At 52.4% G+C, this 140,889-nt stretch overlaps 2 protein-coding genes, 1 long non-coding RNA gene and 1 pseudogene across 5 annotated transcripts; 3 read left to right on the forward strand and 1 right to left on the reverse strand.

Annotated features, from left to right (window-relative positions):
* The first annotated feature begins 381 nt into the window (after window positions 1–381).
* TRPM8 (transient receptor potential cation channel subfamily M member 8) lies at window positions 382–73,360 on the forward strand. Its single transcript, XM_066346252.1, has 24 exons — window positions 382–498; window positions 4,846–4,919; window positions 10,245–10,401; window positions 11,343–11,520; window positions 13,093–13,262; window positions 17,034–17,208; window positions 18,391–18,458; window positions 21,901–22,098; window positions 26,956–27,058; window positions 30,100–30,218; window positions 32,649–32,939; window positions 34,546–34,641; window positions 35,782–35,911; window positions 37,920–38,065; window positions 41,159–41,271; window positions 41,635–41,851; window positions 47,985–48,076; window positions 50,381–50,522; window positions 51,769–51,940; window positions 54,390–54,567; window positions 60,062–60,252; window positions 68,084–68,183; window positions 70,051–70,084; window positions 73,310–73,360. The coding sequence occupies exons 1-24, from the start codon at window positions 382–384 to the stop codon at window positions 73,358–73,360; spliced, it is 3,312 nt and encodes a 1,103-aa protein (XP_066202349.1).
* An 8,730-nt stretch (window positions 73,361–82,090) lies between these two features.
* Window positions 82,091–86,922, reverse strand: LOC136378791 (uncharacterized). Of its 2 annotated transcripts, XR_010746639.1 has the most exons (5): window positions 86,114–86,922; window positions 84,669–84,921; window positions 84,298–84,425; window positions 82,976–83,204; window positions 82,091–82,640 (listed from the first exon to the last, which is right to left on the reverse strand). It is a non-coding gene; the product is annotated as an uncharacterized lncRNA (long non-coding RNA). The 2 variants fall into 2 exon arrangements; XR_010746640.1 differs by lacking the exon at window positions 84,298–84,425.
* Window positions 86,923–87,401: 479 nt separating this feature from the next.
* Window positions 87,402–107,839, forward strand: SPP2 (secreted phosphoprotein 2). Of its 2 annotated transcripts, none has more exons than XM_066345993.1 (8): window positions 87,402–87,752; window positions 87,837–87,961; window positions 90,240–90,362; window positions 91,485–91,592; window positions 93,691–93,745; window positions 94,950–95,000; window positions 101,209–101,304; window positions 107,380–107,839. In XM_066345993.1, exons 1-7 carry the CDS (start codon window positions 87,686–87,688, stop codon window positions 101,292–101,294), a joined length of 615 nt encoding a protein of 204 aa, XP_066202090.1. In that variant the 5' UTR covers window positions 87,402–87,685; the 3' UTR covers window positions 101,295–101,304; window positions 107,380–107,839. The 2 variants fall into 2 exon arrangements, with proteins under 2 accessions (XP_066202090.1, XP_066202089.1); XM_066345992.1 differs by having other exon boundaries at window positions 87,403–87,752; window positions 107,322–107,839.
* Window positions 107,840–134,710: 26,871 nt separating this feature from the next.
* On the forward strand, window positions 134,711–135,595 carry LOC136378877 (superkiller complex protein 8 pseudogene; annotated as a pseudogene).
* Window positions 135,596–140,889: the final 5,294 nt, after the last annotated feature.

The raw sequence follows: 140,889 nt of genomic DNA on the forward strand, positions 1-140,889 counted from the left end.
GTGCAAGGCTGACACTCTACCACTGAGCCAACCAGCGAGGGCCTAGAAGTAGCTGCTATTTTAAAGCTGCAGTGTATGGAGGTCTGTGACGTACATCTCGCCATGGAGAGGGGCCACTCAGGAGGACCCCAGCCCACGCAGGAGGGACTAGAGATACAGCAAATGATGGGTTTCCGGAGATAAAGGGTGGGGAGGTGAGAGGTGCAGGGGCAGGGGTATCGTTGCCTGGTGGGGCCGGGGTGGACAGAGCCTGGGTGCTCGGCAGACGGCGGGGCGGAGAGGGTGGTGGGACAAGGCTCTGCGATGAAGCTTTCTGTGAAGCCCCTTTCTTGTCTGCAACCTAAACTTAGCTCCCCCTCCCCATTCTCCACAGGAGAACAGATGTCCTTCCAGGGCGCCAGGCTCAGCATGAGGAACAGAAGGAACGGCACCCTGGACAGTACACGGACCCTGTACTCTACCATGTCCCGGAGCACAGACGTGTCCTCCAGCGAGAGCGTGAGTCCAGGGGCGTCCAGCACAAGTCGCACCATGTCAGAAAACACTGCCCGGGCAAGGAGGTTCTCTGGGATCCAATATTCCCTCCTTAAGAAGTGCTGTCTCAACGTGCAGTATTTTCTCCTGCGGGCTATTTTTTGTTGAAAGTAGAAGCATTTTCTCCTCTGTGTTGTTTTTCAAGCGACCCTTTTCTTTAAAAAGATTGTTACTGTACCGTGCATAGCCTTAGTAAGTTGTTAAGTCATGTTAATTGACCTTTATGAAACTGGACACCCTGCATTCTTCCTAATCATTTCAGTATCCATTACTCAGCGCTCCCGTCGGTTAAGGTCAGAAACGATTCTTGATTCTAAGTTTTTTTTGGTCACTCTAAGGTTGGGGTCTCAGTGTGGTATGGCCACAGCCTCTCACCTGGCCCAGACCCTTGGCCGCATCGCCTTCAGGACACACAGACACAGCGTCCCTGCTGCTGGAGGGGCTATGCGGGGCCAGCAGGAGGCGCTCTCCTGTGTGCCAGGCAAGGCGGTGCTGTGACCTGGCAGGCGGTCATGTGCGCTGACTCTGTGATGCGTCAGCGAGCCGCAGGAGAACAGACCAGCGAGCAGAACCCCCGCCCCGCCCTGTGTTTTTAAGGAGACGCTGCGCTCGGGCACTGACCCTGCACTGTCCACTCCCTGCAACAAGCACCCGCTTCAGTGTTGCCCCTGGTCTCCCCTCGGCCCTGGCCCTGTGGGGAGCACACAGGGGACCAGGAATGGTGGTGGCCTCTGGCCTCTGCAACGCTCTCCTCCTTCAGCCTTCCTGGGCGCCAGGCCGGGGACTCGGGCGTTGGCGCCTCGGGACGGGCAGGGCTGGGTCTTCCTCTGGTCCTCCTGTGGGCTCCCAAGGCATCCCTGTGTGCCCACCCCACTCCCCTGCACCCTGCACCCTGCACCCTGCACCCTGCACCCCCGCCGGCTGTCCCTGCAGAGATGCTGCAGCCCATGGGTAGAACTTCTGAGACCACCTAAGGTTGTCTCAGTTCTGGGGGGGGGGGGGTTGTTTGTCCCCTGAGAACACACAGCCCTGCAAAGCTCATTCTAGAGCAGGGGTCTCAAACTCAACTCAGCATGTGGGCCGCAGAGCAAGATCACAGCCGTTGGGCGGGCCGCACTTGGTCTACAAAAGGCAACTGTTACGCAACACTTTTCTCACTGCAGTTGAAAACAAAAAAAAAATCAGTACAACAAGCACAATCGTGCATGCAGTTTACTCAGTGTCACAAAACGACCAGAAACTGTAGTTCGCATCACAACTGCTGTTAACTAAGCTAATATCTAGCTAGGATGCTAGAGAAATGAAAAATACAAGTAGGCCCCTAGGCTTACTTAATTTTATCCAAAATATTTTGAACTTCGTGGATTAGTCTGCGGGCCACACAAAATTGTTCGGCGGGCCGCATGCGGCCCGCGGGCCACGAGTTTGAGACCCCTGTTCTAGAGGGAATGCTCAGCAACAAAGCAGTTGTCACCACCCTCCCCCACACTAAGAGGGAGTAGGGATTATTGATTCGCTTCCCTGTCGTGTGGCCTCCACGGTGTGTCTGTGTGTGCATGCATGCATGTGTGTGTGCATGTGTGTGTGTACGTGAACAGTTGGGTTTCCAGGTTTTGCTCCTGGGGGCAATGGTACTCTAGACGTGCTCGGATGTGTGAGTCGGGCTGCTGGAAACCCCTCTTTGGGTTGAGCCTGGGTGGTGGAGATGAACACTTTTCTCTGCGGGGGTTGGGTTTAACACACAGGGTTTATGGGGAAACTTTGTTCAAAACGCAGGGAACAGGCCCTGGCCGGTTGGCTCAGCGGTAGAGCGTCGGCCTGGCGTGCGGGGGACTCGGGTTCGATTCCCGGCCAGGGCACATAGGAGAAGCGCCCATTTGCTTCTCCACCCCCCTTCCTCTCTGTCTCTCTCTTCCCCTCCCGCAGCCGAGGCTCCATTGGAGCAAAGATGGCCCGGGCGCTGGGGATGGCTCCTTGGCCTCTGCCCCAGGCGCTAGAGTGGCTCTGGTCGCAACAGAGCAACGCCCCGGAGGGGCAGAGCATCGCCCCCTGGTGGGCAGAGCGTCACCTCCTGGTGGGCGTGCCGGGTGGATCCTGCACATGCGGAGTCTGTCTGACTGTCTCTCCCTGTTTCCAGCTTCAGAAAAATACAAAAAAAACCCCCCAAAAAACAAAAGAAAAAACGCAGGGAACAGGAGGCTTGAGGAGACACGTCCTCTGGTCTTAGGGTGTCCAGGGTGCGGCGGCAAAGTGGGGAGACTGGTGAGTGCACTGTGAGCTTTGTTCCTGGGGATGCACTGTCCCTGCCCACGTTTCTGTGGTGACAGCTGGTGACGGCCTCCCTGTGGCAGATGAGGAGTCAGGGCTGGCTTTGGTGGCAGCGGCCTGACTTGGGAGGACAAACTTGGGTGAAGCTATCTGAGCACTCCAGCTGCCAGCGCCCGGTGACCCGAGGGGAGTGGATTTGGGCCACCAGCCCCTCCTCCCCAGGGCACGACAGGCCCTGAAGCCGACAGCCCACCGCCAGCCAGTCTGAGCTGGCAGGTGGCTCGCGGGACAGCCCACCCTCTCATCTGCAAGGGACTCTTTCTAGGGATGAACATCACTGTCAGGGGTGGACAGTGTTCCGGGGTGGTCTTACCCGTTCGCTCCCCCACGCACAGCGGGCGTGAGGCCCTGCTGCCTCCCCTGCACCCACATCCTGTGCCACCTGCCGATGCTTCCGACCTGGTGGGTGTGCAACGGGATGTCACTGTGGCCTCACTGCAGCCTTGCCTCGTGACTGATGGGGTTGAGCTGTTTTGCACACACTTAGGGGCAGTTTGTGTGTCTCCTTTCCTTCAGTCCCTGCTCAAGGCTTTGCCTCCTTCCCGTTAAGTCGTCTGTCTTATTCTTAGTAATTTACATTCTGCTTGCCAATTCTATGCTTAATATATGTTGCAAATATCTTCTTCCACTTTAAAGAGTGTAGGTATTCTTTTTTTTTTTTTTTTTTTTCTTTTGAAGCTGGAAACGGGGAGAGACAGTCAGACAGACTCCCGCATGCGCCCGACCGGGATCCACCCAGCACGCCCACCAGGGGTGATGCTCTGCCCACCAGGGGGCGATGCTCTGCCCATCCTGGGCTTCGCTCTGCCGCGATCAGAGCCACTCTAGCGCCTGGGGCAGAGGCCAAGGAGCCATCCCCAGCGCCCGGGCCATCTTTGCTCCAATGGAGCCTTGGCTGCGGGAGGGGAAGAGAGAGACAGAGAGGAAGGAGTGGGGGGGGGGGGTGGAGAAGCAAATGGGCGCTTCTCCTGTGTGCCCTGGCCGGGAATCGAACCTGGGTCCCCCGCACGCCAGGCCGACGCTCTACTGCTGAGCCAACCGGCCAGGGCCGAGTGTAGGTATTCTTGAAGTTATTTTTTTATCTGTTTCCAAAATTTGCTTCTGACAATTAAAGGGAAGTCTTTTGGTTCCTTGTCAGAATTAGGTCCCAGACATGCTGTAGCACCTTGACCCTGAGTGGACAGACACAACTACCAACAGATATGTTTTGCAATATATCTCCTTTTGAAAAGCAGGCACAAGAGGCCTAGCATCTTCAATAACGCTTTATTTATTCCAAATGATCAATAAATGCTTAAATTCTCTGCGGTAGCCTTAGAGATAGAAAAAACATAATTTGTATGCGTACAATGACGTGTACGACAAGATAAAGTCAAGTAATTTTTAGAAAAATTTGCACTTAGTTCTAAATAGTTAAACAATGACTTCTTTAAAAAAAATGTGTGTACTCTAAACACATGAACGGATGCTGGATGCTACAATTATGTAGTAAATTCTTAATGAAAGGCAGAAACCATGGGCCGAACCAAAAACACAAGGCTAGTGTGTCCCAAAGGGAAGTTTATTTTAAAAACGCCTGGGTGCAGGCGGACTGAGACCAGCAGAGGGCGTCAGCCCCGAGGGAGGGATGGAGCGGGGTTATATGGGTCCGTCAAAGGGCTTTGGGCAGAGGCCGCTGCAAGATAACTTCTTCTGTTGGTGGTTAGGACTGGCACCACGGTTCCTCAAAACTGCCTGCACCTTAATCCAATCGTCCTTTCTCAGCATCCAGCGATAAGGGAGGTCTGAGCTGGATTACTGAGTAAGGAAGTCCTTCTTCCTCCTTCAGGCCTGCATTGTGCTGAAGAAAGACGGTGGCTGAGTAGCCATTTTATCAAAGGCTTTACGGAGGGCTCAGGTCACATTCAGTATTCATTAGTCACAGCAAGGGAGGGGTGGGGAGAACAAATTAATAACATGTTGTCCAATGTTCTTTCTCCAAAGGACTTGGCGAACTTTATTCAAGCCAACTTTAAGAAACGGGAATGTGTCTTCTTCACCAAAGACTCTAAGGCCACGTAAGCAACGCTTTTCCCTCCGATTCTGCTTCCATGTTTGAGCATAAATTATTAACCGCCGTTTCAACAAACAAACAGACGCTCGCTGGTTCATAATTAAAGCTGTCTCCATCTTGCAGTTCTCAGAAATGGCGCCTGAGCAGGAGGAGTTTGGCAAGTTAGTTTGAAGCCGGTCCCCAGAGCGAAGGAGCGAAGGCATCTCGCGTTGTGTTTTTAGCGTTGGCGGCCCGTGGTCAGGGCTCCAGGAGAGGTTGTCTGTCGCCCCCTTCAGCATCCCCCAAGCCGGGGCGGGGGGTGGGCGAGCCCACCCAAGTGGCCGTGGCGATGCAGGGCGCTCTCCTGTGGTGGCTGGCGGGTGACGCCGCGCCCGTGCACACGTACAGTCTGACTGGCTCTTTGTCAGGCTGTTGACCGTGGGCCTTCCTGTCCACTCTGCTGTGAGTCTCCTGGGTGCTGAGACGTCGAGGCTGGGTTACAGAAGCCGCAGGGAGTGGCCCCCACCAGCTCTGCCGGAGGGAGCTCCTCCCTGGCTGTCACCTAATGAGCAAGGCAGAGAGTGGACTGCCCGCTGACCTGCCCCCAGAAGATGCTCCTGGGTCCCAGTGAACAATTTATCCCCAGCTCCCTCTCCCCTCTGCCCTCTCTGCCTTTTCTCCTTCGCCTGCTGGTGAGAGGAGAGTCTAGCTGTTCACGGGTGGGGAGCTGCTGCTGTGGCTGATGATGGAGGCACCGGCCCTCGGCCGAGCGGAGGTGGTGGCCCTCAGCTGAGTGGAGGCACCGGCCCTCGGCCGAGTGGAGGCACCGGCCCTCGGCCGAGTGGAGGCACCGGCCCTCGGCCGAGTGGAGGCACCGGCCCTCGGCCGAGTGGAGGCGGTGGCCCTCGGCCGAGTGGAGGCACCTGCCCTCGGCCGAGCAGAGGCAGTGGCCCTCAGCCGAGCGGAGGCACCGGCCCTCGGCCGAGCGGAGGCGGTGGCCCTCAGCCGAGTGGAGGCACCGGCCCTCGGCCGAGCGGAGGCAGTGAACCCAGGAAGGTGTAAGGACAAGCAGGAATGGGAGAACTGGAATCAGCCCACGCCTGCCCCTGGCCGGGCTGCCTGCTCACGGCATGACCCTGAGCCAGTGGTTCTCTTTTCTGAACCAACTCCCTTATCCTAAAACCCCAGCACAGTGTCCCTCACAGGTGTGGTGAGGGCTCAGTGGCTAACACATAAACACCCACCCTAGTGCCTCAGGGCAGGAGAGGCTCTTAATAAATGGGTTTTCTTACCTCGTGTGAATCAGAAAGTGAGCATCAGAAAAATGAAGGCTCTCTCTTTTGTCATCGGTATGAACTTACCCATCTTGGGTCACCTGATGGAGTATCAACTGCATGAGTCCGCTGTTTACCACCCCACGCCTCCGACTGTTTCAGTGACGGATTTTACGTTAATCTACTGTTCCGACTGTTAGAAAACACAGTTTGGGTGCATCCGTCCATTCCACAAACTTTTATTGGGCATCTACTGTGTCACGGGAACTTTCTGTACTTGGTTGCTAATTCTACACCCCCCCCCAAGGCAGCTGCAACGGTTATTTGACAGACAAAGTACGTGCGGCCCAGAGGGTTCAGTGTGGGAGACGGATGAGGATGAACCCAGGTTTTGTGATTACTGGGTTGTATGTTCTTTTATCCCAGCTCCAGCCACAGACTCTGCCGCAGGCAGACTGTGCCCATCAGTACCTTCTTAGCTGCAGATATCTGACCAATTGGCTTAGGGGAAAAGGGGTGGTCACAGGAACTCCTGGCTAACAAGCACAGCTAGATCCAGGGCCCAATGTCACCAAGACCTTGTTTCTTTCCACCCGTCACTTCTGCTATTCCTTCGGGTAAGCAGGCTCCTCACAGTGATGGCCAAATGGTCACCATATCTTGGCTTCTGTGTTATCAACTTAACCATTTTACCAGAGGGGAAAAGAGGGCCTTGTTCTTAGCGATTCCACCGACAGTCCTGAGCTGATGATGTTCATGGCTCTTATTGGCCTGGCTGGGGCCACGTGTCCATCTCGATGTTGTTTGCTGGGGCTGGGGGATGGAACGTGTTGATTGGCCAGACTTGGCTATTGTGTCCACACGGACCCAGTGTGGGAATCATCTGCTTGCAGAAGAGGAGATGGGTGTGAGATATGGACACCTACAGCTGTCCACCTGGTAGCGCTTGACGATAGCTTGAGTCTCAAGTGAAGGGGGTGTGGGGCGCAGTCCCCACTGTAACAACAGGAGCAGAGGACAGGAACGTCCCAGAGTCTTCCAGCTCCCCTCTAGGAAGGGGCACAAGGTGGTAGACCTAGGCCAAGACTCCATACTCTTTGAACTCTCCGTGTTTATTATTTTTATCTCTCCATCGCTAGTGGGAACACTGTTAATCTATAATTACCCATCAGATGAGGGGATCCAGTCTATCAACTCTGACACTCCAATTCTGTGGCTACTTGCCGCACAAGCCGACAAGAGTCCCTGAGCGTGGCCCCGGGCACTAAGCCCAGACCACTCATGTCTCTCCTCCCTAACTTTTCTTGAGTGGTCACTGGGCAGCGATGCCTGGCCGTTGCCCCTGCTGCTGGCTCCCCCTAGGACATTGCTGCCCAGCGTCAGGGCTGCCCCCTGGACTCCTGAAGCTCTAGACCCTGATCTGGGCTTCTCCTCCTCGGTCCCAGTGCCTCTGCCATGCAAGGCTCCAGGTAGAAACAGGAAGAAGCCTACTTCTTCTGGAGGTGCTCTGTGTAATGAGACTTCCTGCCGTGACAGAAATATTCTGTGTCTTCCTGGTCCTATACGGTAGTCGCTGGCCGCATGTGGCTAGGGAGCATTTGAAATGGGCTAGTACAACCAAGGAACTAAGTTTTAATTCTAATTAATTTGAATGTAAAATTAAATAGTCACGTGTGGCTCTTGGTTGCCTTTTTGACCGGGTAGCTTTAGAGGATTCAGACTTAGTTCGAGAGTTAGAACTGGGGTCACAATGGTCTCTTGTCTGCTCCATTTCTCCCCTCTGTCACCCCATCTGGGCTCCCAGTGACTTCCTGGCCTCGCCTCCATTTAGAAGCAAATATTAGCCTTCAGCAGGGACCCGCACTGATGCACCGTTCACAACAGAATGAGCCGCTCGCGAAGGCTCCTGCCAGGACACATTTGTTCCTCACTATAAAGTCTCTCTGCTCCGTGGCTTTGGGAGTTACCTCAGGCTTCAGAAGCGATTTAGCAGAGGAACTCATTTCATGGGACACAACTGAAGCCGATTCCTCCAGGCCAGAGGACCTTGGCCACAGTGGGAAGCCATCTGCTTCCGGAACGTTCATAAAAACTCACCTACAAAGCAGCGAGGGTCTGCTCCCATTGTGTTTTTAGACGTGTTCACAGAAAAGCTTATCACTGTCACTTCGCAGAGTGAAAATGTGATCTACGACCACAGAGTGTTTTTAGAAGTAAACCTCGGGAAGAATCCAAGCGGGCGGAAGGCGCCCTCCCCCCTGCCTGGGCCGGGGCACCGGGTGCTGGGCCCGGGATCCCTCCCGCCTCCCGCGGTTGCCAGTTGCTGGTCGCTTTGTTTCCCCCGCCTCTGCGCTCCGGGCTACTCGAGGGGGGCTCCCGCCCGGCTGCTCAGGGAACACGGCGGCAGGAAGGGCGGCCGACAGTGCAGGGACTCGCAGAAGTAAATCTCCATTTTGCCATCTTTTAAATAAGCTTACTGTTGAAGAAGACCTTGAGAAGACAGCCCTTCCTATGGTCCCAGCAGCTGTGGATACGGAAGCCCATCTTCCTGAAGGCAAACATACCCACCCATCTCACAGAAATCACGGAGGGTGGATGAGGATACAAACTATTTATAAGAAGATCAATCAGTGTACGCACTCATTCATTTATTCCTTCCTCATTCAGAGGATGTTTGCTGAATGCCCTACGTGCTGGGAACACAGAGTATAAGATAAACAGACATTTCCAGTTTGTGTACCCTTATTTGACCCACTCTGTGTAGGGAATCCTGGTTCCAGGGTCACTAGGTGTGGTTGTCCAGGTTGTGACTGCTCAAAGGTGCTAGGGGCCAGTGGGATTGAGTCCTGTGCTGTCCCTACACCCTGACCAGGCCCACATCTGCCAGAGGGGGTGCCTTTCCTAGTAGCTTTGTGATTAGAGGGACCATGTACTTTATTGGGGGACCTAGGACACTGATACGAGTGAGGTGGGCACTGTTACGAGGGCTTGAGCCACAAGGGACTGTTCCGGGCAAATAGGACATTTGCTCACTTGCTGGGGGTGGCTCTGTCCTGCTCCGTCATTCCTGTGCTGTTTCCGGACAGGGGGGGGTCTGCCCCTCCGGCTGGTTGCCGTGGCCACACATGGCTCTCACCTTGCTACTGTCCAGCCTCTTGGGACAGAACTCTGTTCTCCGTGTCTACTGGCTGAAGCCCCGTGAATTCTTAACACCCTTCTGAATCTCGTCTGAAGCTTGTGGGGGAGGGAGCAGGAGCAGGGAGGGCTGAGTGGAGGGATGGGCAGGCAGACAGCGGGAGGGGAGTGAGCAGTGGCCCCCAGCGGGAGTGGCTGTGGCCACATGAAGTTTCTGTGGTGGTTGTTCATCTCTTGGGAGACCACAGCCCTCAGGATGCAACACGGCCCTGGACAGAGGAGCCAAAGTAGTCATGGATGTGTTTCCAGGTTGTTGTTTTTTTACTGCATTTTTTGCTTCTTTTCTGTTGCCACTGCCTCTGCTGTTCCTTGATTTGCATGCATGGCACCACCATAACCGGAAGTCACTGGCTAGAGCATGTACCGTTGCGGTGGCTCGACTCCGTGAGGACAGGCTCTGCTCTGCTTAGGTCCCAGCTCTCAACCCAGAGCCAGCTTTTTGGTGGATGGACCATTAGACGGCAGAGATAAAACACTACGAAAGTTTCTAGACCAGTGGTTCTCAACCTTTCTAATGCCGTGACCCCGCAATACAGTTCCTCATGTTGCAGTGACCCCAAACCAAAAAATAATTTTGGTGGCTACTTCATAACTGTAATTTTGCTACAGTTATGATTCGGAATGTAAATACCTGATATGCATTATGTATTTTCTGATGGCTTTAGGTGACCCTGCCGGGGTCGTGACCCACAGGTTGAGAACCGCTGTTTTAGACAACCTACTGAGATGATGAAGTTAGTCTACATAAACCTTGGTGGTCAGATCTCTTTTTGTGTTAATTTGAGCGAATAATGTGTTGGTTTGCTTGGAAAAAACATGATGAACTATATTTAAGTAGGTTCATAAAAATCTGTTCTCTCCATCTATGTCCCTCGGCTCAGGGAAAACGTGTGCAAGTGCGGCTATGCCCAGAGCCAGCACGTCGAAGGCACCCAGGTCAACCAGAGCGAGAAATGGAATTACAGGAAACACACCAAGGAGTTTCCGACCGACGCCTTCGGGGATATCCAGTTTGAGATGCTGGGGAAGAAAGGGAAGGTGAGCGCCCTACTCTAACTCGCTAATTCATCCACTAACACAACTCGGGCTACCTCGAGGTGCCTCGAACCGTCTCATAGTAGGGAGACGGGAGGGAAGGGCAGTCCGTCCAAACACCATCTCTACGTGTAAACCATGTCTACGTGTAAAGGCTGTGATTAGACTATGTGCCGCTGGAGAACTGGGATGATGGCCGGCTCCTCACCCAGTGACCTTTCTCTGCACACCGCAGGCACTTGTGGGTCACCCATGCTGACACTCGCTGGTTCAGGGGACCGAGGTACACTTCCATCAATTGTCCTGTTTAATTTGGCATAGGGCGTTCTCGAGAATGCATATGGCCCCAGATAAGGTCTGCACACCCCCGCTACACACCCACAGGGCAGGGTCTCACAGGGGTGTTACAACAAAGCTTAACGCTTGTTAGCATCTCCTCAAATCCTCCCGTGTCCTGGGTCTCAGTGACAGAGCCGTTCACAGGTGGCTGGAAGCCTGGGCTTTGACTCTTCACACCCCCACGCCGTCTTTGCAGCCCTGGAAGGTGCCCCAGCCCCTGCACTGCTGTCCTTCCCCAGGATCTCTGCCCTGGGATGGGCCAGCACTCTCTGGCCACCCCCTCCCCCCAGGGGCTCTCCTTCCCCCTGACCTGCTCCTCGCCCTGTAGTCATCTCTGCCACCGGAGGACATAACTAGACCCCATCCTGTGTCTACTCTGTTGAGAACACCACACAGGTGCCCTGCTGCCATTAGGACACAGTCCCAAGTTCTGCAACTGGCTTGGAAGTCCCTTTGGTGGCACCCAGGTGCCCCGAGTCTACTGGTCTCCTTCCACTTCCCCATGGGGACCCTACTTAGCGGGACCCTGTAGGCAGGTAAGCCAGCTATGCTCTGGTGGCCAGGGGCGCACGTGCGGACCCGGGCGCTTTCCCTCCTCCCCACAGTACATCCGACTGTCCTGTGACACGGACGCCGAAGTCCTCTACGAGCTGCTGACGCAGCACTGGCACTTGAAAACGCCCAACCTCGTCATTTCCGTGGCCGGAGGCGCCAAAAACTTCGCCCTGAAGCCGCGCATGCGCAAGATCTTCAGCCGCCTGATCTACATCGCACAGTCCAAAGGTGCGCGGGCCCCTGCGGTGGGAAGTCCCCGGGGAATAGGCCATCCTCCCTGCAGGAGGTCTTCGGGGACAGACCGGAAGGCTCATAAGCAGTGCGTGTGCTGAATCCAGACGCTCTAGAACGAGATGATCAATCATTATCTTATAAAAAGCGAGGACCTGAAAGGAGTGGATAGGGAGCTCTGGCAGGTGGAGGGTGGGGGGTGTTCACCAAGTAACTCTTTAAAATCAGCGTTAAGGTGCTTCCTTGTGGGTAATTTAATGGTTCTCTGATTGTTTAAGTGTTTCATTGTCTTATTTCTACGTGTAAAATTTTACCTGGAGTATTCTGGCAAATCAAAAAGGGAAGTTTAATTTGTTTGCTCTTTAATTTTTATATCAATGACACACTAGTGACTGTACCTGGCAGGTTGTAAAGCCCCAGAGAGAGTTTGATAGAGTTCAAAACAACTGTGGCTTTGTTATGTGGTGTATTAGTTTAGCATTTTTTTCCCTTTTTAACTTTGTATTATGAAAAATCCCCCCAGAAGAGCTGTAAGAACAATACAGTGAATGTCTATAACCCTTCACATAGACTCGCCAACTGTTAGCATTCTCCCTTAGTTCTCTTATCACTTCGCATGATTATCTACATATTACGGATTTTGGGGGAATCCTCTGAGAGTAATTTACAGACATCACGATCCTTAGCCCTGTGTCAGCCTGCATCTCCGAAGAACTGGTGTTCTCTCGTACAGCCCAGGACAATCTTCAAAGTTGAGAAACTTAACATTGACCAAGACTGTCATCTAACAAAGTCCATATTTTAATTTTGCTAATTATTCTAACAGTGTCTTTTAGAACAAAGAAAAAAATTTTTTTTCTCCATCTGGATTTCAATCTATTTAGCTTTTCACGTCATAGAAAACCATAACGCTTTCTTTCATCTGGAATTACTCTTATCCTTTCTTCCTCTTTGGGGATATCTTTTGAAGAGTGAAGGCAAATGGCTTTTGCAGACTGTTCCTCCACTTGAGTTTGACAATACTTCTGCACGATTAGATTCAGTTTATCCAAACCCAACATTTTAAAGCCTTCCTTATTAAGGATGTTTGTTGAATGACGGAACTAAGGAAGCATGTCTTATTTTAGCCATGAGTTTTTCTGAATGTCAAGAAGAAACTGCGAGATGTTTTTATCCCCATTTGTTCTTAATTTCCTGACCAACCACAGGGCGCCACAGTACATAGTTACTTTGTTATGAAACCTAGTAACTCAGCTTCCTTACTATTAAATCCTGATCACACACCATTCATTCATTATTAAATTCCTACTATGTGTCAGGGATTGTTTTAGGGGCTGGGAATGTAGCAGAACGAAACAGACAAAAAGTCCCTGCCTAAAGCATCTACTGAGCTGAAGTAAAGGACCAGAGCTGGGTAGTCAGTCGTCTCCGGGGACCCTGCGGTGGCCACGTGGACTGCCACTTCACTTCCCATGGCCTCTGTTAAAGGGGGGCTGTTGCCGACTGTGAGGGCGGGACAGGAAGCTTCCTGGGAGCCAGCTGAGCCTTCGCTGTCTCCCCCCTCGGCAGGTGCGTGGATTCTTACCGGCGGCACCCATTACGGCCTGATGAAGTTCATCGGGGAGGTGGTCAGGGACAACACCATCAGCCGGAATTCGGAGGAGAACATTGTGGCCATCGGCATCGCGGCTTGGGGCATGGTCTCCAACAGGGACACCCTCGTCAGGAACTGTGATGAGGTATGGGCGGGGCGGGAGGAGGTCTGTGGTCGCCCGGGAGGAAGGACCATGGCGTGGGGCTCTGGCCTGGGCTTTGGAGATCCGTGGTGGAGGCAACTCATGGGAAAGCTGGAGTTTGCAAGGAAGGCCTTCGGAGCCTTGGGAATTAAAAACAAGGATGACACAGTCGAAGACCTCTTGGGAAGGAGTTGCCAGTGGATGTTTTTGGTTCGTTCAAACCTGTTCCCAGTAAATTGTGTTAGAGTCAGCTTCTTTATCCTTTAGACCAGGGGTAGTCAACCTTTTTATCCCTACCGCCCACTTCTGTATCTCTGTTAGTAGTAAAATTTTCTAACCACCAACTGGTTCCACAGTAATGGTGATTTATAAAGTAGGGAAGTAACTTTACTTTATAAAATTTATAAAGCAGAGTTACAGCAAGTTAAAGCATATAATAGTAATTACGTACCAAGTACTTTATGTCAGATTTTCGCTAAGTTTGGCAGAATAAATCTTTTTTTTTTTCTTGGTATTTTTCTGAAGCTGGAGACGGGGAGAGACAGTCAGACAGACTCCCGCATGCGCCCGACCGGGATCCACCCGGCACGCCCACCAGGGGGCGACGCTCTGCCCACCAGGGGGCGATGCTCTGCCCCTCTGGGGCATCGCTCTGTCATGACTAGAGCCACTCGAGCGCCTGGGGCAGAGGCCAAGGAGCCATCCCCAGCGCCTGGGCCATCTTTGCTCCAATGGAGCCTCAGCTGTGGGAGGGGAAGAGAGAGACAGAGAGGAAGGAGAGGGGGGGAGGGGTGGAGAAGCAGATGGGCGCTTCTCCTGTATGCCCTGGCCGGGAATCTAACCCGGGACTTCCACACACCAGGCCGACGCTCTACCACTGAGCCAACCAGCCAGGGCCGGCAGAATAAATCTTTATAAAACAACTTACTATAGTGAAATCTATCTTTTTATTTATACTTTGGTTGCTCTGCTACCTCCCACCATGAAAGCTGGAATGCCCACTAGCGGGCGGTAGGGACCAGGTTGACTACCACTGCTTTAGACCCATGGCCTAATTCATCACAGAGGGCTCAAGCCTGGCTGCCATCTTATTTCTTGGCCACACCCATAGGAATTGAAGTTAATGCTACCGCCTCTGGTTAATTTGGCATGAAGGGTGCTGTGGGCACATTTAAAGAGTAATGTAATCGAATGTGCATATACAAGATAGATATACAGGGTTTTATTTCAAGTGTGGGATTTTGAAAACAGCAGTGAGTTGAAGACCTCCATAAACAACAGGTGTTCCCTACTCAGAAGCTTTGGGCCAGATGCTCAGAAATCCCAATTTAATCTTTCATCTGCGACTCCTTAGAAGGTCAGGTGGTGAATGTTCAGGATTTGAGGAATTACTGTGTTTTATTTTTAAAAGTTATTTTGCTTTTGTGTCTGTTAGCACTTTTGAGGTGAATAAGGGGCAGAGGAGAGTGGGGAGGTGTTTCCTGAGAGTGCACCAGGAGGGCAGCCTGGCGGAGGGTGCAGGGCTGGGCTTTGGGGACAGGGAAGTCTGGGCGGGAGTCACCACTCCTTAGCGATTTCTTCTCTGGATTTTTTATAATATAACGTTGTGCTGTTTTGGGATAAATTAATTGAATGGTAGCTTTTATTGGTATTACTAGGTACTCAGCCAGGGATGGGAAAATGATTTCACATTCAATGCCGTTAGGGTGACAGTGGTCTGAGGTTGGACTGTGAGTACAGTGGCAGGCTGGATGGGAAAGAACGTTGGTGTCTATTAGTGACATTCATACTGGGTATGGGAGTCAACTTGTCCCCATGGTGGATACATTCCATATAGTAATTCAAAATCACAAGACAGCCCTGTGAAGTAGGTATTTTTAGCCCTGAAGTGAAACAGTAGCAACGAAGACTTCAATGTGTCCCTGGTGCAGTTTGTCGGGCCCATTCTCTGTCAACATGTTAAACTTGAAATAAATATATGAGGTTTAAACCAAGTATTCCAATCACTTGGGAATTAAGAAATACAACTCTCTTGTTAAGTAACTATTGGATCAAACATAAACTTTCAAACACTACAATTGCAGATCACTTAGCACTGAAAATGAAAACATTGTCTGTTAAGACTAATGATATAGCACCAAAGCTGCACTCAGAGTGAAAGGCATAGTCATATATCTTTATTAGTAAAAACATAAACAAAATAATGATAATAATGTCTAACATTTATTTAATAACATGATGTATTAGATTCCATTCTAAATATTTTACACACACTAACTCATTTAATCTTCCCAATAGTTCTAGGAGTTAAGTACTACTCATTATGATGAAGAAACAGTCATAGAGAAAGCAGGAAACCTTAACTCATACGGTTACTAAGTGGCAGAGCCATGGTTCATGGTCTTTTAACCACAACAATATTCAAATTAATAGTCTTGAAAAATAACAGCACCAACAAACTTAAGAAGAGCAGGAGAAAAAAACTAACATTCAATTAGAAATAAATTAGAAAAAGTGAGATAGAATAGAAATATTTTTTATTCTCTGAAATAATTTTTCATAAAAGGAATAAATAGAACCAGTAAACCAAATATAATAATAAATATTAAGAAATATTGTGTGGATGCTACATATACATATATGTCAATAAATTTGAAAATACCCTGAGAATTTATATATTTTTTCTACAAAACTAAAGTTTTCTAAAGCTGATTCATGAAGAAGTAGAAAATCTGACTAGATAAATTATCAATGAATGAGTTTAAAGAGAAATAAAAAGTTATCTCCAACATTGCTCTGGGTCAGGTGGTTTCCCCCAGCAATTAAAAAGAAGATATTAATTGCTAATTAAAAAAAACCCCAAATGTTTGTAGTCTCCAACACATACAGAAACATGAGATCTTTAAATCAAACTATGCCATTTGAACTTTACTTTTCATTCTGCCTTTGTTCTGATTGTATCTCTGTTGTTAATAGAGTCAGTAACCTTCCTCTCCCCATTGAGTTTTCGGCGTGTATTCTTGGAGTTCAGGTTGAAACACCTTTTTAATGCAACCCTAATACTTTAAAAACTAAGCACCTTTGAATGGGAAAGGAGTGTCAACAATTGTTTTCGTTATGTTCCCACAACAGTAGTTCATTCTCTGGTATTAAGTGTTAGGACAAAGTGTCTATTTAATTGCTTTTTTTTTGTGATTCTGGAACTATGCGTGTCTCAAGGGCAAAGACTCCATCATATTCATTTTCTCCTCCCTAGACCCTGACACAGGTCTTGGCATATGATGGATTACAGACTAATGTGTCTGTGTGCATATCCATGTCCACCTCTACCTGTATCCAGACACATACACAAATATATGTGTGTGTATATGGATGCATGTGTGTGTGTGTCTGGAGATATATATATATATATATATATACACACACGCACATGCGTGCTACCCTTTCCAAAATGCTATCAATTTTAATGAATTTATTCAAAAGAGCACAGGGGATGAAACAAGAACTGGATTGGGAATCTGATCCTTACACAGTCACGGGTCACTTATGTGACAATAGGCAAGTGATCCACCCAGTTTGAACCTTCATTTCTTCATTCTAAAACAAAGCCCTATTCAGACTCCTCTCTAAGGAGTTCTGAACAAAGGAATCTGGGAGAATGCATTAATAGAGTGGAACCCAAAAGGTTAGTCTTTGTGGGCACATATACAAATGTCACCATGCACCTTGGCCAACAAATAGAACCTCAAAGACAAGTTTCTGTGTGCTTTTCAGGGTCCCTTTTCGGCTCAGTACATTATGGATGACTTCAAGAGGGACCCTCTGTACATCCTGGACAACAATCACACCCACCTGCTGCTGGTGGACAACGGCTGCCACGGGCACCCCTCCGTGGAGGCGAAGCTCCGGAACCAGCTGGAGAAGTACATCTCCGAGCGCAGTATCCAAGGTCAGGGCTTCGGGAGCGGGGCGCTGGGCCGACATGAGAACAGGAGCAATAGCCTCCAGTTACTGCGTGCAGCATGGGACCCACCCGATTGGGCGTTCTGTTGCCGAAGAAGAGCTGTTATTTCTCTTCTTTCTCCAACTTCCTCAGAGTGCTTTTCCAGGGTCACTGAGACAGGTACCCTTTGACATGCTGTAGTGTTGACAAATGCCTACTTGTCCCCCTCTGGTGTGTCAGAATACAAAGCATTGTCTCTTCCGCCAGATGATGCTTCGGAGCAAATAAAACCCACAATGGCAGATACGAGCTTATGAAGCAATGCAATTAGCTAGTGTAGAAGTGATAAAAACCAACCTACTAGTTTTAACAGTTAAAACGGCTTACTTCTTTGAAGCTAGGCTACTTCTATAGAATAGAACCACCTAATAAGGGGAGAATGCAACAACTGGGTGAGAGCCTGTATTTGCCGTGGAAAGTGACGCCCACTCTCTTCCGGTTGATTGAGAGGTGTCCTGCTGTGGAGCCAGATTGCTCCTGATGTAGCAATCAACTCTGTCACAGGGGCCTGTTTGAGATGGTCTCCATCTGTCACCTTCATCAGTGGGACAGACAAGAAAGGAAGACATTTCTATATGCGATACTCTCCCTGGAGAGAATACATAATTAGGCAAATTTTTCACTCGCTCAGGAAAGCATAGGATTAGGCAAATGAGTGAATGTATTTATTGTGAGGATAATCTTGAACCTGGTCTAATATATATTAGTGAAAGTAAAGCATTTACAGACTTTTTAGCATTTTACATACCAGTAACAAATTGTAGCATGACCTGTGTCATGCTGTTAGTCGTTTGGGACACAAAGACACATCTGCTGTGATGAAGGGGTCACAGTAGTGAAGTCTGTGAGACCTGTAGCTGTCACCCCACACCTGGGGCTCACAGGGCAGAAGCTCCGGGTCCAGCTCTTCTTTGAAGTCGATGAGTTGTTTTTTTGTTTTTTTTTTTTTTTTAAATAAAGAACAGGTGTAGTTTATTTGGTTAAAAAATATTTTTATATGTATACTATTATTTTCAAATGTGGGATTGTGACCAAAATGTGGATGACCATTAAGAATTTATCAAATAGATTATTCCATGTTGAGTGAGCATTTCTAATGAGTCCAAAAATAAGTTTTGTGTTTTCCAGATTCCAACTATGGTGGCAAGATCCCCATTGTGTGCTTTGCCCAGGGCGGCGGAAGAGAGACTTTGAAAGTGAGTCCTGGTTTGGTGTTCTAGAGAATTCGTTCACAAGCTCACTCATGACATTTGCATTTTCAGGGTTTTAGGGTTCACCTGATCTAACCTGACTAGTTAGTTTTTGCTACAGCAAGTAGGTAGTATAGCCCCCAGCATACAGTGTTTCCCTCACAGGCTTGGGGTTTTTTCCTCAGCTAAGGTTGAGGAAGAGAATTTAAAGTGATACAAGTAAGCTGGGTACGCATTGTTGGCTTTGGCCATCCACCTGCCGAAGGGAAGGGTTGACGTGAACTCATGAGACTTAAGGGTCATAACTAGCATGTATCTGCATGCCACCCCATCTGCATGAGATGAGCTGTGATCAGACACACATAGATTGCCCCAAGTCGCCGTTCCCAGACCGCCTAGAGCCCACCCACGTGCCTTCTGGGCACCCAGGGACTGAGCATTCCACATGAAGGAATCGGAAACCCCAAGTGATCCCGAGATCATAGAAAGCTTCTTGAATGGTTACTCTCCTGCAGTGTTGAGCAACTGAGCACGAATTCTGCTTCCCACTCCTTCCCCTCAGACTTGGTATTACTGAGCTCGTCTTGCCTGTAGCCGGGCTGCTGTTTGACTTCTCAGAAAACATGGGTGTGATGGTGTGTTAGTCAGTATTTGAAGGCACAAGCATCATTCTCATGATCTCATCTTTCTAGAAACAGCACATCGTAGGAAAGTAATTTTAACTCCCTCTTTCAGTTTGTTTCCATGTTGACTTGCACATCCCTCCCTCTCCCCTAACCTGCTGTAACTCTAAGACGGGGTCAGATTACAGATGTCGGAGGTCCTGACCTTTACCCAGAATACACTCCTAGAGTCACAAGTGATTTCTGGCAAAGTGATTTGCATTCTTATAAGCTAGCACTCCTTTTTGTTTACCCTTTTACAGAACAATGGTTTCATTCATTCATTTATCCATTCATTCATTCATTCATCCACAACAACACCTGCTATGGGACTTACTATGAGACTGTTGTTAAATAAAAGTCTTTCAGAGTGAAATTAAAATAGAGATCGTTTTAAACACGAAACTGTCAGGTGCTTGAAGAAGCGGCGGCCACATAAGAGAGGAAGAGAAGTGGAGAGGAAGTCATTGAACGATGGTCGCACCTATTATCTCTCTTTCAAATTTTATTTTATTTTATTTTTATTTTTTTGGTATTTTTCTGAAGTTAGAAGTGGGGAAGCAGTCAGACAGACTCCCGCATGTGCCCGACTGGGATCCACCCGGCATGCCCACCAGGGGGCGATGCTCTGCCCATCTGGGGTGTTGTTCCATTGCGGCCGGAGCCATTCTAGTGCCTGAGGCAGAGGCCATGGAGCCATCCTCAGCGCCTGGGCCAACTTTGCTCCAATGGAACCTTGGCTGTGGGAGGGGAAGAGAGAGACAGAAAGCAAGGAGAGGTGGAAGGGTGGAGAAGCAGATGGGTGCTTCTCCTGTGTGCCCTGACCGGAAATCGAACCCGGGACTTCCACACGGCAGGCTGACGCTCTACAGCTGAGACAAATGGCCAGGGTCTCTCTCAATTTTTTGATTGAGAATTCAGATTCCCAGATAGCTGCTGCAGGGTCAGGGTGCTGCCTTGCTACAGCCTTTTCCAGAACTGTCTGCTCCCCCAAGTCATAGCCTAAGGCACAGAGCACAGGAGAGAGTGTGGGGAGGCAAGGGGGGAAGAAGGGAGGATGTCAGCTGAGACTCTGTCCAGCTCTGTGTCCCCCCTCTTTCAGCATCTTCTTTACCATCCCCTTTCCTGCCCTCGCACAGCCCTGACGCCCACCACCCACCGCTAGCGTAGGTAGTGAGGGGACGGGGCATCCCAGCCACCCACCACCCACCACCCACCGCTAGCGCAGGTAGTGAGGGGACAGGGCTGTGACTTACCCACCGCTAGCGCAGGTAGTGAGGGGACAGGGCTGTGACTTACCCACCGCTAGCGCAGGCAGTGAGGGGACGGGGCTGTGACTCACCCACCGTGAGTGCAGGTAGTGAGGGGACGGGGCATCCCAGCCACCTACCACCCACCGCTAGCGCAGGTAGTGAGGGGACGGGGCTGTGACTCACCCACCACCCACCGCTAGTGCAGGTATTGAGGGGACGGGGCATCCCAGCCACCCACCACCCACCGCGAGCGCAGGTAGTGAGGGGACGGGGCTGTGACTCACCCACCGCGAGCGCAGGTAGTGAGGGGACGGGGCTGTGACTCACCCACGACTAGCGCAGGTAGTGAGGGCACGGGGCATCCCAGCCAGGGCTGTGACTCAGCCTCTGCTCGCTCTGACGGAGGGCCCACTCACTGGATGGGCAACGTCTTCTCTAGGGGAAGTGTCCAGTCTGGGCTGGAGGAGGGGCCTCACAGTGTCTCTGTACCTGTGGACGGAGCACCTCGTCTGGCCATTAAAATTCTTACACCTGATTCTCCTCTGCTGGCCGCTGTGGTTGGTCTTCGTACAGGACATATAAGCAAGTTGTTTACCCAGGGAGCAAATATACATATTTTTCTCTTGTAATTAAAAGAGCAAGGGAAATTATTTGAGGAGGGAAATATGAGTCAACATAATGGAAACTATGTGGCTACTGTCTTGAAGGTGTTTTCAGACCTCCTGAATATGAATATTATTAACTTTCATCAGAGGAGCTGCCTGTGATATGCTGAATGCTGTCTTAAGAGCCGTCACTCAGGCCCTGGCCGGTTGGCTCAGTGGTAGAGCGTCGCCCTGGCGTGCGGGGGACCCAGGTTCGATTCCCGGCCAGGGCACATAGGAGAAGCGCCCATTTGCTTCTCCACCCCCCCCCCTCCTTCCTCTCTGTCTCTCTCTTCCCCTCCCGCAGCCAAGGCTCCATTGGAGCAAAGATGGCCCGGGCGCTGGGGATGGCTCCTTGGCCTCTGCTCCAGGCGCTAGAGTGGCTCTGGTCACCGTAGAGCGACCTCCCCGGAGGGGCAGAGCATTGCCCCCTGGTGGGAAGAGCGTCGCCCCTGGTGGGCGTGCCGGGTGGATCCCGGTCGGGCGCATGCGGGAGTCTGTCTGACTGTCTCTCCCCGTTTCCAGCTTCAGAAAAATACAAAAAAAAAAAAAAAAAAAAAGAGCCGTCACCAAATCTATGGCGTCAGGATTTGGAGTGATCGATTTTGTCCATAGGGATACTTTCAAGCACGTACTGATGGAGAACGTCAGTTAGTCACGTGTGTCCGTGCTGTGGAATTCGGTATCAGCACAGGATGTAACGTCCCCGGCTTACGCTTCTCATTCATAAAGCAGTGGCAGACGTTGGGTTTGCTTCTGATCGAACGTGGGACTCCGAAGGGAAACGTGCAGGAACGATGTGTTTGGTCGATCGCCCCGATTTAGAACCTGGGGGTCCCGAGCTGGGTGCTGGTGACCCATCCGGCCGGCTCTGCCTCCTCTCTCCCAGGCCATCAACACCTCCATCAAAAGCAAAATCCCCTGCGTGGTGGTGGAGGGCTCGGGGCAGATGGCGGATGTGGTCGCCAGCCTGGTGGAGCTGGAGGACACCCTGACCTCCTCCGTCGTCAAGGAGAAGCTGGTGCGCTTCCTACCCCGCACGGTGTCCCGGCTGCCGGAGGAGGAGACTGAGAACTGGATCAAGTGGGTGAGTTGTGGGGGGAGGCTTCAGAGGGCGAGAAGAAGGGCAGCCAAGTTCACGGGCAGGGAGAGTCTGCCCCCTCTAGCAGCTGTGGGTGTTTTGTCCTTTCTCGGTGACTTTGCCGCTGTGCCCTGGCCCGAACCAGTTTCTGGTGGAAACGGAGGCTCATGCCATGCTGTTAGTTGTTTGGGACACAGAAACACATACAAGTTAAATGAGTCGCCAAGCCCCCGTACCTCATACGGGACAGCACACGGGGTTCACATGCAAGTCTGTCTGTGTGCAAAGCTGGCCACCCTGCCTGTATGCCGTGATGTCAGCGAGGGTTGAGCCATGTTTTGTATGTATCAGTGGCGGGGAGGAAAGAAACCTCTGGGAAGGGTGTTTGAGAAATGCAGAGTGTGAATGGAGGCCGCGTGGGTGGGAGAAGCAGTTACTACAGAGTGGTTGCCTCTCTGAATGAACTGGTCTGTGATTCAATTCAGAGCCTCTCACCTTTCCCATTAGATCATGCAAGATATGTGTCCTTACCAGAATATCTCTCATTGCTAAGCCTATGAGAGTATTTTAACACAGTGCTATGCTTTTCTCCCTTTTTCTCTCTGTTTTACGACTGTGGCTGATTTGAAGTGACTCTTGTTCTCGTTGACTGCTTACTTAGTTCATTAGACAGCTCACACGCATATCAGCAGGGGGCGTTCGCAGCAGCTTATTTGAAGGTGGCTTTCGATATCTGGGTTATTTTGAGGAGCCCGTGTCTGCCTTTGGACATTTTCCTGTCAAGAAAATAACAGGCTGTAGACAGTAACTGGAGTTCTTTTAATCGTAGGGCGCATTTCATCACGGGAGTTGAAGGTTGGACCAGCTGTAAATAATGAAAAGAGTTCTTGGGTTAGATTGTCATTTCAACAGTGTTTCATCGTGGAAGAGGCTAAAAAGATCAAATTTAGCAAACAAACATCTTGCAATGGTGCCGGTTATCTTGTTCGTGGTAGCCTTGTAAATAATGGGAAGAATCAACCAGCCCTCTAGGCTGGCAGGTGCTTGCAGCAAACCAACATCCGGTGGGGTCTCACTGGTCTTATGGAACTTCAGTGACTGGGCAGGTGCCGTAGTAGTCCTGACGAGGTGTAGGGGACCAGGAGACAGGTCCCTTCCGAGATAAGCCTCGTGATCTGAAGCTCAGAACTGGAAAGTTCAGATGCGTCTTCTTCTCGTAGCTGAGTCAGTGCAGGTGCTGAGTGAGATCCTGCCTGAGTGTGTGTCTGACGTTCCCACGTGTGGCATTGCATTTTGCACATTTTACTAAAATAAGAGGGAGCTGGTGACTGTATATGAAGTTCATGCTGGGATTTTCTTGTATCTTGTCCGAGTCCAGTGTGGAGACAGACACAGGAATCAGATGAATAGAGATCAACGTTTTTTATCAGCTTCACTGATGACAAAGGCAAACTTGAATGATGTGGCTTAGGGGTGCAGCCGCAACGGCCTCCTCCTGCTGAGTCCCAGAATGGGAGAGATGAGCCCACCCAGACAGAGGCAGCCCGGGACAAGTGCCGCCTCCCACCGGGCGAGGCCTGTGGTCGACCCGCAGACCAGGGCACGAGCTCTCTGCAAGGGGCAGGTTCCAGTAGAGAAGCAGGAAAGGGCAGGCTGGTCACGGCTGAGCCGCCAATCGGATATGTCACGTCCCTCACCCTGAGTAGGAAGCACAGGGGTGGAGAATGTCTAGGGGCCGCATTCAGATGGAGCTGCCTCTGCATGGACATGTGCGGTGAGGAAAAGGGTCCTCCCGTCCCCACAGGGGTTGTAGATTTTCAGTTCCCCACATCTTCAGACCTAAACAGTGTGAGTCATTCCAAACCTATCCGCGTAACAATTTCAGAGTGTGAATATCAGTGTAAGACTGTGTATTGAGCGCCAGTCACAGTTATTTCCTGTGGTGGATGGAAGAAATTCAGTGGTCAGTGCAAGGATACCCACAGAAGGGGGAACAGATAACTCTTAACTTACCCACTGGAGATGGCCCTGGGTCCACGTCAGTGACTTTCCTCTTATTTGTCAAGCACGTTGGCTTGTGGAGTCCAGACCAGGTGTGTCCCAAGGGCCATGCCACCTGATGGGTCTCCACACCCTTTATGAAGGACTGATTTTAAAGCAGAAATCAGGCAACTGATTTGAAACAGGCTGAAGCTCAGACACATTTCACCTGCAATTATGTTATCCTTCCTGGGATTCGTATCTAATTCATAGTCACATCTAGTATGCTAAATGCATCATCACTGTAATCCTGTCAGTCAGAAAACATACATCAATAATAAAAGCCTGGAATTTTAATAACGTTGTCATGTGGGCTTTTGCAATCAGAACAGATTTCCCAGAAGACTGTGCTCAAGAATAGAATTATTAATTAACAAATGCATACACTCAGTCAGATATTAATTGAGAAACTTCCTGATTGGTTGTGGGCGACCTCAGTGATGACATGCACAACCAAACCCAAAACCCCAACTCACGGTTTCTCCACCTCGCCAAGAGACCCAGAATTTCCCGGCCACTGTGCCCTCCACTCTGACCAGCTCTCTCAGAGATATTCTGCTACATCTCCCCCTCACTTCTCCAGACCCGACCCTTCATAGCCTCCCCAACAACCAGCCAACCTAGTTATCAGTCATTCATTCATTCCAGACCCTTTCATTTATTTAATTGACATTTATTGAGCACATACTATCCGATAGGCTCTGGAACAGATACTTCAGAGAGAATAGTATGTGCAACGGAAAGAGTCCTTGTTCTCATAGAGAAAGCAGAAATTGCAAAGTTCACGTCGAGTGATTACCATAGCACGCATTGTATAATTTCAAACTGAAATGGGTGTTCTGAAGAACGGCAGCATGGATTCAGAAGGGCGTGAGCCAAGAGAGCGTGGCCTGGCGTGGGAAACCCTTAAAAAGGGGACAGCTTCTCAGAGAAAGTGATGGGGGAGCCGTGATCTGAAGGCTGGGTAGAGTGAGCAGGGTGAGGGCCCAGATTCTGCTGGTGAGAACAGCATGTGCAAAGGTCCTGAGGTGCAAGGTGAGCACAGCCTACCCGAGGAACCACAAGGTGGCAGTGAGGGTAGACATTGTGAGTGGAAGCTGGACAGCTTATTAGGGGCAGTGGCAGGGAGCTCCTTGAGCACTGTTTTGAGGTTTGGATCTTGTTCAAGCGTAACGGGAAGTCATGGAAAGGTTTGACACAGGGTGAGAATGTGATCAGAGCGGTGTTCAGGAAAGCTCACACTGGCTGCAGAGGGGGAACGGGATTGGACGAGGTGAGAGTATGTGGGGGAAGGGAGACGGGCTCCCCTGAGGCTATCTCTGGGTCCCCTCCATTCGCTCTGTGTCCATATCCCCTCCTCTCTTCTTCTTGTTCATTTCAAAGAAAAAGGAGACGGAACCACCTGGGCTGCCCGATCTCACTGGGCCCCAGAATTTTGGGGCATTCTGGTTGGACCCCTTCCCTTCTGCCTGAACGAAGGCTTTGCCTTCGTGCCGTCACCCCTCCCGCTCTTGCTATCAAACTGCCCGTGGTGTGTTGTTTCCCTGCAGCTCTGGTTTATGCCCTCGTCACCCTGGGGGCCACGTCTTCTGAACTAAAGCCTCTGGTGCCTGGAAACCACAGTCTTAAAGGTCACCCCTGGAGTCCACATCCAGGGGCCCCTCTCCGTGCAGCTCTTCGCCCTTCCAGCCTGACCGAAGCTTCCCTCTTCTGCCCAGCCGGCACTCGGGGATTCCAGATCCTCATTCCCAAACGTTGCCGGGAAAACCCACCACCGCCTCAGAGTCAGTGTAACCGAATCCAGACTCGCTTCCTCTTCAGGAAGGAGCATCCTCACCAAGCTCCCACCACGCAAGCCAACGCCCGAAACCTCGGAACTGGGGGGCTCTGCCTGTCCCCCCAGCTCTTTGATTTTAAAAATTCCTTTGCAATTAAACATTACAGAACAATCACAAAGGATGATTTGGCAAATCTCGTCACTCTTTATCTAATCACTGAGTCCTCTCGGCTCTTGTTCATGTGGAACTTTCCTTTCTGATCATTTAAGGCCTTATGGCCACACGTAGACCATTTCTGTGATTCCCTGTTGCCTTTTCCTCGTGTGTTCTCTCATTCAATAATGGAGCACTGTGTGCCAGCCTTGGTCGCACACATGTACACGCACATGCATGTGCATGTGCACACACACTCACTCCACTGGTGTGCCCTTGTACAACCTTGATTCTCACTGTGGCCAAGGACTTCTTATTCCCATTTAGAAATTAGACTTGGCCCTGGCCGGTTGGCTCAGTGGTAGAGCGTCGGCCCAGCATGTGGCTATCCCAGGTTTGATTCCCACTCAGGGCACACAGGAGAAGCACCCATCTGATTCTCCACCCCTTCCTCTTCTCTCTTTCTCTCTCTTTCTTCATTTCCCACTGCCATGGCTTGATTGGTTTGTGAGAGTTGGCCCCGGGCACTGAGGATGGTTTGCTGGCCTCTGCCTTAGGTGCTAAAAAAAAAAAAATGGCTCAGATGCTGAGCAATGGAGCAGGGTCCCCAGATGGGCAGAGCATCGCCCCATAGGGGGCTTGCCTAGTGGATCCCAATCAGGGTGCAAGCAGGAGTCTGTCTCTCTGCATCCCCTCCTCTCACTAAAAAACGAAAAGAAATTAGACTCAATGGGTGTAGCAGCTGCAGGTGCGGGGAGGAGGTCTGGAACACCCCTGTAGATGGGATTTTTCTTTAAAGTAGAATAAAAGATTTCTCACCAGAAGAGCGAACTTTGTAATTCCACCGTCTAAAGCCAGTTGGCTGACGACTCTTCTTTTTACCTGTTGCCAGCTCAAAGAAATTCTCGAGAGTGCTCACCTGTTAACAGTTATCAAAATGGAGGAAGCCGGGGATGAGATTGTGAGCAACGCTATTTCCTATGCTTTGTACAAAGGTGAGTAAAAATAGCCGTTTTGGAAGTTCCAGCTTTGAGTTGTGTTCCGTGACATGCATTTATTTTCTTAAGCGGTATTATCTTTATTATATGCGGCTTAAGTGTCTGTTTGCCGCCGATAGCTTATTGGTTGCTTGCATAACTGTACTAGCCAATAGGGTGAAGTTGCCACAGCTGAATGCAAATTGAGCGGGTCAGGGGGAAGGTGAACATTTGTTTGCATTGGCAATCATCTGTTTTACATAAAAACTACGTCTTAATGTAATTTCTTTTAAGAATGCCTCCTAGAAAATACAGCACTGAAGAGGAGAGAAAAGGAGCTAAAGCTGCACAAAAACGGTTTTCTTGACAAAAAGAAACCACTGAGCAGAGAAAGACAAGGCTTGCTTCAGTCGCAGAGCAAATGCGTCTTTCTCGGCAAAATGAGACTGATGAGCATAGAGAAACAAGGCTTGCCTCACACCTTTATTTATTGAGCTAGCGGTGGCTCTTAAGAAATGTACCGCCAGTGGTTTCCTTCATTGCCCTCTACTTTAAGCAATTAAGCAAGTAGAAGGGGGAAACCCCGTGGGGCACTAAGCAAAGGGGCATCCTCGCCGCCTGCCCTGGGTAATTCAGTTTGAATTAGCAGACACCTTTGCACAAATCATTTTAATTACAATTTATAATATCTAGAAGAGCGGTCATTTCGTATGACCGCCGGGCTTTCTAGTTGAAATATAATCCTGCGCTTACCTTTAGTTATTGTAGATTAGGAGCTAGGATAGTTACTGTCGACCTGCTGAGTTAAATCTTCTTGGTCACATATGGTATTTTATTTTGAGATTACATTTAACGGGCTGACGTGGATCAAGAAGAGGACACAGGTTTCAGGCGAACATCTCTGTAGCATTCAGACTGTTGATTGCCTTGTGTGCCCATCACCCAAAGTGAAAGCATTTTCCGTCACCTTATATTTGCCTCTTTTCACTCCTCTTTACTCTCCCTCCCTTCTCCGGGTAACCATTTCGCTTTTATTTATGTCTGTGAGCCTCAGTTTACATATTTTTAATAGAACAAAACTTTTTATGTCATTAAAATGCTGGTCAGATCTGATCGCAGCACTCTTCAAAGACCTGTCTTTAACAGTAGCTTAATTTTTTTTTTCTGTGTCTCAGACTCCTCTGAGAATGTGGTATAGCTACAGGCATGAGTCCTAGGGTCCCATATACACTGCTCACAAAAATTAGGGGCTCAGGGAACGTGCAGACACTCCAGTACTTTCAGCCTTTTTGTATTGTGCATTTTCACCAATGAAATAAAAGTCTGTTTTGCCTCCCACTTGCATAATCAAACAACTTTCTTTGACTTGTCGTTTGCTTTTCTGATGTTCTTGTTTAATAAAAAAAAACCCCAAGTGCTTCTTTTTTTTTATTGCTTTATATTCATTTTGAAATATCCCCTAAGTTTTGTGAGCAGTACGGTACATATGCACACACACTTCATGCACACACTTCACTGACACACACGTCAGTGACTCTCCATCAGTTTCAGGGTTTACGAGTCTCCTAGAGCTTGGGAGTGAAGCTCAGCTTAAAAAAATCTCACCTGTGGGCCCTGGCGGGTTGGCTCAGTGGTAGAGCGTCGGCCTGGCGTGCAGGAGTCCCGGGTTCGATTCCCGGCCAGGGCACACAGGAGAAGCGCCCATCTGCTTCTCCACCCCTCCCCCTCTCCTTCCTCTCTGTCTCTCTCTTCCCCTCCCGCAGCCGAGGCTCCATTGGAGCAAAGATGGCCCGGGCGCTGGGGATGGCTCCTTGGCCTCTGCCCCAGGCGCTGGAGTGGCTCTGGTCTCAACAGAGCGGTGCCCCGGAGGGGCAGAGCATCGCCCCTGGTGGGCAGAGCGTCGCCCCCTGGTGGGCGTGCCGGGTGGATCCTGGTCGGGCGCACGTGGGACTCTGTCTGACTGTCTCTCCCCGTTTCCAGCTTCAGAAAAATACAAAAAAAAAAAAAATCTCACCTGTGATCTCTGTCATCCTAGAATTTCATCGAGGTGGATGTCACCCAAAGTACATAAAACCTTGGCAATGGCCGTCTAGAGTTGAGCCGCCTGGTTTATAGGTGTAAGGAACACAGAGCAGGGCGAGGCTCATAGGAAGTACGGTGTAAACATTCGCTATTTAGTAGAATCATCCTTGTTGTGCTTGACAGAAATTTGGTTGTAAGACCATTTATCGCAACGGGATTACATCAGTAGAGGAACACAGATCGGACTGTATTAGCTCTGGAGGAGATAAGTAGAACATTGTTGGAATCATGCTTATTATTTCATCGATTTAGATGCGAGTATAAGTCAGATGTACTCCCTGAAATATAGTATTTATGGAATCTATGGAAAAATATTAATATACCATAGTTACATGGTTAGGATATGAAGTGGGAAGATATTATTATTACTATTATTATTATTTTTTTTGTATTTTTCTGAAGTTGGAAACGGGGAGGCAGTCAGACAGACTCCTGCATACGCCTGACTGGGATCCACCCAGCATGCCCACCAGGGGGCGATGCTCTGCCCATCTGGGGCGTCACTCTGCTGCAATCAGAGCCATTCTAGCGCCTGAGGCAGAGGCCACAGAGCCATCCTCAGCTCCCAGGCCAACTTTGCTCCAATGGAGCCTTGGCTGCAGGAGGGGAAGAGAGAGACAGAGAGGAAGGAGAGGGGGAGGGGTGGAGAAGCAGATGGGCGCCTCTCCTGTGTGCCCTGGCCAGGAATCGAACCCCGGACTTCTGCTTGCCAGGCCGACGCTCTACCACTGAGCCAACTGGCCAGGGCCAAGAAGATATTATTTTCACCTGAAGCGTCCCTCATGAGATCCTTTGGTGCACACAGAATATCGCTAAGAACGCGTGAAAGGAGAGCGAAATGGCAAATGCGTCGGCTTCTCGGAGAACGTGTTTAGAGTCCCCTGTGATAAGCGGCTCAGATAATGAGCCCTGTGGAATGGTCTGAGCCCATCATTTCTGGGCCTTGGGTGAGTGGATTCTTCTCTGCCCTCCCACAGCCTTCAGCACCAACGAGCAGGACCGGGACAACTGGAACGGGCAGCTGAAGCTGCTGCTGGAGTGGAACCAGCTGGACCTCGCCAACGATGAGATCTTCACCAACGACCGCCGGTGGGAGGTGAGGAAGAGCCCTCCTGGGTTCTCCCCATGTCTGGGGAGCCCGCCCGCAGGTCCCGAATCTCGTAAAGGGTCCTTCCGTTCTGGTCCGTCGGTGTTGCCAAGCCTCCCTGTCCTCCTGTGTGGTATGGGGTAGCGACACTGACTTAGCAGGTGTGTTGTGAAGAGATCATCAATGCACTCCTGGAAGGAAATCTCGACCCACGAACGCCATCCAGAATTTCCAGCCCTCAGCCGTGATGTGAGGGCTGCCTCCCCGTCTGGGGGTAGAGAGCGCAGACCTCCTGGGAGTGGGTGGGCAGGAGAATGGAGACAATACCAGCCAGATGGTTAAAAGGGTATCGCAAGTAGCTCAACTAACGGGGAAGACAGCGGTGGTCATTTTGCACCGCGCCACGCCGGCCTAGCCGGGTTCTGATGAGAGGGCTGCTCTCTGCGGTGCACGGGGTAAAGCAGCGCAGGGGGAAGACACCCAGCGAGCTTCCTGGGGCCAGAAGATGGGGACTGGCAGCCAGAGGGGCACCTCCAATATAGGGAAGTTTCATGTCCAATAAAAGCCACCCCCTCCCCCATGGTGACTTTTCTCACTTTCAGTTTGGTCAGTTATAGAACCAGTTTCCAACAATGTCCTCCTCTGCACATCTCAAGTGAAATCAGCCTCCGGAGCCCCGTTTCACAGGAGTGATTGCAAACTGTCGCAACTTGGACCTGCAGGGCCGTTGCTCGTCTTTGCTTTCTGCTCCTCCGCGTTAGTCTGAGTGACCAGGGAGCGGCTAGACCTGATCTAATTTTATATCCCTGCATGCATAGATCTGAAGGCGCATGCACTTCATAAGGGTCGTCCTTCCCAGCCAGGTTTAGAAAACACCGTTAGGCTGACTTGTGGAATCTGGGACGGAGACTTGATTTATGTTAACACGTGATCAATTTTAGTAATAGGGTGCAAATAAAGTAATGGCTTAGGGAGTTTTGAATTATGCATTCCGGTAGTAAACATTGTCTTGTGTTTGGTCTTTGCATTTAATGAGCCCCATCACACATTGCAAGGCTGTCGTCAGCTGAGGGAAAGTAGAATTAGAAGTAGCTGTAGTTAATGGAGTTGTAGATGGATCTCTGTGTGCGAAGTGGTCTATTTGAGTAAGGTCAGAGGGCACAAATAAACATAAACTCAGGCACACGCTGAACGCCACATTTAATTTTATTAGCTCAGCCTAAGACAGTTAAGGGCGAAGGGCATAATGAGTGGCTAAGCGTGTGGAGGGGCTCGGAGCCAGCCCTTCGGCGTGACTTGACCTCTGGGGGTTACATACCCTCCCTGTGCCCCAGTCCCCTCCGCGCCCAGTGGTGTGTCGGAGCCTCCTCAGGTTGGCTGGCTAGAGCTAACTGCTGAAATTTTAAAGATTTTGGGAGTCAGTCGTTAAAGACAGTCATCATTAAAAAGTCAATGGTATCCACTTAGAACTAAATACATTTTATTTAAAAAAAACACAAAGGTTATAAATAATCGAAACTCATCCATTTCTAATTATTTTGTCACAGGGATCATTATCTAGGCTCTGGATGTTATTTCTGCCTGTTGTACCCGCATGGTGGAACTAGAGCAGACGCTGTGCTTCTCCGGGTCTGTGTTCAGTTCTGCGTTCAGTGAGGTCATGTTGGCAGCTGGCAGGTAGCCTCAGCCGGAGCATTTACACCACAGGAATTGGCAAGGACGTCAAAGCAGGGTCTACTTTTTTCTTTCTTTTTTTTTGTTTTTAGAAATATCACTAAACAGTTTTTAAAAACTATTCATTCATGTTAGAAGGGGGTGAGAGAGAGAGAGAGAGAGAGAAGGGGGAAGAAGCAGGAAACATCAACTCCCCTATGTGCCTTGACTGGGCAAGCCCAGGGTTTTGAATTGGTGACCTCAGTATTCCAGGTTGATGCTTTATCCACTGCACCACCACAGGTCAGGTATTGGGGTTTACTATTTTCTTCCAGAGAGCTGGTTATCAAACATTGACCAGCACAACACTGCTCATCTGGACACGGAGATGATAACAGCAGTACCTACCTCACTGGGTTGTTATGATGATTAGACAAGATGATGTTTCTTTAGTGCTTAGAAACATTGGCTCATAGTAAGCACAATGCAAGTATTTGTTTAAAAAGACATAAAAACCGTTGGAGTAATGCTCATATTGGTGTGACCTTTGACACTGTCCAGAGTTTCGTTGTGTTAGTTTCCTCACCCCCACATCAACCCGTAGCGGAATTATCTCACCTTGCTGGTTAATGAGCCAGGAATCCTGTTTTATTCTCAAAACAGGAACTCAAGAGGAGTGGAAGCTACTGTTACTTTGTGGCTGGAAATACCCCAAAAGAAAAGCCCTCTGTTTCCTGTACTGGGTTCAGGGCGTGAGTCCTCTCTCTGCTCTTTCTTTCCCCTCAGTCTGCTGACCTTCGAGAAGTCATGTTTACGGCTCTCATCAAGGACAGGCCCAAGTTCGTCCGCCTGTTTCTGGAGAACGGCTTGAACCTGCGCAAGTTTCTCACCAACGACGTCCTCACCGAGCTCTTCTCCAGCCACTTCAGCAGCCTGGTCTACCGGAACCTGCAGATCGCCAAGAATTCCTACAATGACGCTCTCCTCACGTTCGTCTGGAAGCTGGTGGCTAACTTCCGGAGAGGCTCGAGGAAGGAAGACAGGAACAGCAGGGACGAGACCGACCTGGAGCTTCACGTATGTACCGGGGGAACCGTCTGCTTGAATCCTCTGACCTGTTGAGTCTTCCTTCAAAAAAAATTTTTTTTTCTTTTCTCCACCCTTCCCACTCCCTACCTCATCGCCATAAAGTAACAAACACGGTGCCATTCTTATTTTTTTCTACTGCCTTTACTTAAGATAACAAGTCTCCCTGGTGAGTTTTTCTGACGTTTGCTCGATGCTCTGGGCTATATTTCCAGCTACTCGTTGTGGTTTTTCTTAATTGCCGAGCTTGGTGTGGCGCGCACACTTCCAGAAGGCGCCTCTCAGGGAACAGAGACACATGAGGCTGCCTGCTCACGTCTTCGCCCTTTGGACAGGACATGCCTAAAATTGCGCTCTGCTTGCCCATGTAAAAGACTGAAGAACTTCCTAGGTTTTCTTTTGTGGATAAAAGGGGCAGTGAATGTGTCCAAAGTGAGAAACCAGGCTCCCCTTGGGGAGGGTGATAATCTCTAGGGCTTTCTATCCTAAGCATAGGCAGACCCAGCTCCCAAACACCAGCACCTGCACCTCTTTGCTGAAGGTTTGCTCTGCTCTGAGCCCAATGCCTGGTGCCTGCTGGTTGGTGTGTGAAAACCCCAGCCCCCTCCCGCATGGACAGATAATGCCAAGGCATGTTTTCTACACTGATTCCGAGGGTTGCCTAGCAGGTCCGATCTCTAGCCAATCACTGTGACTGTGTGTTCACGGTGTGTCTTAATTGGTTCTTTCTTTTAGGATTTTATTTGCTCACTCTCCTATTGGGTTTTCTGGGATCATCTCTCAAGTAAATGACTTGTCTCAAATCCTTGTCTCAGGATTGCTTCTGGGAAGACAACGTCATTGTCTTTTGTGATTGCAGGATTTTAGGATGGGTGTGCATGCATGCGTGCGTGCATGTGTGTGTGTTGCAAAAATCAAAATGACTTGGTGCTTGAAGGAGCTGGAAGTCTTTAGAAAGCCCTTCTTTGACAGTATTTACGTCAGAACCCTCTGCAGAATCCATGACCCTGCCCGAAGCACTTTGGACCTCGGTAACACCTGCATATATAGGAAAATACACATTCAGTTGTTGTCTGTCCAAGGAGGTCCCATTGGGAGACCTGGGATGCTGAGTAGGAGCTGGGATGCTCATTAATGCACCAGGACTCGAAACTCCAAAGTGATAAGCCACAGCTTTATGTGGTGGCAATTGAACTTAAACTATAGGAAGGTTAGAATTCAGTCGGAACGATTTTTTCCCAGATGAGAAATCTATTTATGTGGTGGAATTGCTTTCTCTTCGGCCGTCAGAAGCCATTCAGTTTCTAAATTGTTCTCGGCAGAGTTTCACCCTTGATGCCACTCCATCTAGCTGTTCCATTGTCTTTTATGATCGATAAAAGGTTTTGTGTCAAATTATACCACCTGGTGACTTGCGGAGCTGCGACGCACATCACTGTGCTGCTGGAGTGGATTCCTCCACCCAGTTACAGAGCCTCCCAGTGAGGGGTGGAGGTTCTCTCCGAGGGCGTCCTGACCCCCGTTCTCATTCTGAGAGCATTGCGGCTCAAGCGATGCCCGGTTTGCACGTGCTGACCACGTGCTCTCACCCTCCCAGGATGTGTCTCCTATCACCCGGCACCCCCTGCAAGCGCTCTTCATCTGGGCCGTTCTGCAGAACAAGAAGGAGCTCTCCAAAGTCATCTGGGAGCAGGTAACTGTGCAGACCCAGGCCAAACGGTGCTTTGTGGTGCTTGTCCCGACCTTCTCCATGCTCTTCGTGCCTGATCTCAAACACACTAAAAAAAAAAAAAAAAAAAAGAGGCACGTCTGCTGTCAGGGGGTTGCGGTTGTGCTTGTTTCGGTGTCGATGGAGGTGTGGGTGCAAGTCGAGGTCCCCGGAAGGGAGCCGTGCTTGGTGGGCGACCCTGTAGGCCCCAGCTCCTCAGGTGTGTGTGGGTGTGTGTGTGCTTTCCAAATTTCTAGCTTTGTTACATAATGGACAGGAAGCAGGGCCTGGACCCACTCTGCTTGGGGAAACTTAACTGAGTTTTTCTTTGTGATTTACTGCCTAACAATGTTTTGTAGATGATTTATAGGCTGTTGAAAAAAAAAAACTGCATTCTCCATTTTTAGCACATCAAATCGGATATCGAATACCGAGTTCACACACAGTCTCACTGACCACGTGACCCGGTTTTCCATGGCCTTATCCACTTCCTGCTCTTTGAACTGTTAGAGCAGGGGTAGTCCACCTTTTTATACCTACCGCCCACTTCTGTATCTCTGTTAGTAGTAACATTTTCTAACTGCCCACCGGTTCTACAGTAATGGTGATTTATAAAGTAGGGAAGTAACTTTACTTTATAAAATTTATAAAGCAGAGTTATAGCAAGTTAAAGAATATAATAATAATTACTTACCAAGTACTTTATGTCGGATTTTCGCTAAGTTTGGCAGAATAAATCTTTATAAAACAACTTACTATAGTTAAATCTATCTTTTTATTTATACTTTGGTTGCTCCGCTACCGCCCACCATGAAAGCTGGAACGCCCACTAGGGGGCAGTAGGGACCAGGTTGACCACCACTGGGTTACAGTTTGGGAGTGGGTAGTCAGGCCTCTCACTGTCCAAGTCTTAACTGCCAGTCTCTGGTGGCTCTCACCTCGCCATTTTCCTTTTATATGCTAATTGCACATCCAAGGCCACTTGATGCACTTTGCAAATTTTGCTCTGAATCATCACGAACAGTTCAGCCTTTGCCATGAGCTCGTCCTTGCTTGACATTAGTGTTGGCCCGACCCCTTCATGGCGTCGCGAATTAACCCCGACATTCTCCGCCCTTCTGAAAGACCAGGGGCTGTACTCTGGCAGCCCTGGGGGCCAGCAAGCTCCTGAAGACACTGGCCAAGGTGAAGAACGACATCAATGCGGCCGGCGAGTCCGAGGAGCTGGCCAATGAGTACGAGACCCGCGCAGTGGGTAAGCCTCCGGGCGGGGTGTCCCGTGGGTGCAGGCGCTGCTCACAGACCAGAGGGCAGAGGGCAGTGGCCTGTCCACACTCCGCGATCTGGCCTGATTCGCGGGCTGCAGACCATGTGGTTCGGGGCACATGTGTCGTGGCAGAACCCTCAGGCCCCTTGGTCCTGGTCCTGGTACTTGCTGACTTTGCTAAGAATAAGAGGGAGATGTTGGGCTCTCCCATTTCCCAGGCCCCGGTCCACGTAACTCAGCACCACGGGGAGGCTTGGGGTGCTTCGCTTTTGGATGCTACAAAGAAACTGATAGGTCTGAGGTTTTACCTGACGTGCAAGTCATTGAGTTAGCTTGCCAGCTCCATGTCTATACCTGCGGATGGGACCCCCAACGCCCGGTGGATTGATGTCAGAGGCAGCAGTGGCCAGAGAAGCATCCTGGGTTGCTGCCTTGTGCCCCGATTCCCCGTCAGTGATGTAAGGGCTGGCGCTGCCTGCCCCGCAGCGCCCCAAAGTTAGGGTGCTCGAGCATCTGCCAGGGCTCCAGTGACCTGCCCATGCCCCCCTCCAGGGTGACGTGGCTCAGTACCAGGAACGGGAGCCCAGAGAGGCAGCACTGGGCGTTACCGTCCTGGTCTGTCACCAGGCTTGTCAGTGCCCTTTGCCCAGAAGGTCTGGACAGTGCGGGAACGTGAGAAGCACAGGACCAACAGCCTCCCGACAGCAGGCGTCAGACCTGCTCGGAGGTCCCCTCTCAGCCGGGCGTGTCAGGCCTGCGATGGGGTACACAGCAAAACGCACGCCCGTTGGTCTGTTTTGTCATAGCTGACGGAGGAACGCTCATGGGTCTGTGTTGGGAAGAACAGTGTCCAGTGCTTCCTTCTAATATATTCAGTTATGTTGATTTATGACTGACCTCAGCTAGGCAACAGCTCCTCAGATTTTACAGCCTTTTCTCTAAGGATCTGCCGTCTAGTCCAGGGGTCCCCAAACTTTTTACACAGGGGGCCAGTTCACTGTCCCTCAGACTGCTGGAGGGCCAGACTATAAAAAAAACTATGAACAAATCCCTATGCACACTGCACATATCTTATTTTAAAGTAAAAAAACAACAACAACAAAAAAAATGGGAACAAATACAGTATTTAAAATAAAGAACAAGTAAATTTAAATCAACAAACTGACCAGTATTTCAATGGGAACTATGGGCCTGCTTTTGGCTAATGAGATGGTCAATGTCCGATTCCATATTTGTCACTGCTAGCCGTAACAAGTGATATGACATTCTTCAGGAGCCGTGACGCGTGCATCCCGCGTCACCGGAAGTAGTACTGTACGTGAGCGACGCCGCACTTTGCTGTGCTACCACATACAGTACTCCAGGAGCACAGGGTGCGGATGCATCCTGTGCTCCTCTCACTGACCACCAATGAAAGAGGTGCCCCTTCTGGAAGTGCAGCGGGGGCCAGATAAATGGCCTCAGGGGGCCGCATGTGGCCCGCGGGCTGTAGTTTGGAGACCCCTGGTCTAGTCTCTTTGTCATTAGGTCTCGAAACATGAACCACACCCCTCAGGCAATAGGTCAGGGTTTCTGACGTCTTGTTGGCTTTTTTTGCTCTGCACCTCATCTGCAAAGAAACCTCCCTCAGAAAGGACAGAGGTAGATGAGAGGGGGTTGCTCTGGGAAGGGGAAGCAGAGGGCCTGAGCCCCCACCCCCTGCCATTGGCTGAGCCCTAGCCCAGAGGGGCTCCTGTGCTCCGCGCAGCTCATTCCTGGGAGCGTGCATTGGTGCCGCTGCCTTGGGACCTACGCTGGGGATGGTGTGGAAAGTAGGGTCCCTGTGTTCTGTAAAGAATTACGTTGTGCCGGCATTTTCTTTGCTTTTGCACACCAGGGCACTCATACCCTGGCTTTTTCTTATGGTCAGGGCGTGGCGGGGGGTTGGGGAGGACGGTGTTGGGTATGGGCCAGCCCTGCCTCAGCTGCCTTCTCTCTGGTGTGCATGTGACTGTAGAGCTGTTCACAGAGTGTTACAGCAGCGACGAGGACCTGGCCGAGCAGCTGCTGGTCTATTCCTGTGAGGCCTGGGGGGGTAGCAACTGTCTGGAGCTGGCGGTGGAGGCGACGGACCAGCATTTCATTGCCCAGCCTGGGGTCCAGGTAAGCAATACTCAGTCACCACCGGAAACATGCCTGCTATTGATACATCAGATGCTAATGTCGACATTGAAAAGTACAACATGGCCCTGGCCAGTTGGCTCAGTGGTAGAGCATTGGCCCAGTGTATGGAAGTCTCCTGTGATTCCCGGTCAGGGCACACAGGAGAAGCAACTGTCTGCTTCTCCATCCCTCCCCATCCCCTTGTCTCTCTCTATCTCTCTCTTCTCCTCCCACAGCTATGGCTCAGTTGGAGCAAGTTGGCCCCAGGTGCTGAGGATGGCTCCATGGCCTACCTTAGGTGCTAAAATAGCTTGGCTGTCAAACAACAGAGCAATAATCCCAGATGGGCAGAATATCGTCTCATAGAGGGCTTGCGGGGTGGATCCCAGTCAGGGCGCATGCAAGAGCCTGTCTCTGCCTCCCTGCTTCCCACTTAAGAAAGAAAAAAGAAAGAAAAGTACAACACTTTTGTAACAAACCCTACCTGCTGCAGGAAAGCCACAGCAGGAGAAGGTGGCGATGTATGGGCATTGGTAGGGGCCTTTGCTCCAGGAGATGGCGCTGGAGATAGAATAGCCTTTGAGTGTCCACAGAGCGAACAGCACAGCACCATGACCACAGGCCTGGGTCTCAGTCCACAGCATCCCTAACCAGGTGTGTGGTGGTGGGCTTTGGTTCCTCATCTGTGAGATGGGTGCAGGTGGGGCTACAGGGAAGGGAGGTGGTGAGGAGTCAGTGAGGTAGCGTGGGGGAGGGGCCTGCCCACGATGTCAGCTGTTGCTGTTACAGTAGCATTACAGTAGGAACAGTAGAGACGCTAGTAAGACGTGGATATAACCCGTAGAGAGGTTTTCTGCACTGAATTAAATTACTGCCAGTTTACATCCGGTTACACCCAGTGTCTCAGGATGCAGAGGGGAGATCTTCTACCCACAATCCCGGTTGGAAGGGTCTGGATGTGAATGGGGGGGTAGGGAAGGGGTGGACAGGCTACCACTTCTCTGCCCCGCCCGTGATCATGTTTCCCCTTCATAGCATGCCTTAAGGTGAACGTCATCCCATTTTACTGATGAGGCTTCAGGAGCTCAGAGAGGTTCTGGAACATTCTCTGGGTTGCCCTGCTAGGAAGTAGCAGCACCGGGCTGATTCTGTGTTAATTGTCCATCTTGTGCACTAAACCACGCAGCCAATAGTGAGCACAGTGTTTATGAAAGAGTTGTGCCTATAGCCGAGCTGGGCTAGACGGGAACAGTCGCTCGTGACTGGGACCACATGCTCCGGTTCAGCCTCTGCTCGGGGTCAGTCTGGAGTGAGGCGGGCCCAAGGTCAAGGTGCTGCGGGGACTGGGCGGTCTGTCAGGGTGGCACGCTCTGCTCACCGCGTCTTGGGCCCCGAACCCCACCTTGCTGGAGTCCTGGAGCTTTGGACGCTGACTCATGTCTCCGTTCTGAGGGTTCATTGATGTCTATGGAAAATGTCCGTTCTGGGCCACGAGACCTGGGCGTCTGCTCTCTCTCGGCAGCTGTGTGTGGGGGCAGAGGTCGCTGGTGGCCCGGGAACCCGAGCTAGGGGAGAGCTTTCTGTGCTGGGGTCCTAGGGGGTCTGCTCTCGGCAGGAGCCCAGCAGGCTTTCATGTGACCTGTGTTTGTTTGGGAGCGGCCCCGCCCCAGGAGCAGGCCCCAAAGCGAGGATCTGAATGCGTGTTTGTTCCGGGGGGTGCCTGGGAGGCGTGTGTGGGGGGACAGGGGCAGTGGGAGAGGAAGGGACAGACGCGGGTACAGGTGTGATAAGGAGGAAGTGCGCTGTGTGGAACTGCGCTCTGCCCAGTCGGGGACTTCTGGGGACTGCGTGGGACCTGCCTGGTGGCGCTGCCCACCTGAGAGCGAGGACACTGGCCTGTGCCCACCTGCTGCAGTTTGCCGTCGGTTGGTGGCTGCCCCTCGTGGGCCAAGCGCACGCCCAGCCGCAGCCGCCCAGGCAGAGTGTGGCAGGGCTCACAGGAGAAGCCCTCCTCTCCAAGAGGGACGTGTCAGGGTGTGGGTGGGACACGCCGGTCCTCGCCCTCCGGGCCAGTGCTGGGAAGGCCCCGGGGTTTCCGCTCGCCCTGCCAGGGGAGGCACCAGTCCCTTCGGACAGCACGTTCTTTTCTGAGAGCTGTGTGTTCTGTTGGTGTGGTCCAGTCTGCGCTCACACTCTCTGTTGACTCCATGTTTGTCACTCAGGGGCAACCCGAGTGTCCTGACCACCACCTTCACGGGAGGTCCCCACACCCCCCGACAGGGTTGGTACAGTCTGGGAAGAGCATTTTCATGCCTTTCAGCTCAAACTGATGTTGAGATGCCAGTGGTCTCTCCCTCTCTGTCTCTGGCTTTCCTCTGGGTTTGATTTCAAACGAGTGGAGATGGGGTTGTGTCTTCAATATCCCGGGCAGAATTTGTTCTCGTTGACCATGAAATGAATCTCACCGTATAGAACCCAAGTAAAGAAAGGACTGAAAGTCAAGCAGAATTTTAAACTGTTGGCCATAACCCCTTAGAATCCGGGTAACTAAGATGAGCAGAGAAAAGAACCGTATTTGTTTGGGGGAGGTGCCCGGCCCGGCGAGAAAGGTCGCACACCGCCCTGCATTTTTCTTTTTTTTTTTTTTTGTATTTTTCTGAAGCTAGAAACGGGGAGAGACAGTCAGACAGACTCCCGCATGCGCCCGACCGGGATCCACCCGGCACGCCCACCAGGGGCGACGCTCTGCCCACCAGGGGGCGATGCTCTGCCCCTCCAGGGCGTCGCTCTGCCGTGACCAGAGCCACTCTAGCGCCTGGGGCAGAGGCCAAGGAGCCATCCCCAGTGCCCGGGCCATCTTTGCTCCAATGGAGCCTTGGCTGCGGGAGGGGAAGAGAGAGACAGAGAGGAAAGAGGGGGGGGGGGAGGTGGAGGAGCAAATGGGCGCTTCTCCTATGTGCCCTGGCTGGGAATCGAACCTGGGTCCCCCGCACGCCAGGCCGACGCTCTACCGCTGAGCCAACCGGCCAGGGCCCCGCCCTGCATTTTGCTGCATTAATAAGGACCCGTGTACTTTGTCTCTGTCCCCCCTAGAATTTTCTTTCCAAGCAATGGTATGGGGAGATTTCCCGGGACACCAAGAACTGGAAGATCATCCTGTGTCTGTTTATCATCCCCTTGGTTGGCTGTGGCTTTGTGTCATTTAGGTATGAAACCAAGACGGAATCCCGTGTGTGTGTACGTGTGTGCAGTCTTGTATCCTTTACTGCAAGGCCTGGAAATCACATTACTCACTCTACCACCTACAGTTGGGTCTGGGATCACCTCTGGCTTGCCCTGGGTTTGATTTCAAATGGCTAGAGGTGGGGTTGAATCTCTTCTCTCCGGGGCAGAATTTGGATTTGATAACCACAAAATGCCAAGGGCTGAATTTTGGCCGGTCCCTCTCGGAACACAGTCTGCCTCCCACCCCAGCGTGGGGCTGTGTCCACGGGCATTCAGAGGGAGGGCGGGGGGGGGCACACCGTGGGGCCTGCGGGGACGGAGACGACGCTCTTCCCCGCGTCCAGGAAGAAGCCGGCCGACAGGCGCAGGACGCTGCTGTGGCGCTACGTGGCCTTCTTCACGTCCCCCTTCGTGGTCTTCTCCTGGAACGTGGTCTTCTACATCGCCTTCCTCCTGCTGTTCGCCTACGTGCTGCTCATGGACTTCCACCCGGCGCCTCGCCTGCCCGAGCTGGTCCTCTACGCGCTGGTCTTCGTCCTGTTCTGTGACGAAGTGAGACAGGTAGGCACAGCCCCGCGCAGGGCGCCTCGTCCCTGCCTCAGCGGGCGGCGGCGTCCTCACGCCGAGCAGGAGCAACGGCTGCTTCTGGATTTCCAAAGGCATCCCTTCCTCCAAGTGTTCTTGCCAGGTGGTAAAGAGCTTTCCCGCCTCTTCGTCCTCCGGCGAGTTCTCTGGGTACCGGGCACGCTCTTTGCTCTCCAACTAGTGTCCCTCGGTGAAGAGGAATTCCTCAGGTTCAGCGAGCACACTGACCTTGGGCTGTAAGCCCTCCCCTGTCATCAGGAGCCGTCTGTGTTTGGCCATGGCCATCTCTGTCATGGGGGCGGGGGGGGGGCGGCTAGGGGAGAGGTGGCCGGACACGTGGCCGGGGACCTGGGGGGGGCTCTCCAGCTCAGAGTGTCTTCATGGGAGGGGGCTCTCCAGCTCACAGTGTCTTCATGGGAGGGGGCTCTCCAGCTCACAGTGTCTTCATGGGAGGGGGGCTCTCCAGCTCAGAGTGTCTCCATGGAGGGGGGGGCTCTCCAGCTCAGAGTGTCTTCATGGGAGGGGGCTCTCCAGCTCAGAGTGTCTTCATGGGAGGGGGGCTCTCCAGCTCAGAGTGTCTTCATGGGAGGGGGCTCTCCAGCTCAGAGTGTCTCCATGGGAGGGGGCTCTCCAGCTCAGAGTGTCTTCATGGGAGGGGGGCTCTCCAGCTCACAGTGTCTTCATGGGGGGGGGCTCTCCAGCTCAGAGTGTCTCCATGGGGGGGGCTCTCCAGCTCAGAGTGTCTCCATGGGAGGGGGCTCTCCAGCTCAGAGTGTCTCCATGGGAGGGGGCTCTCCAGCTCACAGTGTCTTCATGCGGGGGGGGCTCTCCAGCTCACAGTGTCTTCATGGGAGGGGGGCTCTCCAGCTCAGAGTGTCTCCATGGAGGGGGGGGCTCTCCAGCTCAGAGTGTCTTCATGGGGGGGGCTCTCCAGCTCACAGTGTCTTCATGGGGGGGGGCTCTCCAGCTCACAGTGTCTCCATGGGAGGGGGCTCTCCAGCTCACAGTGTCTTCATGGAGGGGGCTCTCCAGCTCACAGTGTCTTCATGCGGGGGGGGCTCTCCAGCTCAGAGTGTCTTCATGGGAGGGGGCTCTCCAGCTCACAGTGTCTTCATGGGAGGGGGCTCTCCAGCTCAGAGTGTCTCCATGGGAGGGAGCTCTCCAGCTCAGAGTGTCTCCATGGGGGGGGGCTCTCCAGCTCACAGTGTCTTCATGGGAGGGCTCTCCAGCTCAGAGTGTCTTCATGTGGGGGGCTCTCCAGCTCAGAGTGTCTTCATGGGGGGGGCTCTCCAGCTCAGAGTGTCTTCATGGGGGAGGGGGCTCTCCAGCTCAGAGTGTCTTCATGGAGGGAGCTCTCCAGCTCAGAGTGTCTTCATGTCCAGCCTGTCGGAGTGACAGTGTTGGAAAGTCACATAAGTCCCTGTGAATGGGCAAGTGTGTGTGAATTATTCATGACGCTCTCCTGCCGTTCCTTGGGATCTGCATTTCTTTTTGTTGGCATCCTCTCTCCGCCACTGAATCCAAAATGTTAGTCTGGGCCTGGCACGGAGCAGGTGCTCAGCTCCTAATTGTGGAATAAATAAATATTGATGGCGAAGGCCGGTGCCGTCCCTGAGCTATTATAAAAAGTCATCCCGGAACATCCTTTCGGACTTAGCAGTTGACTGAGGATCTGAGAACGGCTGACGCTGTCGCTTTGCTTGTCCCTTCCGCGTGAGTCCAAACCCAACGTCGCAACCATTAGACACGCATGGCCTCGGTGCTTACAGTTTATGAGACACTGCCGAGCGCTGGAGAGATTTGGAGGGGTGAAGAATGCTGTTCTTGACCCCACAGAGTCACTGCTAGTAAAGGGATCTTAAATTGGTTTCAACTATCATGTCAGCTCTAATAGATTTTGTGTGGATGTATGCGTGCGTGCGCGTGCGTGCGCGCGCGCGCGTGTGTGTGTGTGTGTGTGTGTGTGTGTGTGTGTGTGACTTCCCGGAGTCCTGGGAGGAGAAAAACTCCAAGGCGCTGTCTGTTCTCAGAGGGAGAGTGTCTTGATCGACTAGCGATGTCTGCTACGGGCATGAGGGGTGGGAGGGGTCCTGATTTCCACTGCCCAGTCTGTGGGAGGTGCAGGTGGGGGGTGGAGACAGGGTAGAGGTGGAGGGAAGAACGGGGAACACGAAACAAGTCGGTATAGAGCATGCCAAGATTATGAGGCTCTCTGTCCGCCAGAATGTGCCCCCCCCCCAAGAAGGGTCCTGCCGACATGCAGAGGACTTCTATGACGTCAGATCAGCCTCGTTAGAGCCCCGGGCATTGACTCCTGAGGTCACAGCTCAGTCCAGCTCACGCCTTTTTATCCATCGGTTTGGGTCACTGTGACGATGCTCCGCCAGCTTGGGTGGCTTAGAGCATTGTCTTATTTCTGGGGTCCTGAAGTTCAAGATCAAGTTGCTGGCAGGGCTGGTCCCCTCTGAAGGAGAATGTGGGGATGGGCCAGCGGTCTTTGTGATTCCTTGACGTGGGAGGTGTCCCTGGGACCCTGTCCTCATGCCCGTCTGGAGTCCTCCCTGTGTGCCTGCCTGTGTCCCCATCTCCCCTTGTCACAAGGACACCCCAAGCGGGGGCCCGTTCCATTCCTGCCCCCTCCATGCTTCCAACATTTCCCCAGTAGTCCCGTTCCTGTCCCTGCCTCCCCTGTGGCACTAAGACACGGAAGCGGCTGTGAACCAAACATCATCTCCTTCCTCCGGGCATCTAAAGAAGCCATGTGGTCCAGAGAGAGGGCTTGTTCTGGGCTGCTTCGGAGGGCAGAGCTGGGCCTGGATGGAAGATGCGGGGAGACACACCTCGTTCATGTATTCTTTCTTTCCACAAATATTTACTGAGCACCTACTATGTGCCAGGTACTGTTCTAGATACTGAGGATACAACAGTAAAGCAACAAATACACGGCTTCATATTCATTTTGAAATATCCTCTAATTTTTGTGAACAGTATGTATCTGTCTTAGGGAGGTATTTCCTTCCTTCCTTCCTTCCTCCCTCCCTTCCTTCCTTCCTTCCTTCCTTCCTTCCTTCCTTCCTTCCTTCCTTCTTTCCTTCCTTCTCTTTCTTTCTTTCCCTCTCTCTCTCTTTCCCTTCCCTCTTTCTCTTTCTTTCTTTCTTTCTTTCTTTCTTTCTTTCTTTCTTTCTTTCTTTCTTTCTTTCTTTCTTTCTTTCTTTCTTCTTTCTTTCACCAGTTAGTGATGGTTGGCCAGGTCTTCTTGGCGAGTCTCAAGGAGAGGAGAGAAATCCTGAATCAGTGAGTCTTACCTTTACTGGGAGGTTGGCCCCAGGGATTGGCAACATTTGTCCTTAGGTCACAAACATCTCCATAAAAATCGAGATGTACGTTTAGCTGCTCAGTCACTTATTCAGGTGGTGCAGGAGGGAGACACAGGACAGGTGCACTTTGCTGGGGGGAGGGTCCTGGGTAGTGCTGTGGGACATGGTGTCCAGGAGACATATGTGTAGGGACGCCGAGTGGCAGAGACGGTGGGAAAGGGGAGGAAGCTGAGGAAAGGCCGTGGAAGTGCTGGGTAAGCAACACCCCCCCCCCAGTCACCCCTGGGTCCACAAGGGGTGGGTGGGCATGATGCCCGCAGGGTCTGGCCAAGCTCCAGCTAGCTTGTCTACCGACGGAAGGGGTGATGTTGACACGGAGGGTGATAATGAGGAGCTATAGCTTTGTCCAAGTGTTCCTTCCCTTTCCTTTTCGGAAGTTACTTTTGCACGGGCCAGTCTCAGTGCAGCAACACCTGGTCTGAAGGTGATGGTGCAGGTTAGGAGCGTGGGCTCAAGTGCATCCCCGCCCTTTGAGGACAGCTCTGGCTCTGTGGTCTGTGAGCGAGAGTCCGCAGGACACACAGCCTTGGAAGATTCGTGTCATGAAAGGCATCCGACACTCGGGGGCGCTGTTTCTCTTCTTCTCTGCAGACGCCTGCATCGGGGATCCTCGATTCGATTGGGTCCCTGTGACAGTCGGTTCTGCGGGCCTGGTGCAGGTGTACCCTAATTCACACTCGCTGGAAAAACCAAACCCAAGCGGGATGTTACTGTTTTAGATTGTGTCTGGGGGTCAGACAGCGGGCTCTTCAATGTATGCCCTTGTCCGCTTGCGTGGCGGGACAGATGTTGATACACTAACTTGGAATTTTTAACCAAGGCAGTCAAGAAGCTCAAACATAGTCATGAAATAGCTTTTGGTTCCACTCAACAGACTGTGGGTGTTTGTTTAAAGTAAGTCCCATCATCTCATTATGGAGAGCACTGTGCGATCTTGAGGCCTTTTGAACCCCTAAATCCTGAAAGACAGGATGAAATACGGTCCTGCACCTTGATGAAGAGTCTGTACTGGCACTCCATTCAGAAAAGAGGCCTCGATTTATTATTATTATTTTTTAAATATCTTCTCACTGTGGCGGTGCCTCCGAGCCCCAGAATGGATCGACACAGGGTTACTCCTGTCACACAGGCCAGGCTTCTGAGAGTCCCCTGGGCAGAGGCGGAGCCGGTCTGGGGCGGCTGGGCTGCCCTGTGCCCACCTGTCCCTGGACCAGGGTTTCACAGGGCCTGTCTGAACCACTCTCTTCTTGCAAATCATTTCCAGTGGGTGGTGGTAGGTGCCCGGCGACCGCCCAGATGGGTGGTAGGGATTTGGGTGTGATTTCTGAGTCTCCACAGAGTGAATGTGGTCCAACCTGGGAGGTTCCCGTGTCTCCTCAGTGCATCATGCGCTTACCCCCCTTGGCCCACAGACATTGCCGTTTGCATCTATAAATGAAGGCCAGGGAATCCTCTAGAAGCTGATGATGCTTTCTGAGACCTGCCAAGTCTAAGGCGGCTGGGTCTCTGTGGGATCTAGAGATAGATGCAGGGGGGTGTTGGGGACGGAAAACGAAGGTTCAGATCCTTGAGGCGGCCACTTGCTGGCCGTCTGCCCTTGGGCAAGTCCTTTAGCTTATTTATTTATTGATTGACCTTGATTTCAGCTGCAAAACAGGAAATACGATATCTGACTATCAGACAGCCCCATCTTCGTGACTTCACTTAGTAAGACTGAAAAGCAGTGTGTTCCACTGGAGATGCTGTTTTCCTGCTTTCTGGTGGTTTTCTTATCTGAGCTCCCATGAGGCTTTGGTCTTACCCTCCGCCCCATCCTCCCCCCTTCCCTTACCATGTTTTATTTTAAACAGGTTTAATGTCTGTCCTTCCCAAAGGCCGGTGGATTCCTTGAGACTCAGCATTGCACTTAATGCCCATCCCTATGTCCCAGGAGCCTGGCACAGGTGTTTGGAACCCCGTGGGCTCCCAGTAAACATGTTCTGAGTGGATGACAGAGTGAAGGGTTGGATGACCACCTGGAGTCACCCACGTCCAGCTCATGGCTTGCAAGAGGCAGTCTTCTGATGTATGACCCTTCCCCCTCTCCACCCCAGAGTGGTCCTGACGTGCTTTCTTCCCTGAAGGACCCATACATGCAAATCATGACAAAAGAGTCACCAGGCACATCCTGTTCCTGCCACTTTGTGTGTGTGTGTGGCCAAATTCTGTCCTCAGAGGTGCCACTTATAAGCACCTTAGTGCAAATTAAAAACAAACAAAGGTTCTTTTTTTTTTTTTTAAATCAAGATGCTTTCTTGCTGCCATGTGAGAAAATCCTTACCATAAACACACAGGTCTGTGAGGCTGACGATGTGGACAGTGCCCTCCAGAGCTGTGCAGAGCGCAGCTGACACCCCTGGATTTGGTGGCTGGGGGGGCCCCATTTGCCCCACAGGTTGGACTCGCTCTCTGCGGGTTCATTTTCAAGAACGGTGAGGCTGCCCGAGTCCTGCCTGTCGCCTTTGTCAGCGACACACGACTGAGGGAAGGGAAGACGTGACGTTCCTCTCCAGCCTCCCCACCCCCCCTCCAGCCGCACGAGGCGTGGGTCGGGGCTTGCTGGGCGCGCGCAGCACGGGCTCACAAGGGATCTGGAGGAAAAGGGAGCGTGGGGACACGCGCAGGTCTGGAAGCGGCGGACGGCTCCCCGCCGCTCAGGTGCTCGCTCTGTCCCTGTCCCTTCCTTGCTGCAGTGGTACATGAACGGGGTGAACTATTTCACCAACCTGTGGAACGTCATGGACACGCTCGGCCTGTTCTACTTCATCGCCGGCATCGGGTTTCGGTAAGTCGCCCTCCCCGCCGTCCCGGGTTCAGGCGGTTTGGGCTTCTCCTGGGGGAGAAGGTGGAGGAAGGACCCCTGGTGCTCAAGCCCCCAGACGAGTGCTCCCCACCCCGTCAGAGATGGAGACAGAAGGCCACCGTCTCCGCTTCCTGGAGACACAGCTCTGGCGTAGAGCTGCGCTTCCTCTCGACCCCTCCTGGCGGTCTGCGATTGAAGAGAGGCTCTGCACGGTGTTCCCACTCTGTGCGCCATAGGACTCGGGGAGCGGTGTTCCCACTCTGTGCGCCATAGGACTCGGGGAGCGGTGTTCCCACTCTGTGCGCCATAGGACTCGGGGAGCGGTGTTCCCACTCTGTGCGCCATAGGACTCGGGGAGCGGTGTTCCCACTCTGTGCGCCATAGGACTCGGGGAGCGGTGTTCCCACTCTGTGCGCCATAGGACTCGGGGAGCGGTGTTCCCACTCTGTGCACCATAGGACTCGGGGAGCGGTGTTCCCACTCTGTGCGCCATAGGACTCGGGGAGAGATCGCTGGGCACTGAGGAGGGTAGAGAATGATGAGGCTCTTGGATATCGCGGGATGCTTGCATTTTGGGCCATACAGTCTGCGTGTGTGCCCTTAACTTCAGCCTGAGTGCTGGTTGTGGGGCCTGCCATCCCAGTTACAAGCACATGCCCAATCTAAAAGCAATCATGGCTGTGGCTGGTTGGCTCAGTGGTAGAGCGTCGGTCTGGCGTGAGGAAGTCCCGGGTTCGATTCCTGGCCAGGGCACACAGGAGAAGCACCCATCTGCTTCTCCACCCCTCTCCCTCTCCTTCCTGTCTGTCTCTCTCTTCCCCTCCCGCAGCCAAGGCTCCACTGGAGCAAAAGATGGCCCGGGCACTGGGGATGGCTCCTTGGCCTCTGCCCCAGGCACTGGAGTGGCTCTGGTCGCAACAGAGCAATGCCCCGGATGGGCAGAGTGTTGCCCCCTGGTGGGCGTGCCGGGTGGATCCCTGTCGGGCGCATGCGAGAGTCTGTCTGACTGCCTCCCCGTTTCCAGCTCAGGAAAAAAAAAAAAGCAATCACATTAGAGCAGGGGTCCCCAAACTATGGCCCGCGGGCCGCATGTGACCTCCTGAGGCCATTTATCTGGCCCCTGCTGCACTTCCAGAAGGGACACCTCTTTCATTGGTGGTCAGTGAGAGGAACACACTGACTATCTCATTAGCCAAAAGCAGGCCCATAGTTCCCATTGAAATACTGGTCAGTTTGTTGATTTAAATTTACTTGTTCTTTATTTTAAATATTGTATTTGTTCCCATTTTGTTTTTTTACTTTAAAATAAGATATGTGCAGTGTGCATAGGGACTTGTTCATAGTTTTTTTTTTATAGTCCGGCCCTCCAACGGTCTGAGGGACAGTGAACTGGCCCCCTGTGTAAAAAGTTTGGGGACCCCTGCATTAGAGAAACCAATCAAAAACCACGGTCAGAGGCTAAAGGCAATGTGTGATCCATGGGGTAGAGAGACTGCAGTCTACCGGACACTGTGGCTCATGCTGCCCATGCCACATCCCCCCAAGTCTGCCATCCCCAAAGAGCTTCGAGGGAAAGCTCGGGGTTCCATTTGAGCAGCACATGAAGCCACCCCCCTCTGCAGAGAAGCCTGACTGTCCATCGTCACACCTCCCCAGGGTGACGTGTTTCCAATGAGTGCTCACTTTCTCCCACTTGAAGGGAGTGAAAACTCAGTGTCCTCCTCCAGTTACCCCCCTTCTGTGTGGGGCGAGGGCCCAGCGTTTGAACCACGGTGGACGTGATTTCTAGAACATTCCGGTTAGAAAGTACATGGGACTTTAGACTCACACATCACTTAGCAGGTGGTTAGCAAACAAATACTCTAGTGGGGACGAGGTGAATTTCCTTAGCGGACACCTGGCAGGCTCAAGTCCCAGGTAGTTGGGCTGGGGCAGGGGTTGGGGTCATTATAGAAGCCTCGTGAGCCAGGAAGGTGGTGAGTGATGACGTGACCGGGTTCTGGCAGTAGCCTTTGAGGATGAAGAAAGACGGAAGTAGCCAGAACCTCTGAAAGCTCCATTTCATGTGACGTCCTTGCCTCTACTGGAGCCCACGAGAGCAGAAGACCATGGCCTTTGGTCTTCAGTGACGGGCAGGTGGCTGGTACCATGGCCCATTTCTGCTCATTCCCAGTCCCCCCCCTCCCCCGACTCAGCTGTTTCTTCACATTTGGTTATTTTGAAAAGCACAGAACTTTGAGGTGCCTTCCCGGTATCTCACGAGCGCCGTTCCCCTTCTTTGCACAGGCTCCATCCTTCTAACAAAACCTCTCTGTATTCCGGACGGGTCATTTTCTGCCTGGATTACATCATCTTCACTTTGAGGCTGATCCACATCTTCACTGTCAGCAGAAATTTAGGACCCAAGATCATCATGCTGCAGAGGATGGTGAGGGTGGACACTCGCTGCCATTGTCAGTGTTCTTGGCCACCCCGGAGGATGGTGAGGGTGGACACTCGCCGCCATTGTCAGTGTTCTTGCCACCCCGGAGCTCCTCTACTGGTCGATGGGAGGGTCTTGTCCAGCAGTAGCTGTTGCATCTCACAGTCCCGTGAGGTTTGCTTTCTCTGAGGCATTTGCACCGGGGAGGGGGACGGGGGGGAGGCCTCTCTCAGGTTGAACTTGAACAAAAGATGACCACGAGGAGCCAAAAGCGTTCATTCAACAAGTTGTGAGGAAGGTATCCATTTAGGTTTCTACACGGGATCGTGTGCTTTCCTTTGAGTCTTAACAATTCACTTAAGAGCGTCGGCAGGAGAGGGGCTTTCGCACCCATTTCACGGACGTGGACAGTGGGTCCCAGGAGGCTAGTGGGCTTATCTAGAGACAGGCAGGGAGTGAGAAGCAGCAGCCTTATAGCCGTGTGCTGTGGGGGGAGGGGAGAAGCCCCGGGGGCCTGGCTGACGCAGAGTGCAGAGAGAACCGCCCACCGAAGACCTGGCTGTCCTGAGCTCGTGTCCAGACGGCCCCCACCTCGCTCCCGCCTCGGTCTGTAAGTCAGATGGGCGTCTGGGTGAGCTCATCAGGAAGGTCCTTTCCAACGCCCAGGCTCTTCCAGCCTGTGGTTTTCCCTCAAAGCATATCTGAGGCAGCAAGTCACCATGAAGTCATGCTATGGGTGCAAGAAAGCTTCAGGAATAATTAAAGTGTGCGTTCTTGTTTAATGAGGGCAGCTTTTGTTTTTCTCGAAAGAAAGAAAGAAAGAAAGAAAGAAAGAAAGAAAGAAAGAAAGAAAGAAAGAAAGAGAAAGAAAGAAAAGAGCCACCAAGGGACTAATGTAGGGGTTGAGAGAGCATGCGTCGTGCGGTGGGGGGGGGGGGAGGTAGGTGCCCAGCCTCAGGCCTCCTCTGCCCTCTGGCGGGTCCCTCCTTCGGAGAGCTTCTGTCTGTGGCTGAGCTGGCTTGGAGACTTGCAAACAGAAATGTGTCAGCTGGTTTTAATTCTGGGAAACAGATGCCCCCAGGCCCGAAGGTGATGATGGCCATTTATTTTAAAATTAGGGAGCAAACGCTGGCTGACTTAGCTTCCCCGGGCCCCGAGCTTCTGCTCTCTCCATGGTCAGCGGGGCGGGAGCCGCCACCAGGGAAGACACCTGGCCCCGTCCTGACTCCGTCCTGGCGTCTTCCCTTGACAGCTGATCGACGTGTTCTTCTTCCTGTTCCTCTTTGCCGTGTGGATGATGGCCTTCGGTGTGGCCAGGCAGGGGATCCTGCGGAAGAACGAGCACCGCTGGAGGTGGCTGTTCCGCTCGGTCGTCTATGAGCCCTACCTGGCCATGTTCGGCCAGGTGCCCAGCGACGTGGACGGTGAGCCCGACTGGCCTGGGCGGGGACAGCCGGGAGGAGGCTGGGGCTGACCCTGGGGGCCGCCTGAGGAGCACGGGGCCTGCGTTAAACCAACACCGGGGAGTAAGCAGTAACCCTCAGAACTTTTCTTTGCTCCTGAACAGAATTTTACATTCACCTTGCAAGTGTGTGCCCAACATTTCAGCCTGTAACTTATAAACTTTTAAGAAATAGTGTCTCTCTGACACCCTGGAATGCTGAGGACCCAGGTTCGAAACCCAGAGGTCACCGGCCTAAGCATGGGCTCATCCAACTTGAGTGCGGTCGCTGGCTTGAGTGTGGGATCATAGACAGGACCCCAGGGTCACTGGCTTAAAAGCAAGGGGTCACTAGCTCGGCTGGAGCCCCCCCTCCCCCAGTCAAGGCACATATGAGAAAGCAATCAATGAACAACTAAAGTGCTGCAACAGCAAGCTGACACTTCTCATCTCTCTCCCCTCCTGTCTGTCTGTCCCTGTCTGTCTTCTCTCTTGATCACCAAAAAAAAAAAAAAAAAAAAGTATTTCTCGTATTTTCAGCAGCAGTGTGACAACTGAGAGCAACGAGCCTCATGCATTTAGAAGGGAGTGTTGTGAGTTGTACTCTCTTAAAATAACTGGGTGCCCATTGATTAAAAAAAAAAGCACTATTGAAACATTTTGCATTGGCACCTGGACTTTAAACTCCCAACACCCTCCCATTGCCACCTAGTTTTTGGAGGCGGGCTCATGGTGGCCCAGGCGGCGTGGGTTGGCCACACCGAGTTCACACTGGGAGGGTGTGGGGCCCTGCAGCCTGGGGCAGCCTCGCCCACTCAGACTGGGGTCTCTAGCCCGGAGCAGCTTTTGGAGGGCCGGACGCTTAGCCCCCTTCCTTCTCTGCGATTTCTCGGCACGTCCAAACGAAAGCACCCCGTCCTTCCTTCGAGACCCGGACGTCCTCCAAGGCCCCATTCGGTCCAGGCTGCCGCCATTGTTCACTCAGTCGTGCTGATCAGAAGCCTCCGTGTCACGTCCCGGGCACCTCCTGGGATGTCACTCCCTGTGTCGAATTCGTCAGCTATTTTCGTTGGTTTTGCCTCCTCAGTGTCTTTGAAATCAGCCTCTGCTGCCACCCCCACCGCCTCCGCCCCGAGCCGTCCTCACAGCCCACCTGCTTGGCTCTTAGTGGTGACCTCCCACATCCCCTCTGACCTGGTGTCCCCTGTGCCACGGCCAGAGTGATCCTTAGGTGGAGAGAATCTGATGTCATCCCCCTGCGTAAAGCACTCTCCCGGTTAGCCGCTGAATTTAGGGTCAAGGTTAAAGACCCTTGCTCCCTGGGGAAGCTGTTCCGGAGAGGCGGCCTCAGTGTATGCCCACAGACTGCACTGTGCACGTCCGTCTTAGCACTCTCACTGTTCCGGAGAGGCGGCCTCAGTGTATGCCCACAGACTGCGCCGTGCACGTCCCTCTTAGCACTCTCACTGTTCCGGAGAGGCGGCCTCAGTGTATGCCCACAGACTGCGCCGTGCACGTCCCTCTTAGCACTCTCACGGGCTGACGTTTCGAACTTGTGTGGTTGCTTGTCCGCCTGCCCAAAGAGGCTGGCGGCTCCCTGGGGGCCCAGCCCCTGTCTGCCTCGCCCTTCCCCTTTTCTCCTGTCCCGCTGTGGCCCCTGGCTCCTACTAGCTGCTCAACAAACACTTGCTGGATGAATGAATGAACGCCTGATTCTAAAGGCTCGTGTCTTGTTTGGATAAAGCACCTTAGAACAAACAACAGTGCCCGGCACGTTGTGGGACCGTGATCACCGTCTTGCGTCCCCCGTTGTGGGACCGTGATCACCGTCTTGTGGCCCCCCCTGGGGTGGGGGGCCTAGCACTGTCCCTCCGGGGGGGGGCCCTCACCGTCTTGTGCCCCCCCCTGGGGTGGGTGGCCTAGCACTGGCCCTCAGGAGGGGCCCTCACGTTGTACCCTCCCCCTGGGGTGGGTGGCCTAGCACTGGCCCTCAGGAGGGGCCCTCACGTTGTGCCCCCCCCTGGGGTGGGTGGCCTAGCACTGGCCCTCAGGAGGGCCCTCACGTTGTAACCCCCCCCTGGGGTGGGTGGCCTAGCACTGGCCCTCAGGAGGGGCCCTCACGTTGTACCCCCCCCTGGGGTGGGTGGCCTAGCACTGGCCCTCAGGAGGGGCCCTCACATTGTGCCCCCCCTGGGGTGGGTGGCCTAGCACTGTCCCTCTGGGGGGGCCCCTCACATTGTGCCCCCCCTGGGGTGGGTGGCCTAGCACTGGCCCTTGGGGGGGCCCCTCACATTGTGCCCCCCCCAGGGTGGGTGGCCTAGCACTGTCCCTCGGGGGGGGGCCCTCACATTGTGCCCCCCCTGGGGTAGGTGGCCTAGCACTGTCCCTCCAGGGGGGGCCCTCACGTTGCCTTTCGGTTCCCACATCCTCAGGCACCACGTACGACTTTGCGCACTGCACGTTCACGGGGAACGAGTCCAAGCCCCTGTGTGTGGAGCTGGACGAGCAGAACCTGCCGCGGTTCCCCGAGTGGATCACCATCCCCCTGGTGTGCGTCTACATGCTGTCCACCAACATCCTGCTGGTCAACCTGCTGGTCGCCATGTTCGGGTGCGTGTCTGTGCCATGCCAGAACCTCCGGGGTGGGGCCGGGGGGCAGGTGCGGTTTCCCGAGTGGATCACCATCCCCCTGGTGTGCGTCTACATGCTGTCCACCAACATCCTGCTGGTCAACCTGCTGGTCGCCATGTTCGGGTGCGTGTCTGTGCCATGCCAGGACCTCCGGGGTGGGGCCAGGGGGCAGGTGCGGTGGGAGGGACTGGGAGCAGAGTCCGAAGGCCCCCCTTGGGGAGCTTTATGGGTCACGTTTCTCAGCTCCCTGGTGCTTCCCCGGTCGTCCCTGTGGCCTCACGGTTTAGGGGACAGGTTGCCTGGAGAGGGTGGGCGCCTTAAAGGGACTATGTTAAAAATACAGTGTGACCCTCTTAGTTTATTTGACATCAGAGATCAGCCCCTGTCACACCCTCCAATGCGTTCGGACACTGTGGATATTCAGCGTCCATTTAGAAATCTGCCCCGTGTGCCATGGTGCTGGCACGACAGTGCAGTGTGCCGGTCAGCTCACCTCCACGTTCTTGTTGTCCGAGGGACTCAGTGGTACGGGTTCTAGGGCTTAAAGGACTCAGCCTTTGCCTGGCCTATGGTGGTGCAGTGAATAAAACATCGACCTGGGACGCTGAGGTCGCCGGTTCAAACCCTGGGCTTGCCTGGTCAAGGCACACATGGGAGTGGATGCTTCCTGCTCCTCCCCCTTCTCTCTGTCTCTGTCTCCTCTCTCTCTAAAAATGAAAAAAAAAAAAAAAAAAAAAAGGGACTCAGCCTTTATCCACTTGCTGCTTTAAACCTTTCAGTTGAAATACGAGGGAGAAGGGTCAGGAGCGTGGCTCTCCCTGGGCTTGTGTCTGACGCGGCTGAGGGCGAATGTGGTGGTGGCTCTGGACGCTCCCGTGGCCTCTGGCAGTGCCTTCTAAGCATTTAGGAAACCGCGGTTTTCCTTTCCCCTTCCTTTTTCTTAGGAGAGTTCCAAAGAGTCCCACGCGGCAGTTTCGGTGGGAGTATCTCAGTTTTATGCTGTGACTTTAGGGGAGGTAGTCATTTTGAGGACAGGGGTCCTGGCACAGACAGACAGACAATTTAGCAACAGAATTCAAGTAAAAAACTACTTGCTAAACTTTGAGGTGGAAGAGAGGCCTTTTCGTTGGGGCCAGGTGGGGATGCGGGCCTCCAGGGACATCGCCCCTCGGAAGGGCGGGGCAGTGAGCTTCCTCGCCCACCATGGCAGCCTTACAAACTGTAACGTACGTAAATGCATGTTTGGGAATTTTGACTCAGTGCTAGAGCAGTCTCTAGATGGTGTTCAAGGGGGAAGGGACATTCTCCATTAAAAGGATCGATCACAGGCCCTGTGTGGCTTATGAAGGACAGGAAGGGACAGTAGATGACTGTGCGTCATCTCAACCCCAGAGCCACGGTGCTACAGATGCCACATCCTGGAGATAGATCCACCCGGGTGTTTCTCCCAAAAAGGACTCAGCAAGTGTACCCGGAGCCAGGATAGCTTCTCAGAATAAAATATATATACTTTTTTAATCTCAGGAATAGAATAAGCTCATTGTGAATGTGCAGAAAAAGTAAGAAAAGAAGAAAAGCAGGACGTGGTATAGTAGTGTAAGAGGGTCCGGGGTGGCGTGGGAAGGGGGGAGAGCAGACCACGGTCCCAGGAGCAATAGCTAGTATTTACTGACCCCTTCTCGTGTGAGGCACGCCCGGGTACCTCACATGGGCGACACCGTAGAATTATTAATCACTTCTGTGTAGGTGGTGTTGTCATTTATGAATGCGGAGCTGGAGCCGGAGAGGTTAGTTCTGCTGGTAGGGGAAGGAATGGGCTCAGAAACATATAATGATATAATAAATATAATAAAATATAATATAATATAGTATGATATGATATGATGTAATACAATATGATATGATATGATTGATATAATATAGTGTAATATATGAGCAGTAATAAAGTGCTATTGACCACTGGGCAAATGGAGGACAGAGTGATGATTGTGGTGGATGTTGGGGGTGTGGCGAGGACCGGCAGCAGCCAGCAGAGGTGACATTTGCTAAGCAGACTCCAGACCTGGAGCCCAGAGCCTGGCCGGGGAGGGAGGGAGGGAGAAGTGGGGAGCTAACGGTAGTTTGGGGAGCACGGCCAGCCGTGGACGGCGGGCTGGGTGGCAGGGATAGGTGATAGCCTGTTCTTTATGTCACGGCACAGGGTTAGGACATGTCCCTGCAGGTGGAGGCAGAGTTCATGGGTCGACCCAGGCCTATGGCCCAACGTTAGCTCCACACTAAATCGTGTGAGCGTCCGTAGATTGTCGCAACAGGCTCTCTGGTTGTCTCTTGCCAGTGGTTTTGAACCTGCTTTTTTGGATTTGGATGCTGGGGCAGGAGAGGCGACCCGGAATGTGGGGAACACCTCATACCTTCTGGGGCACTGTGGGGGTCGTGGGCAGCGCCGGCTGGAGCCTGCTGGCGTGTGGGCAAGAGATAACAAACAGAAAACGTATGAAATCGGAGAGGAGCTTCGGGAGGGACACGCTTGATTGACGTCGACCTGGCAAGTTTCTTGTGCTTCAGTTTATTCTAAAATTGGCCGTTGCTTCAGCATCTACTTTTTCTTTGTTTTTTTATTTTTTTATTTTTTTGCAGACTCTTCATTCTGGTCTGTTGATCAATCTTTCTGTTTTGGTTTTTACTACCAAATGGCTTTAATTACTGCCTCCCCCCCACCCCCCACCCCCCCAAAAAAACATTTGACATCTGTTGTACAAGCCTCCCTCATTATTCTTGTTCAAACTTTCCTGGCTTTTCTTGTGTATTTAATCATATGGAGACGCCTAAGCCTCGTTTTCTGAAATCCTTTCTCTTTCTCCAAAAAAAAAAAAAAAAAAAAAAAAAAAAAATCTTGCGAATTTTATTGTGATAATATTAACTTTGTAGAATCATTTAGGGGAAGCTGACATTTAAACACACAAAGTATCTTACCATCCAGAAAAATTGATGTCAGTCTACATTTATTCAATGATGTGTCATTTCTCAGTGAAGTTTTATTCATACAGATCAGGCAGACTTTTGTTACTTTTTTTTTTTTTTTTTTGCCATTTGTTGTGTGCAAGATATTTTTTTCTAAGATATGATTTTTTCCCCCCCAGAAACCACTTTTTGATAGGCAGGGAAGCTATTCAAGTTGTGCTTATTTATTTCAGAGCAAGGTCTCCTTACTAAATTCTTTTTATTCTTTTTTATCACGGCACGGAAGTTTCCTCCTACTTCTTATTTATTAAGCTCTTTTCTTCTTTTTATCCCCTCCCTCCAATCGGAAATGGACACTGAATGCTGGCAGGAGGCTCTCTGGCAACTATTGAAACCCTATTTTTCCTCTTCATCTGTGATGGGTTATGAAAGTGATGAATTATAAACACGTTCTTCACATTTAGTCATCCTCTGTTCTTTGGTCGGGGCGGATCCTTCTCTTGGCGGACGGCTGGATTTCATTTCTGTACAAGGCTGTTGGAATCCTAAACTTTTGTTGTCTCCTGGTCACATTTTCAGTGTCAGCGAATTTCTGGAAGCTTGTCTCCCCCCCATTTCCTCCTCCTCCTCCTTGCCCCGAGGAGCGTGCTCAGTTATCACCACAGACCTTCCCCCACTGGCTGGGGAGCTGGGGGCGCAGAGTCAGAGGGAACCTTGCAGGGCTCCTCTCAGGGAGGGCACCTAGGCGGTCATCGGTGGGCAGGGGGACCGGAAAGCTTGTGGGTGGAGGGGGGAGACAGCCGGGACGGGAGAGAGGACCTGTGAGCTGCTCCACGTGCTGGGCTTGCCGAGGGGGTGAGCGTGTGCCATCCCCGAACCCCAGCGGCAACTCGACAGGAAGGGAAACAGTGTCTAAAGAACAATAAGAATTGTTTCAGCCAAGCTGTTTGAAGCGGTGCTCGCCGTCAGCCTTCCCCAGAGAACCTTCCTGTCGCTTTGGCCGAGCTGGGATCTGACTTGAGAAAGAAAGAACCGTCAGGAAGCTGCTGCCGTGTGGGAGGCGGACCTCCGTGTACAAACTAACCTCCCACGGTCAACCCTGGCAGTGCGTGACTCATGCAGAGGGGCTTTGGGGGATGAGTGTCCTGTAGTGGGCTAGCTCCCCACTGCCCCTGGGACGTGGAGGAAGGCTTTCCCTCTTCCCCAGGAAAGGAAGGCTGCTCCCTGGGTCCACCTGTGCCCTGAGGTGTAGAGGACACGGGGATCCACAGGAGCAGCAGCGGAGACCTTGCCACGAGGCCGAGTTCTTCAGAATCGCCAACTGCACGAGTGGAAAACCTTCTTTTACGAGCACTGCCCGAGAACATGCTCGACCAGGGGTGGCTGACTTGTTCTGTAAGGTCCAACGAGGGGCTTCCCTTTGGCCAGATGTGATTGATAGAGTGAGATTACCTTGTTAAGGACGAGTGTGAGCCTCACCGTTGTCATTGAAGTGTCTTCCCGGAATACAAAAATTAGTCATCAACACGATTTCTAACGGCTGCTGCATGTAACTGTCTTGATGGACCGTAATGTGTGAGGCATATTTTTAGAGTGGAACACTTCAGTTGTCCTGTCCATCCTGTTGAGAGGGGGAGGTGGGGACGGCGGTTACGGACAGCGTGGCGGACAGCCGTGTGTACATCCATGCACATCCTGCCGGCTCTCCGTAGCTCCCTAGTCTCGGGTGAATATTCAGAGGGATGAACATCTTCAAGGCCCTTGATAAATATGAGGGCACATTACTCATAAGGGCATTGACCCCTTGTGCCTCTTTGTAGCTAACCAAAAAAACAGATGAATGGGAAAAGACAGTCCTTGAAAGGTGTTGTCATAAATATAATTTTAGTGTTCATTCGACCTTTTGTGTGTGTGTGTGTGTGTGTGTGTGTGTGATTGAAAATAAAATTAAAAAGAAGACCCAAAAGCCAGAGATGATTCTGGTCCTACTTGAATTGGAGCGTGCCTGGTGCTGAGCGGTTTTGACCTTGGTACCAGCATGGACTATCTGTTCTGTCCGGACCTACATTACCAAGGTTGCTGCTTAAAATCAACAGTGCCACCTGACCGGGCGGTGGTGCAGGTGAATAGAGAGCGTCGGACTGGGACTCAGAGGACCCAGGTTTAAAACCCTGAGGTCGCCAGCTTGAGTGTGGGCTCATCTGGTTTGAGCATAGGCTCACCAGCTTGAACCCATGGTCACTGGCTTGAGCAAGGGGGCACTTGCTCTGTTGTAGCCCCACGGTCAAGGCATATATGTGAAAGCAGTCAATGAACAACTAAGGTGCTGCAACAAGGAGTTGATGCTTCTCATCTCCCTCCCTTCCTGTCTGTCCGTCCCTATCTGTCCCTCTCTCTGTCTCTCTCTGTCTCTGTCACACACACACAATCACAGAGCTGTGTTTGGCAGCGACATAAGAGGCATGTGGAAGGCAGCTCAGTCGTGACCTTGTCCCCCCCCCCCCCCCCCCAGCTACACCGTGGGCACCGTCCAGGAGAACAACGACCAGGTCTGGAAGTTCCAGCGGTACTTCCTGGTGCAGGAGTACTGCAGCCGCCTCAACATCCCCTTCCCCTTCGTTGTCTTCGCCTACTTCTACATGGTGGTCAAGAAGTGCTTCAGGTGCTGCTGCAAGGAGAAGCCCGTAGAGCCGTTTTCCTGCTGTGAGTGGCGGGCCCCGTGCGCTGGGATCGAAGGCAGGGGCTCATGCCGGCGGGAGGGGGGCGTGCTCTGCCCACAGCTCTGCGGGGAAAGGGCTGACCCACCTGCTGTGAGTGGCGGGCCCTGTGCTGGGATCGGAGGCAGGGGTTCATGCCGGCGGGAGGGGAGTGTGCTCTGCCCACAGCTCATCAGGAAAGGGCTGACCCACCTGCTGTGAGTGGCGGGCCCTGTGCTGGGGTTGAAGGCAGGGGTTCATGCCGGCGGGAGGGGGGCGTGCCCTGCCCAGCCCACAGCTCAGCGGGGAAAGGGCTGACCCACCTGCCTCCCCACTCACACCCATCCATCTGTCCGTGAAGCTTGGGCATCGGGCCGGCCCAGGAATTAATTACTCATGAGAAAGGGTAGATTGAGAGAGACCCCGTTGTCCGTCTGCCAGGGTGGCCCTCTTTGGGACAGACATCAGGATAATGTAAATAGTATGCTGAACAAGCGTGGTTTATGGGATGGTGGCAAACCTGGCTGTTTTTGCTGCCAGTGGCTGCTGTGAAATTTACTCTCTGGGACGCGTCAGCCTTGACCCCAGCAGGGCTTGTGACTTTTCTGGTCACCCTGAAGGAATCAGCAAGCTTATAGTGACTTGAGTTGGCAAAAATAGTTTCAACTTAGAAATGAGAATGGATGGTCCAATATATTAGCCAGCTCGTTCATTGCCATTCAGAGGGGAGACTCCCGTAGGACACCGACCTCCTCTCAGCTGGCGGAGCTGGCAGGGAGGGGGCCTGTCTCACTGACCCTGTCCCACTCGCCAGCTGCCATTGTGACCCTCCACACGGGGGGGGGGGGAAGGCGGAGAAAGAGCACGCCTTCTGGAAACAGCGGTTCTGTCGAGGCTGCTGGCACGCTCTCTGGCCGGGCACTTGTTCACAGCCGATCCTCCTCCATTGTGTGGGCGCTTGGCGGGTCCTTCGGGGTGGCCTGGCTGGCCCCGCTTGCCACAGCTCCGACGTGCCAATGCTCTGCCCGAGGGCTGCTCCCGGACGTCCAGTTAGGGCGACCAGTTCATCCCAGTCTGCCAGGGACTGTCCCGATTGCGAAATGGTGAGTCTTACGCCTCAGCACCCCCATCAGTTCCTGTCATAAAGTGACCTGGTGGGCTGACAGGGGAGGTCAGTCAGCGGCTCAGGCTGGACCCAGCCTTGGTACTGGCGGGATTTCCGATCTCAGTCCCCTTCTGTGGAGAGAGGGGAGATGGGCCACTTCAGCTCTCTAAGCAGATCTAGTGTATATTATTGTGTAACGAACCCCCCTGGGACCTGGTTGCCTGAAACAGCCACTTTTTGTTGGCTGACGATTCTGTGCGTCTGTCTCTCCGTGGTCAGGGCTCAGCGGGAACGGCTGGTCTCTGCTCCTCCCGGCGTTTATCACTTGGCAGGCGGGCCATGGGCTGGCTGGTCCCGATGTCCACGTGCACTCACATGTGTGCAGCCGGCTGGGCCCTCAGCGGGGAGCATCAGTCAGTGTCCCCTGGGCCATGGGCTGGCTGGTCCCGATGTCCACGTGCACTCACCTGTGTGCAGCCGGCTGGGCCCTCAGCGGGGAGCATCAGTCAGTGTCCCCTGGCTCAGGCTTCCCCCGGGCAGGCTGGGCTCCCGCACGAAGCCATTGCTGCATAGTCAGATGCCACCACCTCCGCCGTGTGCTATTGGGGAAGGGGAGTCACAGGCTCGCCCAGAGCTAGGGAGTGGAGAATGAGGCCCCACCGCCCGACGGGGAGGAACAAGCTGGGTGTGCCGACCCCCGAGAGTGCCTCCCCCACCCAGCACGGGCCTATCAGAGGCAGGCAAGCTCCTCACTGCCCTCTCCACCTTGCCACTCACAGTTAAGGGGAGCTGTGCTGTTGGGGCCTTAGGTTTCATGAACTCTTCTGCCATATTAATTTGATTTGACACACTAGAAACAAAAACGTTTCTTTAACCAGACAGTTCTGAGCAGTCCAAAATGATCTTTGATGCCTTGAACAATTGAAAATAAAATTTTCTGTATTCTGATAGCTACAAAGCATCCTGCCCCCAGGAAATGGCCAGAACATAGGCTGACTCTGCGGACGTATCGGACCCTGAGGACGTATCTGTCCCCATGGATGCATGTAACCCTGTGGACGTATCTGGCCCTCTGTTCTGTGCCTTGCTCGAGGCTCACCAAGCTTAGGAAAAGGAAGACAGATCTCCAGGAACTAGCTTCTTCCTCTTTCTCAGAACTGAGTGGATCCTCCCGTGCTACTTTCCCACGATGGGTACATTTCATGAGTAACTTGAATATCTGCTGTTTTTCTTCCTTGAAAAGAAACTTTCCCAAGCCCTTCCCATCTGAGCAGGGTCTGCGACAGTTGTGGATGTTAGCGAGACGCACAAACTTGGTTCCAGAAAATGACCTTTAGCAATTTGGAAAAGAAATAGGTGCCTCAATGTTTCTGAGTTATTCCATTAGTCTTATCACTTATATTCTGACAGCCTCCAAGCCCCGTGGGAAAGTTCTCATAAAATGTCTCAGTAGGTACTAATAAGATAGAGGCTATCCTTGTCTCAAACAGGGCTCAGAATCTCAGGGAGCAAAACAGAAATGAAAAAGCTTTCATTGAGAAGTGTGGGGACCACTCACTTTGCAGAAACATGTAGGGTGCCAGGAGAGCTACGCTGCGGGTACTTTAACCCAGACTAGAGTGAGTCAGGGAAGACTTCCTGGAAGAAGGGGATGTTTAAGTTGAGACCCAGAAAATGAGCAGGAATTAGCCAGGCAAAGAGGCAGAGGGAGGGAGAGAACCACTGAATGAAGTGCGGTCAGAAAGAGGAGGAAGTTTGGGAGGTCAGAGGAGAGAGGAGAGGGGTCCCTGGAGCCCAGGGCTGCAGAGGGAGTAGTGAGAGACCCTGGGCCCTGTCCCATGGCCAAGTTCTAGCTCCACATGGTCCCCCCGCCTCCTGTCCCCAGCCCATCATGTCACATGTCACAATGTCTTTTGCTCAGTTCATGCCGCGCTCCCTCTGTTCCTGGGCGTGGCGTCCTGGGCTGGTGTGTGCGTGCATGTGTATGTGTGTGTGTGTGCATGCGTGTATGAGTGTGTGTGTGTGCGTGCGTGTGCGTGTGTGTCTGTGCATGCGTGTGTGTGTGAGTGTGAGTGTGTGTGTGTGCGTGTTTCCCTTTGGTCTTCTCTTTGTTGCACCTGAGTAAATGGCCCCTGGCGACGGGCAGTGGGTTTGTGTCTTGGATCGGGATGGTCATTCCTGTCCTGCCAGTGTAACCCAAGTGTAAGGTCTACCGGAAAGTTCTGTCCGTTTTTGGAATAAAACAAAATACAAATTTTTCTTACCGTCAATAAACATTATTAAATAATATATTTTCATACCAATCCTATCTTCTGAATATGGTCTGAAATGGTATGCTGAGCTGAATTAAGCCTTTCTGCGATCTCCAATGTTGTCAGAAAAGGATCTTGCTCCAACATGGTCTTAACAACATTGTCATCAATCAAAGATGGTCACCCAGAACGTGGCTTTTCAGAAAGGTCGAAATCACCTGTTTCGAATTTTTTGAACCATCTTCTGTATGTCCTATCAGAAACTGTACCTTCACCAAACACTTTCAATAAATTTCTACATGTAGCATTTCTTCCTTGTTGAAATTTTTAAAAATACAGTGGTGTAAATGAACTTTATTAGTAGCCATGGGTACACTATGGCTTCACACATAAGACTAACGTGAATCAACTTTGTTTTAGTTAATTTGCTACGTCAGTATGTATACATTAAGTGATAAAAATAGAGAGGCACGCATGCGCCAAATAAACATGTGCTTACGTGTTGAAACTTGTTGTGATAGAAACGGACAGAACTTTCCAGTAGACCTTTTATTTTGATGATTCAGAAAGTAAAACAATGAATCTTACTAACCTAAACGTGATAACTGATGACAATTAAGAAAAGAATTAACTTGCCAAGAACCATCATTTTTAAAAAAATTCCTTAACTATGTAGAAATGGAGGCAAGATAGTCATGAAATGACCTTCAATATGGGTCATAATACCCTTCTGTGCTATCCCTGGAGCTGTGTCCCCCTGCAGTCTGGCTTTCGGGGGGATAAGTGTGCCAGCGACCCCCAACTCACGTCCCAGGTGAAAGAATCCTTGTAGCCAACTCCTTTCACAGCATCGTTTTAAGAGATGGAATGTCACTTTGGGAGTGTCATTAGCCATCACGCCTCTGTAGTTGTTCTTCCTGATGAAGTGTTCTGACAATTCGGATGAGCCGCTGTCTTTCCCCTCGTCGTTCTGCCTTGGCTGACAAAGTGAGTCACCTCAAACGCAAAGGAAGCCGAGTCTTTGTGTCAGAGGGGGGGATGGGAAATTGAGGCCTGGGCCCTGATGGTTCTCAAACACCACACCCAAGGGACAGGGGCTCCTGATGGCGTGTCCCGGGGCTGTCCCTGGCTGTCCTGAAGCCAGGTCACGGGTGAGCGTCCATAGGACCTCCAGGAAAGCTCAGGGGACAGTCTATGCCTTTAGATCTGGAGGAAAATGCCAAGTAAATTTAGAAAAGAGACTCCGGCAACAATGTCTATATTCTTTCCTTGAGCGGTTCCAGAAAAACAAGACAAAAACAGAAAAGAGCGGTTAAAAGGCGCAGGGAGGAAGACTTGAAGTCAAGCATAAACTAAAAACGATGTCCAACCGTCCGTGCTGTCTGAGGGGAAGAATGAGGAGCTGCGTGAGGTGGCGAAGCCTCGTCACTGGTGGGATTCCAGCTGGGTGTGGGTGCGTGAGGGGCGACGGGGGTGCCAGGTCCCCCCTCCATCCAGCTGGGTGTGGGTGCGTGAGGGGCGACGGGGGTGCGAGGTCCCCCCTCCATCCAGCTGGGTGTGGGTGCGTGAGGGGCGACGGGGGTGCGAGGTCCCCCCTCCATCCAGCTGGGTGTGGGTGCGTGAGGGGCGACGGGGGTGCGAGGTCCCCCCTCCATCCAGCTGGGTGTGGGTGCGTGAGGGGCGACGGGGGTGCGAGGTCCCCCCTCCATCCAGCTGGGTGTGGGTGCGTGAGGGGCGACGGGGGTGCGAGGTCCCCCCTCCATCCAGCTGGGTGTGGGTGCGTGAGGGGCGACGGGGGTGCCAGGTCCCCCCTCCATCCAGCTGGGTGTGGGTGCGTGAGGGGCGACGGGGGTGCCAGGTCCCCCCTCCATCCAGCTGGGTGTGGGTGCGTGAGGGGCGACGGGGGTGCCAGGTCCCCCCTCCAGAGATGCACTGGGCCCCGCCCCAGATCAGCAGAAGCCGGGAATTCAGCGTCTCATGAAAACCAGTCCGTCCCTGGGCTGGGCTGGGTTCAGAAGGGAGGACAGAACGCTCTTCGCTCCCTCAAGACTTCCTCAGTGATTAAGCACAATGTGGACGTTAAAATGGAAGCCACTCCCCCACTTGGCCAGAAAATGGAGAGGACCTGCAGCTTGAGGAAGCCAGTAGGTAGGTCAGAAGTGGCCCGGTCAACGTGCACCTGTCTCCCCCGTGGGGCCCTGGGAGAGCGATGACCTTACAAGTGGAGAAACAGACTGCGTGAGCCTTCGACACGCTCCCTCTCCAAACGGGTCTTACTCTCAAGAAGGAGGAAAGAAGGGGGGATGGATGGGAGGCCCCCGAGGGACAGGACCCTGCTCTGCACACCGTGCCGTGAGGACAGGAGGGAGGGCGCCCGGGAGCTCGTACCCACCGGAGACTTCCGGAGGCGTCTGTTCACCGCCTGGTCACTTGTTTCTCTGTGGAGACCTCTAACCTCAGAAACCACAGACCTCTGCGGTTGCCGTAGCCTCTCAGGGTCATCCACTTCCTGAACTTACTTTGCATTGGCCTCCAGTGATGGGGAAAGGCATGGGCTTTAAGCTTGAAATTGCTTTCCTTTGGAGAAAAGTGCAAGGATCTGCAAACAAATTTCATAAAAGGTAGGATCCAAACTTCCATTTTTGGTGACATCTTCAGGTCATAAAAAAAGTGTGCTACCCAGTAACTGTATTTTTTAAAAATAAAAGTTCTTGTTTTTTTCATGATTAAAAAGTAATTTGTATCCATTGAAGACCACTAGAAAAATATACTAAAGCACATATAATAAAGAGCAAGGGCACATGTAACTGACCACCAGAGATAAATATTAACACGGGGGTATTCATTCTGTCATTCATGGGTGGGTGTATAATAATTAGATTGATCTGTGCATATACATTCATAATCTGATTTGTTCATTTAACTAATAATACATCCAACCATTTTCCAAATCCACAAATAAACATCTGCATGACAGTTTTTAACTGAAATATGCCAGTGTATCAATGTACCATAATTAATTTTACCAATCTCTTGTTATTAAGCATGTAGACTTTTGACGCCTTTGTTGTCATATAGTATTATGCTAAACAGTCCCATGCATCCATTTTTTGAGCACATCAGTGATTTCCCCTCCCCCTCCCTTGAGTTATTTCTAAAAGAGAAATTTCTAGAAAGAGTATGTCTACGATGAAGTCTTCTGCTCTTGTCTGGCGCTGTGCTCACCCCTAACCCCCTGAGGCTGTAACAGTCTGCGGATTTTCCAGCGTTTGGGAAGCCTGTGGTCTATGTTTTTTACCAACACGAGATATAGTCAGTATTGTAGATCCAACTACTTTCTGGTTTGGTTGGTAAAAATGCTACATCGTAACCTCCACTAGTCTTTTTCCTTGACTGGTGGAGAAGTCGGGTGATTTTTCTCGGTCATTTGTCATTCGTGCTCATTGACCGCCTGCGGGTAGGAGCGCCCCGTCCTCCCCACGCCGGGTTTGAGGTTCTCCTCTGGGGCTCCTGCCTCCATCTTATCAGGAGGAAGAGACACCGGGCACGACGTGGCTAGGGAAGGTACAGTCGAAAAGAGTGCGGTTAGGAAGTGTAGTCTAGAGCGGATAACCACTACTTAAAAATAAATCTGAAAAAGAGAAAAAGAACGATGAGAAAAATAAAGGAAGAAATCTGTATTCGCTAGGAAGGGTTTGCTTCAAACCTGCCTCCGGCAGATTGGCTGTCTTTGACTCCCCATTAATTTTTTTTTTTAAATCCAGGAAGATTACGTAACTCTCCCCAAACTCTAACATGTCGAGGAACAAATTTACAAGTGAAAAGCTAGATACACGTACTCCAAGTGGGCACCGGCGAGGACACGTGAGGGTGAGGAAGGCTGCCTGCCGCACGGGTGCCTGAAACACAGACGATGTGTTGCTTGTTCTTTTCTCTGCACCACGCCCCTGGCTGCCTGTGGAGGAAAAGATGCTACAGCATTTCCCGGGAGGTCCACGCCCAGACGTCACCCCTCAGGAGGGTGGAAACGACGTCAGGCCTTGCTTGCCTCTCCTTCAGAGTTCCTCTCCAGCCTTTGGTTGAGGAGAGGCAACCCACCAGTGGTTTTTCCACACAGAATGACCGCGGTGTCTTCTCATGTCATGAAAAAAGAAGGAGCCCAAGGAAATGAGAACCGAATTCACTAGCGAAATAACCGTGCTGGGTCACGGAACGGAGAGAGGGGAATGGGTCGCTCCTTCTCTTTAGAATACAGGTTGCATTCCTATTCATGCGGGCATGGCCCGTGCCTCCTTGTTGCCCGAGAAATTCACTGCTGCTCCACCTGTCTGCGGCTGTCACGGGTAAGTAACGCTAGTCCGATCCACTGGCGCAGGACGATTCGGATTCCCCCGCTCCGCTCAGTGCCCAGTGGGTGTTGATCCGGGAGTACAGGGACGGATGAAACCATTTGAATGTTTTTCTTTGTCTCATTCTTCAAGGTTTAAAAAATGAAGACAACGAGACTCTGGCATGGGAGGGTGTCATGAAAGAAAATTACCTCGTCAAGATCAACACGAAAGCCAGCGACACCTCAGAGGAGTACGTCAACCCTTCGTTTCTGCTCTGGGAATGTCCTGTGTCCCCAGCCCGCGGCATAGGCCACCGGTCTAAGCGAGCCGTGTAGAGAGTGGTTACGGCAGAGGGCAGTGGCACCGAAAGATATCGCCCAGGCAACGGAGGATGACAAACAGGAAGTGGGGAGGGGAGCCAGCCTTTCAGACAGGGGCGAAACCACCACCAGCTGGCCACCCTGATTGTCCTTCAAGGCCCTGGGGGAAGAAGAGGTATTTGGAGCCTGCAGGACAGGGCTTCAGAACCAGGTGACAAGAGTGTGGGTCCCTCTGCCATGGCTACAGAGGAGGGTTCCAGGAAGACCCTCAGATAGTGGGCATGGGGCACCACCTGACAGGTGCCACACATCTATCCTTGTGATGCAGGAGGAGTGACATTAGCAGATGGGAAAGCCACAGGGCTGATGTGTTATAGGCTGTCCCTGAGAAGTTCTGAGCATCCTTTACGGGTCACAGGGTCTTGTTATCCACATCCTGTAGAGCTAGACAAGCCACTGACTCCATAGACGGTCCACCTGTGCTGGTGACCCAGGGCCTCTAGGAACGTGCCTTTCTTACCGAGTGGGTTAACATGGTTCATGGTCAGATGTCACAAATACTGAGAGCTCCAAACACACCCAGAGGCCGCGCGAACAAAAGTGAGTGCGCACAAGCACGGTGCAGTCCTTTGCGAGCTCCGGCCCCACTCCTGGGGAGCGTGGGGTGTGTGCCCTTTCTCTCTGAGTCACAAGGCAGGAGCCCTGAGCTTTCTCCATGTCTAGACCCTGAACCGGTGGTTTTGGAAGGGAGGGGCGGACCTTACAGGTCCCCTAACACCACGCCACCAGCCCAGGCAGCATCAGCGGGCTGCACCTGTACCCGGGCTGGGGGAGTGGACATTACAGGTCCCCTAACACCACGCCACCAGCCCAGGCAGTATCAGCGGGCTGCACTTGTACCTGGGCTGGGGGGGGAGTGGACCTTACAGGTCCCCTAACACCACGCCACCAGCCCAGGCAGCATCAGCGGGCTGCACCTGTACCTGGGCTGGGGGAGTGGACATTACAGGTCCCCTAACACCACGCCACCAGCCCAGGCAGCATCAGCGGGCTGCACTTGTACCTGGGCTGGGGGGGCGGACATTACAGGCCCCCTAACACCACGCCACCAGCCCAGGCAGCATCAGCGGGCTGCACTTGTACCTGGGCTGGGGGGGCGGACATTACAGGCCCCCTAACACCACGCCACCAGCCCAGGCAGTATCAGCGGGCTGCACTTGTACCTGGGCTGGGGGAGTGGACATTACAGGCCCCCTAACACCACGCCACCAGCCCAGGCAGTATCAGTGGGCTGCACTTGTACCTGGGCTGGGGGAGTGGACATTACAGGCCCCCTAACACCACGCCACCAGCCCAGGCAGCATCAGCGGGCTGCACTTGTACCTGGGCGGGGGGGGGGGGGGCTTACGGGTCCCCTAACACCACGCCACCAGCCCAGGCAGTATCAGTGGGCTGCACTTGTACCTGGGCTGGGGGAGTGGACATTACAGGCCCCCTAACACCACGCCACCAGCCCAGGCAGCATCAGTGGGCTGCACTTGTACCTGGGCTGGGGGAGTGGACATTACAGGTCCCCTAACACCACGCCACCAGCCCAGGCAGCATCAGCGGGCTGCACTTGTACCTGGGCTGGGGCGGGGGGCGGTTCTGCGTCACTTGGGGATTAGGACGCAAGTAAAAAAGGGAAACGCAGCTGACGTTGGAAATGAAAGTGACTTGTATTTGTGCTTTAAAAAAGACTTTAAAACGAAGCCTAATAACCCTTTCTCACTCCTTCTCTCTCTCTCTTCCTTGAAGAATGAGGCATCGGTTTAGACAGCTGGATACAAAGGTACACTTTTGTTTCTAGTTTGAGAAATGTCATTTGCATGTCTGTTATGTTCGAGCCGTCAGCTAGAAGCCAGTGACTATGTTCCAAAATTAAAGAAGTTTATTATTTAAAAAACAAAACAAAACAACCGATGTGAGTCTGGTCCACATTCAGCTTTTTTCGTTCGCTGCGTAAGGTCCGGGTGCTAGAACAGAATTGCTTCTTGGACGTGCCAGCCCTCAGGGGATAGTCCTGAAGTCCCATTTCTGTCACCTCTAAAATCTCGTCCCTCTAACCCAGGGCCGCCGGTCTTTCTCTCAGCTGTAGAGGCAGCTGTAAGATGCTGGCGATGATGGGAACACCAGGCAGGCCCGGAAGAGCAGTCTGGGAGCCAGCGAGCCTTGATGTTGGGCTTTGATGCCAGTCTGGTTTGTTAGCGATGCCCTTTGAAGGCTACTGCAAGATACAGAAACACTCACGTGAACGTTGGGCCCAGGGAGAGCAGGCCTGGACCTGCAGGACGCCCCTTCCACCCGGGTCTGTGGATCACAGCTGACCCAGGTCAGCCCGATGCAGGCGGGGGAGGAGCAGCCCACGGCTCGGTGTGGGAGCGACACGCGTGTAAGGGGAGAAGGGACCTGGGGACAGCCATCTTTGGAGATGAGCTGTCACCATGTAGTGTTTCTTGTTCCGGCTGCTCTCATTCTGATGTCGCATTGTGGCTGATGTTGAACGAAAGGGCCAGGAAGGCTTCGGTTTTTGAGTACTGTACACAAGTGATCATGTTAGGGTGTGTATCATGATTATAACAGTGGAAAGGGAAAAGAAAAAAAAATGCTGGATATTTTTAAACAGCAGAAAAAATTCTAGACTATCAAGGGAATGTATGAAAGGAGCAATAGTGTTGTGAGATTTCTATTAGACATTTCATGTGTGCTATGTAGGCGACCTTATAGGATAGATTTGCTTGTCCACATTATAGATGTATATTTAAATATAGTGCCTGGTGCGTCTGTGCCTAGAGACCACATAACGCCTAGAATTTACTGCGCACTCGCCCTGTGCCGGGCCTGGCTGGGTTGTGCAGGACGGGGTAGCCGCCACGACTTTCCGTGGGGTAGTCCCGTGCGTTCCGGATTGTCTGCTGTGGGGGCTGCAGCAGTGAGGGACTCGTGTAGGCATTGTGTTTGTAGAGAGCACGGGCTGTGTTTGTTTGTTTCGTTGTGTTGTTTTTACCTGTGGGTTCGCGTGGGTGGCTTTGGAAGGAGCTGAGGGAAAATAGGACTTAGGGCTGGGGCTGGAGCTGTGAAAGCCACCCCTCAGCGCCGAGCCTGCTCTGGGGCATGCAGAGAAGGGACAGGGCGGAGGCACCCGTGGACGGGGCAGACAGGAGCAGGACACAGACCTCAGGCCTCGGGCCTCCGGGACAGCTGCTGAGTCTGGGCAGAGGTCATCAGGAGACGCAGGGCGCCGGGTAAGCTGGCCTGACTCCCAGGGACCAGGGGGACCTCCCAACCGGTGAGGTTCTGGGCAGGGGACACCGTCCGTGAGGACAAGAACCTGAACAGTGGGCGTTGTTGGGAGGTGGAGCCTGAGGGAGTCATGCATCACGAAGTCATACAGAAGGCTGGCCACACACACGTGCAAGCCAGGGGCCTCCTGGGACCGCAGAGAAGTGCTTGCAGGTTCGTTCTCCTTTGCACCCGTCCGGCTGTGGAGCTCAGGTCCCCAGAGAAGCCCACCTGTGCCGTGCATGCTGTAGGTTTGGGGAGAAATTGGGCAGGTCCCTGAGAAGGCTCTGTCCCCTGCTCGTCCTGCTCCCCTGCCCCCTCCTATCTACCCCCCCCCCCCTTATCCTCCACGTCTCCTCTTCTGAGTGACAGCAAGTCCTTTTTCCAGCCAGAGAAAATCTAGGGGTCACCGCTTGTTTCTTGAGCCAGCTCTTGGGGCCTTATGCCCAACTTCAAGCAGCTTAGTAAAGCCATTCCACCAGCAGTAACCACGGAGCTCTCCCCAAAGCCCCTCCGGTGACTATAGAATTCGTCCATCTCATTATGTCACCGGGAAACACAGGCATTCACCATTGGCCTCAAGTCTGTAAGGAGGGATCTTCCCATGCCTTCCTTATTGTAAGCAGCTGCTAACCCTTATGCTTTCTCTTTGTTATTAAAACAAACAAACAAAAATACCAAAAAGAGAAAGAAAGCTAAATGGAGAGGTTATTACTGAAAATAAGCCCAAGTCAAACACAGATTTTTCTCTGAGTGCAGCCGCCAGTTAGACTCCAACGGTGCGGAAATTGCCTCGTGCCCAAAGCTTTTGCCGCGTGTACAATGGTGGCGTGCAATTTCCAATGCGCTTCATGCATCTCGTGAAATGAACTTGTGAAATATGCCTGCATCCAAAATAATTATATTATGCCTTTTACCTAAATTGTTCTAGCATTTATACTTTTTTTTTTTTGTGAGCGGAGACACTTTGCAAAAACTTTATTAATATTGTGTATGACTTTTATTATATATTATTCTTTACTATATATGACATGTAAAATATATATTTTATTATTCTTCATTATTTTATTAGTATTTATTAGCATTATTCAAAGCACAACTTTATTGGTATCTTATAATTGTATTAGTATCGATTATATATAACGTTATTTCTAAATATTTTTTCTCTGTGTTGTTAAAAACTTACTGTTTCTGTGTAAGAATCACTAGTAATTTGCATTTTAAGTCAAACTAATACTAATTGATGCGAATGATCACCTGTTAGTCATGTGATTTCAGAGAGTACGTAGCGGACAGGGTCTGACAAATCGCATCACTCATTCAGCCCCATTCCTACCAGACGCCGTACTCACTATCCAGTGTACACCCCTGTTTCATGGAAAAGCTATAGAATTTAAAATTCAAAGTTGGAAAATCAATCTTTTTTTTTTTTTTTTTTTTTTTTTTAAAACTCTTTATTTTTTTTTTTTAATTTTTTTTTTTAATTTTTTTTTTTTATTTATTCATTTTAGAGAGGAGAGGGAGAGACAGAGAGAAAGAGAGAGAGAAAGAGAGAGAGAGAGAGAAGGGGGGAGGAGCTGGAAGCATCAACTCCCATATGTGCCTTGACCAGGCAAGCCCAGGTTTTGAACCGGCGACCTCAGCATTTCCAGGTCGACGCTTTATCCACTGCGCCACCACAGGTCAGGCAGGAAAATCAATCTTAAGACCAGTTCTTTTTTTTCCCTCCCCGGAGCTTAACGATCTCAAGGGTCTTCTGAAAGAGATTGCGAATAAAATCAAGTAAAACTCATAGACCATAATGGAGAAAAATCTAATTACAACAAGGTAAGTCATTGTAATGGCTTGTTTTTTGGGGGGCGGGGGTTTGTTTTTTTGGGGGGGGAGTTTGGTTGTTCTGATGTGTCATTTTCCTAAAAAGTGTACCTGATTCTTCGATACATCGTTCGTGTGTGCTGCTGTGGGTTATGCAGATGCCTGTTTGCTAGTCTGTCTCCCTCTCAGCAGATGAGTATTGATCACCTTTTACTGCTGAGCATGTTTCAGTGAGGCCATCAAGGTCTTTTCACAATAGCTCGTTTGCACAATAGAAATGTAGTTCTATTAACGGGCCGAGTTGAACCCAAGGCCTTTCTCCTGGATCTTATCATTTGCTTTAATTATGTTTTCCCATTACCTGTTCAAATTCTGAAAGCAAGGCTTAAAATGTTGTTAGGGACACAAAGAGCTGGGGGGGAAAAAGCATTAAGGGCCTTTCATTTGAGCAGATTTTTTTTTTTTTGAGAAAGTGAATTTTGAGGAATGAAAACAGGACTCCCTCCCTCCTTCCTTCCATCCCTCCCTCCCTTCTCTCCCCTCCCTCCCTCCCACTCTCCCTCCTTCCCTCCATCCCTCCCTCCTTCCCTCCCTCCATTCCTCCATCCCTCCCTCCCTCCCTCCTTCCCTCCCTCCCTCCCTCCCTCCCTCCCCTCCTTCCCTCCATCCCTCCTTTCCCTCCCTTTTCTCCTCTCCCTCCCTCCCTCCTTCCTTCCATCCCTCCCTCCCTTCTCTCCTCTCCCTCCTACTCTCCCTCCCTCCCTTCCTTCCTCCCTCCCTCCCTCCCTCCATCCCTCCTTTCCCTTGCTGTTTACTAAGTGCCTACTAAGTGCAGAGAGAGTCGTGCCAGGAGCTCACCGAGGCTCACACATGGAGTCCTGCCCCTGCATTAAATACACCGGAGAGTTTCTCTTCACCAAGAGTTTCTCTTCACCAAGAGTTTCTCTTCACCAAGGGGTTGTAGGGTAATTGTGATCACCAGGTTCTTTTCAGTATATCTGGACACCCAGTACTTTTCCTTGGGGGTCTGACAACTGTAGGTCATATTAAAAAGCCCCTATTATGGAGGACTTTTGTGACAATAAGATGAATGCCTATTTTATATACAATCAGAAAGGTAGGCAGAGCCTCCCCAGTTGCTCAAGAAAATAAACGTTGCATTTTAGGAAGAATGTCTTTCAGCTCTCTCCTAATGATGTTCAATGAAAACAATATTTTCCCTTACAATAAGTTATAATTTGAATTTTAGAACATTTGCCGTTTTGTTTGAGTTATGAGCTAAATTTTTTTTAATCAAGAAGAATAAACAACATTATAATGATTTTTTAAAAACCACTGAAGTGTAATAATCAGAAAAGATTCTAAACGAGACGTGTCTATCCACCTTTTACAACCCCAATTTCCACCTCTTATTCTTTCCCAAATGTGTGGATCGTGAGCAAAATGAGACAACAGACTGATGTCTTGTCAGCTTGCCCTTTGCTCAAACGTAAATCTGCATTGAAACGTGGAGAGCCCATTAACTGGCCGATGGCTGTGAACTGGGAAAAGGACCTCCCTCCCGTCTCTCTGTGTGACCCCACAGGAGAGAAAGAGGACGAGAAGAGCGTGTGAGGACACAGGTGTCCCGTCCACTCTTAACCACTTGCATGTTTAGAAACAATGAATAAGGCACGCCCAATTTTTTGGTAGGCTTTTTTCTTCTGGGCACAAGATCCACATTCTTTTCGGGGATGTGATCTGCCTGGAGTGTCTTTAAAAAGCTAACCGGAAACGCGATTTTCCAGGCAACCAGCTACATGCTGCTAACGTGATCTTTCCTGTGTCTCCTTGACACTTCTCTTCTCTGGAGGGGTGACAGTAATCTTCCCCTGGGCAGGGACAAGGGAAGAGACTGCCAAGCCAGGTAGGCGTGCTCTGATACGGTGGAGGTAGGGCAGAAGCACACATGTGGGCACAAGTCTTTACCCATCAGCCCTTCTGGGCTCTTCGTCCCTGAACCCAGGGCCTGGGGAGGAGACAGGCAGACAGTTGTATATATATCGCACTAAGGTGGAGAGAGAGTAAGACCCAGGGTGAAAGGAAAGACCTTTGTTTTCTTGTAGCTTTATATTTAGGACCCAAGGGTCATGGGGGGAGGTATGGTCATTGGAAGCTGATTAATCTCCACATAATAACCCATTGATTCTTGTATTGGCTGCACTGAAATTCTAATTCAGTGAAAGAATTTGAAGTTCCTTTGGGAGTCATCATACAACATCCTTTTGATAAATTACTGCTGTTCTTAACTTTATTATCAACTCATCCTCTTATTTATGCAGAAGCTGCCCAGCAACTGAAGCCCTCAGAGACATTCTGGGTCGTGACCTAGACTGACTGAGCCTTGACCATTCGACCGTGGTCATGCTCTTCCCACTGGCAAACTGGTCAGAATGCAGAACATGGTCTCGTAACCTCTTCGGTACAGGAAAGGACACCTCTCAGTGTTTGCTGGTCTGTTTGTACCCACAACCAGCCTATTACTAATATATTCTGAAGCACGTCGTGCCCGAGAATGAAAGTGGGAAATCCGTCCTTCCCAAAGTGTCCTTCCTTCCTCAGCTTCCACAGGGAACGTCAGACCTCTGCGTGGGAAAGACGCCCGGAGGGCTGAGGACACCTTAGTTACCGAACGACATGCTCGGCCATGGTCCTCATCCCCGCTGCTGTGCTCAGACCCGAGACTGAGACCATGGTCCTCATCCCCGCCGCTGTGCTCAGACCCGAGACTGAGACCAGGGTCCTCATCCCCGCCGCTGTGCTCAGACCCGAGACTGAGACCATGGTCCTCATCCCCGCCGCTGTGCTCAGACCCGAGACTGAGACCATGGTCCTCATCCCTACTGCTGTGCTCAGACCCGAGACTGAGACCATGGTCCTCATCCCTGCCGCTGTGCTCAGACCCGAGACTGAGACCATGGTCCTCATCCCTACTGCTGTGCTCAGACCCGAGACTGAGACCATGGTCCTCATCCCCGCCGCTGTGCTCAGACCCGAGACTGAGACCATGGTCCTCATCCCTACTGCTGTGCTCAGACCCGAGACTGAGACCATGGTCCTCATCCCCGCCGCTGTGCTCAGACCCGAGACTGAGACCAGGGTCCTCATCCCCGCCGCTGTGCTCAGACCTGAGACTGAGACCATGGTCCTCATCCCCGCCACTGTGCTCAGACCCGAGACTGAGACGTGTGACTGACCTCCCCCCAGAGGATGGAGGGAAGGAACAGCACCTCCGTCCCGTGCTCCCCGAAGGCTGCCCGTCCCTCTGGGTCTCAGTGACCAGCACTTGCTGTTGAGAGTTTCGAAGTCCATTCCCTCCTTTTGCCCATACGTTCCCTGGCCTGGCCCGTGCCCGACATGGGAGAACATCTCTCTCTGGACTGAGAGCCTGGCCATGCTTTCCCGCCCTCTCTGCAGGGCGACTTGACTGATCTCCAATCAACTATCCAGTTCCTTCCTCCCTCCTTTTTTCCTTTCCTCCCTCCCTTGCTCGCTCCCTTGCTCTCTCCCTCTCTCCCTCCCTTCTTTCTTTCTTCCTTTCTTATTTCCTTCCCTCCCTTCCTTACTTTCTTCCTCCCTCCCTCCCTCCCTCCCTCCCTCCCTCCCTCCTTCCTTCCTTCATCAGGTGACTAATTAGTTGGCATATTGTTAAAAGTCTCCCAAATCCGGTCAGACTTTAAAACGTGCTGTTGTAAGCGGACCCCCCTCTTTTTAGGAGAAGCTGTTCCCCTTTCAGCTTAGAGGAGGCCACAGGGAAGCATCCTTTCTGCTTGCTCACCGGGAACCCCAGCTGTGGGCAGCACCCCACTCCTGACTGCGAGGAAATCACCCAGAACGGACCCCGAGAGGTGCCCCCCACTGCTTTCGTTTCCATTGGGTGCTCCTCTTTCTCCTCTTTCATATATTGTCCCATTAAAACTATTTTATGGGTATTATAGAAAATTTTGGGGCTAGTGGCATAAAAGTAGAAAGAATGTAAATAGTCCCATCTTCTAAAGGTAATCATAGCTAACATTTCGGGTTTTTTCCCCAAGTCTGTATTTTCCCTATGCATGTGTTATTTCTCTTTCAAAAATTTTACCTAATGTCCTCATACCATGTACACAATCTTGTATAATTTTCCCATTTGCATATTTTATCAAAGATACCTTCTTTATAATCATGGTCTTCTTGAACATTGTATTCATAATTGCATAATAGTCAACCTCCAACGAGCTTCATAACATTGGTCATTGAAACGTTGGTTAGTGGGACGAGTATCTTTGTGCATGAATTTTTCTGCCTTTCGGAAAATTCTTCATGGTTTGATTCCCACAAATGTGTGTAAATGATCAAATAACTTATGAGGCTTTTTCATAAATGTATAGCAACTAGGAATTATTAGTATAAGACATGAGATACATGAACCTAGAACCCTTAACATAAAATATTATATTTACTCCTTAGTTTGGGGAGAAGCCAATATGCTTACTTAAATATTACGGGTAGTAAAGGCACTGGTAGAGAGCTGGGGAGATTTTCTTACTGAACACGCCTGGTCCCAGCTTTCTCTGGAAGAGGTGGGGTCGTCACCCCAAAGAGATAGGCTGGCAGTACCTAAGGCAATTGAAATGTCCATAATTAGTTTTCTTCAGCTTTGAATAGACTATTAACTCAGTGGCTTGCAGAAGAACATTTTAGAAGGAAGCTATTAAAAGATCACCTAATGAGAAAAACTACAGAAGCCTGAAAACCAAGTGAAAAGTTTTTGGTTTTTTTTTAAATTTTTGTCTGAGCAGCTCAGTTAAAATGACCCCCGACAATGTTCACGCTGCTGGCAGGGAATGAGCTCAAACAAAAGCTGTCATTTACTTAAAAATCCCATTAATGGCCTCAAAGGGGACCTTGGTCAATAGCGGGGATCAGTTCAGGGCATTGGATGCTGAAAACGGATGGGATCAAATTTACATGACAAAAATTGTCAATGAAAGGCATGTTCAAAACTTCTCTGTCAGCGGGAGGAGGATGCTTCCATTTCACCATGGCAACTAGAATGTCGGCCTTCTTCGAAGCCACCAGGGACAGGCTTCTGTCATCTCCGCAGGACCTGGGACAATGAAGCACCCAGCACCACGTACGACTGACTGTGCGGCAGGAAATGACGGTTCCAGGCCCTCACCCTCGACTCAAGCAGGAAATTTAAAGGAAACTGGTACATTTAACTGAAAACCTCCCAGAAGATGAGAATTGGTGTAACTGTTGGCTGGGCCCCTTCATTAAGCGTTTGTCCATGTATTCATATTTCCACTGACGGTACGTTTGTTGGTTGAAGACATAAGGCCTGTGTGCATAAATCAGCAGCAGCAGCTAAAGGAATTCTCCGTCGATAGTACACCCGGCACTTAGACGATGACTCGGCACTCGTGTGTACAGGAGAGGGACAGCGTTCGGCGTTTTACCCTGCCTTGTCTGGTAGCTCTTTTGCACGGCGACTCTGGGATTTTTCTTTTGTGTGAAAACACATTAGTCATTATCTTAGGTGTCGCTCGTGGAAATGGCGCAGGTATTGAAGTACCTCTCATCCGAGGGGCCGTATACCTGTCCACGGCTGCTGACAAGCCCGCAGCTTGGTTTCCGTGAGTGCGATAACGAATTAAATAGCGGAGGAATCGTCCGTGTTGTTGTCATTCTTCTGAGAGGGAACAAAAGAGCGTTCCTTAGCTCGGTCGGGTTTTTTCCTGCAGAGATTAGGTTCCCAGTTACGTGAGCTGACTTCTCCACGCAGAGACTAGAACATCCTGACTGACCGCCAGCGATCACAGGACCAGCATGCCCGTGTGCCCTGTGGCCTCCCACTGTGTCGGATTACAGCAGCGTCCTCCCACACACGTCCCTCTGAGCGCTGCCCCCACCCCCTCCCGGGCTCCTGGTTCTCGACCCTGCTCTGAGAGTTCCCTTCCAACACTCGGGAGGATGTGTGCCGTCCCTGCTCATGATGGATGTCAACTTTATGACATTGGCAGCTGGCCCCTACCTGTCTCTGACTAGTTCCCACACTCCAGAAACACCGAGCAGTCACAGACCCCGTGCCAACTGCCGGTGCCGCTCTCCTGGCCTGAGTTGAACACTGTGTCTCCTTCCCAGCCCATTTCTCCTGCCGACACTACAGGAAAACCACTTTGCTTGTGTGTCCTGCCTCCCCCCTGGGCCCCCGCCCCTGTTGTTTTAAGCCTCAGTGGATTTTCTAACAGGTGTGGTGCTGTGATTCAGAACGGTAGGACATAGGTGCTGGCTGGGAATCCCAGCTTCACTGTTTGCTGGCTGTGTGACTTTGGGAAAGTTACTTAAACTCTCTGTGCCTCGATGTACTCATCTGTAAAGTGACCCCCCTCCCTCAGAGGACTGAGAGGATTAAATGAGATAATGAGAGGTTCTTAGGTCCTGGCTGGCACTTTGTGACTGTTCAGTGAACGTTAGCCTTTGTTATTGTCACCACCCTCGGCCTTTCCTTGGTCTGCAGTCTCTTCCACCTGCCTTTCTGATGACCTCTTACTCTACAGTCAGGGTCCAACTCAGGAATCACCTCCTCCAGGAAGCCTGCCTTGGTTCTGTACTCCCAGAGCAGCCTCTGGCAGCTCTGTCCTGAAGGGCGTCCTAATGCTGCTACCTCATGGCACACGTGGAAAACAGAACCATCTGCGCTTCACCTGATGCTAGATGAGGTCTGGAAGCCACAGGTCCCGGCCAGGTCCCACCGAGCCACTCAGCAATGAAGGCTCAGCGCCTTACACACTTGGGCCATGATCTCGGTGGGGCATTCTGGTAGGAAAGCTGTGATTCTCAGTCCCCATCATGGTCTGCGTATCTCTTCGCCCTCCACCCCTGATTAAACACCATCCGGTTCTTTCCTTGTCCCCCCCGGGCAGGGGTTTCCCACCCTTCCCCATGGGAGTTTGGGACCTGATTCATGAACTTGACAGCGACCCTTGCAGCCTGTCTACGAGAAAGCATGGTCACAGGAGAGGGGTCTGTCACCCACTGGCCCAGGAGCTCTTGTAGGACACAGGCCTGGCCTTTCATTCCACTCCACTAACTCGTGCACTCAGACACCCAGGTTGTATCCTCACTGTGCCTGGGTGTACCCAACCCTGCGGTCTGGGACCTTCGTGTCCACAGGTAGAGGCAAGTCCAAGATGTGTGCGGTCCCAAGTCACTCTGGACTGTGACGGGGACTTTAGGCAGGTGTCAGGAGAGCAGGGAGGAGGGGCGACAGCGTGGGAGCACACACTGGAGCCAGCTCGCCCGGGTGCAGGACCTGACTCTGAAATACACCTGGGCCTGTGCCGGCAGCTGTCCACACTCTCGCAACGTTAGCTGTTGTGTCTGTGGGTCTCTCAGTCACTTCGTTTAAAGTCTCTGTGTTCTGGGCAAAACCTTTTACTGTGTGATTGCTCTGTAGAGTTTGACCCCACATGTCAGGGAAGATTTTGCCAGGAAAAATGAACACCGGCCGACCACCTCCAGGAGCCATCCTTGTTCAGATAAGAAGGCAGGGGACTTCCTGCTGGGGCTCAGGGGATGTGTGCGTGTATGCATGTGTGTGTGCGTGCGCCGTGTGCGTGTGTATGTGTGTGCATGCGTACGCACACGTGTACATACATGTGCGTGCTGTGTGCGTGTGCCCGCCGATGTGCACTGTGTATATGTGTAGGCACACATGCAAGCATGTGTTCATGCTTGTACATGCATCTGTGTGTGCACACGTGTGTGCATGTGTCGGGGGGGCACTGAGGCACATCTTCGATGGCTCCTTCCCACCCTCAACCCTGAAGGGCATGCTTCACACTGTAGAGGGTTTTTTATTTGAAAAATTAGCAAAACTGACTAAGCTCCCAAATTAAGAGCTTTTGTAGTTTTTTGTTCTCGTTTGTTGGTTTGGGTCTGAGGTGGGGGGCCGTGTTCACAATGGCTCTGTGTGGACGCAAGGGAAAGCCCACACTCATGCTGCCTGTTGCTTTTACATAAAGGCGGAGGGGCACACTACGCTTCCAGGCCCGACTCCCTAGGAGCGTTGTCACCCCCATCCCCGTGGTCGTTAGAAGTGAGGAGTCCCCGTCCCTGTCTCCTCTGCACTCTGCCCTGCCCCCGGCTGGCTCCCTGTGTCCGTTCTCCCCTCACTGTCTCCCTGTGTCCACTTCGTCGCTGGCAAATGGCTCTGATGTCTAGTCCGTCTTTCTCAGGGATGCGTGAAGAACAAAAGAGAAACTGGCCTTCTGGGTTGATGGAGAGAGCGTTCGCCTCCCATTTCACTTCTCCCGTCCTCGGGAGAAAGCTCCTGAGACCCGTAATACCCCTGCGAAGTGGCCGTCCACCCCCCATCCCTGCCCCCGGCTCCCTGGGCGTTACAGGGTCCTGCCGCACGGGGGATTATTCCAGAAACGGGCTTCCTCTCAAGACCGCCGTCAGCTTCCTTTAGGCGGATCAGGCAATTTATGGACGCTCTCCCCCGAGCCACGTGTCTTCGGTGACCCAGAACTGCGGGCGCCCGGGAGCTGTGGCTCTGGGGCGGGTTTCCCTGACAGCCCACCTCCCTGGGAGGCCCAGCACCCCCATCAGCACCCCCTGTTCCCTGAAGACCTCCCCCTCTCTACCCACCAGCCCCGCAAGCCCAGCTACACCGCTGTCCTTGGAGCGTCAGGGAGCAGGAGAAGCTCATTCCGCGTGAGGGTGGTTTCCAGGTCAGGACGGCGTTCCTTCCGCTCCCGGAGCTCTCTGCGTTCCAGCCCCAGAATCCCGGGTGAAGGCCCCTTCTTTCTGGGGTTTCCTCTTCGGCTCCTTCTGTAATGAAGTGACACACTTTCCCCCCTAGGAGAGGAAAGAGGAGGCTTTCGTGTTCCCACTGGGAAGGCGGTTGCCTTGGACGAAGAGCTTTGCGCTCAGAGAAAGGAAGTTCCGTTCCCTTCCCCCAAGCACCCGCCGCCCGCCTGCCTCCGCATCAGGTCCGCCTGAGTTAATGCGCAGTCCGTCCTGTTCTCCAGGGACACCCTCGGGAGAGGTGGTTCCCTAACCCTCCCTGGTTAGAGCGGAGACACGTGGAACGAGACCGCTGCCCGGGCTGTCCCCTCAGACGCGCTTGGATCGTGCCATCCCTGAAGAAAGGAAGGTCGAGCTTTGGTCAGGACACCCCGACGAACCTTCCCTTCCTGGCCATTTGGGTCGCTGTGAGTGCATTTCTGTGAATTTAAAACAAAAATGGCAATTTCTATAAGACATATAACGCCACAAACGAACAAACAAAAATAAGTGAAAAGGAATAGGAAGCCGTAGTTAAAACTCAGGCTGCTGCTGAAAGGTTCTGGCCTCTAACCACGGTTTCTCCACCGTGGCCCTGTTGAGTTTTGGAAAGGCGATCCTTGGTTACGAGGCTCTATCTTGCGCATTGTAGGATGTTAATTAAGCAGAGTCTCTGGCTTCTAACCACAAGATGCTTCATAGCACCCTCTCTCGTAGTTGTTGACGACCTAAAATGTCTCCAGACATTGACACGTGTCCTTAAGGGCAAACTCACCTCTGTGTTTGAGAATCACTGCCCTACACCAGTGGTCCTCACCCCTCAGTGAGCACCGGAATCACCAGGAGGACTCGGCAGACCCCGATGGCCGAGTCTTCTCCCTTGGGTTTCTGATGGAGTAGGTCTGGGGTGGGCTCAGACCACCAGGTGGTGCTGAAGCTGCAGGTCTAGTGACCACACTTTGAGAACCTCTGATACTATCTTGCTTGCAAATAAACATCATCTCCTAAAAAAATTAAAGGGACAATACTATTGACATTTCTGGAACACGGAAGGGTTGGGATTATAGGCAATCAAGGTGCATCTTGACAGTGGAGTTCAGTAGTTTAGAAACCATGCTATTACAAAAAAAACTGGAACATAGTTGCACAATTTGTGGTTTATTAATCAGATGAAGATTTGGTTTACATTTGTTCTAAGCTTGGTGATTTTTCTCAACTAATAGTACTATAAAGATGCCCAGGCCCTGGCCAGTTGGCTCAGTAGTGGAGTGTCGACACGGCATGTGGAAGTCCTGGGTTCGATTCCTGGTCAGGGCACACAGGAGAAGTGACCATCTGCTCTTTTTCCCCTCTTCTCCCTCTTTCCCCTTCTCCCTCTTTCCCCTTCTTTCTCTTTTTCCCTCTTCCTCTTCTCTCTCTTTCCCCTTCTCTCTCTTTCCCCTTCTTTCTCTTTTTCCCCTCTTCCTCTTCTTCCTCTTTCCCCTTCTTTCTCTTTTTCCCTCTTCCTCTCCTGCAACCATGGCTTAATTGATTTGAGTGCATTAACCCCTGGGCACTGAGGATATCTCCATGGAGCCTCTACCTCAGGCACTAAAAATAGCTCAGTTAGAAGCATGGCCCCAGATGGATAAAGCATCGGCCCCAGACAGGGGTTGCCAGGTGGATCCCAGTTGGGGAACACACAGGAGTCTGTCTCTCTATCTCCTCTCCTCTCACTTAAATTAAAAAAAAAAAAAAAAAAAAAAAAAAAAAGCTCAAAATGAAAAAAAAAAATCTCAAGAGAAACAATAAGGATGAAAGCAAAGATTCTTATTAGTCTAAGATAGGAATATCCACCCATCTTTATTGAACCTTTTCCCAATTGCTCTTTAAGCTTCCTATAATAAATTTTATATACATTTTTAGGAACTACTTAACAACAACAAAAAAGGTATACAACTCTCCTCGCTTAGTGCCACATAATTAAAAAAAAAAACTTTAAGTAACTCTTGTTGGAAGAGCAGGAAACTGCTGGGGACGAGTGTCGTACAATTCCTGCACACAGGAAAAAGAATAATGAAAAAATCACTATGGCCTGAATTTCAGTGGGAGGCTTACATTCAATCTCCTAGGCTTGCCAGACATGACGGGGACTCTGCCGAAGCCTGTTCAGACCGTCACCTTTCAGCACTAACCAGGGGCTGCTCTGCGTGCCCAGTGCGGACGTCTGTTGCAGCCTAGTGAATCTGAGAAACAAAACGACCTATCGATACACCAGCAAGCTACAGGCAAAATCAATAGTCCCTGTGCTGGCCACATTGTTTTATTGTTGTCTCCTTAATCTCCTCTACTCTTTGGCAATTAATTTTATTATTACTGCTCATTTAATGAGACCCTGGAGTTGGGAGCCAGATGGTATCGATAGTTAAGTCTGGGAGACAGACGCTAATGGAATTGAGTTCACGCCGGGTTAAGAGGAACAGACTTACAAATCTTAGTGGTTGTCATCTTATCTCCTAGCACACCCTTCGGGGACCATTGATATAGCAGAGATCATTGCAGGCTCTGAAAAGAAAGACTTTTGTTAAGGCTCAGAGACACCAAGTATGCTCCCTCCCTCACGCATTCATTCATTCATTCATTCATTCATTCAACAAATAGTTAATTATGTTCCTGTCTGGGTGTCGCAGTATTGCGTGCACAGGACAGTCCTGGTCTCTGCCTCATGGAGCTCATAGTGTCCTAGAAGAGAAGGACAATATCAAATAAAAAAAGCAAGATCGCAACATGCGGTAAGTGCCTGGGAGGAAGACGCCGGAGCTGATGTGGGGGGGGGGTGGAAGATGAGGACGTGTGGGTGGGTGGGCAGGGAGGCTCGCTGCGGAGGTGCTGTCTAAGCAGAGACCCCAAGCTGGGAAGGGGCGGACTTGAGGAAAACTGGAAAAGAGTCGTCATATTTGCTGGAAGGAATAATGTGTACAAAGGCTGTGGCGTGGGAGCTGTTTGGTGTCCCCAAGGACGCCCGTGTGGCTGGAACCTCATGGGGAAAGGGGGGAGGTCTGGGATGAAGCCAGGAGCTGCTGGACCCGGAGTTCTGCATGGGGTAAAGGGACGTTTAGACACTGAAATGATTGGGGACTTTAATCCACCTTTGTGCCAGTGTGCTGATGAGTTAGACTTGGGTAGCAGCAATAATTTAGAATTTGTAATGTGGCAGTTTCTGTACGGGACATTGTCATGTTAAATCTACCCAGAAGTTCCTCCCCCTCTTTCTTCTGTTGGCAGCAGCCTGGCCAGCCTCTGGCGAGCGTCCTGCCCTGTGCCATGTCCTTTGGTAAATGGCTGCAGTCTCCTCCCAAGTGGTTTCCTTTCTGGTTTTTTTTTTTGTTTTTTTTTTCCTGGCTAAGTCTCTACCTCTCCTGTCAGACACTTCTGTACCTGTCAAAGCCTAGTTCAACAAACATATGAAGTCCTGGCTGGTTTTCTCAGTGGTAGAGCATCAGCCCAGCATGTTGAGGTCCCGTGTTCCATTCCCAGTCAGGGCACACAGGAGAAGTAACCATCAGCATCTCCACTCCTTCCTCTTCTCTTTCTCTCTCTCTCTTCCTCCCCCATAGCCATGATTTGAATGGTTTGAGCAAATTGGCCCTGGGTGCTGAGGATGGCACCGTGGCCTTGCCTCAGGTGCTAAAAATAGTTCAGTTGCTGAGCAACGGAGCAGTGACCCCCCAGTTGGGCAGAGCATCACCTGGTAGGGGGCTTGCCAGGTGGATCCTGGTCAGAGCACATGTGGGAGTGTGTCCCTCTGCCTCCCAGTCTCTTACTTAATAATAATCAGACATATGACCACCTGAGAACCGAGGTCAGGAGGAGTGAACAAATTGCCAGTGTCCCCATTATCTCCAAGGTGCTTACAGTGATTTATGTTTCCCACCTTGGTCTTATTTAAGCAGGGCAAGCTCGATGCTCAGATCATTCAGGAACCGTCGGGACCTGTTGCCCTCAACCTGGCAGACACTAAGATATTTAGTGAGTCGAATTCTTACGAGCAGTTACCATTTAGCAAGCAGTTCATTTTCCAGGCACTCTTTCAAGGGTTCCTGATTTAATCTTTAGGCAATGGTGAATTTTATGTGTCAACTTGGCCATGGTGCCCAGGTATTTGGTCAAACGTTATTCTGGATATTTCTCTGAAGATATTTATTTTTCGGATGAGATGAACATTTACATCAATAGACTTGGAGTAAGCGCATTACTCTTCATTAGGTGGATGGGTTTCATCTGATCAGTTCAAGACCTGAATATACAAAGACTGATCTCTCCTGAGCAAGGAAGGAATTCTGGCCTTTGGACTTGAGCTGCAACTCTTTCCTGGGTCTCCAGCCTGCTGGCCTACTCTGCAGATTCGGAGCTTGCCAGCCTCTGCCATCGTGTGAGCTAATTCCTTAAACTCTGTGTGTGTGTGTTATCATATATATGGTATCAAAATATATATTTATAATTTATATGTAGATACCTATAACATCTATAACATCTATAAACATAAAGGTTTATATATAAACATATGTTACCACATAATACATCTATATATATATATCCTGTTGGTTCAGTTTCTCTGTAGAACCCCGACTAACAATACACCTCACACCTAACAATGTCTGCCCATTTTATAGACAAGGAAACTGAGGTTCAGAGATGCTGAGTACCAGGACCAAGGACACGCTCCTGACAAGTGTGGAGCCAAGAAGGTCCGGGCCTCTCTGAGCTACGACACAGTGCAGTTTCTTATCGAGAATTCTAAGAATGAGACCACGAGGACCTGCAGGTCACACAAACTGCATTCACTGTTAAGTATCCCTCCTTTCTCACGGTGCACAGGCTACCGTGGGGTTTCGTAGTGCACGAACACCGTCAGTGTGCCAATACCGCCTTGCTCAGGAGAAGTGCGGACGTGCCCGTCAGCGGAGAAGGTTGGTCCTGGCTTGGGGCGTAGTTAAATCCTAGAGATTAAACTCCCTTCTTTGCAGATACAATTCCCAAGCAGATCTTAGGATAACCACATGCTTTTCATATGCAGTCAACTGCAAGATCATGAGGAATATGAGAGGGAAATAAAGAGACAACAATTTAAAATGAAGTTTTTGTTGAAAATAATATATGCTCCCTCCCTCCAACAATGCAAAGTGAAGGAAGAGACGTGGGCTGTCTAAGTGGATGGAATTAAAGGAGAGAATAAACAAATACCGCATGTGAGTCCCTAACCTCTTGATGTTTTTGCCGTGGGCTAAAGTCCCATGTGGAAGCCGCAACTTCAAACGGGCACCTTTCCACAGGAAAAGGCCGCGGTCAATATTCACCCCGGATCAACGGTTTCTGGGTCAGCTGCCGACGGCCTCGGTCCGAGAGAGCAAGCCAGGGCACGCCTGATAAAGAAAGCAGCTCTCCATAGGACCTGTCACCCCCAAACGCCACAGAGAGCTCTGAATAGAAGATTAGTTTTCCCAGAATGGAGAAGGTGGTGTTGAAAATATCAGTCATGTTTGCTCTTGGAATTAACAGCTGGCTCTGTGCAGGTAAGGGCCTCACCGCCACTTAATCTGCGGAGCGTCCGGCCAGGGCAGCTGGTCTCACGGTGTCCCGTGTGCCTGCACGTCCAGGTTTCCCGGTGTACAACTACGACCCGTCCTCCCTGCGGGCAGCCCTGGACGCCTCGGTGGCAGACGTGAACGCGCGGTCCCTGAGCCCCTACCTGTTCAGGCCGTTCCGCAGCTCCATTCGGAGGGTGAGTGTCCAGCGCCTCTCCCCACGCCTCTGTGCGCTGCTTGCTGGCTTCTTTTCTATTGTCCGTTTGTTGGGTTTGAAATGATAATAGCTAGCCCTCTCTTGCAGACAATTATGATCCTGTCCTAAGGCTTCCCCGAGGCCCGAGTTCTTGCCATGCCGTGCATCTCCCTCCGGCCTCGTGTCCCTCTGCAGAGTCTTGTTTCAGAACTGCTTGTTGATTAGAAACGGGCCTCATTCAAGTTCCGCAGCTCTGCTGCTAAGATGTACAGGAAATGAGTTCTGGCCCTCGGGCTGAAGAAGCCCCCTTCCTCTGGCAATGCAGTAGGAGCCTGCTTCCTGTTAGCGTGGAAAGTAGGGAGAGATGGGGTTTCCTGGGCTTCCCGTGACCAAGTCTGTGATCGGCTAAGAGAAGCGGAAATATCCCGCCAAGGAAATGAGAAACGTGTGTGGAGAGTGAGCCGCCTCCCCCACTCCCTGTCCCCAGGTGTTCACCGTCTAAAGCAGGGGTAGTCAACCTTTTTATTCCTACCTCCCACTTTTGTATATCTCTGTTAGTAGTAACATTTTCTAACCACCCACCGGTTCCACAGTCATGGTGATTTATAAAGTAGGGAAGTAACTTTACTTTATAAAATTTATAAAGCAGAGTTACAGCAAGTTAAAGCATATAATAATAATTACTTACCAAGTACTTTAGGTCAGACTTTTGCTAAGTTTGGCAGAATAAATCTTTATAAAACAACTTACTATAGTTAAATCTATCTTTTTATTTATACTTTGGTTGCTCCGCTACCGCCCACCATGAAAGCTGGAACGCCCCCTAGTGGGTGGTAGGGCCCAGGTTAACTACCACTGGTCTAAAGGGTCCCTGTGCAAAGAAGGGCCGAAATGCCCTCACGTCAGGATTGGTGGAGACGGGAGGAGGACAGGTTCTGTGAGTCACAGGCCACATGGGAAGGAGTGGCGATGCTCTCTGCCTGTCCGTGTCGCCTGTCCCGGCTGGGTGTCCCCTTCACTCACTCTTGCCTTGTTCCCTCTCGAACTGTGAAGGGCGCATGGTTCACGGTGTCTTGGCCCCAGCCTCCAAAGACAGCACATCCATCTTGACCCTTCTTCTTCTTCGGAACATGGCTCCGTGCCCCATTTCCCGAGTCCCGGGAAATCAGTCGGATTGCCCCGGCTGTCTTTCCTAATTGGGCCATGGGTCATGGCTTTAGTTGGGTGTCCAGCCCGGAACTAGGCTGTCATGGCCACCGTGGGCTCACTCGGCCTGGACGCCGTGAGGTGGAGGAGACATGAGCTGGGTGCGGTCAGCTGACGGGCTGAGGGGTGAATTCGTTCTGGAAGAGTTCTGGGCCTCGTCTCCTGCACACCAGTGACAGTGACTTCTGTCCTTTGCGTGTCACGGAATCTACCTGCGGTGTGGGGAAATCGGTGTCCTCTTGCCAGGCCGGCAGACGAACAGTCCCAATTTACTTGTGACTTAGCTGTGCTCACTACAGAAGGAAGAGAGCAGTTAATTAAATGAATAAGAACAGGAGGGTAGGTCCTGAGAGAGTCAGTTACTGTCACCATGGAAACCTGGCCTGGGGAGATGAGCTGGTGTGAGTCACAGCGTCCTGGGGCACAGTTCGGTGTGTGCATCGTCTTGGTATGGATCTGAGCCCAGACACGCATGCACCTGCAAATACACACGCTTATGCATGCCTGTGCGTGACCCCGGATGAGTATGTACTCATTAGGCGATGCCTCTCTGGTCCCGTATGCCTCCATTCTACCCGGGAGCCGGCCTATTCTTGCCTCTCTCCGGCCGCTTCTGACCATTCAAATTCGTTGGTCAGTTGACACACACTGTGCCCCTTCCATGAAAACTTCCCCGTCCACGGATGACTGCAAAAGGACCCTGCGTATTGAAATCTGGAGTTACAAGTAAACTTTAGCCAGCAGGCAAATCTGCAAGAATGGCACCTGCACATTCTGGGGATCAATCGTGAATGTAAGTCATTAGATGCAACGTTTCCCTTGGAGTCAGGACCCCGGAGTTCTGGTTCCATTTCTCCCCAAAGTACCGGATGCCTTTGGTAGAGCACTTTCCCCTCTGGCCTTCAGAATGAGGGCATGGAACCGGGTGATTGCTGAGATGAGTGACAGCTGTTCCTACGGGTGAGTGGCCCTGTAATGTTTTCTCATCTTCTCGCGGTGCAGGGAGAGACAGTTCTTACAATGTCGATTCCAGAAACTCACCAATGGCAAACTGACGCTTTCCTTGTGTGAAGGTCAACGTCCTGGGTGCGGACAGCACGAGCATGGATATAGAATTCAGCATTCGAGAGACGACGTGCAGGAGGGATTCCGGAGATGATCCCGCGACCTGTGACTTCCAAAGGGGCTACTTCGTGGTGAGTGTGGTGGGCAGGGCCCGCCCACCAACCCAGGAACTAAGAGGAGGAAGTGCCTTGACCTGTGCCGTGACCGGGAGCTGCTTTGATGTCACACCGAGAGCTTGGCCACTGCCTGTTGTCCGGCCACCCTGGGGGGGGCGCTGTGTCCATGCTGTATTCCCCGGGTGGGGGCAGTGTTGCCCAGTGGTTGAGGGGGTTGAGGGCTTGAGCTCTGGGATGCAGGGTCCTGAATGATCCTGGCAGATTATTTAACCCCTGTTGCCTCAGTTTGCTCCTCTCAGAATGGGGACAATGATGGTTCTAAGCAAAATGGAAACGAAGAGGCAACACTGAACGAAAATCCCGGAGACATTTCCAATTCCACTTAAAATCATTTTAAAGCAGGGACGGGGAGGGTTGCGTTATTTTGCGGCTGATTGTTGTACGATATCTTTCTCCTCCACCGGCTTGGGCTCCATGGGTGATAAACGTCAGGACCATGGCGTGTCCGGTTGTATCCCCAGTGACCAGAACATGGTCCCACACTTGCTTAGCACCCACGGGCGGTACCGTCAACCCAGCGTTTGCTTCCCGAGGTGTTTGTGTTGAGATGTCTGAGTTCTCGGTGGGGGGTTTGTGACACTATCCGTTTATATCAGCTTATGTCGAGATTGCTTCGTAATGATGCGAAATGGAGTTACAATTCTGAAAAAAGGAATGTTTTATTTCTTTGTTTCATGAGATTTCACCATGACCTGTGTTTTACAAAGCACCCAATCCCAAGTGTCACAAGCATCTGTTTCTGATGAAATCTGAGGGTAAAGGAGGACCTTGGGGTTCTTCCCACTTCTTCTTGTTCACCTGGGGAAAGATTCCCTCTCAGCGCTCATGGAGGGAACACCTGCTTCCCCGGGTACTCGTAACGGATCCGACGCCCAAGAGATATTTAAATATTTTATTTGTTTCTCCTTAGGTCTTGAGAAATTTTCATTTTGGAAAGAAACCCAAAATGCCTCTGTGAAACCCTCCTTCCTATCTGTGTCATTCTGTCCAGCCCAGCAGTCCTGCCTGGTTTCTCGGGCAGAGGCTGACCCTCCCGTGAGCTGCTGAAGGTACAACTCACTGTTTTGCCTGTTCCAGCCCGCAGCCGCCTGCAGAAGCACCGTGCACATGTCCGGCGAGCAGGTGCAGGACGTGTGGGTTCGCTGCCGCTGGGCCTCCAGCTCCGAGTCTGACAGCAGCGAAGAGGTAGGACCAGGGGCTCGGGGCCCCCCAGGACCGTGCCTCTGAGGGTCTCCGTGAGTCTGTGACAGGCTGTGGTGACAGCGTAGTCAGATCGTCACAGGCGTGGGCAAGCCTACATCTGCTTGCTCGGCTGGATTCTCCCTTCTACACCTGCGACTTCATTTTCAATATCCCTTACTTCTTCTAGGCTAGAGTCTAGCCTGTTCTCTGTCTGTATCTTCCTTCCTTCCTTCCTTCCTTCCTTCCTTCCTTCCTTCCTTCCTTCCTTCCTTCCTTCCTTCCTTCCTTCCTCTCTCTCTCTCTCTCTCTCTCTCTGCTTCCCCAAGATTCGTGAAGAAAGGAGCTTAAAGTAACAATTAGCAAATCTGAGTTTTAGATCTAAGTTTGCTGCTTACTGGTTCTGTGGTTTAGTGGAACAGAGGTGGACATTTATGTTGGACCTGTGTTCAAAACTATTTGCTGTCTCTGCAGTCTAGGTCAGGATACTTAAACTTCATGAACTGCAGTTCTTCATTTTTTTTTTTTCCCCCTAAAGAGAGAGAGGAAGGAGAGAGATGAGAAGCATCAAGTCCTAGTTGTGGCACTTTAGCTGTTCATTGATTGCTTTCTCATATGTGCCTTGATGCGGGGGGAGGGGGGATGTCAACCGAGCCAGTGACCCCTTGCTCAAGCCAGCGACCTTTGGCTTCAAGCCAGCCACCATGGGGTCATGTCCATGATCCTACACTCAAGCTGGTGACCCTGCGCTCCAGCTGGATGAAGCCACGCTCAAGCCATGACCTCGGGGTTTTGAACCTGGGACCTCAGTGTCCCAGGTCGGTGTTCTATCCACTGCGTCACCGCCTGGTCAGGCTGCAGCTTCTTCATCTTAAGCGAAGGAAATAAATGCCGTTTTATAAGAAGACGCTGATACTAACTTAGGTTAGCTCCGGAAACAGACAAGTTTTTATTTTTTTATTTTTTTTTTTATTTTTTTTAATTTTTATTTTTCTGAAGCTGGAAACGGGGAGAGACAGTCAGACAGACTCCCGCATGCGCCCGACCGGGATCCACCCGGCACGCCCACCAGGGGCGACGCTCTGCCCACCAGGGGGCGATGCTCTGCCCCTTCCGGGGCGTCGCTCTGCCGCGACCAGAGCCACTCTATCGCCTGGGGCAGAGGCCAAGGAGCCATCCCCAGCGCCCGGGCCATCTTTGCTCCAATGGAGCCTCGGCTGCGGGAGGGGAAGAGAGAAACAGAGAGGAAGGAGGGGGGGGTGGAGAAGCAAATGGGCGCTTCTCCTATGTGCCCTGGCCGGGAATCGAACCCGGGTCCCCCGCACGCCAGGCCAACGCTCTACCACTGAGCCAACCGGCCAGGGCCAGACAAGTTTTTTATATAAACTCTCAGGTTGCTTTTCCTCAAGGATCAGGGGATCGTGAAGAATTATGAGCAAATTTAATAAAGAGAATTCCTCAAATTAAAGAATTCTGCAGTTCAAAAGAAAAAGAAGAAAGCAGACAGGGATTTAAAGTAATTCCTGGAAACTCTGAAGTAGATTTGTTTTACAGGAAAAAGAAAAAAAAATTAGAATATGGATGTTAACCATTTTCAGGGAAATAAATGGTGATTTTTACAAACATGAAAGATAATAGACTAGGATGAATTTAGACCTAGAACAAATAAACCATTGTTAGAAGTAGGAAAGAAAAAACAAAAACACCTAAAACTAAAAAAAAAAAAAAAATTCCCAGAGTAATTAAAATAAAGATCACTTGAAAAACATACAGACTGTAAACGAATTTCCAGGAAAAGGAATGTGATATGAAGAGCACTTCAGACGTGGTGAATACAACTGCAAGTGCAAATTACGGCAAATAAGGGTTCAGATTAATGGAAAATATCTGATAAGCAGATAATGAGAGAGACTGTCTTGCATATAAGACATTTGGATTTTCCACTACAGAATTTTAAAAAGTAGAGAAGCTATAAAGAAATTTGAAGAAAATAAATTTCTAAATTTGCTAGAAGTCTCCTCTCCTTACCCAGATAGATATTTGAGAGTCTTTCCCTCTCCTCTCTTTCACGTGCTGGTGCATACTGATGCTGGGATTCACTTAGATGCTCTTCAGGGACATGCTGGGGTCCTCTAACTGGAGAAACAGTTATCTGCTTGGTAAGTTGCAACCTGATTTTTTAATGACTGTTTCTTGAAACAGTTTCACATGGATGCTTTCTGTTGGTGGGTCCTTTAAAACTAGACACATCTATATATCTCCTTTATTTTTTATTTATTTATTTATTTATTTATTTTTTTGCACTTTTCTGAAGCTGGAAACAGGGAGAGACAGTCAGACAGACTCCCGCACGTGCCCGACCGGGATCCACCTGGCATGCCCACCATGGAGCGATGCTCTGCCCACCAGGGGGCGATGCTCTGCCCATCCTGGGCGTCACCATGTTGCGACCAGAGCCACTCTAGCACCTGAGGCAGAGGCCACAGAGCCATCCCCAGCGCCCGGGCCATCTTTGCTCCAATGGAGCCTTGGCTGCGGGAGGGGAAGAGAGAGACAGAGAGGAAGGCGCGGCGGAGGGGTGGAGAAGCAAATGGGCGCTTCTCCTGTGTGCCCTGGCCGGGAATCGAACCCGGGTCCTCCGCACGCTAGGCCGACGCTCTACCGCTGAGCCAACCGTCCAGGGCCTTCTATATATCTCCTTTAAACATTTACAGTCACAACAGAAAAATACACATTTCTTTTTGGCCTTTTTGTTTCTTTCTCCGCACTAGGCAACAGTGATGCAGCTGATCACGCAGGCGCCCCTTTTGTGTCTGTCCGGAGCTTTTCCATCCATGGTTTTATTTGGTGGCCCCGACGTCTCTGTCCTGTAGTCAGGACAGGTGTTGGTGTTTGCCTTGAGAGGGTCTCTAAACTCGAACACGGTGCTCCACCCTCCTGGAGGCAGGACCTAAGGTGTAGGGCCCGGCGTGCCATCCCGTGTCGCTGGGAGGGTTTGGACTAAACCATCCCGTGTCGCTGGGAGGGTTTGGACTAAAGTCCGGCTAACCGTCAGGGGCCGACGTGGGTAATCCTCCAGCCATGCGGCCAGAGCTGGCCATCGTTTAGGAATCTCTTGCTTGGGGGGGGGGGGGGAGTAAGGCTCTCCCTTCTTTCCTTCTCGTGTGGCCTTGGGGTAGTATTCTGTGGCTTAGGAGCTGTTTTTATGTTCCTGAGGCTTTTTCCTGTTGGGGCCGATAGTGGCAAAAGTCTTTGGTGATCTCCCACTTCCTCCTCATGTAAGGGGCACATCTGGGGCGTCAATGGTAAAATCACAGAATAATCCGGAAATGACAAGGCCTTACGACTGTTATTGTGTTACAGGTCTCATCCCTGACAATCCCAGACGTGAACAATTTTATGAGCGGCCATTTGGTAAGTGGTCCTATTTTCTCCCTGAGGTCGGAAGACCCTGTTCCCATCAAAGCCAGACTCGGTAGAAGTCATTGCCTAGGACATAAACCCCTGAAATGCAAAATATTTTAAGTGAAAATGGAAAGATAGTAAGTACTGTACTGTATAAACTTGCTTTTGCAAATCATTTACAAGGTAAACTTGAGGCACTGAAAATCCAGATGTTGCCAGCCGTTGAAATATCAAAGCTGGCTTGGAGAATTTGCATTGACCTTTTTTCCCTGCCCACTTTGGGGTGTTTTCAGAACAACCCCAAATTCTTCTCTCTGTCCTCCACGCTCTGCTAGCTGTATCTTGTGGTAAGCAGACAAAACGAACAGTAGTCACTTTCTTTTGTTTATGGATCGGTTTCTTACGTCATCTTTGTGATAGCTCTGTCCCCGGCTTACTATCCGCTCATGTAGAAGAAGTGAGTAACAGCTTGTGGCACGAATCCTATGCACAAAACACAGTCCTCTGTCTTAGGTGCTTGACACAATATTCTCCGTCAGTCCCCACAGCTGCTCTGTGAGGCAGTGCCGTGTCCCTTCCCACTCTGTGGATGAGCAAACGGAGGCGTAGTGAGTTTCTGTAACTTGCTCAAGGCTACACTGGCGCTGTGGGACGTTGACCCAGAGACTGAGCGGCAGAGACAGGACTTTGACACGGATCTGTCAGACTCTCGAGCCTCTTTGTCTGTGTTGCTTTCCAGAAGAATCGTGCAACCCACTCTGTTCAGACTTTTCTGTTACCGTGAATAAAATAGATATGACTATTACATTGAGTTCAACGTCTGAGCCTCATTAGGAATATTCTGATTTATTTGTAGTGCTACGGCTTACGATCCGAGGCTTGATTTCAAAAAAAAAAAGTGTAAGGTTTAGACTCTTTACAGATTGTCACTTTGGAAGAATATACAGTTATTCCACCAGTGTGACCCCTGCTGAAGACATGGTTTGAACGCTTCTTTTGCGATTGCCTTCAGAAGCTATGGCCCATTCTTTTGAATCTCTGAAGTTCTGAGAAATATTTGCCATTAGATTTGATTTTAGAAATAGCCAAAAGACACTTGGAAATATATCTGACTAATCAGATTGATACCCAATTGTTGTGGGTCAAATTACCCTAAACATTAACAGCTTAAAGCAATAGTTATTTATTAGCGTAGTTTTTGAGGATCAGGAACCCAGAAGCAGCTTAGCTGGGTGTTTCTGGCCCAGGGTCTCTAACAAGGTTACAGATAAGATGTTGACTAGGGCTGTGATGTCATCTGAAGGCTTGCCTGGGGCTGAAGCGTTCACAAGTTTCCAGGGTTACTCACGTGGTTGTTGGCAGACCTCAGATCTTCATGGACTGCTGGACTGAGGGCTCCAGTTTCTCACCATCTGGGTCTCACACAGGGCTGTCTGGATGTCTTCAAAACATGACAGCCAGCTTCCCCCAAGAAAATGATGAGAGAGAGAGGGAGAGGGAGAAAGAGAGGGAGAGGGAGAGGGAGAGAGGGAGAGAGAGAGAGAGAGAGAAAGAGAGAGAGAGAGAGAGAGAGAGAGAGAGAGAAATGAGCAAGCAACAGAGCACCCAAGACGGAGGCATTACCTAATTCTGGAAGTGATAGACAATCAGTTTGCGTATCTATTAATGACACAGACCAGCCCGAGTTCAGTGCAGAAGGAATGCCCAAGAGTGTGTATGATCAGGAGGCCATCGTAGAGGGTGGCTGTTGTCTTCAGGAAATGCCATTTGGGAGAGGGGTAGAGGGCGCATGTGGAGAGATGGAACAAAAAAGAGAAAGGGAAAATACTCATGGACACGGACGGCAGTGTGGTGACTGTCAGGGAGGGGGTGGGGAGGTAGAGAAGAGTGGGGGGATAGATGGTGATGGACGACAGTGTGGTGACTATCAGGGAGGGGGTGGGGAGGTAGAGGAGAGTGGGGGGATAGATGGTGAGACGACAGTGTGGTGACTGTCAGGGAGGGGGTGGGGAGGTAGAAGAGAGTGGGGGGATAGATGGTGATGGACGACAGTGTGGTGACTGTCAGGGAGGGGGTGGGAGGTAGAGGAGAGTGGGGGGATAGATGGTGAGACGACAGTGTGGTGACTGTCAGGGAGGGGGTGGGAGGTAGAGGAGAGTGGGGGGATAGATGGTGATGGACGGCAGTGTGGTGACTGTCAGGGAGGGGGGGAGGTAGAGGAGAGTGGGGGGATAGATGGTGATGGACGACAGTGTGGTGACTGTCAGGGAGGGGGGGAGGTAGAGGAGAGTGGGGGGATAGATGGTGATGGACGACAGTGTGGTGACTGTCAGGGAGGGGGTGGGGAGGTAGAGGAGAGTGGGGGGATAGATGGTGATGGACGACAGTGTGGTGACTGTCAGGGAGGGGGGGAGGTAGAGGAGAGTGGGGGGATAGATGGTGATGGACGACAGTGTGGTGACTGTCAGGGAGGGGGGGAGGTAGAGGAGAGTGGGGGGATAGATGGTGATGGACGACAGTGTGGTGACTGTCAGGGGGTGGTGGGGAGGTAGAGGAGAGTGGGGGGATAGATGGTGATGGACGACAGTGTGGTGACTGTCAGGGAGGGGGTGGGGAGGTAGAGGAGAGTGGGGGGATAGATGGTGATGGACGACAGTGTGGTGACTGTCAGGGAGGGGGTGGGGAGGTAGAGGAGAGTGGGGGGATAGATGGTGATGGACGACAGTGTGGTGACTGTCAGGGAGGGGGTGGGGAGGTAGAGGAGAGTGGGGGGATAGATGGTGATGGACGGCAGTGTGGTGACTGTCAGGGAAGGGGGGGAGGTAGAGGAGAGTGGGGGGATAGATGGTGATGGACGACAGTGTGGTGACTGTCAGGGAGGGGGGGAGGTAGAGGAGAGTGGGGGGATAGATGGTGATGGACGACAGTGTGGTGACTGTCGGAGGGGGTGGGAGGTAGAGGAGAGTGGGGGGATAGATGGTGAGACGACAGTGTGGTGACTGTCAGGGAGGGGGTGGGAGGTAGAAGAGAGTGGGGGGATAGATGGTGATGGACGACAGTGTGGTGACTGTCAGGGAGGGGGTGGGAGGTAGAGGAGAGTGGGGGGATAGATGGTGATGGACGACAGTGTGGTGACTGTCGGGGAGGGGGTGGGAGGTAGAGGAGAGTGGGGGATAGATGGTGATGGACGACAGTGTGGTGACTGTCGGGGAGGGGGTGGGGAGATAGAGGAGAGTGGGGGATAGATGGTGATGGACGACAGTGTGGTGACTATCAGGGAGGGGGGGGGAGGTAGAGGAGAGTGGGGGGATAGATGGTGATGGACGACAGTGTGGTGACTGTCAGGGGGTGGGAGGTAGAGGAGAGTGGGGGGATAGATGGTGATGGACGACAGTGTGGTGACTGTCAGGGGGTGGTGGGGAGGTAGAGGAGAGTGGGGGGATAGATGGTGATGGACGGCAGTGTGGTGACTGTCAGGGGGTGGGAGGTAGAGGAGAGTGGGGGGATAGATGGTGATGGACGGCAGTGTGGTGACTGTCAGGGGGTGGGAGGTAGAGGAGAGTGGGGGGATAGATGGTGATGGACGACGGTGTGGTGACTGTCGGGGAAGGGGGGGAGGTAGAGGAGAGTGGGGGGATAGATGGTGATGGACAGTGTGGTGACTGTCAGGGAGGGGGTGGGGAGGTAGAGGAGAGTGGGGGGATAGATGGTGATGGACGACAGTGTGGTGACTGTCAGGGGGTGGGAGGTAGAGGAGAGTGGGGGGATAGATGGTGATGGACGACAGTGTGGTGACTGTCGGGGGGTGGGGGGGAGGTAGAGGAGAGTGGGGGATAGATGGTGATGGACGACAGTGTGGTGACTGTCAGGGGGTGGGAGGTAGAGGAGAGTGGGGGGATAGATGGTGATGGACGACAGTGTGGTGACTGTCAGGGGGTGGGGGGGAGGTAGAGGAGAGTGGGGGATAGATGGTGATGGACGACAGTGTGGTGACTGTCGGGGAGGGGGTGGGGAGGTAGAGGAGAGTGGGGGGATAGATGGTGATGGACGACAGTGTGGTGACTGTCAGGGAAGGGGGGGAGGTAGAGGAGAGTGGGGGGATAGATGGTGATGGACGGCAGTGTGGTGACTGTCAGGGAGGGGGTGGGGAGGTAGAGGAGAGTGGGGGGATAGATGGTGATGGACGGCAGTGTGGTGACTGTCAGGGGGTGGGGAGGTAGAGGAGAGTGGGGGGATAGATGGTGATGGACGACAGTGTGGTGACTGTCAGGGGGTGGGAGGTAGAGGAGAGTGGGGGGATAGATGGTGATGGACGACAGTGTGGTGACTGTCAGGGAAGGGGGGGAGGTAGAGGAGAGTGGGGGGATAGATGGTGATGGACGACAGTGTGGTGACTGTCAGGGAAGGGGGGGAGGTAGAGGAGAGTGGGGGGATAGATGGTGATGGACGACAGTGTGGTGACTGTCAGGGAGGGGGGGAGGTAGAGGAGAGTGGGGGGATAGATGGTGATGGACGGCAGTGTGGTGACTGTCAGGGAGGGGGTGGGGAGGTAGAGGAGAGTGGGGGGATAGATGGTGATGGACGACAGTGTGGTGACTGTCAGGGGGTGGGAGGTAGAGGAGAGTGGGGGGATAGATGGTGATGGACGACAGTGTGGTGACTGTCAGGGGGTGGTGGGGAGGTAGAGGAGAGTGGGGGGATAGATGGTGATGGACGACAGTGTGGTGACTGTCAGGGGGTGGGAGGTAGAGGAGAGTGGGGGGATAGATGGTGATGGACGACAGTGTGGTGACTGTCAGGGGGTGGGGGGGAGGTAGAGGAGAGTGGGGGGATAGATGGTGATGGACGACAGTGTGGTGACTGTCAGGGGGTAGTGGGGAGGTAGAGGAGAGTGGGGGGATAGATGGTGATGGACGACAGTGTGGTGACTGTCAGGGGGTGGGAGGTAAAGGAGAGTGGGGGATAGATGGTGAGACGGCAGTGTGGTGACTGTCAGGGAAGGGGGGGAGGTAGAGGAGAGTGGGGGGGATAGATGGTGATGGACGACAGTGTGGTGACTGTCAGGGAGGGGGTGGGAGGTAGAGGAGAGTGGGGGATAGATGGTGATGGACTACAGTGTGGTGACTGTCAGGGAGGGGGTGGGGGGGAGGTAGAAGAGAGTGGGGGCATAGATGGTGAGGATGGAGACTTGACTTGGGGGGTGAACACACAGTGCAGTGTGCAGATGACGTGTTGTAGAATTGTGCACCTGAAACCTGTAGAATTTTGCTAACCAGTGCCACCCCAGTACATTTAATAAAAAGGGAAAACAAAACAAAACAAAAAAAAAGAAAAACCCCCAGAAAACTAGATGGGTATAAATGAATGTGACCCATCCTTCTCATATGTCTCAGAAGGTAATTCCAGAGCTGAATTCTAAAAACCTTTGGGCTTTGGGAGCGTCACCAACAGACGCACAGCCATCTCAGAGACGACTTTGAACGTGACAGTTTAGTTCAGTGCCACAAATCTGAGTGACAAGCCGGGGGCAGACCCACAGAGGGCTGAAAGAGAAACATGACAGACCATGCCCTTGGGGACTACCAGCTGTGACTGAGCCCCAGCACCCGGGGTGGAGAGACATGAGCACGAGGTCCGGCTGAGACGCCACGCAGGACAGGCTGTGGACAGCTCGGGTCCGGCTGTGACGCCACGCAGGACAGGCTGTGGACAGCTCGGGTTCGGCTGAGACGCCACGCAGGACAGGCTGTGGACAGCTCGGGTCCGGCTGAGACGCCACGCAGGACAGGCTGTGGACAGCTCGGGTCCGGCTGTGACGCCACGCAGGACAGGCTGTGGACAGCTCGGGTCCGGCTGTGACGCCACGCAGGACAGGCTGTGGACAGCTCGGGTCCGGCTGAGACGCCACGCAGGACAGGCTGTGGACAGCTCGGGTCCGGCTGAGACGCCACGCAGGACAGGCTGTGGACAGCTCGGGTCCGGCTGAGACGCCACGCAGGACAGGCTGTGGACAGCTCGGGTCTGGCTGTGACGCCACGCAGGACAGGCTGTGGACAGCTCCATAGGGAGGACGAAGTCACCGTGTTCTCGGGTCTTCGTGGCAGGATGGGTCTGGTTACACCGGTCACAATCTTTCTCACTAATTGATCGTCACGTGGCTCACACTGTCTCAGATCTTGTGAATGACGGAGCCTATGCATTCCCTTTCTGTCTTTAGAGGTCATGAGAGGGGTCTTTCCCCCAGGAATGAGGAGGAGCCCGAGCCGGTGGCAGAGAGCGAGGACGCACACTGGCTTCGAGTAGCAGCCTGGAGGTAAGAGGAGGCGGCTGCAAACACGGGCACACAGACAGGCTTCCGGAGCGAACGCCTTCCCACGGCGGCTCCCCCAGCTTCACACGTCCGCGCACCGCCATCCGCCTGCCCGTCCTCATCCTCTCTCCCTCCATCCCTGCTCCTCCCAGACACTGCTCCCCGCTCGGCTGGTCACTCCTGCCCCCTGGCCTCAGTCCCCTGGCTTTCGTATGGGTCGCCACAGATGTGGTCAAGTGCTTCCACTTGAAGAGCAAACCAACAGTGAATAACACACAAGCGGGCAGCCCCTTCCTCCTACCCAGCGCCCCCCTCCCTCCTCTGCTGGGCTTCCCGACATGGTCCTGTCTACACCTGCTGGACCTCCCAACACGGTACCGTCTACACCCACTGGGCTTCCCAACACGGTCCCGTCTACACCCACTGGGCTTCCTGACACAGTCCTGTCTACACCCGCTGGGCTTCCCAACACGGTCCCGTCTACACCCGCTGGGCTTCCTGACACAGTCCTGTCTACACCCACTGGGCTTCCCAACACGGTCCCGTCTACACCCGCTGGGCTTCCTGACACAGACCTGTCTACACCCGCTGGGCTTCCCAACACGGTCCCGTCTACACCCGCTGGGCTTCCTGACATGGTTCTGTCTACACCCGCTGGGTTTCCCGACAAGGTCCCGTTTACACCCGCTGGGCTTCCCAACACAGTCCCATCTATACCCGCTAGGTTTCCCAACACGGTCCCGTCTACACCCACTGGGCTTCCCAACACAGTCCTGTCTACACCCGCTGAGCTTCCTGACACAGTCCCGTCTACACCCGCTGGGCTTCCCAACACGGTCCTGTCTACACCTGCTGGGCTTCCTGACAAGATCCTGTCTACACTCCCTGGGCTTCCTGACACAGTCCCGTCTACACCCGCTGGGCTTCCTGACACAGTCCCGTCTACACCTGCTGGGCTTCCCAACACGGTCCTGTCTACACCTGCTGGGCTTCCTGACAAGGTCCTGTCTACACTCCCTGGGCTTCCTGACACAGTCCCGTCTACACCCGCTGGGCTTCCTGACACAGTCCCGTCTACACCTGCTGGGCTTCCCGACACAGTCCCGTCTGCACCCGCTGGGCTTCCTGACACAGTCCCGTCTACATCTGCTGGGCTTCCCGACACAGTCCCGTCTACACCCGCTGGGCTTCCCAACATGGTCCTGTCTACACCTGCTGGGCTTCCTGACAAGGTCCTGTCTACACTCCCTGGGCTTCCTGACACAGTCCCGTCTACACCCACTGGGCTTTCTGACACAGGCCCGTCTACACCTGCTGGGCTTCCCGACACAGTCCCGTCTACACCCGCTGGGCTTCCTGACACAGTCCCGTCTACACCTGCTGGGCTTCCCGACACAGTCCCGTCTACACCCGCTGGGCTTCCCAACATGGTCCTGTCTACACCTGCTGGGCTTCCTGACAAGGTCCTGTCTACACTCCCTGGGCTTCCTGACACAGTCCCGTCTACACCCGCTGGGCTTCCTGACACAGTCCCGTCTACACCTGCTGGGCTTCCCGACACAGTCCCGTCTACACCCGCTGGGCTTCCTGACACAGTCCCGTCTACACCTGCTGGGCTTCCCAACAAGGTCCTGTCTACACCCACTGGGTTTCCCAACATGGTCCCATCTATACCCGCTGGGCTTCCCGACAAGGTCCTGTCTACACCTGCTGGGCTTCCCGACATGGTCCTGTCTATAACCACTGGGCTTCCTGACACAGTCCTGTCTACACCCGCTGGGCTTCCTGACACAGTCCCGTCTACACCTGCTGGGCTTCCCAACAAGGTCCTGTCTACACCCACTGGGTTTCCCAGCATGGTCCCATCTATACCCGCTGGGCTTCCCGACAAGGTCCTGTCTATACCCGCTGGGCTTCCCAACACAGTCCCATCTACACCCGCTGAGCTTCCCGACATGGTCCTGTCTATAACCACTGGGCTTCCTGACACAGTCCTGTCTACACCCACTGGGCTTCCTGACACAGTCCTGTCTACACCCGCTGGGCTTCCCGACATGGTCCTGTCTATAACCACTGGGCCTTCCGACACAGTCCTGTCTACAGCTCCTGCTCGACCCCCTTGCCTCCTGCTCACTTTTTTTTTTTTACTGTTTGCACACTGGATTTCAGTTCTTCACATCTCTGGAATCTGATCTGCCTTCCTTTTCTTGGTCAACGATGTAAATCCTGGGGGCCATCTGTATTTCCTCTGTCACGCGGTCCCTTCCTTCTTCTGCGGCTGGCTCTGCCATCTCTCCCGCCTGCCTGACGTGCTCACCGAGGCGCAATCATTTCCGAGACTGTGTCTCTTGCCTGCTCCATCCGGGATCCAGGCCCTGGTGGTGATGGCCTGCTAAATGCAGTCGCTAAGGATACCCTGGGAGCGGAAGAAACTCAGCCAGCCTCCTCTCCAGCTCCCTTTCTCCACGGAAGACGTTACCAGCCACCTAGTTTTCACAGGTGCAAAGTTTGTTTTTTCTGAAGTGAGAAGCAGGGAGTCAGAGAGACTCCTGCATGCGCCCGACCAGGATCCACCCACCATGCCCACCAGGGGGCGATGCTCTGCCCACCTGAGGCATTGCTTCGTTGCAATTGGAACCATTCTAGTGCCTGAGGCAGAGGCCATGGAGCCATCCTCAGCGCCTGGGCCAACTTTGCTCCAATGGAGCCTTGGCTGTGGGAGGAGAAGAAAGAGAGAGAAAAAGAAGGGAGGGAGAGGGGTTGGAGAAGCAGATGGTCACTTCTCCTGTGTGCCCTGACTGGGATAGAACCCAGTACTTCTACACACCAGGCCAACGCTCTACCACTGAGCCAACTGGTCAGGGCCCACAGGTGCAAAGTTTTAGCGCACCATGGACTACTCTTCGCCCTCTGTCTTCTCCTAACATTGGCAAATTATTGATTTTGCCCACACGTTTTCTCTGGCCTTGGCCCAGGTCCTGGTCCAACGATGTCCACCTGCATGCCACCCCTGGGTTTGTCTGGAAACACAGAGGAGACTCTGGTCCTTCTCCTCTCAAACCCCTCATGCTTGCTTCACTTATGGGGTAAAGCAGAGCTGTGCAGAAGCCAGCCCTGGAGCCAGAGGAAGCACTGTGGGGAGCTGGAGACAGAGCCCTGGGTTTCCAAACCTGCGCTGAGCACTGATACTCACGGGGGCGGTAATCCCCAGTTCCCAGGGACTGCAGCAAGTGCTATCTCTCTTCTAAGGCATTTGGTAAAGAGACATCATAAAGGACACACTTACAGAGTCTTTGGATGCAATCATAGGTATTGATTCAGGGGGCATTCGTTTACACACGCACGCACGCACGCACGAGTTAATAATAAAGCTTGGGCTTTCACAGGCTTTACAGTGTACACAGCACTGTCTGCCTTCAGGACAAAGTCTGGACTGCGTAGCATGGCCCACAAAAGCCTGGTGACCTGGCCTCCGGCCACTTCTCTAGCCTCATCCCTCCCAACCCCCCTGTGCTCCTGCGGAACTCAAGCACCTGCCATTTCTCCTGCTGTGACCTCCACCTGGAACAACCACCTGGCTAGTTCCTCCCCACCGCTCAGGACTCAGCTCAGGGGCCCTCTCGAGTCAGAGATGTGTCCCCCGTACGGCTCCCGGAAGTCCTCATCCCAGGACACCACGACCGACTGCTTGTGTCCTGTCTGCCTTGCCTGTTCCGGCCAGACAGACTCCCCGGGCACAGAGCTGCCTCTGCCTCCCGTGCCCCACACAGAGCTTGGCACGCAGCCGGCTTTCAGGAAGTGTGCTGTTTTTTTATTTCAATTTTTATTTTTTGAGTGAACGATGGAATTCTTCGCTTTGAGAATTTGAGATTCTTATTTAAAAAACAAACAAACCCAGACCAGCACAGTATAATTAACTTTTAGCCATTAGAATTGGAGAGAAGTCAACTGACTTTGTACTAAAATAGAAGGAGAGCTTACCAGTGAGGTCGCCCTGGATGACAGACGGCCAAGGGTTCGGGTTGCTTTTTCATCTGTGCGAACCCTAAAAACGAAAACCAGCTTCCGACCGAGATCGAGAAACTCCTCATTAGGAGGGAACAGACTCATCATATCCCTTTTTATATAAACTGAAATCGTTTCTTCTTGATTTACAGAGCCTCCTCAGGGGTAAGAGACAGAATTCTCCATGAGTGCGCTGTGTTTTATTATTAATAACAGGCTTATATGCGGCGTGCGTCCATGGGATTGCTATACAAGTGTCTGACCTGATTTCTAGAAAGAAAACGTCTCTTTAAAGACTGCACAGATGAAAGGCCAGAGGTTGCCACCCTGGCTGGGACACTCGCTGTGACTGAAACCCTGGCTGTGTCCCTGCCTTCCTGTGACCTTCTGCAGGGCAGGGCAGGTGTCCACACTGTGCTCGCAGCTTCCTAGAATCGTAAACCGAGGCTGGTGAGGCGCACCCAGGGAGCCGGGCGAGGAGCTGACCCGCAGAGTCTGGAACCAGCCGCCCTGCCTCCCAGCCCGGTCCCCACTTACGAGCTGGGACAGGGGTTCAATTCCTTAACCTCTAAGACTCAGGTCCTTCCGAGATTCATTATTATTATTATTATTGTTTACTTGTTTTTGTCCCTACTGGACCATGAACTCCTTGAGAATGTCTTGGCTTCTTATGGTCCTCATGAATTATTTTAGTTTAACCGTAAGAAAAACATGGTTAATGATGTCTACCTTAAATTATTAATAATAGTGTCCTTTGTTTCATAATGCTAAAAAGAGAACGGTGTCTAGAGTATACAAAGGGTTCAGTCAGGTTGGGAGGGAGGGAGGGAGGGAGGGAGGGAGGAAGGAAGGAAGGGAGGAAGGAAGGAAGGGAGGGAGGGAAGGAGGGAGGGAGGGAGGGAGGGAAGGAGGGAGGGAGGAAGGAAGGGAGGGAGGGAGGGAGGAAGGGAGGAAGGAAGGAAGGAAGGGAGGAAGGAAGGAAGGGAGGAAGGAAGGAAGGAAGGAAGGAAGGGAGGGAGGGAAGGAGGGAGGGAGGGAGGGAGGAAGGGAGGGAGGGAGGGAGGAAGGGAGGAAGGAAGGATTGTGCAGTCAAAATCAGGGTGGCCCTTTTCAAATCGTGAGCAGCCTGTCCCCCGTGGTGGCTTTCTGACGGCGGAGACTTTGGCTCACGAAGCCCAGACGCCTCTGAGCCTGGCTCCGTTTCCGGGACAGAATAGGAGCTGAGTAAGTGTTTTCATAACATCATAAACACTGTTCTAGGAATCCTCCGGGTTACTAGAAAACCATTTCCTAGATCGAGGGGCTCGTGAAAGGTATTATTTAAACTAAGAGCTCTGAAGCTTTTTCCTATTTGCTATTCTGAAAGAGGAACGCTAGCAAATCAGGCCCTAACAGGCATGTCGAAAGGACTCCTGTGGGAGGGCCTCGCCCTTCCTTGGTCTTTCTAGCTGGACTAGTGCAGACATGTTCATTACGTAGTGGCCAGAAGACCACAAACCACACTAAGTGCGCCCGCACCGCAGCGGCGTGAGTGACGCATTTTCCTTCACACTGTCGGTTGGTGTGGAATTCTTAAACTCTACGCCCACGACCAGCAAAGGAGGCCATTCTCAGCGAGGCCTTCTGTCCGTCTCTGTAGGGTGAAAAGAATCCGACTCGTGGTTTCATCAGTGTGTTCAGCACGTGTTCAGCACATGCCCACCAAATGCCCACGCCCCTGCTGCGGGTCGTCGGGACCCCACCCCCAGCTCTCCTTGGATCCAGCTGCCATGTCTTCTCCAGGAGCCCCTTTCCTGGGGTTCCCTGCACACAGCGTCTCTGGAAACTACTGTGCTGTCCTCTGCCTCTGTCTTCTCCATTAGTTTGAAATCCTTCCTTCCCTCCGTCCCTCCCTCCCTCCTTACGTCCCTCCCTCCCTCTTTCCTTTTCTTCTCCCTCCCTCCCTTTTTTCTTTCCTTCCTTCCTATTGGTGATTGGAGCTATTATGCCTTATTGATCTTTATAACTCCCAATAGGTACTCAGTGCGTACATGTTTATTGAATGGATGAATGACTGACTCTTCTTGCCGCCAGCCCCACACCCTCGGACGACGGCAGCTGAGGCCACCCTCCCCTCTACTGGCTGGACTGGTTCCTGCCCTCCCACCCGCCCACCACCCACTGCTCCTCAGACCAGCCTGAGCCCAGCACGTGACTGCGACCCTTCCTCGGGGGCCCCTCTGGACCGGCCCTTTGTGAGACCTGGGATTCCTGTCTGGGCTGCGTCTCCTCCACCTGGACTGGGTTCGGGGAGCTGGACGCTTTGCCTGGTCACGCTCATCTCCGGTGCCACCCTGGGTCCTGCACCTCCACTGCAAGAATGTGAGGTGCACGCCCCAGGGGCTAGTCAATCCTCTCGTCCCTTCTCTCGTTTTAACAGCGAGACGCTTTGGAAGGAAAAGTTCCAGTGAAGAAAGCTACTTCATGGGTTGTGTGAATGTTCCTTTTGGTTGGTTGTAGTCCTTAATAAAAAGCCCTTACCTTTTCTCTTTAATTGTCTGATTTTTTTTTTTAAAAGAGTGTCAGATTTTTAGATAAGAGCAAGTGCCGTGAGAGGGTTAGTATCAGCTAAGGATCTGAGGAGTTGGCACCTGACGTGGCCATGGTCAGCACAGTCATGTCAAAAGCATGCTTTAGATCAGCGGTCCCCAAACTTTGTACACAGGGGGCCAGTTCACTGTCCCTCAGACCGTTGGAGGGCCAGACTATAAAAAAACTATGAACAAATCCCTATGCACACTGCACATATCTTATTTTAAAGTTAAAAAACAAAACAGGAACAAATACAACATTTAAAATAAAGAACAAGTAAGTTTAAATCAACAAACTGACCAGTATTTCTTTTTTTTTTTTTTGGATTTTTCCGAAGCTGGAAACGGGGAGAGACAGTCAGACAGACTCCTGCATGCGCCCGACCGGGATCCACCTGGCACGCCCACCAGGGGGCAACGCTCTGCCCACCAGGGGGCGATGCTCTGCCCCTCCGGCGCATCGCTCTGTTGCGACCAGAGCCACTGTAGCACCTGGGGCAGAGGCCAAGGAGCCATCCCCAGCGCCCGGGCCATCTTTGCTCCAATGGAGCCTCTCCTGTGGGAGGGGAAGAGAGCGACAGAGAGGAAGGAGGGGGGGAGGGGTGGAGAAGCAGATGAGCGCTTCTCCTGTGTGCCCTGGCCGGGAATCGAACCCGGGACTTCTGCACGCCAGGCCGATGCTCTACCACTGAGCCAACCGGCCAGGGCAGACCAGTATTTCAATGGGAACTATGGGCCTGCTTTTGGCTAATGAGATGGTCAATGTGCTCCTCTCACTGACCACCAATGAAAGAAGTGCCCCTTCCGGAAGTGCGGCGGGGCCGGATAAATGGCCTCAGGGGGCCTCATGCGGCCCGCAGGCCATAGTTTGAGGACCCCCTGCTTTAGATCAATATGCAACGGTCATAAATGCCTTGTTCTTACAAAGACAAGCCATCCCAGGCAGCTCCGTGTCCAAGAATGTCTTTCCTTTTGTGACTAATTTTAATTAAAAACACAACAGCACACAAACCATCTGGTGATTAGGGACAAGAGGCAGTCTCCCCCCTTTCCCCACCTATAAGCCGTCCTTGCTTCTTCCCTTTCAGATTTCTTTGTCCACAGAATTGATGGCAAAGCTGGCTTTCTGACATAGCAAGTGTCTCCAGAAAAGTACCCAAGGACTGTGTCCCCAGGACGCTTACTTAAGAAATCTGCAGCTGCTCCAATTTGGAGCCAGGCTTTTCTGCATCCAGCCTGTTCTGCATCCAGCCTGCAGTGGGGGTTGACTGAGCAGTGAGAGGGACTAGAAGATTCGAGAACCCCAGATTGGAATGCGGTCCCTTCTCAGAGGGGCTGAAACCCACGTCACCCATGTCAGTAGCCACGGCTCTCCATGAAGATGTCAGGAGGCCTCGAGAATTATTTTCCGGACAGGTGCTACATTGCGTCACTCTCAGGCATTGGCACCTTGACTCAGCTGTGGCTGTTTATTCCATGTCGTAGCAAACCACTCTGCTGACCACAGCTTTCACATGTCCGACGAGGGCCATGTCTACCTCGCCCCCCCCTCCCCCATATGTTTCCAGAACTTTCCTGGATGCTCCCATGTACTTTTTTTTTTAATTTCAACTTCAAGATGAGTCTATCCAGTTACAAACAAAAAGTCTGTTGATATTTAAAATCAAATTAATTACATCAAATCTGTAGATAAATTTAGAAACAAAGACATCTTTCAAACTTTGAGTTTTGCTTTGTAAGAATAAGATACATGTTTCCATTCACCGAAGTCTTCTTTTATGTCCCTTAATAGAGTTTCAGAGTGTATGTGTGTGTGTGTGTGTGTGCGTGCACGCATGTGTGTGTGTTTGGCATGTTTTGTTTATAATTTATTTATCGGTGTTATTCTTTTTGTTGTTATTATAAATGTGATTTTTTGTCATTATATCTTATGATATAAAACCGACTAATATATGTTAGGTTTTTGGCCTGTCTTCCTACTGAATTCTCAGACTCTTTTAAATAGGTTTTCAGTTAATATTCTAGGGTATTCCATGCATACAATGTAACTTCTGCAGATGATAGTAATTGTGCCTCCTCTTCCTTTGTCGGATGTCACGGATGTCACGTCTTTCTTTTCTCCCATGTTCTTTGAACATATTCCAACAGGGCTGGGTAACAAACAGTATGGTGACAAACGTCCCCATCTTGTTCCTCACATAGATAGCCTCACGTAGATAGTGTGTTTCAGCATTGAGCACAGTGCTGGCTTCTGGTTCGGTGGCTATTTATAGTTTGAATTCTATTGAGGCTGTGTCTGTTCTTCCACTGTCAAGAGCAGGGGTCCCCAAACTTTTTACACAGGGGGCCAGTTCACTGTCCCTCAGACTGTTGGAGGGCCGGACTATAAAAAAAACTATGAACAAATCCCTATGCACACTGCACATATCTTATTTTAAAGTAAAAAAACAAAACGGGAACAAATACAATATTTAAAATAAAGAACAAGTAAATTTAAATCAACAAACTGACCAGTATTTCAATGGGGACTATGCTCCTCTCACTGACCACCAATGAAAGAGGTGCCCCTTCCAGAAGTGCAACGGGGGCCGGATAAATGGCCTCAGGGGGCCGCATGCGGCCCGCGGGCCGTAGTTTGGGGACCCCTGGTCAAGAGTTTACAACCTACATGTCTATCGAATTTAATCCAACATCTTTTGAAATTTGTCCTTTCTTGTACGTACAATTCAAATTCGGAATTTGTCTTTCTTCTTTGATAAAAAAACAACATGGTGAATGACATTGCTGTGTTGCCTACATGGAAAAACCTCTCCATCTCTGGAGCAACCCCACGGGCTCGTGGTTTGCTCTGTTGCCACGCTGGGGAATAGCTGCTACTCTGTTGCCATGCTGTGGGGAATAGCTGCTATTCTGTTGCCATGCTGCGGGGAATAGCTGCTACTCTTTCATTTAGGAAGTCCGGATATGCTGACTTCCTCTGGTTTTGGTATCAATTCTGTGAAACTCGATACACCTTTCCAGTCTGTGCTTACCCTCTCTCCCCTGTCCGCCAACTCCCAACGCCCTGGCTTGATACAGGAACAGTGGTGGAGGGCAGGTGCGATTCCTTTAGTGGTCAGAATAGGAGAGTCATTACATACAAAGTAGTAAATTAGATGTTTCTGTAATTTGCCAATCTCTGAATTCACCTGCCTTTCCGAACATTTTGGGGAATTTGCCAGCACACTGATTCCCCCTTCTTCTGGAGGGAGAGACTCGTGATCAATGCGAGGGTCTGGGGGGGCCGGGCTCGGCTGGCTCGTGCATCTGGGGAAGGAACGGTCTGATTTGTTCAGCGAACGTGTCCGTTGTGATTGTGTGAGCCTGTACCCTCACCGAGCACGGTATCCACGCTCTCGCTCAGCCCAGGCCCGCTCCCAGCACGGCTGTCCTCAGTGGGGACATGGGCTCGCGGCAACCGGCAACAAGGGAGACCTCGTGAAAAATGCAAATGGAGGGCCGGGGACCCACACGCTCTGTGCGCTCAGGGACGTTGGTTCCAAGGATACACGTGATCCGATTCCTCCAGGTCAGAATTCAGGTGAGCAATTTTCTGTTAAAAAAGAAGTTTCGTGTCTGTCCTTTGAACAATGCACTCCTGTCCTTCCAACAGCCGCCTCTATAAAAATCCCGTACGAGACAAAACATCCATAAATCTCTCCATAAAAATGTCACCGTGCCACTTTGAAGCTCGCAGCAGGACAGTTCTGGCCTCTCTCCAGAGGCAGGTGTGGCCACAGTCACCCTGTCTGGAGTGGATTTTTACGTGGGACTTCTCAGCAGTGGCAGCAGAGTAACAATGTTGCCTCACTGGGCTCGTCTCCCGGGAACCAGCGCACACCTCTGTCGAGGGACCGGGTTTACCTTCCTTGTTTCTTCACAGCTTGGATTAAAAATTGTCCAGAGTTCAAATATTTAATGTTCTTCCTTGTTTCCCATTCCTGGAATGTCTCGATGTGGCCTGGTTTGTGACCTACGTGTGGCGTTCCTCCCTTGCCCAGGTACGTGGGCAAGGTCTCAACTCTGGGGCTGCCTCAGCTCAAACATCCACCTGTGTCCTTTGCACGTTTAGGGCAGCTTCCTAGGGTGTTGAGTTATTTTCCTTTCTGGATTGTAGCAAATGGTTTAATTTTTTTTTGTTTTGTTTTTGTATTTTTCTGAAGTTAGAAGCGGGGAGGCAGAGAGACAGACTCCTGCACGCGCCCAACCGGGATCCACCTGGCATGCCCACCAGGGGGCGATGCTCTGCCCATCTGGGGCGTGGCTCCATTGCAACCAGAGCCATTCTAGCACCTGAGGCAGAGGCCATGGAGCCATCCTCAGCGCCCGGGCCAACTTTGCTCCAGTGGTGCCTTGGCTGCGGGAGGGGAAGAGAGAGATAGAGAGGAAGGAGAAGGGGGAAGGGTGGAGAAGCAGATGGGCACTTATCCTGTGTGCCCTGGCCGGGAATCAAACCTGGGACTTCCACACGCCGGGCTGACGCTCTACCACTGAGCCAACCGGCCAGGGCCTGCAAGCAATTTAATTTTGATCACATGATTGGTTTTATGCATATCTCACAGCAGGTGGTCTGATGTGTTCTGTGGCTGCAGGGGCGATAGTGGCTCAGAGGCAGGGGGACGGGGGCAAAGTAAGGAGCATCCTACAGAACGTTCTGCACTTGGGGCCTTCTTACAACGAGGCTCAGATCGATCGGCTCTGAGTTTCTGGATTGCCTCTTTTCTTATTGCTCTGTTTTCTCTCCTCAACACCTGTCTTCTCCTCCCCTGGGCTGTGCTGTGGCCAGTCCTCAGCAACCTCAGGAAGGCAAAGCTGGAGATTTCCATCTTGGTCCATCGTCCTGGGTGGAGACCTCTGTTTTCTGTGAATAGGGCTCATATCTCAGTTCTCCAAAATTCTGCCCTTCCTTCCCCCCCCCCAAAAAAAAAGAAAGAGAAAATATTATTTATCATAATGAAATCTTTAGAAAGTTAACCAATGAGTCTAAAGGTCTCTCAAAGAAGAAGGTAGCTGACAAATTGTTGGCTTGATGGGTCATTCTGGCCGTCAGATGTCGCCATGGTGCTTCTTATAAAACCATTGTCCCCCCGCCCCGGCCCCCCCCCCCGCCCCCACCACCACCGCAGTCCCACCTGCCCTGACACGTGTGCGCTACAGCGATCCCACAAGCTTAGTTCTCTGAATCAGCCACGGGGACCCCATGAAGATTGGGGCGGGGAATCGTTTTACCCTGAGAAACCTGTTAGACACTCGGGCAGTTTCCCTTCCATTTTCTTCTCTCCTGGACGGAAGGTTCTGAGTTCCCAGCTAAGGACCTTAGAGGAGAGGCGGGGGCTCCTCCCCAGTGACCCTTTGCCCATGACGTCGAGGGCGGCTCTTTTTTCATATCCAAACGGACACTCCCTTGGCGACCACTCGACAGAAAACTGGCATCCCTGAAGGGCACACAAAACCACCTTGAGAAATCAAAATGAATGAGCAGAGAAGACATCTGAGCCTGTTTATTCCTCTGAGCTGGGGGCCATGGGAGAGGGGGAAAGAGAGCTGGCGGTCGGGTGCCTGATGCCGCGGGGCGCGGGGCTCGGGGCACTAGGGAGCAGGAGGGGCTCTGGGCACTAGGGAGCAGGAGGGGCCCCGGGCACTAGGGAGCAGGAGGGGGTCTGGGCACTAGGGAGCAGGAGGGGGTCTGGGCACTAGGGAGCAGGAGGGGTTCTGGGCACTAGGGAGCAGGAGGGGCTCTGGGCACTAGGGAGCAGGAGGGGCTCTGGGCACTAGGGAGCGGGAGGGGGTCTGGGCACTAGGGAGCAGGAGGGGCTCTGGGCACTAGGGAGCAGGAGGGGTTCTGGGCACTAGGGAGCAGGAGGGGCTCTGGGCACTAGGGAGCGGGAGGGGGTCTGGGCACTAGGGAGCAGGAGGGGTTCTGGGCACTAGGGAGCAGGAGGGGGTCCGGGCACTAGGGAGCGGGAGGGGCTCTGGGCACTAGGGAGCAGGAGGGGCCCCGGGCACTAGGGAGCAGGAGGGGCTCTGGGCACTAAGGAGCAGGAGGGGGTCTGGGCACTAGGGAGCAGGAGGGGTTCTGGGCACTAGGGAGCAGGAGGGGCTCTGGGCACTAGGGAGCGGGAGGGGGTCTGGGCACTAGGGAGCAGGAGGGGTTCTGGGCACTAGGGAGCAGGAGGGGGTCCGGGCACTAGGGAGCGGGAGGGGCTCTGGGCACTAGGGAGCAGGAGGGGCCCCGGGCACTAGGGAGCAGGAGGGGCTCTGGGCACTAAGGAGCAGGAGGGGGTCTGGGCACTAGGGAGCAGGAGGGGCTCTGGGCACTAGGGAGCAGGAGGGGCCCCGGGCACTAGGGAGCAGGAGGGGCTCTGGGCACTAAGGAGCAGGAGGGGGTCTGGGCACTAGGGAGCAGGAGGGGGTCTGGGCACTAGGGAGCAGGAGGGGCACTGAGCACTAGGGAGCAGGAGGGGCCCCGGGCACTAGGGAGCGGGAGGGGCCCCGGGCACTAGGGAGCAGGAGGGGGTCCGGGCACTAGGGAGCGGGAGGGGCCCCGGGCACTAGGGAGCAGGAGGGGCCCCGGGCACTAGGGAGCAGGAGGGGCTCCGGGCACTAGGGAGCAGGAGGGGCTCTGGGCACTAGGGAGCAGGAGGGGCCCCGGGCACTAGGGAGCAGGAGGGGGTCCGGGCACTAGGGAGCGGGAGGGGTTCCGGGCACTAGGGAGCAGGAGGGGGTCCGGGCACTAGGGAGCGGGAGGGGTTCTGGGCACTAGGGAGCGGGAGGGGTTCCGGGCACTAGGGAGCAGGAGGGGCTCTGGGCACTAGGGAGCAGGAGGGGCCCCGGGCACTAGGGAGCGGGAGGGGCCCCGGGCACTGGTGGCGAGGGGCGCAGGCTCTGGGTCCCCGTAACTAGGTCACAGTGACACTGGGAAACGTGTGTCATTCTCGGGGCAGGAGCAACATTGCTGTTGCTGCTCTGTCATAGCAAGTCCTCCCTGAGGTCCCCTCGATGGGCTGGCCCGGGCTGGCCCCAGCTGACCCCGAGGGCCGGTGCGGTCCCTGCTTCCCGCTCCACACCATGCGTCAATATCAGGGCATTCTGTTCTCAGCTCGAACACTGAGCTTTACCCACATTTAGAGAACATGCGTTGCATGGTTTAAAAAAAGAAGGACTAAGTTTTAAAATAAATAAAACACACCAAAAATCCCACCATGGGTGAGACGCCGGCTGTCCCCACCTTCTTTTCTGATCACGGTCAGTTAGTAAAAAGCTCCCTGGTTAATTTTAGTCCTAAAGCAGACTCATGTCTTTAATTAGAATAAGGCCCTGTTGTAGGGCATGTATGCATATTATGTACAAATAGATACGTATTAGCATACATCCTGTGATACAGTCGAAACTCTAAGAGCCGAGTGTCACCATCTTGTCTCTGGTCTCAGGCACATTTGGGCCGAGCCTGCCGTGCAGAAGGGGACGGGTCACGGTCTGTTCTCACCCTCAGTCTGCAAGGCCTGGGAAGGGCCGGCACGTTCTTTGGGGGGCTGGGTAGCCCCGCGTCCTGGGGCTCATTCCTCCACTGCTCTCTCTCCCGGAGTTCCCTCGGCATGGGCCTTCAGTAGTCCCTGTGACCCCTCGCCCAGCCCCGGGGCGTCCTGCATGACACCCCACCCTCCCTCTCTCGGGCTTCTCGCCCCTCCACGCCGCCACGCTTGACTGGCTCACGATGACCCATGCCAGCTGCCCTGGGTTGAATAGTATCCCCCCAAATTCATGTCTCCCCAGAATCCCGGGGCGGGACCTTATTTGGATGTAGGGTCTTTGCAGATGTGACTCGTTACGATGAGGTAGTGGTGGATTAGGGTGGGTCTGTCTCAGGGACCCAGGAGCAGAGGGAATGAGTCCACGTGAGGATGGGGGGCAGAGATCGGACAGGCAGCCAGGCATTGCAGAGCAAACAGGAGCCGGGAGCGAGGCCCGGCCAGCGTCTCCTTCGGAGCCTCCAGGGGGAGCCGGCCCTGCTGACCCCTCTGGAACCGTGAGAGGGTACACGTCTGCTGTTGTAAGCCCCCTGGTTTGTGGTTCTTCCTTGTCTATGGATATGAGATGCTCGCAGACGAGGGCCGCCCCAGGGAATGAACACACTGGCTCTCCTCCCCTAGTCACTCATGTCTGGTCCCAGGAAGCACCCACGCCCCATCTGCCCCGACAGACCCCGGAGGGCAGGTGGGTCCCCCAAGGGCAGCCGTCCCCCGGCCCTGCCTCCAAAGCCTTTGGTCAGCTCCCAGTGTCCCGGGGGCAGCTGGACACCCGTCCACAGTTCATTTTCCCCTTCTCAGCCCTGGACCAGGCACCAGCCCTCGGTGTCACCCGCCTTCGCTTTGACCGTTCCCCGAGCTATGAGTGGGGCCCCAGCATCCCTTCGCCTCTCCCCCAAGGGTGGGCTTGCACAGCAAGGTGACCGTTCCCTCCAAGGGGACCTCTTCACCGTCTCCTCCTCAGAGACTGCCTCTCCTGGGATCCCTTTGCAAGTCTGGCCTTGCTAAGAGGTCCAGGCACTGGGCCACGGTTTCTCCTTCATTCCCTTTGAAATTCTGCACATCGGGGGTCATGGTGGAGTCTTCCTACCCTCATTCCAGTCCCCCAGCTCCATCCTAGCACCTGTTACCTGTGCTGTGTACATGAATACAGTCTTACCTTGCTGAGGTAGGGCTGTACAAAGTCAATAGGGAGACATTTCCAGCAAACTGTAGTGGGTTGAATTATGCCTTTCCCCCAAAAAAAGACATGTCTTTCTAGAACCCATGAATATGATCATATTTTGAAAAAGGGCCTTTGCTGATATAATTCACTTAAGGATCTCAAGTTGGGATCTTCTTGCAGTTAGGGTTGGTATTAAATCCAATGACAGGTGTCCTTACAAGAAGTCACAGAGGAGCCCCAGCCGGTTGGCTCAGTGGTAGAGCATCACCCAGCATGTGGAAGTCCTGAGTTCGATTCCCGGCCAGGGCACACAGGAGAAGCGCCCATCTGCTTCTCCACCCTTCTTCCTCTCCTTCCTCTCTGTCTCTCTCTTCTCCTCCCACAGCCAAGGCTCCATTGGAGCAAAATTGACCCAGGCGCTGAGAAGACTCCGTGGTCTCTGCCTCAGGTGCTAGAATGGCTCCGACTGCAATGGAGCAACGTCCCAGATGGGCAGAGCATCGCCCCCTGGTGGGCATGCCAGGTGGATCCTGGTCAGGCGCATGCAGGAGTCTATCTGTCTGCCTGCTCGCTCCTAACTTCAGAAAAATACAAAAAAAAGTCACAGAGGAGAGAGTGATGTGAAGGCAGGCATGGGGGACTCATGCAGTCTGAGCCGTCGAATACCTGGAGCCACCAGCAGTCGGAAGGGGATCCTTCCCAGGGCCTCGGGCAGGAGCTGGCCTGCCGACACCTTGGCCGACACCCTGATTTCAGAGTTTGAGACTCCACAGGGGTGAGGGGAATACATTTTTTTGTGGTTTTAAGCCACCCAGTTGTGATAATTTGTTATGAAAGTCCCAGAACACTAGCACACTAATTATATCATAAACATATTCCCCTGTTATTAGACATCGTGGTAATTACTTTTAATGATAGCACACTATCCTGTCATACAAGGAAACCTATCAACACTCTCTTGTAAAATGTTCAATATTTAAAAATTGAACAAACTGAAAGATAAAGAATTAAATGCACTTGAAAGTACAGGTCGAGTGTGTGCTAATTTCCTTAGGAAGGCTTCCTGGAGGTGGCCTTATCGGGGCGAAGCCTGCACCCTCAGCTCTGCTGTGACCCCCCCCCACACACACACACACAGGAAGCCAATTGCTCAAAGCCTGTAATTTCTGTAAATATTATTTTATGCTGGTTGGTACAAGACATGTAACAACCCTGTGACTCATTTCTATAACAATTCTTACAGATGCTGCCCTTGTGAGCCTGAATAGCCACCTCTGAAAACTGGGGCACACCTGGTACTTAGCCTGTCTGGGTTGTCCATCTGATACATTTCAGTCACAATTAGCTCACGTCCCTCAGTTTGGTGCCAGTTGTGTATTACAAATGTGTCCCTTTGTGCTTTTTCCTTTACTGGTCTCAACTCTAAAAGCAAGCCCGGAAATATTATATAACAAGTCGTCCCTAAGCCCCCAGATTACACGTGTCTTGGGTAGGCTCCCTCCTCCGTCCTGAATACCGAATAACAAACACAAATGTCCTTGTTGTTGTAGCTGTTGGGGGTCGTCTTACCCTGTGGAGTCTGTGGACATCTTCGTTCTGAAGAAGTCAACGTTGAAAAAAAAAATGACTGCAACTATATGTATCTCGAAGCAAAGGATCTGGGATTCAATTTGTAGTCTGCTGGCATCTCATATTCTTTTCATCTTGAGAGTGTTTGGGTCACCCAACCTTGGTGACGTCCCCTGGGTGGCGAGAGCCGGTGGGCTAAACGAACTCTGCCGTTCCCCAGATTCTATCTGCCTGCGAACGTGCTTCCGGCGGCCTGCTGGCATGGCCTTGGCGAGCGCGTGTCTCAGGACTGGCCAGCGTGTCTGGAGCGCTTCACCCTTCCTAGTGCCTCACTGGAACGCGGGACCTGACGCAAAGACCTGGCCAAGATAACAACCTCAAAATGATGGTCCCATTAGACCAGTGGTCCCCAAACCCTGGGCCCGTGGACTGGTACCGGTCCATGGGCTATTTGGTACCAGTTCACAGAGAAAGAATAAATAACTTACATTATTTCCGTTTTATTTATATTTAAGTCTGAATGATGTTTTATTTTTAAAAAATGACCAGATTCCCTCTGTTACATCCGTCTAAGACTCACTTTTGACGCTTGTCTCGGTCATGTGATACCATCCCACCCTAAAGGCCGGCCTGTGAAAATATTTTCTGACATTAAACCGGTCTGTGGCCCAAAAAAGGTTGGGGACCACTGCATTAGACCACTCACCGTGGCTGTCCCAGGGGCCTACCGCATTTAGTCAGTTGAATAAAACATCGGATTGTTACATCACTTGCTATCTGGATACACAAAGCTGTAATTAGAGACAATAAAGTTAATCATGGCATCATCACTCAGCTAACTATTATGTCTCATTTGCCTGTTTATAAGAGACTGCGACCTGACATAAACAGGTCTATAGAATGTCTGTATCACTGTGACCTGGGCTTCACAATTTAGTCTAGAAAGATGCTGATTAGTACAATCAAATAGGAGATTCATTATTAGTTTGACCAAGTCCTGATGAATCATACTCCTTGATTCTAAGAGAGAAACACAAAATATGCATGTATTATATATACATGCCTACGATGCATAAAAATGGCACATGTATGCACAGACATTAACCGGACAGAACAGACACAGAGTAGCCTTCCCCTTCCCCTTGATGCCTCTCCTCTTCTCTGGGAAGGGATGAGACCACTTTATATGACGAAACAAGATGTCACATCCACCAATGCCCCTTTGAAGTTAACAAAGAGCCAGCAGACACTGGTCGTCAAGTTGAGCACGGTATCACTGGAGGACCCAGGGACAGTTTAGTTAAATTCTATGGAAGTATTTCTTTATCCTATCATGTCACTATTCTGGTTTGCTTACTTTTTCTGTTTTAATTTATTTGTTTTTTTGTATTTCACAAAACTTATTGAGTCTTTAGAGTTAGGTGAAGCTTCAGAGGGTCACGCAGCAGAAGCAGGCAAACCTCCCCCCGCTGGACACCTGGGTCAGAGTGACCTGAGTCTCCCCTCGCTGACGCCTGGGTCAGAGTGGCCTGAGTCTCCTCCCCCCGCTGGACGCCTGGGTCAGAGTGGCCTGAGTCTCCTCCCTCCACTGGACACCTGGGTCAGAGTGGCCTGAGTCTCCTCCCTCCCGCTGGACACCTGGTCAGAGTGGCCTGAGTCTCCCCCCTCCACTGGACACCTGGGTCAGAGTGGCCTGAGTCTCCTCCCTCCACTGGACACCTGGGTCAGAGTGGCCTGAGTCTCCTCCTTCCACTGGACACCTGGATCAGAGTGGCCTGAGTCTCCTCCCTCCACTGGATTCCTGGGTCAGAGTGGCCTGAGTCTCCTCCCTCCACTGGACACCTGGATCAGAGTGTCCTGAGTCTCCTCTCTCCCGCTGGACTTCTGGATCAGAGTGGCCTGAGTCTCCTCCCTCCACTGGATTCCTGGGTCAGAGTGGCCTGAGTCTCCTCCCTCCACTGGACACCTGGATCAGAGTGTCCTGAGTCTCCTCTCTCCCGCTGGACACATGGCTCAGAGTGTCCTGAGTCTCCCCCCTCCCGCTGGACTTCTGGATCAGAGTGGCCTGAGTCTCCTCCCTCCACTGGACACCTGGATCAGAGTGTCCTGAGTCTCCTCTCTCCACTGGATTCCTGGATCAGAGTGGCCTGAGTCTCCTCCTTCCCGCTGGACACCTGGGTCAGAGTGGCCTGAGTCTCCTCCCTCCCGCTGGACACCTGGGTCAGAGTGGCCTGAGTCTCCTCCCTCCCGCTGGACACCTGGGTCAGAGTGGCCTGAGTCTCCCCCCACTGGACACCTGGGTCAGAGTGGCCTGAGTCTCCTCTCTCCCGCTGGACTTCTGGATCAGAGTGGCCTGAGTCTCCTCCCTCCCGCTGGACACCTGGGTCAGAGTGGCCTGAGTCTCCTTCCTCCCACTGGACACCTGGGTCAGAGTGGCCTGAGTCTCCTCCCTCCCGCTGGACACATGGGTCAGAGTGGCCTGAGTCTCCTCTCTCCACTGGACACCTGGGTCAGAGTGGCCTGAGTCTCCTCCCCCCGCTGGACACCTGGATCAGAGTGGCCTGAGTCTCCTCCCTCCACTGGACACCTGGATCAGAGTGTCCTGAGTCTCCTCTCTCCCGCTGGACTTCTGGATCAGAGTGGCCTGAGTCTCCTCCCTCCCGCTGGACACCTGGGTCAGAGTGGCCTGAGTCTCCTCCCTCCCGCTGGACACCTGGGTCAGAGTGGCCTGAGTCTCCTCCCTCACGCTGGACACCTGGGTCAGAGTGTCCTGAGTCTCCTCTCTCCCGCTGGACTTCTGGATCAGAGTGGCCTGAGTCTCCTCCCTCCACTGAACACCTGGGTCAGAGTGGCCTGAGTCTCCTCTCTCCACTGGACACCTGGGTCAGAGTGGCCTGAGTCTCCTCCCTCCCGCTGGACACCTGGGTCAGAGTGGCCTGAGTCTCCTTCCTCCCACTGGACACCTGGGTCAGAGTGGCCTGAGTCTCCTCCCTCCACTGGACACCTGGGTCAGAGTGGCCTGAGTCTCCTCCCTCCCGCTGGACACATGGGTCAGAGTGGCCTGAGTCTCCTCCCTCCCGCTGGACACCTGGGTCAGAGTGACCTGAGTCTCCTCCCTCCCACTGGACACCTGGGTCAGAGTGGCCTGAGTCTCCTCCCTCCCGCTGGACACCTGGGTCAGAGTGGCCTGAGTCTCCTCCCTCCACTGGACACCTGGGTCAGAGTGGCCTGAGTCTCCTCCCTCCCGCTGGACTTCTGGATCAGAGTGGCCTGAGTCTCCTCCCTCCCGCTGGACACCTGGGTCAGAGTGGCCTGAGTCTCCTTCCTCCCACTGGACACCTGGGTCAGAGTGGCCTGAGTCTCCTTCCTCCCACTGGACACCTGAATCAGAGTGGCCTGAGTCTCCTTCCTCCCACTGGACACCTGGGTCAGAGTGGCCTGAGTCTCCTCCCTCCACTGGACACCTGGATCAGAGTGTCCTGAGTCTCCTCTCTCCCGCTGGACTTCTGGATCAGAGTGGCCTGAGTCTCCTCCCTCCCGCTGGACACCTGGGTCAGAGTGGCCTGAATCTCCTTCCTCCCGCTGGACACCTGGGTCAGAGTGGCCTGAGTCTCCTTCCTCCGACTGGACACCTGGGTCAGAGTGGCCTGAGTCTCCTTCCTCCCACTGGACACCTGGGTCAGAGTGGCCTGAGTCTCCTCTCTCCCGCTGGACACCTGGGTCAGAGTGGCCTGAGTCTCCTCCCTCCACTGGACACCTGGGTCAGAGTGGCCTGAGTCTCCTCCCTCCCGCTGGACACCTGGGTCAGAGTGGCCTGAGTCTCCTCTCTCCCGCTGGACTTCTGGATCAGAGTGGCCTGAGTCTCCTCTCTCCCGCTGGACTTCTGGATCAGAGTGGCCTGAGTCTCCTCCCTCCACTGGACACCTGGGTCAGAGTGGCCTGAGTCTCCTTCCTCCCACTGGACACCTGGGTCAGAGTGGCCTGAGTCTCCTCCCTCCACTGAACACCTGGGTCAGAGTGGCCTGAGTCTCCTCTCTCCCGCTGGAACCTGGGTCAGAGTGGCCTGAGTCTCCTCCCTCCACTGGACACCTGGGTCAGAGTGGCCTGAGTCTCCTCTCTCCTGCTGGACACCTGGGTCAGAGTGGCCTGAGTCTCCCCCCACTGGACACCTGGGTCAGAGTGGCCTGAGTCTCCTCCCTCCACTGGACACCTGGGTCAGAGTGGCCTGAGTCTCCTCCCTCCCGCTGGACACCTGGATCAGAGTGTCCTGAGTCTCCTCTCTCCCGCTGGACTTCTGGATCAGAGTGGCCTGAGTCTCCTCTCTCCACTGGACACCTGGGTCAGAGTGGCCTGAGTCTCCTCTCTCCACTGGACACCTGGGTCAGAGTGGCCTGAGTCTCCTCTCTCCACTGGACACCTGGGTCAGAGTGGCCTGAGTCTCCTCCCTCCCACTGGACACCTGGATCAGAGTGTCCTGAGTCTCCTCCCTCCACTGGACACCTGGATCAGAGTGTCCTGAGTCTCCTCTCTCCCGCTGGACGCCTGGGTCAGAGTGGCCTGAGTCTCCTCTCTCCACTGGACACCTGGATCAGAGTGTCCTGAGTCTCCTCTCTCCCGCTGGACTTCTGGATCAGAGTGGCCTGAGTCTCCTCTCTCCCGCTGGACGCCTGGGTCAGAGTGGCCTGAGTCTCCTTCCTCCCACTGGACACCTGGGTCAGAGTGGCCTGAGTCTCCTCCCTCCACTGGACACCTGGATCAGAGTGTCCTGAGTCTCCTCCCTCCCACTGGACACCTGGGTCAGAGTGGCCTGAGTCTCCTCCCTCCACTGGACACCTGGATCAGAGTGTCCTGAGTCTCCTCTCTCCCGCTGGACTTCTGGATCAGAGTGGCCTGAGTCTCCTCCCTCCCGCTGGACACCTGGGTCAGAGTGGCCTGAGTCTCCTCCCTCCCGCTGGACACCTGGGTCAGAGTGGCCTGAGTCTCCTCCCTCCACTGGACACCTGGGTCAGAGTGGCCTGAGTCTCCTCCCTCCACTGGACACCTGGATCAGAGTGTCCTGAGTCTCCTCTCTCCCGCTGGACGCCTGGGTCAGAGTGGCCTGAGTCTCCTTCCTCCCACTGGACACCTGGGTCAGAGTGGCCTGAGTCTCCTCCCTCCACTGGACACCTGGATCAGAGTGTCCTGAGTCTCCTCCCTCCCACTGGACACCTGGGTCAGAGTGGCCTGAGTCTCCTCCCTCCACTGGACACCTGGGTCAGAGTGGCCTGAGTCTCCTCCCTCCACTGGACACCTGGGTCAGAGTGGCCTGAGTCTCCTCCCTCCCGCTGGACACCTGGGTCAGAGTGGCCTGAGTCTCCCCCCACTGGACACCTGGTTCAGAGTGGCCTGAGTCTCCTCCCCCCACTGGACACCTGGGTCAGAGTGGCCTGAGTCTCCTCTCTCCACTGGACACCTGGGTCAGAGTGGCCTGAGTCTCCTCCCTCCCGCTGGACACCTGGGTCAGAGTGGCCTGAGTCTCCTTCCTCCCACTGGACACCTGGGTCAGAGTGGCCTGAGTCTCCTCCCTCCCGCTGGACACCTGGGTCAGAGTGGCCTGAGTCTCCTCCCTCCACTGGACACCTGGGTCAGAGTGGCCTGAGTCTCCTCCCTCCACTGGACACCTGGATCAGAGTGTCCTGAGTCTCCTCTCTCCCGCTGGACGCCTGGGTCAGAGTGGCCTGAGTCTCCTCCCTCCACTGGACACCTGGGTCAGAGTGGCCTGAGTCTCCTCCCTCCACTGGACACCTGGATCAGAGTGTCCTGAGTCTCCTCTCTCCCGCTGGACTTCTGGATCAGAGTGGCCTGAGTCTCCTCCCTCCCGCTGGACACCTGGGTCAGAGTGGCCTGAGTCTCCTCCCTCCCACTGGACACCTGGGTCAGAGTGGCCTGAGTCTCCTCCCTCCACTGGACACCTGGATCAGAGTGTCCTGAGTCTCCTCTCTCCCGCTGGACTTCTGGATCAGAGTGTCCTGAGTCTCCTCCCTCCCGCTGGACACCTGGGTCAGAGTGGCCTGAGTCTCCTCCCTCCCGCTGGACACATGGGTCAGAGTGGCCTGAGTCTCCCCCCACTGGACACCTGGTTCAGAGTGGCCTGAGTCTCCTCCCCCTACTGGACACCTGGTTCAGAGTGGCCTGAGTCTCCTCCCTCCACTGGACACCTGGGTCAGAGTGGCCTGAGTCTCCTCCCTCCACTGGACACCTGGGTCAGAGTGGCCTGAGTCTCCTCTCTCCCGCTGGACACCTGGGTCAGAGTGGCCTGAGTCTCCTTCCTCCCACTGGACACCTGGGTCAGAGTGGCCTGAGTCTCCTTCCTCCCACTGGACACTGGGTCAGAGTGGCCTGAGTCTCCTCTCTCCACTGGACACCTGGGTCAGAGTGGCCTGAGTCTCCTCTCTCCACTGGACACCTGGGTCAGAGTGGCCTGAGTCTCCTTCCTCCCACTGGACACCTGGGTCAGAGTGGCCTGAGTCTCCTCCCTCCACTGGACACCTGGGTCAGAGTGGCCTGAGTCTCCTCCCTCCACTGGACACCTGGGTCAGAGTGGCCTGAGTCTCCTCTCTCCTGCTGGACACTTGGGTCAGAGTGGCCTGAGTGTCACCCCACTGGACACCTGGGTCAGAGTGGCCTGAGTGTCACCCCACTGGACACCTGGGTCAGAGTGGCCTGAGTGTCACCCCACTGGACACCTGGGTCAGAGTGGCCTGAGTCTCCCCCCGCTGGACACCTGGATCAGAGTGGCCTGAGTCTCCTCCCTCCCGCTGGACACCTGGGTCAGAGTGGCCTGAGTGTCCCCCCGCTGGACACCTGGGTCAGAGTGGCCTGAGCCAGTGGCGGGAGTACCAGCTCCTCCTCTCAGCCTCGGGTTCAGAAATGGGCGTGTGAATCCGCTCAGGCTGGGGTGGGAGGGGTAGTGAGCAAGGGGGCGTTTGCTAGAGGCTGCTGGACACATTGCCTTGTTTTACAGGCCTTTCTCCTTCCACGAAGAGGTTGACGCATTCCCGAGGGCAGAGCGGGGGGAATCTGAGACGCGAGACAGAGCCATGGTTCCATGAAACCTCCAGCCCGTCCCGTCCCTGGACTCCCAGAGCTGACCCGTTCTTCACTGTTTGAGTCTCGAGGGCTGGCTGTGTGGCGAGGGTCACGGCGTGGCATGCTGTCCCGTTCAGTCCATCAGCGACATACAGGGAACCAGAGCCCATTAGGGCACGGCAAAGTCGCCTGCCCAAGATCGACAGTGACTTACAGGGAGACTAGGAACCAGGTCCTTCCTGTAGGTGGTGTGAGGCCAACGGAGAGGGCCCATGGGCTCCTGAGACCCGAGACGCAGGCTCGTCTGCCCTCAGGCGCGAAGGGAGGAGAGGGCTCACCTCAGTGTAACCGGTCAAGTCTTCAGAGACTAAAGAACAAAGTGTATTTCTTGATACCAACGGTTACTTCCATTGAGACTACATGTTCTGTTGTCCTTTTCGGGGCTCCTATATTTTTGGAAATATGATGTTTTTGACTATGCCAAAACAGGTTACAGATTGGAAACATTAAGCTGGCTTAGACATATATTTGTAGTATCTTAGGGAAATCAGTGCTGAGACCTCTGTTCTCTCAAAGGCTTGGATTGTAAGGAGAAGCAAAACCAACAGGCTCATAGCTGACACTTAGCACGAATTTATTAGTGCCGGACACTGTCTTACATCCTTTTATTTATGTACTCGATTTCTTTCTAGAGATAGCCCAGCAGTGTGTATCTTTATATACTCTTTTACATATCTGTGGAGCATCTACTCTATGCCAGGTGCTGTGCTTGGCACTGGGGAGGCCGTAGATGAGACAAGCGTTTCGTTGGGCTTTAAAGGGGGTCATAACCCAATCCCCTGCGCTCAGAGTTCTGGGTGGTCTCACTTAGAGGCGTGTGTGTCGGTTACGCATCAAAACTCCTGCTTGGTTGCTGATGCATTGAAAACTGTAGTGTGATCTTGAGTCCAAAATGATCTTCCTACTTGTCCGTCAAGTTATAGTGGAGACCCGGTGGAATGTTTCTGCCCGGAACAGCAGAGAGGAGAAGCTCTGTGGTGAGTGGGCAGGAGAGCAGCAGGTGGGAGATTGATAGGGAAGGACAGAGAGACCTGGAGGGAGAGAGAGAGAGAGAGAGAGAGAGAGAGAGAGAGAAAGAAAGAGAGAGAGAGAGAGAGAGAAAGAAAGAGAGAGAGAGAGAGAGAAAGAGAGAGAGAGAGAGAAAGAGAGAGAAGGAGCGAAACAGAGAGACACAGAGAGAGAGAGAGACAAGGAGAGAGAGAGAGAGAGAGAGAGAGAGAGAAGGAGCGAAACAGAGAGAGACACACAGAGAGAGAGAGAGAGAGAATCTTGCTGGCATCTCTGCTGCATACCCCCCAGGGAGCAGGTGCGGTGGGTGTGGCTGAGACCGTGCTGCTACGGATTTGGCTCCTGAGTAACACCTCATTGGGGATGTGGCTCTCTGTGAGGCCAGGTTTGGGTCCTCTGCAGGGACATTTCTTAGCCCGTTTTGAGGCAAAAGGCACAGACCAAGGAAACCTGGAATTGAATATGGCTTTGCTTCTTTGACTTCAGGGAAGTCATTCACCCTCACGGAACCTCAGTTTGCTTACCTGTAGGGTGGGCTGTCCCTACCTCCCGCAGAGGATGGGAGGCGTGTAGATAAACACACGTGCGCGCGGCGTCAACCACGGCCGGGGATGCGGTGGATGTGCAGCCGTGCTGGCTTTCTCCTCTCCCCTTCAGACAGGCTGGTCCATTCTCTGCATCCTTGTTAGTATCTTTCTTCTGAAGTTCCTTCCCTTCGAGCAAGAAGTGAGCCCAGTCTCTTCTGCAGGCTCACAAGGGTCTGGCAGAGGTGTAGGGAAGACTGAGGCTTTTGGCACCAACTTTACTATATGGTCATCCACGACTCTTCAAAGGGTGAAGTGAGCAGAGAGGAGTGTGGGAGGCAATATCCTTGGAAATCGTGGCGTCAGCAGGTAACATAGGGGCTGGACGATGGAAGGCAGGAAGGCCCAGTTATCCCCTACAGCTCTTTGTAATCCTGCAGTCTCTAGGAGGCCGCCTGATTCCAGGAAGTGAGGGGTGGCGACAGGTGGATCCAGGCTGTCACAACCAGTGGGGTTGGAGGGAATCTGTCTCTCCTCTCGAACAACCAGAGAGAGGTTAGGAGGGAAAAGCAGAGGGGGCGGAGCCTTCTGTACTGAGTTTAACTGAGTAGGCTTGGTCTTTTCCTGGTGGCAACCATTCAAACAACCATTTTACAAAGACACTTTGTTTGTTGGTATGCGTTTCAGGGAGGAAGAGGTCCCTTCCCTCCCTTTTTTAAGTAAGAGGATGGGAGATAGTGAGACAGACTCCTGCATGTGTCCTGACCAGGATCCACCCAGTAACCCCATCTAGAGCTGATGCTCAAGTACTGAGCTATTTTTAGTGCCTGAGGCTGACACACTTGGACCGACCAAGCTATCCACAGCACCTGGGGCTGATGCTCGAACAAATCGAGCCACTGGCTATGGGAAGAGAAGAGATAGAGAAGGGAGAGAGTGAGGGGGAGAGAAGCAGATGGCTGCTTCTCCTGTGTACCCTGACCGGGAACTGAACCTGGGACGTCCATATGCCAGGCTGACGCTCTATCCACTGAGCCAGCCAGCCAGGGCCAAGGATGTTCTTGAGAGACCTGTTTTCATACGTAAATGATTTTTGGCTTGTGGTTTTTCACCCTGTGTGGTCCCCTGGCCAGACTCACTCATCATTCCCTGGCACGTCCTGCCCTAATCTGGGTTCTAGAATGCTCCAGTGGAAATTTAGATAATTTCTGTGTCCCTGTCAACATTCTGCTTGACCAGAAATGCAGTCTCTCTGGTCAGCCAGTCCTCTAATACCAAGCCACCCCTGGGCTCTGGGTTGAGCTCCTTGTTCCTTTCACCTCAAATGAGGGGGGCTAAGTGGCCCCGGCCACTCAGCTATTGTCTACTTTCCTTCCCCGTGTCTTTTATTTCGTTCTATAAAAAGCTTCCTGCCTTCTGCCCCACTTAGCAGCTCCCCGAGTGGAGAGACCGTCCATGTCATGAAATGTTAATGTTCGCGCGCACTGCCCAAATTGTCTTCTTTAATCCCGCTTTGATGTGTACTGATGCGAACCAAAACCCCTGAAGTCGGAGTGAGGGTATGTCTTACTTCCAAGGGGAGCAGAAGATACCATCCCCCCAAAATGCTTTTTGTTTCTTTCTTGTTAATCTGTCTTTTATGACTGGGGGGGGGGTCTCAACTAAGAACTCAGAAGGGGAGAGGAAGAGGAAACACATTATTTTTCCTTTCCTTACAATTTCCTGTTTATTTAATCAGACAGTTTTCTCCTCACCACCACCCTCCCCTCCCCCAGCCCCTTTCTCCTCTGTCGGTCCAGGAAGCTTGCCGAAGGGGTGCTTTGGGAAGTGCTGAACCCAGAGATGGAGTTTGCTAAGTAAAATTTAAACCAGCTACCGATGCCTGTTCTGGCTCTTGTGCTCAGAGAGGATATGTTCTTGGCATTGCAACTTGGAATTCAGAATTCATTTCCCATAAAACAATGGAGCGAGATGTAGTTGGAATAGTATGATGAGAGCCATAATTTGGGCGTGTGCGGGTAAAACGAGCTTTTGTGGACTAATCTGGAAACCGAGCCACCAGGGACAGAGCTGTCACCAGGGGAGAATCCACCGGGGTTTGCGAGAAGATTGAAAACATTCGGGGGGAATTCAACCCAGGCTTCATCGGGGAAGCTGACTTTGTTGGAATTCTCAAAGCAAATCCTTTTTATTGAGCTTAAAAACACGCACCCCACGTGAATGGCTCCTACTTGTTGTGAACCCGTGTCCCTGAAAAATTCTGAGTTGTTCTCTCGTGTAAAGTTTCCCTTAAGAAAGAAAAAGAAAATCCCGAGTTAATCTCTCACAGTTATAATCAACTTTAATTGCTGGTTGCTATGGATTTTTTGCTTGGTTACAAATTCTTCATCTGTTGGCTCCTGTTTAAAAAAGAAAATTCAGCTGGTTAAATTTTAAAGATCAGGTTGGCTTTATTCAGTGATGTGTGGATCAGGCCACCTCCCATCATCTAACAGAAGGGAGCTCGGAAGACTTGTACCAAATGAAAGACTTACGGGTGGGAGGAGGCGGGGCAAGGAAGTAATTAGCAGAGAGTAGGCCGTTTCAGGCAAGGTCACCTTCCTTTGGGGTATGCCAAGGGTCTATCAAACCGATGACCTCACTAGTGCTGACCAGGTATAATGCCAGATTGACTAAGATTCCATTTCTGGGAGAGGTTGAAACTGCAGTGAACTAAGTCTAGGCGTGGTGATGTCTGGCTTAGCACAAGTGACTCCATGTTGGGCCCGCCGTCTCTTTATAGCACTCCTTCAGCTCAAGTGGCAACAGCTGAGCAAATATCCTGACTCGAATGACAGGTAATGCGAACAGTTTTTAGTCGTTTTAGTCTTTACTGTTAGCAATGCCTACCCAGACAGTGCCGAGACAACCAGATAAACCGGAGAGAGCTTGCCTGAGCACTCCGACACAGACCTTCAAGAAGAAAGATTTGGAAGGTTTTCTTTCTTTAGGATGGAAATTTTTCGAAACAGCTTGAGGAGAGAAGCCATTTGTCAAAGGACTTGTTTTAAACATTTAAAACTGCAGCTGTTTGTTGGCAGGCAGGTTCCCCAGCAGAAAATTTTATACTAACTTGTTTGTCCAGGAGAAAACAAGTACGATATTTGTCAAAAATGATTTTGAGGATCTTATTCTATGGTTGGCAAAGCAAAATAAAAACCAAGGCTATACCAGGGCAGGTAAATGTAACATAATCTCTTTTAAAAAGAAAACATTGTATTAAAGATGAGTAACATCAAACTGCAACAGTGTATGCTCCTCACCTGCCTCCGGCACAGAACTGGTCCCGGGGATACCCCAACCAACTCAGTACTCTTTGAGGACTTTATCCCATGCCCCAAGTGTCACAGGTGGAGCACAAGATCTCTCCACCACCGCGCGAGCTCAGGGCACCCGTCTGCCCACCACTCTCTGGGGAGTCTTTCCCTGGCCTCAGATAGTTCCTTCTCAACTCAGTCACAGGTCAACACGCAGCCACAGATCTGAAATTCCTACTCTGGTCGTCTCCAGACTCCTCACTCCCTCTTTCTCTCTTTTTAAAATTTGCTTCATTTTTTCTTTTTTAAAGATACTTTATTGATTGATTTTTTAAAGAGAGAGGGAGAAAGAGAGAGAAGCATCGACTTGTAGTTGCTTCACTTTAATTGTTCATTAATTGCTTCTCGTACGTGCCTTGACCGGGCAAGCTTAGGGTTTTGAACCGGCAACTTCAGCGTTCCAAGTCAATGCTCTATCTGCTGCGCCACCACAGGTCAGGCTCACTCTCTCTTTGTAGCTCTTGCTTCTTCTGCATTTTACCCTGGACATCGTAGCCATGTTGGCTTTCCCAAATTCCAGTCTCCTTCTCCTCCAGTCTGGGAGACCACGGGGCTCTGTAGGGGTTCCCCTTTCTGTCTCGCAGCCTGAACGCAGCTTCTCGTCCCTACACCGGGTTAATCTGGGGGTGCACTGCGTCTGTTTCCCTCTCCTGGGGAGCCTGCACTTCCAGTCACCCACTTTCTACAGAACACTATTTCACCTAGTGTGAGCGTCCGCTCGCTGTTTAAATCAAGAGCGCCTTTGTGAATCCATCTTGGCCGGAAACATCCAGTTGTTTGTCACGGCTACTACAGACTAGTTTCACAGAATGGCCTGTGGATTTTTAACATCTTACCTCATCGGAAGGAGGAAAGAGGCACAATTATAACCACAGGAGCAACCTTGGAGCTCTGGGGGACATTTCTAGCCTGAACCCATGGTAGCTGAAGCCTGGAATCCTCGTGGGGAGGTGAAGCTAATAAACCATCACCTGTCCTCAGCCTCGGCGGCCGGGTTTAGAGCACCAGCAGCGAGCCCTTCAGGCTCCGTGAGTTGGGTGACAATTTCTGCTCAGTAGGAATCCGTGTCGGGTCACTGAGCCTCTAGCCTCTGTTTCCCCTTGAGCTACGAAGGCTATTTTTAGGCAACTTAGAATCGAAAACGAGCTCTCTGCTCTCACTGTACTGATTGGCGAGGTCAACCCCTCACGCCAAATCTAATAGTGCTGACAACCCAGTAGCATTATTTTGGAGACCATACAACTAACAGCCAAGATGGTTTAGACGGGCAACAGCAGAGAACAGATTTGAGAATTCCTGGTGTGTTGCATTTCTGGGACTGGGCTCTGTGATGAATCTGTGGACGTCTCGCACACATTTGGTTTTTTATACTTGACATGTGCTTCTTTGATTTAACTGTAATTCTGAAATTAAAATTTTTTTTTCTCTGAAACAGTTACCTTAAAAATTAAAACTCAGTTTATGGTATCCAAATGTCAGTGACACATACTGATTTCGTACCGTCTCTCCGTCTCCCGACCACATTACCACAATCATCACGCATGTACACCCCCGCCCCCCGCCCCCCGCCCCTGGCCTTCTAAGCATTTCACCCTTTCTAAAGGGAAGGGCTTTTTTGACTTCAAACTCCTTGAAAAATTAGTTTTGGCATAACTTTTCTACTCCTTCCAAGCTACTTTGACACTTTTATCACGTCTCTCAAATCATAGAGTATTTCTTTCCCTTTTACAAGAAGAAAAAGACCCCTCCCTTCTCTTTGAAGCATATATATATTATATGTATATATACATATTTTAAAGTCTGCGTAACAACACTTCAAGATTTTAAAATCAAGATAACATCCTCTGTTTGGCTCTCACTCTTCACATCTTCGTGTGTCGTGAGCTTAGCCCGTCTTCTGTGCTCTGCAGAAGGGAACCCGGGCCCGGGTGTCCTGGAACCCACTGGGATGTCAGTTAGAGGGAGAAACTGAGGCATCTGTAACTTCCTCCCTCGTCTCCTCCTCCCCGTGTACCCCACCCATCCACAGATAATGGTGGGTGGGGGGTGGCTGCGTGAGAGACAGCCAGACTCACACACTGTGCGTTTGGATAGAGCCACCGCAAAGATCGACATGGAGTGCTCCGTGTCCGGGCCCTGGTTCCGGGTCCAGACCGTGGCTCTGGGTCTGGCCTCTGGCTCTGGGTCCAGCCCGTGGCTCTGGGTCTGGCCCCTGGCTCTGGGTCTGGCCCCTGGCTTCATGTCCAGTCCCTGGCTCTATGTCTGGCCCCTGGTTCTGGGTCCAGCCTGTGGCTCTGGGTCTGGCTCCTGGCTCTGTGTCTGGCCCCTGGCTCCGTGTCCGGGCCCTGGTTCCGGGTCCAGACCGTGGCTCTGGGTCTGGCCTCTGGCTCTGGGTCCAGCCCGTGGCTCTGGGTCTGGCCCCTGGCTCTGGGTCCAGCCCGTGGCTCTGGGTCTGGCCCCTGGCTCTGGGTCTGGCCCCTGGCTTCATGTCCAGTCCCTGGCTCTATGTCTGGCCCCTGGTTCTGGGTCCAGCCTGTGGCTCTGGGTCTGGCTCCTGGCTCTGTGTCTGGCCCCTGGCTCCATGTCCGGCCCCTGGTTCCGGGTCCAGCCCGTGGCTCTAGGTCTGGCCCCAGGCTCTGGGTCCAGCCTGTGGCTCTGGGTCTGGCCCCAGGCTCTGGGTCCAGCCCGTGGCTCTGGGTCTGGCCCCTGGCTCTGGGTCCAGCCTGTGGCTCTGGGTCTGGCCCCTGGCTCCGTGTCTGGCCCCTGGCTCTGGGTCCAGCCCGTGGCTCTGGGTCCAGCCCGTGGCTCTGGGTCTGGCCCCTGGCTCTGGGTCCAGCCCGTGGCTCTGGGTCCAGCCCGTGGCTCCGTGTCTGGCCCCTGGCTCTGGGTCCAGCCCGTGGCTCTGGGTCCAGCCCGTGGCTCTGGGTCCAGCCTGTGGCTCCGTGTCTGGCCCCTGGCTCTGGGTCCAGCCCGTGGCTCTGGGTCCAGCCCGTGGCTCTGGGTCCAGCCTGTGGCTCCGTGTCTGGCCCCTGGCTCTGGGTCCAGCCCGTGGCTCTGGGTCCAGCCCGTGGCTCTGGGTCCAGCCTGTGGCTCCGTGTCTGGCCCCTGGCTCTGGGTCCAGCCCGTGGCTCTGGGTCCAGCCCGTGGCTCTGGGTCCAGCCTGTGGCTCCGTGTCTGGCCCCTGGCTCTGGGTCCAGCCCGTGGCTCTGGGTCCAGCCCGTGGCTCTGGGTCCAGCCCGTGGCTCCGTGTCTGGCCCCTGGCTCTGGGTCCAGCCCGTGGCTCTGGGTCCAGCCCGTGGCTCCGTGTCTGGCCCCTGGCTCCGTGTCCGGCCCCTGGCTCTGGGTCCAGTCTGTGGCTCCATGTCCAGCCCACAGCCCCTCAACACAGGATAGGCAGGGTAGCAACTTCTGTTCCATTTCTCACGCTTACCCTGCTTCTGTCTTCACCCCAACTTTCGGCTGAACGCTGAACTGTGGCAAAGCGTCCCTGTAAAGCGTATTTCAAATATTAAAAAGACGGGGATATCAATTGCTTTCTGCAACATCAGCATGCAGCGCTGAAGGCTTGGGCACTCTAGAATAAGTTACGTAAACAACACGCTGAGCCAACGTGATGGAAGTAGAAGATGCAGATGTGCAGCCCTCTTAATTTATGCGGGTGCGCACACACCCGTGGTTTACAAGTCACAAAACAAAAGGTCAGCAATTCACAGCTCGAATCGCAGGCGTTCCCCAGAGATCACTCCCTGTGGTAATGTGGACATTACAGATATCATAGAGTCCTACGGATGATTACGGAGTCGAGAGAGAGAGAGAGAGAGAGAGAGAGAGAGAGAGAGAGGGAGGGAGGGAGGGAGGGAGAGAGAGGGAGCAATAAGAAACCTGGCAGTTGCTGAATGGGAAAAAGAAGGAGCCTGTCGCTGGGAGAAAGCTTGTCTCCTGCAGTGATGGGAGGCAGGTTGCGATGGGTGCGGGAAATAGTGTTCGGTCGGCCCCTGGTGGAATCGCTCCTGGTACCATTCGGCTGATGGTATTGGACTGCAGAAAACAACAGGAACAAGCAGCAACATCACACAGCAAGAGCCCGGGGGAAGCTTGGACCAGCAGAAAAGGAGCGACAGGAAGTGTCTCATGCAGCCCTCCGAGCCTGAGTCCCCCCTCCTTTCTTTGGTTTCCTGCTGGGGAATGCGGATTTCTACACCAAACCTGATGCTTCCAAAGGACCGCGGAGAGACCATTTGAGCCAAATGGATTACACATTTATATTTGCAAGCCCGGACTTTTACTAAACATTTAATCTACCCATTCAGCAGATATTGGCCGAGGGCGTATCATCCTCTGGGTGGGAAAAAGAGTGCAGACAGCCTTTTTGGATTTAGTCAGAAGGCGGGAGGAAACCTAATAATCATTTAAGAAAGGCTGTAAATACTAGTATGCGAGGTAGACGGGCACCGGGGCTGTGCGACGGGGCCGTGAGGCGCAGTGCCTGGCCGTTAACCCTTCGTCCTTGGCTCAGGAAATGACCACCCGGTACACTATCCCCTTCAAACAAGAGCCAGCCCATGATGACGCCAATTGGTCAGTGGCCTGGGAGACAAACAGAAAACTCTGAGACAGCGGCCGCGGGGTCCCTGGATGACCCGGTGGAGTCTGGAGAGAGGCCAGGACAGCGTGGAGTCTGGACGGCCGCAGCTGGGCGCGGTGTCTGCGGACACAGCCACACCCTGCCTGCCGCTGCGTCCGGCTCTCTCCACGCCCACATTGGTCTCGGGGACTTGGAACACGGCACACAGATAAAGTCTATCGATGCAGGACATGGACGCCTGGACTTGGGGCTTTTCTCCTGACTCCTGGCATCTGGCCACAGCAATTCATGTGGGGCAAGTGAATATTTTTAGGGTAGCAGGTGGGAAAAAGGATCGATCTTCTTTGGACATGAGAGGAAAGTTCATTCTCAGCATTGCATACAGTCCTGATGGGACGTACCAGGCTGGTGGGGCCTCAGATGGAATTATCACTATCTTCGACATCGCAGCTGGGAAACCGCTGTGCCCGCTGGAAGGCCAGCTACGCCCACTAGCTCCCCGGACGGTCCCCCAGATTCTCCGCTCCTCGTCACGGCTCCGGGTGGGGGCCACATCCAGGTCTATGATGTACAACACACCAACGTAGCTGGCACGCCGAGGGGCCGCGCATCCTGGCTGCTGGTCGCGGCGTTTTGCCTGGTTTCCAGTCCGTTCACAAGAGTGTAGAAGTCGGGGGTGTTGTTAGACTGAGGACTTGTGTTCACACCTTCTTCGAGTACCAGAACCTGGTCTGGGGAGTGAACGACGGTGGAAATGGCTCAAAAATTGTGTCTGTGGGAGGCGATCAGGGAATTCACATCCACGGTGGTCCAGTTTAAACGCCTGAGTCTTTCGCGCAAATGCTAGAGCTAGACAGACTGCATGGATTGAGCGTCTCATTCCTGATCTTTCTGGCTTGTTTACAAGAAAGGAGCAGAAACATACAGTCTGTAGATACAGTGTAAATCTCATGTTTTCATGGAAGATAATATCATAGTAGTACTTAGAGCAGGGGTCCCCAAACTTTTTACACAGGGAGCCAGTTCACTGTCCCTCAGACTGTTAGAGGGCTGGACTATAAAAAAAAACTATGAACAAATCCCTATGCACACTGCACATATCTTATTTTAAAGTAAAAAAAAAAAAAACGGGAACAAATACAATATTTAAAATAAAAGAACAAGTAAATTTCAATCAACAAACTGACCAATATTTCAATGGGAACTATGCTCCTCTCACTGACCACCAATGAAAGAGGTGCCCCTTCCGGAAGTGTGGCGGGGGCCGGATAAATGGCCTCAGGGGGCCACATGTGGCCCGCGGGCCGTAGTTTGGGGACCCCTGACTTAGAGCATTATATAACACATGAGTCACAGGTACCAGATGTCCAGCTTCTCCACACTGGGAGGGTCATCCTTTTGAAAATAGGAGTAACTAGTAACGGGGAGGCCTTTGGTTTTTTTGGCTACACCCATCAAGGAGTACAAAAGGATCACGTCACAGGAATGTCATCAATGTCTGTGCTCTGAAGCCCTCCCTGCTTGATTGACAGACACGGCTGTCTCTTCCTTATGTTTTCTGGCCCAATCACCCTTCCTTGGAGTCCATGGTGGGAGGGAGGGGTGGGGCTCACACTGCCCTGCTGCTGAGCTTAGAACCCTGGGTGAGCATCCACCACCCGCCACATGCTGTCCCGTGGCCGGGCTCCCTGCCCTCTGGGTGGTCTCACGCCGCCCCGCCGGGCGCTGGCTGCTGCCCCTGATGCTCCCCACCAGCCTCCACACCGCGCCTGTGACCGGCTTGTCCGGGGACTCCCCCCCCCCCCCCACTCATTTCATCCCTTTGTTTCGGTTGTAGAGTACATGAGGGCATTAGTCAGACCAAGTTTGTGTCTTCCTTTTGCTTGCAGGCTTAAAAGGAACCTTCTCATCCAAAGCAGTATGATTCAGTTCTTTTAGAAGGGATTGTACTCATGTAAAATAGGGAGACACAGCGTTTTCTAAAACTAGAACTGGCTGTTTGTGATTACAGACGAGACAAGTGTCTTTACGGAGAAAGAAATGGGTTCCGGGAAGATGGGGCTTGAACCCAACAGCTCAACGAGGCTTCTGAACGGGTTACATCACTTTCACCCCCCTGACCACCCCCTACGCCAGGCGCTCGGCAGGAGCCCCGATCTAGGAGTCCAGGGAGGTTGGTCCCGAGTCAGCGGAAGGGAAACTGTCCTGACACTTGAGCTGTCCGATGGCCTGCTCAGGAGTCAAGGGGCGTGGTGGCGACGGGGACGGGGTCAAGGCTTCCCTGATGCTGTAGGTGGCAGGGGCCGAGGAGGGGTGTCGCTGTACCAGAGGGTCTCCTGGCAAGACACCCAGGCCCTCCCTGGGGAGAGTTGTGGGATCTCTTCGATAGCAAAAGTTAAATTTACAAATCAGGCCGCAGGGAGGCAAATGGGCAGCTCCTGAGCAGTCCCGGGGGCCACAGGGATAATGCTAACGACTGAATTAAGAGTGACAGGGACATGTCTTTGTCCTCATCAGTGGAAGTCATCTCCAGGTAGCAATAAATTGATTCCTGAATATCGTGTGTGGCATAAATAAATAAATAAATAGCCCCCAAATGAAATTCTGATCGACTTGGCGGGAGGTAATTTATGAACAAATCTTTCTGCTGTTTGGGATGCGAACGGCGTCTCTGGGAGAGGTCGTCAGTGTCTCCCCTGCATTTTCTAATTACTAATGCTAATTAACCTGCATCCTCATTTGCATACACGATGAAGCAGAAGCTAGAGAAGGAAGGATGCTCTTGAGTATTTTTCTTTCTCCTGGTCATTTTGGAACAAGGAGACTTCCACCCAGGATGCATTTCCCAACATACTGGGTGGCTGGAGCAGGAGTCCACCCTCTGCCTGTCCTCGGGAGGCGGGCAGCTTCCAGCTCTCAGATCTGACGATGAGGGCTGTGTTAGCTATCTTTATACCTACACCTACACCTGTTCCTGCGCCTTCATCTGTATCTAATCTATAGCTATATCTCAATGCCATCGATTTACATCTATCACCTATCTATTACCTATCTATCTATCTATTATCTATCATCTATCTATCATCTATCTATCTATCTATCTATCTATCTATCTATCTATCTATCTATCTATTATCTATCATCTATCTATCATCTATCTATCATCTGTCTATCTATTATCTATCATCTACCTATCATCTGTCTATCTATCCAATATCTATCATCTATCTATCTATCTATCATCTATCTATCTATCTATCTATCTATCTATCTATCTATACATATTTATCATCTATCTATCTATCTATCTATCTATCTATCTATCATCTATCTATCATCTATCTATCTATCTATCTATCTATCTATCATCTATCTACTTATCTATCTAGGCCCACAGACAATTTGCAAAGCTTTATAGGCACTCTAATTCTGGGAGGTGGAGGGGATGTAAAAAGAAATATTACTTTTCCTCCCACCTTCTAAGTTCTTCCAGCTGGGCTAGTAATCACATTAACAGAGACAGATTAACAAGAGAAAATAAAAATGTTAATACGTGCAGAAGGGGAATTCATAGAAGCATGAAAATTCCAAAGACAGTAAGGCAAAATTGGGTGTATCTGACATTCTTGGACAGGGGAAAAGAGGGGGGCAGGAGGCTGGCTATTTCCAAGGAAGGAGGCAATTTACAGGTCGCCGAGGGAGAGCGGAGACACACATGGCAGGTACGTTTTTGCCAGGTGACCCGACCCAGAAACAATCTCGTCAGCTGGCCCTGCCTGGCAGCCCCTGTCTATCACATGGGATGCCTGTCGGGCTGAGGTGGGTCAGCTAAGGCCTCCTCCCTGGAGTAGGTCTTTTCATTGGGATATCTTGGCAAGAAAGGGGAGGGTCAAGCATTCTTTGTGAGTGTTTTGTTTCTTATCAAGCAGCTTACATTCAATATTCCAAAAGGCAAAACGTTGGTCCCCTTTGGAGGCCATATGGCCCAGTGGTTAGAAGCCCAGGCCGCAGAGTGAGACCCCCCAATTCAGCCAGATGAGCAGATCTGATGACTGCCGGTTCAGGACTAATGATGACACTGAAGGGACCAACATTCTGCCACCTTAAAGCTACCTTTTTGGGATACTGATTTTTATCTATTAAGAAATTGAAGGACTCAGAAGCTTTGTGCCTTCCCCCTTGCCTGGCCAAGAGATTCAGACAGAGACACCTGCTTCGGGAAGGAGGCCTCAGGGTGCTGCCTTAGCCTCGTTTGAATGATGTGTGGTAAACAAGAGTCCGAGTTGGGGACAGTCAGTCAGATCTGTGTCCCATTGCCTGTCCTGCTCCATCAGTCACTGGGCTTTTCCCAACCAGACTGGTGGTGAGGTGAAGGGAGTGGTTCTTTGGCTATTCCGGTGGGTGTTGGGCTGGGCTCCTCCTACAGGCAGGCCTCCTGGCTTGCAACTACCTCTGCTCATATTTCCAGGGGACCCTAGAAGCAGCGGCTTCTGCACATCCCCTCTCTCGCCCTCCCTGCTGCCTGTGGAGAGTTCGAGTCTGAGAATGAAGTGGGGAGAAAGACTCATGGGGACAGGGCTGGGAAGGAGCACCTGGATGCTTCCTGACCCCCACCCCCACCTCAGGAGAAAGTATCTGCAGAGCTGATGGGTGGTCTGTAGGGCTGTTTGGCTTCTGTTTGTTTTTCTGGTTTAAAGGAAAAAAAAGGCAAGAGGATGTTGTAAAAACAAAAAAAAAATCAATCACTTATTATTATTATTTTTAATTCAGAAGATAGGTTGTATAGTTCTTAACCCATTTACTTAGTCTATACCACAGCAGAAATGTCACCTTGAAAGTGACCTCTAGCTTTTCTTCTTGGTATTTAATGATCTTTCTGGATTTTCAGAATGGAAACGAGGAGGACGCCTTTACAAATACAGCTACTCTGCCTTGGTTACCCTAACCTTGAGGTTTAAGTGTCGCTTCCTCAAAGCACGGAGCGGAAACTTCTGACTGCTGAAGTACAGAGAGAGCCCTTGTAATTGTTTTTGTAAATAATATAGAGCCATGGTGTGAGCTGTGAAATGCGGGATTTTTATTAACAATTTAGAGGATCGAGATGTCCCCGCAGCCGGCGCAGCCGGGGCTGGCTGTGTGCCCACGTGCCCGAAAGGATCTGCGTGAGGCCTGGTGACGCGTCCCCCCGGCAAACGCCACCGCGATGAATTACACGTGGTTTAGCGAACTCCTCCCGGCACACTCTGCCTTCCTTGCCTCACTCCTTTTCCCACAGGGATAATGACAGTCCTGGCGTTTCTGGAATCCACTTGAGCACAAGTAAATGTCGATCACCCCCCGAATCACAAATGCAGTCCCTTTATTCTCGGCCGCCCTCCGCTAGTTCGCTACCGCTGTCTAGCCAGCCGTCACCAACCGAGCCGTTTCAAGCAACACACGTTTCTTATCTCGCGGTTTCCAGAGGTCAGGAGTCTGGAAGTGGCTAGTCTGGGTCTTTTCTGCTCAGGGTCCCGCAAGGCTACACGCAGCTGGGGTGCTGGTCAGGCTGCGTTCTCGTCTGGAGGTTTGACTGGGGAAGAATGTGCCCCCAGGACTCCTCCCTGCTGTGGGCAGGACCGATCTGGGGGCTGTAGGACAGGGGTGCTGCTGTCCGGTGGACCCTCAGCAGGGGACTGCTCTCGGCAGGGGACTGCTCTCGGCAGCTCCCAGAGGTCTCCTGCAGTCCCCTTCCCCAGGGCCCTCTCTCTAGTCATTCACAACGGCGGCTGTCTGCTTCTTCCTGCAGCACTCGGGTGGGGGTCGCTGAGGGCAGCGATGCCAGGGCAGGGGGCGGGGGACCAGGCGGCCGCCTGAGGGTTCTCCCGACCGCTGGCCTCTTCTCCGAGATTCCAGCCTGGTGCTCTGGGACCATCCGAGTGGCTTGCAGACTTGCACTGATAAGCAAGGAAGAACGGCGTTTGGACGCCCAACTTAGACTGAGAGAATCTGAGAAACGCCACTGCTTGTTTGCGTAAGGATTTATGCAGTTTTGGAGCAGTAAATATCTGCTAGACTCTCTTCAGTACCAGGGCATCCGCCTCCCAGCTCTTTGGAGCGCTGATACAGGGAGGACA

This window comes from Saccopteryx leptura, chromosome 7 (genome assembly GCF_036850995.1).
Source record: "Saccopteryx leptura isolate mSacLep1 chromosome 7, mSacLep1_pri_phased_curated, whole genome shotgun sequence".
NCBI lineage: Eukaryota > Metazoa > Chordata > Mammalia > Chiroptera > Emballonuridae > Saccopteryx > Saccopteryx leptura.

Bases quoted from the DNA above. Each gene is read 5' to 3' on its own strand.
- TRPM8 (XM_066346252.1), top strand. From the start codon at position 382: ATGTCCTTCCAGGGCGCCAGGCTCAGCATGAGGAACAGAAGGAACGGC. The intron at 18,459-21,900 runs GTGAGTCCTGGT...CCTCTCTCCCAG, and splicing joins GCGGAAGAGAGACTTTGAAA to GCCATCAACACCTCCATCAA. The intron at 38,066-41,158 runs GTAAGCAATACT...TGTCCCCCCTAG, and splicing joins TTGCCCAGCCTGGGGTCCAG to AATTTTCTTTCCAAGCAATG.
- SPP2 (XM_066345993.1), top strand. From the start codon at position 87,686: ATGGAGAAGGTGGTGTTGAAAATATCAGTCATGTTTGCTCTTGGAATT. The intron at 91,593-93,690 runs GTAGGACCAGGG...GGATTCACTTAG, and splicing joins AGTCTGACAGCAGCGAAGAG to ATGCTCTTCAGGGACATGCT. The intron at 93,746-94,949 runs GTAAGTTGCAAC...ATTGTGTTACAG, and splicing joins GAGAAACAGTTATCTGCTTG to GTCTCATCCCTGACAATCCC.